The sequence below is a fragment of the Pecten maximus genome, chromosome 9 (assembly GCF_902652985.1).
Source record: "Pecten maximus chromosome 9, xPecMax1.1, whole genome shotgun sequence".
Taxonomy (NCBI): domain Eukaryota; kingdom Metazoa; phylum Mollusca; class Bivalvia; order Pectinida; family Pectinidae; genus Pecten; species Pecten maximus.
The window spans coordinates 40,028,496-40,137,267 of NC_047023.1; the positions used below are offsets into that span (position 1 = coordinate 40,028,496).

At 34.8% G+C, this 108,772-nt stretch overlaps 1 protein-coding gene across 1 annotated transcript; it reads right to left on the reverse strand.

The window, feature by feature from the left end:
- Nucleotides 1-1,287: 1,287 nt before the first annotated feature.
- On the reverse strand, nt 1,288-64,950 carry LOC117334631 (neuronal acetylcholine receptor subunit alpha-10-like). Its single transcript, XM_033894348.1, is given in 8 exon segments — nt 1,288-4,779; nt 4,781-4,887; nt 7,237-7,772; nt 11,780-11,889; nt 12,584-12,628; nt 25,822-26,003; nt 28,266-28,476; nt 64,837-64,950. Coding segments are annotated over 7 exon segments (1,578 nt in total). The 5' UTR covers nt 28,330-28,476; nt 64,837-64,950; the 3' UTR covers nt 1,288-4,245.
- Between the last annotated feature and the right edge of the window lie 43,822 nt (nt 64,951-108,772).

The window sequence follows — 108,772 nt, forward strand, 5'->3', positions numbered from 1 at the left end:
ATGACTGACCAGATATGGCCGTGTTTGGTCTGGCCATACCTAATGACTGACCAGATATGGCCGTGTTTGATCTGGCCATACCTAATGACTGACCAGATATGGCCGTGGTTGGTCTGGCCATACCTAATGACTGACCAGATATGGTCGTGTTTGATCTGGCCATACCTAATGACTGACCAGATATGGCCGTGTTTGATCTGGCCATACCTAATGACTGACCAGATATGGCCGTGTTTGATCTGGCCATACCTAATGACTGACCAGATATGGCCGTGTTTGGTCTGGCCATACCTAATAACTGACCGATATGGCCGTGTTTGATCTGGCCATACCTAATGACTGACCAGATATGGCCGTGTTTGGTCTGGCCATACCTAATGACTGACCAGATATGGTCGTGTTTGATCTGGCCATACCTAATGACTGACCAGATATGGCCGTGTTTGATCTGGCCATACCTAATGACCTATTGATGATTAATATAATGAGACAGTAACTCTTTCCATCTTAGAAAACTCGAATTGAACTACAGGGTGCACAACAAATTAACTCCCGACTTATTGCCAATTATTATTGATGAAAGAAATCGCTATCCTTTACGAAACATTACCAATTGGATTCCTCAATTAAGACTATCCCTCTCTCCAGCCATTCTTTAATATGTTCTACTCTTTATAGTTGGGATGCTTTAGATAATGAAAAGTATTTACTATACCTTTATTTGATTTATTCCTATCCTCGTTAAAGTCAGATTTACAGTCTCCCCCACCCATATATTTCGGGGTCGGTGATCTTAACACGAACTAGGCTTGATCTTAACACGAACAGGGCTTAGGCACCATTGTAGGTCCCTTAATTATGGTCTATTTAGGGGTAAACCTTGTAAATAATGCGGCATGTACTTGTGGTAACCCTTGTGGGATTGTCTCTTACTACTTTATAGAATGTAGTATTTTTATCAATGAAAAGGATACCATTATTAAAATTTAAACTCTAAATGTTGATTTCAATTTGGAAACAAATCTATTTGGAAACCCCGTCTTACCGTGGACCTGAATTCAAATGTTTCTAGATATGTTCACACTTTTATTAAATCCAACAACATACTTTGATAGAAACACATATTGTATTATTGTATAAGTATGTATATTATCATTGTATTTCTAGTCTTCTATATGTAAATGTATATTGGAAGATGAGGTTTTGAAACTTGCGCGTTTTCTTTTGTCATAAGTTTGACAATAAATGTATTTAAATCAAATTATCAAAAACCAATCAACAACAATGTATAGAACATAAAACAATTTTATTCAACATTTTCAATCACGCAATTCAATGAAAGGTTTGAAAGGTTATCATGATTATAAGAACTATTACATCATTTGTAAGCAAATTATACAGCTGATTTAACATAACTTTATTGTGCAATTATTTGGTGTCATCTGAAAATGTCTTAATGAGTCACGGGCTTCCAAAATTGGCAATAAGGTAAAGCAATCTTAAATAATGAATTAAGTTAATCTACAGTTAGCCCTGAAACAATCATGATAACCATCTATATGTGCATTTAATAGTATCTTTAAATAAAGGTTACTAGATAAATGAATAAATAAACCTATTCAGGTCAACCTGGACATGAAAAATTCGTACAAAACATGTCCAACTTTAATGATTACAAAACGTATGATTTAAAAGAGAGAGAGAGAGATAACTCTTGCCAGGTTTGAACAATACTTAGACAGTTAATATGTACAATTGTCATTCACATAATGTAACTCTTCACTCAGATGTAAATATCGTTACCTAAATCCCACAAATATATTTACCATTGTCTAATGAACATCGTTATCTTATATATTTACCATTGTCTAATGAGCACCTTCATCTTAATATATTTACCATTGTCTAATGAACATCGTTATCTTAATATATTTACCATTGTCTAATGAACACCGTTATCTTAATATATTTACCATTGTCTAATGAACACCGTTATCTTAATATATTTACCATTGTCTAATGAACACCGTTATCTTAATATATTTACCATTGTCTAATGAACACCGTTATCTTAATATATTTACCATTGTCTAATGAACACCGTTATCTTAATTTCCTTGAACATAACCGGCCCGAGGTCCGTAAGACACCACTATGCGGTCCTGTTGCTGACACGACTCGTGCCTAAACGTTCTATTCTTGAGTTAATTATGATTATCAAACACGGAGACTTCGGTGTCAAACATCTTGTTTAATATTGATATCAGGAAGGAAACTTTTGGCATGCAAAGAGCCCTGTTAAAAGACACCAAGCGTCCAAATCAGTTTCGATAAGTTTATTTGCTGACACAGATTAGCAAGGTTCTATTGAATTACCTGGATACCCGAGTGCTGATAAACAAGTTCCTATCGAAGTACAGGTATACCAGTACTAGAGTTAAACGTGTACCTTACTATAAGAGCACGAATTATCACAATGATATTACATTTGTATAATCTGGATTAATGAGATTCCAACGAAATACAGGAGTACGGATTACTGAATTCTAACAGGATATGGAATTCCGGATTAATGAGATTCTAACGGAGTATAGGAGTAAGGATTAACAGTGTGCCATCATATTACTGTTGTACGGATTATCAAAACCAGAAAACCAAGGTTTTTTTTATTACTGAGGTACGGAATAACGAGTTTCATTTCTATATTGTCTTTGTCACGGATTTTTTCGATTGAAGCATTACGACAAACCACAGGGAAACACAATAAACAAACTCCATCTTAACACAAACACTACTAGTCCCGTGTGTGAGTACTCTATCTTAACACAAACACTACTTATCCAGTGTGTGGGTACAGATACAGAAACACAATAAACAAACTTCATCTTAACACAAACACTACTAGTCCCGTGTGTGAGTACTCTATCTTAACACAAACACTACTTATCCGGTGTGTGGGTACAGATACAGAAACACAATAAACAAACTCCATCTTAACACAAACACTACTTATCCCGTGTGTGGGTACAGATACAGAAACACAGTAAACAAACTCCATCTTAACACAAACGCTACTTATCCCGTGTGTGGGTACAGATACAGAAACACAGTAAACAAACTCCATCTTAACACAAACGCTACTTATCCCGTGTGTGGGTACAGATACAGAAACAAAGTAAACAAACTCCATCTTAACACAAACACTACTAGTCCCGTGTGTGGGTACAGATACAGAAACACTTCAATGTTACTCATTCATCATCGGTGTAATTCATACAGTTCCAATTAACTTGGCCTTGAAATTTTTAGACTCTTCTTGTATACATAATGTACATCGCCAAAATAGCTTAATGATAGCAATGTTTCGCTAATTAAATAAATTATATTATAACAAGGTTCTACTGAAATCAATGTATACCCAATATATATATATATATTAATTTACTGCGTTAAACCATAAGCATTCATAATTGTCACAATAATTATTCAAGAGACACTAAGACACTTCTACATTTCAGATCAAGCAATGATAATTGATGAATAAACTTAATTGCCATTGCGAAATCGCGGGGTTTTGTTTCGTTTTTTGTTTTTTTCTCTCCTTTTGCTCTTTGTATTGATACAAAAAAGGCCTGGTAAGATTCTCTGTCACCAGATGTTCACACGTAATACATCTCCTTGACAAAAATGACGTCAAAATAAATCTTTATTGCAAAATTTGACATTTTAAATCGGTACATTGTCGACCGTTGAATGCCAGTTGTTAAGTATCTCTACATATTCATAAGATCGTATTTTACAAGCGATGATTTAAATAATGGTGTAATGAATAAGGATTTCTATGTACATTAACAAAAATCTTGCAGATACACACATCAAACAAATATCACGATTAAATTTACTTTTTAACTTTTTTACCCTTTCTTTGTCTTTTCTGCCATGCCAACAACATCATTGGAATCTGACATCGCTATGGCGTCCACATGACGTCATCATCGTTGTCACGTGGACTGTACAGAAAAACCCATATAAATCCTAACAAGCTGGTAACATAATATGACAAACTCTTTTGATGTAATAACGACTCTTTCTATTACTAAATATGAAGCTTCACTCACGTGATGATATGACGTCAGGACATCACTGAATATAAAATATACGTCATGACGACATAATAAATAGTAACATATTTTGTTAAAAAAAACATCAAAGTGAATCTAAATTTAGATATGTTCATATTGTAGCTCAATCAATCGATTTGTTTTGCATTACATTTGGACACAACACGAGAAGGTATAGCGACGAAATTATGTTCCCAAACAGAAACAGCCAGAAAAGGAACCTATCAATCACCATAGCAACCTCTTCCCATTGTTTCTTCAAGTCCTCTTCTCGTTGCCTGGCGTTATTTTGGTCCAGAAGGCACTTCAATGTCTCGAGAATAGCTCCGTTGTACACATCCGGTTTTTCAACGGCGGGTTCACAACATTTGGTTTCCTGACCCTTTTTCAAAGATCCCGGATGTGATCGATGACGCCTTTGTTCATCATTTGCCGATGTAATAGACACAGGGGAGGTAATCTGTTCGTCATAACCTTCTAGGATTTTACGCCTTTCCTCCTGACATACAGTATGCTGGATGTTTCCATTGAGTTCACCATTCATTGGCTTAGATATGATTTGAACTACAGGCCGTTCGTCGTCATAGTAACATTTACTGATATATTTAGTCTCCATACAGATCCCTTTCGAAAGACACATGATGAATCTTTTGAGACCTGTTGGGAACCTTCTTATTGTAGGAACCGCGTGCATGGATACTGGACACGCTCACTGCAACCACGACGGAACCGGAAGTAAAGGACATCGTTGTTATCAAATAAATCCCTGCACAAAATATTAAAAAATATTGTACTTTATACAGAGAAATTCGCATAATTTTCTATATGGATTATAAACAAGGCCTTAATTAGTCAATTCAATTGTAACGGTTGCTGTGCTATCTCATTTTTATGTTAAAGTATGATCGCATCATACTGGGATAATATTTATTTCAAAACATCAAAAAGTATTAAAAGACATATTCAGCAACTGGTTAATGCAAAATCTCAAAAAAGAAACTTCGTTTGTCAATTTAACATTTCTATGGTTGCTGGAAAGATTAATTTATCAATCATATATGGTACACATATCTATATATAGAGATTAATTTATTAATTATTTATGGTACATGTACATAAAGCTATATATAAATAGTAATCTGTAAATTATTTATGGTATATAATTATAGCTATATACGGAGAGTCGGAGAGTTTTCGTGCTGGTCAATATGTTAACAATATTTATCGAATGTACAATTTATCAAAAGAAAAAAGCTTGAATACAAATCTAAATACCACCTCAGTCCCTCTGTCTGGTATCTTAGAAATGTAGCTTCAATATGTTTTTTTTATTTATTATTGTGTTATCGAAAATGTAATATAAGAAAATATGATACGTGACAACTTCTATAAACCCGCTGTTGTCACGACCTTGTACAATGAGCTTTTCTTCTTTACAACACTTCAATAGATTTCTTTTTTTCTTCTTCTTTTTCTTCCCTTTTTTAGATTTAAAAGGATATGAATAAACATCACAATTGTTTCCGGAAAACCGTGAGTTTTTGTAATAAATCAGCCGAAAAGCTCCGTGATGAATGAAATCATGGTCTGCAACCTATAATCAGAAGTCATAAAGAACCGGAGAGTTACGCCCCTTCTTACAATCGATACACAATACAAACAGTGATTGTTTTGTAATGTTTTTATGTAGTAATGTTTATTATTTATCAATTGTACACTGGTGCGATTAGATGTCTGTCTCAACTGTTACGAATCGATGGAAGTCGGCCCAAGACGTTCTACCAGAGCTTGATAAATGGAATACGATTTCTCTTGTATTAGTAGTGCCGTCCGATCATATCTCTAGGTTGGCAATTAGACATACAACTGTTTTAACAGCACGCGCGTTAGACTTTTAGTCACTGATATGTTAGCTTTAGAAAAAAAAAATATATGAAAAAAAAACCCACGCATTTTATATTTGAATTTCTCTAAGCTGATATTATTGAAACTCTTTAATGAAAATACGCAATAATTAAAAAAAAATCAATAGTATTTTGTTTAGAAAGCATCGATATTTCGCTTTTTAAAATTTTCCTTTTAAATTGACCTTTTTACACAAGTTAAGTTAACAATACATTGATTATTATGTTCCTGTTGCTTTGTAGAAATCGAGTCTGATTCGTATATAACGGACGACAAAACCAAAGATCACGCACTCTAGCACAGGAGTATGCAAAAGATATAAAACAAAAGGCGGTCGGCTATCAGATATAATGATAAACGGGATTTTTTTCTGTGTATTGATCTAATGATACATGTAGTATCAACTCCTCACAATTACAAGCACACTGGAACCTAATTAAGGCATGGCGCCGGCTCCTGTGGGTCGGGCGGAGAGTACGGCAGAGAAAAAATCACAGGCTTTTATAAAACACAGGATATATCTTCTGTAAAAAGCGTACTATATAAAATGCTATTTAATTACCGACCAATTCATTCTTAAATAACCTGCAATGATATAAAACACTTATGTTACTTAAGTGTGATATCGAATGCTTTAGTTAGGTAATGAAATGTTTTCTTGGTTCACAAGATCCTGTGTTAGAGACCTAACTCGATATGCTATACAGCTCCACTTCTGTGCGGGTTTTATAAAGCAGAACACCCTGATTAATGGCCCTGTTCGATCTGTTGTCGACAGAAGATTCAGTGATTGGTTCTCTAACTAATAGGTTCTGTCCAGTGGACAAACAGTAATTATTTTTCCTGGCATTCTTACTTCTTCTTTATTGTATTAATTGTGTGTCATACTAGAATAAGTAGGATACTTAATTGTAACACAACAAAAGTAAAACTCAGTAAAACTTAATAGTTTGCGTTCAGATATACCAGCAAAAATACATTTTCATCGATATGTTTATATTAAAAATGACACTCGATGCATGGACTTGTCAGAAACAATAACAGCCAAACTTCGTTATTGCTAACTCTGACAACCCGAGGACAAAGTATATATAGAATATACTCGGTTGCCCCGATAACTCGGGATATATCAAAAGTTTGTTTACGGGACCCCAATGACTTCGAGTCGGCGAGGTTCGACTGTAGAAGATGAGTAAGCAGTTGGTCTTACCTAGTAGAGGAATGTAGAACGATGTCGCTGGTGTGTTTTCTGCTATCAACAACATGAAGACGGAGAGAGACAAAAGTACTGTCAGCCCCAGTGTCACCTTCTCCCCTCCGTCGGGGTGTAACCAGAACCCTAGAAGAGCCAGTGACGACAACATCACAGACGGAATTATGACGTTGTACAGATAGTACGTCGTGCGGCGCCGGATGTGGACTGTAAAAGTGACATCTGGGAATGGTTCCTTACAACAGGGGTAGACAACTACGTTCCGAACGGCCTTTGTGTCTATAAGTTCCCATTCTCCGTGTCCAACGAAGTTTGAAAGGTCAATGGGGGTCGATCGGTTGAAAATATCGACTTGGAAGCCGTCATATGCCCATGATCCCATTTTAAGTTTACAGATTTGGTCGTCAAATGGGAAAAATGTAATGTCCATTTCACAAGAGCTTTTTAGTTTGACGATCGGAGGCCAGAACACTCGTCCATTGTAGGAAACCATCGCTAACGCCTCCATGTACTTTTCGTTGTAGTTAGAGGCACTGTATAAACATAAGGAGACACACAGTTAGATTTTGTTTGTTGTCTTTTTATGAGGATTTTATATGTAGATATTTTTGTTGTTTTGGTATGTAGATTTTTTGTAGTTTTTGTAAGTCGATTTTGAATTTAGATTTTTGTGAGTAGATTTTGTGCTTTTTATCTGACCGAACCTGCAAAAAGTGCAAAATAAATATCCGGAGTAAAACTACCTGTCACCAGCTTTGTAACATTGCTCACCTGAAAATTTCTGATAGAAAAACTAGGGATTAAAAAAGTTGTAACCATTTCAACCATCAGGTTGATTGGGGAGAGTTTAGTTTTTCTTACATACTTCACAGGGATATCCGGCGGTTGCTAGGGAAAAGATTAATAAAATTTTACATGGGTCTGTTCCGTGGACAGTGATATCTCAACCCGAGTGTAAGAGTTTGTCCTGTCAGCACGAGGCTTGCCGAGTCCTGGCCAGCCAAAGCCTTACACGAGGCTTGCCGAGTCCTGGCCAGCCAAAGCCTTACACGAGGGTTGAGATATCACTGTCCACGGAACAGACCCATGTTTGATTTTTTCTCTCTTATACTTGCAAGCAAATATAAGTTTTTATGAAAGGGTTTCATCGAGCCTTCTTCAATCCTGCTGTCTTTATCCCCTTGGTTACTTGGTTTTGGTTACGTAAAATGACGACGTTACGTTATTGTGGGCAGCGTCATATAGCGCGTGCCGTCTGTCTTTACCCCCGCCCAATTAACAATCTCCCTCCGAATATTTACACGTCACATTTAATTCGATATTATAGGACTTATTCCCGACATTTTCGACTGTTGAGGAAAAACCCCCCCCCCCCCCCCCCCCCCCCCAAAAAAAACAAAAAACAAACAAACAAAAAAACCCATTGGGTTTCGAGAATAGCTGGATGATGTGATCAATGAGGAAGCCTCGACATGATGATATATAACCTGAATATGACACTAGATTTATACGGCGGGTGTCATCGATGGATGAGAGGACACTTGCCTTTCTGGAACACATGGTATTTTTTCATGAACCGCTTGATAATTATTATATTTATTAATATTTGCTCTTATTTCCTCGATTTTTATATAACTATGCTTTAGTTTACATATCGATATTGTTTTCTTGTTTTAGTGGTGCTTTCCTATGGGAAGCTGTGAATTTCTCCACGTGAAGGAACGTTCACATCTCAAGGCCCGGAATGGAGTACTCAAAAAGACCATATTTCACAAACATATACTAAAACATTTCTCTTAAACTGTAGGATCGGAACGAAATGTTTGTCGTGGGACTCGAAGTATGAATTGAATTAGAGAGACGAGTTGGAGGACAGATGAGACTCCCAGCCCAGAAAAATACAAAACCATCCAAATTACCCATACAGTACCATTCGGTGTTCCTTAGCAGTAGGATACAGAGAGCACTAACTACACACGAACTCACAGATCGGAAAAGCATGCCGAAGCATTTCATTAACTTTGATTATTTGATCATGAAGATATTAAACAATTGGATCAAAAATTTCCTCCAAAATAAACATCATAACATGTCTTAAAAGACAAAACAATCAGATCATCCAATGCAATTGAGCAATCTTTTTAACGAGCGGACGTCTCCGGCGATAGATTTCACAAAACAAACACTCCGGTTAGTAAACAACATCAAAGTTATGAATATTACTTCAACCAAACTCATTCAAGTTTGGATTTAGACGATAACTGAACGATAACTGATAAGAACTACTGGAACCCAAGAGCTTGCTAATCTATAACAATCTATGTATCTGAACCCATCTCTATGAAAATGGAATTTTACCCAGCCCCCTTAGTGCAACGGTATACTGTTAACTATGCTCTGAAATATGTCTACATATTTTAAAATGTATATGTGGACTGTATCGGATGGTCAAGTGGGTCGTGGGGCGCAGTGGCAACGAACTCTCCTTTTACATAGTGGACCGTTGTTCAATTATTGGATCGGACGTGGAAAGGTCACCTGCCCGACCACGTGACTTTTCTCTTAGCGTCTCCTATGGTACGACTCATCAAGCGATTCCATTAGGTCAAACAAGCATTGAAATATAGACGGACTGTAACATTTATTGGGGCCCTGTGACACGATCGAACAACACAAAAGTCTTTACCCAAGCATGGCTGGAACTGTGTCTATGTAGGCAGGACCAAAGGAACCGTTATAAAGAAATCCGCATAGAAGACGACATTTTAAGTACAATTATACCGGAATGTAACTGCCACCGGAGCTAGGAGGAAGCATGCAGGTTATCGAGGTAACAAAATTAACGGAAGCCAAACCGAGTTAAATGGCGATATATCTAATATAGGTTTAGAGAACGCCGAGTAGTGACTGGGATCCATTCGCCGACAATATAAACAGATCTTCGACAGAAAAGCCAGAACATTGGTGACAAACAGATTGTTTAGAAGACGACGATGACAATGAACAACAACGACTACGTCGACAACAAAAACAGCAGCAACAACAACGACGACGACAACAACAGCGACAACAATAAGGACATACGTATAGTCATCAAGATCCCCCGCCCACGCAAATACATTATTAACATGAAATTAAAGAGGGCAACATGCATTAAACATAAAACACATGACATAGCATCTACAATCATTACATGTATTTGTGTTCAGTCATCAAGTTCCTGTGAAAGTAATCAATATAATTAGTAATAAGTCTTCCAAGCGAGTTTCATCAAAATCCGATCATTCCTTAAAAAATATCGTGCAGAAAGCTATCAGCCAATCAGATCACAGCAGCCCCATTAAATATGCGCGGAATATGAGGATAATCAAGCTTGAGCGAGGGGTTAACGTGATAAGTCTACCAAGCAATTTTTATCAAAATTCAATAATTCCCTCAAAAGAAATCGTGCGGAAAGCGAATCCAGACGTACGGACGGATAGACAGAGTGTTTGATAAAGGGCATCCGTATCTCCAATAAGGGGATCTTAGATTAAGACAGAAACCTGTTATTCATACAAAACAAAACTAAACAGACAAACAAAACAAACAAAGCAAAACAAAGCAAACAAACGAACAAAAATTGGGCCCCACCTCTCAGAGGCCCCAGACCCAACGTTTATACGAAAATCAATTTTCCCTAACCCAGACATGGTAAAGATTGAATTAGGATAGAACCCTGCAATTGAAACAGATTAATTTTGAAATATTTCCCCCAATTAGGGCCACCACTCTCACTATACCACATATGGACGTTTTATGTAAATTAAATGTATGAGTGAAATCCCGTGCAATTTTCCAGAGAAGAAGTTGTTTATAGCAATATAGCCAAATTGCCCGCTTTTGGCCCCGCTATCTGCTCTCTGAAGGTCAGACCCACAATTTTGAATCCTCTCCAGTCATAGGTTCAGAAGAGGAAGTGGTTTGAATTGGTGAGGCGAGGACGGATGACGTACGCCACATCATGGCATCAGCTCACCTTGGTCCTCCGGGCCAGGTGAAGTGAATAAAACATGCATGTATACTAAAGCGTTTACACGGAGACCCTGCAATGGTAAGTAAGGAGAATAACACCTTGTGTTCCGGAAGGATACGCGTCTTTTGTTTCATAAGATGATGTAAGGTATTGTCACCCGTGTTCAATAAGGAACGAAATATTCTGTGCGTGTGGTCAGAAGGCTTGTGTTAAAAGCAACGTAAGGTCCGCATTGTTGTAATGGGTAAATCATACATGTCGTTGTCTACTTCGTGTACTCACCCATACTGAGTATAAGAATGTTATTGGATCAAATGTGATTTTAATTTGTGTACTTTGATCGCATCACTGAATAGTGAACGGTTGTCAAAATTAAGTCAATGTACTCTTTGCATGTCAAAGAAACAGATGTTTTCGAAAGCTCCCAAACACAGTTGTTACAATGTAGCTGTGTTAAGATAAAATCCTCGCAAATTACAGACGAATTTGTTTGCCTGTATAAATGGTACCAGTACCAGTGTTTACCTATTGTAGAGGACGATGTCAGGCAGCCATAGTTTCGTACACGGGATCCTCAACACTTCCAGTCCATTATAATCAGCTGGGTCCCAGGAGAGCTTCTCGTCGTGCCATTCCTGTAACAGAGGGGATCATTATACGACTTGCTTCACACGGGAAACCGCTGTCTGTCTGTTTGTAAACTATGACGTTGTGCGATCAAATCTCGTTATCTCCATGTCAGTTGACGTAACGAAAACTATTCCAGATATCCAAAGTAACCGAGGTGTGTTTTGCAAAAAAAAAAAAAAAATTCTCTCGGAACTGATTTTTTTTCTTTGAGTTAAGCAGAGACCTCGAATTATCAGAGTTCCAGAAAACTTGGTGTGATTGTATGAAATAAAGATATGTAGACAAATCTAGCATTTTCTGTCACTTAGCTTGTCCGATGCCTGCAGTTGGTGATATATAGTTTTTTTTCTTCTAAAGTTACTAGATGATATACCGAACATAATGTCACGAGGATACTTATACACTAAGTGATATATATATTACGTTATTTGTTTGTGTGGGTGTGGTAATCACTAATGTTCATGCATTGTAAAGATTTAAATGTCTACTGATGAACCACAAGATTCAAAGAAATAAAGAACTTGAACTGCCTTCTAAAACCTTTAAAATGTTACTGAAGATGATGTGTAATAAATATAGTATTATTGTAGAAATGCGGAAGTAGAATGTCTATGTCGGTTAACAATAGAACGGTTACAAGACAACAAAGGATTAAATGAAACTTTGGATATTGTTAAAACATTGTAGTTTTAAGCTCACCTGATCAAGCCAAACGTTGATTGTCAATACCTGATTCCGCTCGTCCTGTGAAATATAATAAACAACGGTTAACCACAGAAATACATCCACTGGACTCCGATAAACAACGGTTAACCACAGAGACACATCCACAGGAATCTAGTAAACAACAGTTAACTACAGAGAGGTATCCACACAACTCCAATAAACAACTATAACCTACTGAGGCACATCCAAAGAGATCAAGTAAACAACGGTTAACTACGGAGACACATCCACAGGAATCAAGTAAACAACTGTTACATACTGAAACACACCCACAGGGTTTGAGAAAACAGCTGTTAACTGCGGGGACAAACTCTACATGGCTCAAGTAAACAACGGTTAACTGCGGAGACACATCCACATGATTTAGATTAACAATTGTTTACTACAGAGACACATCAACAGGACTCTGATAAACGACATGTAATGTAACTACGGAGACAAATCCACATGACTCCGGTAAACAACGGTTAACTACGGAGACAAATCCACATGACTCCGGTAAACAACGGTTAACTACGGAGACAAATCCACAGGAATCTAGTAAACAACAGTTTACTACGAAGACAAATTCCACATGACTCCGGTAAACAACGGTTAACTACGGAGACACATCCACATAACTCCGGCAAACAACTATTAACTACGGAGACAAATCCACAGGACTCCTGTAAACAACGGTTAACTACGAAGACAAATTCCACATGACTCCGGTAAACAACGGTTAACTACGGAGTCACATCCACATAACTGCGGTAAGCAACAGTTAACTACGGAGACACATCGACAGCACTCTGGTAAGCAACAGTTAACTACGGAGACACATCGACAGCACTCTGGTTAACAACAGTTAACTACGGAGACATATCGACAGCACTCTGGTTAACAACAGTTAACTACGGAGACACATCGACAGCACTCTGGTTAACAACAGTTAACTACGGAGACACATCGACAGCACTCTGGTTAACAACAGTTAACTACGGAGACACATCGACAGCACTCTGGTTAACAACAGTTAACTACGGAGACACATCGACAGCACTCTGGTTAACAACAGTTAACTACGGAGACACATCGACAGCACTCTGGTTAACAATGGTTAACTACGGAGACACATCCACATAACTGCGGTAAGCAACAGTTAACTACGGAGACACATCGACAGCACTCTGGTAAACCGGACAATCACCTGAAATAGCCTCGAATTTACGAGATATAGTCTCTGTATTATTAAGAATGCCGGACAACGGATATTCGTACTCCGGGCGATGTCATATATACAGACTACATTGTGTACATGTACGTATAATTTATAAACGGTATAAGGAGCTCATTCACTCCGACTTATAACATATACATCGATTTACCAAACTGAAAGCCTGAAAATAAAGTAAACATAAGTTGTTGATATCAAATAATATCTCGCTTTGGCCGATTCGAGATATTTTCATATACATGCCGTGTTTGTGCTGTTTAACTTATGTTCCTCCTCCCTACCCCCCCCCCCCCCCCCCCCTCCAAATTCTGAACTCGTCACGAAAATTAACGCCACGTTACATTAAAAGCTTTTAACACTAACGAATAACATGTCGTATACAAAATGTATGTGTTATTGAAAGACACTTTCTATTAGAAAATGAAATAAGCTGACACCGCAAAGCACTTTTATTTCAAATTCTGATGTATTGCAGTTAGTAAACTGAAACAAAAATAACTTCAAAGGGATATCATGTTGATTTCGTGGCTAAGCATCAGTATCATAAATAAATAAATACCAACCGCATATAGATGGCGGGCTATTAAACACTACACTTTAAATGTTCAGATAATACATTTATATACGATGGGTTTCAATACTAAAATATCAAAAAGCTTTATGTTTAAGATATCAAATGCATCACAGGCAGGACAGATAGAACCGATAGGAAACACATCAAATGTAAATATTTCATGTAGATTTCTTTTGTTTTTTATCATTATTGCTTTATTTTATGTTGAAAACTGTTAAATTCGATGCTTTTAACAAGAAATATGGTTTACTGGTGTACTGTATGTATAGTTGATAGTAATCGCGAGGGATCTGATTTCGTTATAGTCGCAATAATGAAATATACACACCATATAAAATATACACACCATATAAAATATACACCATATAAAATATACACACCATATAAAATATACACACCATATAAAATATACACCATATAAAATATACACACCATATAAAATATACACCATATAAAATATACACACCATATACAATATATACACCATATAAAATATACACCATATAAAATATACACACCATATACAATATATACACCATATAAAATACACACCATATAAAATATACACACCATATAAAATATACACACCATATAAAATACACACCATATAAAATATACACACCATATAAAATATACACACCATATAAAATATATACATCATATAAAATATACACACCATATAAAATATACACACCATATAAAATATACACCATATAAAATATACACACCATATAAAATATACACACCATATAAAATATACACACCATATAAAATATATACACCATATAAAATATACACACCATATAAAATATACACAATATAAAATATACACACCATATAAAATATCCACACCATATAAAATATACACCATATAAAATATACACACCATATAAAATATACACACAATATAAAATATACACACCATATAAAATATACACACCATATAAAATATACACACCGTATAAAATATACACACTATATAAAATATACACACCATATGAAATATACACCATATAAAATATACACCATATAAAATATACACAATATAAAATATACACACCGTATAAAATATACACACCGTATAAAATATACACACCATATAAACTATACACACCATATAAAATATACACAACATATAAAATATACACACCGTATAAAATATACACACCATATAAAATATACACACCATATGAAATTTACACACCGTATAAAATATACACCATATAAAATATACACACCATATAAATATAAAATAGACACACCGTATCAAATATACACACCATATAAAATATACACACCATATAAAATATACACGCCATATAAAATATACACACCAGATAAAATAAACACACCGCATATGAAATTATAAAATATACACACCGCATATGAAATTATAAAATATATACACCGTATATGAAATATACAGACCATATAAAATATACACACCAATGTTCTGAAGTGTTTACTTCACAACCGCGAAAAATAAACTCTGAAAGTCAACCTCTTTACAGTATTCATATTGGATCCGTCAGTGTTACTTTACCTGTAAAGCGCTGTTATTGATTCAGCTAATCAACGATATGCTTCACTAATGTAGCCACAAAAAGTCGATGTCTAATTATCTTGAGGTATACAAATTATAACGGAATACCAGGTAATGAAGAAGTAACTCGACTTTGATGTGCGTCTGGGAAATGTGCCGGAGAAATAGGCTTTCATGCGTGTTATTTATATATACGTCTCAAGTAGATAATTTGTGATGAAACAAAATACGTTATTGAAAAAGAAATTCTTGTACCATGATTGCAACAAAGTACACTACATGTTTTCTTCAACTCACTGGTTGTTTATAGTGTAAACAATTAATTTTGGTAAAAAATGGTGTAGAAATAAACATTAGATATAATTTGTATCGGGTTATTACCTCTCAGGGCTTGAGTTTACGGACTTTGATTTGGTCATACCAGACAAACGACATGAAGTTTTTGTCGGAGAAAAAAAAATCTGTCTTTCGCATTAGAAATACATTTTGTGATGATATCCAATGATAGTGTAAATGACTCAACCAAAAAATGTTGTCTGTCGGATTGACTAAATCATTTAAATTTTTATCTGAAAAAGCACCAGATGGCATTGACTAGATCTAAATCTACAAATCTTTAAAAAAAAATCGTCCCTCGACACTAAGAATTGCTTCGCAAACGAAAACATTTTGCAATCTTCGAAAACAGCCCATCAAAGCGCCTGATACTATTCTTCCGTGCAGTTGGCGAAGGTTTTTTAAAATAATTTCAAAAATTTAACGACAGAATTAAAATTTCCATTAAATCATGCTGTTTTCTATATTGTTTCATGGTAAATGTGTTCCATATTCGTAATTTTGTCAAAATAAAACTGTTTGATCACCCTTTAATAACGGATTATAATTTCTAACCCGAACCATTAAACTCTAGTTAAACGTTCTAGTAACTGTAGACTTGTACTTCTTCAATTTATTGAGAACAAAACTTAATTCAGATATAAGAAGCAATTCAGTAAATTTGTCTCAAGAGCGATCCAATTTATCATCCCATTAAACGACCAAAGCAACATTCAATCTTTAAATGTCAAAAGAATTCCGTTAACTTAGTTATGCTCTCCGAGTATATTGTCTCTGGCACGATGTTATCATTTTTGATGTTGTCAGTATTATGTAAATTTGTATATTGCGTATACTGATATGTCGGAAGGCTCAAAGTTAATTAAGAACCTGAACTTGAAAAAATATTTAAAAAAAACATGCATTTATGCAATATAAAGCCTGTGGTTACCGTGACAGATTCGTTATGAACAGTACATTTAGGTATAAAATTTGTGTAATATTAATTACCTGCGCTCCTACTTCTGACGCTTTCTGACATTTCAGCATTAATTATATCCAACTAAAGTGGGGGAAGATGGAGCTTTCTAATGCCACTAATTCTCCACACCGGTTACGCAACACGAAATTACACTACAGATTTGAGAGTCAATTAAGTCGGCGATAATTCTGGCGATCACACAGCACTCAACTAAAGTGTAAAATAAATTGAAGCATGGTTTTAAGATGAAAAACACATGCCGCGCAATAATAAATATTAGATTAGAGGAATTAATGTTTGACTATGCTGTAAATAATGTAAATGCCTCTGCATTTGATTTGATTAATTTGATTTAAGCTGTGTAACCTTTCATTATCACGAAATTCATATGGGGAATCATTCCATACGGACATGTTATTGAACATTGTAGTTACATCAATCACTCAAAGTTAACATTGTAGTTACATCAATCACTCAAAATTAACATTGTAGTTACATCAATCTCTCAAAGTTAACATTGTAGCTACATCAATCTCTCAAAGTTAACATTGTAGTTACATCAATCTCTCAAAGTTAACATTGTAATTACATCAATCTCTCAAAGTTAACATTGTAGTTACATCAATCTCTCAAAGTTAACATTGTAGTTAGACCAATCTCTCAAAATTAACATTGTAGTTACACTGTACATCAATCACTCAAAGTTAACATTGTAATTACATCAATCTCTCAAAGGTAACATTGTAGTTACATCAATCTCTCAAAGTTAACATTGTAGTTACATTTGTACATCAATCACTCAAAGTTAACATTGTAGTTACACCAATCTCTCAAAGTTAACATTGTAGTTACACCAATCTCTCAAAGTTAACATTGTAGTTACATCAATCACTCAAAGTTAGCATTGTAGTTACACCAATCTGTCAAAGTTAACATTGTAGTTACACCAATCTGTCAAAGTTAACATTGTAGTTACATCAATCTCTCAAAGTTAACATTGTAGTTACATCAATCTCTCAAAGTTAACATTGTAGTTACACCAATCTCTCAAAGTTAACATTGTAGTTACATCAATCTCTCAAAGTTAACATTGTAGTTACATCAATCTCTCAAAGTTAACATTGTAATTACATCAATCTCTCAAAGTTAACATTGTAGTTACATCAATCTCTCAAAGTTAACATAGTATCTACATCAATCTCTCAAAATTAACATTGTAGTTACACTGTACATCAATCTCTCAAAGTTAACATAGTATCTACATCAATCTCTCAAAGTTAACATTGTAGTTACATCAATCTCTCAAAGTTAACATTGTAGTTACATCAATCTCTCAAAGTTAACATAGTATCTACATCAATCTCTCAAAATTAACATTGTAGTTACACTGTACATCAATCTCTCAAAGTTAACATTGTAGTTACATCAATCTCTCAAAGTTAACATTGTAGTTACATCAATCTCTCAAAGTTAACATTGTAGTTACATTAATCTCTCAAAGTTAACATTGTAGTTACATCAATCTCTCAAAGTTAACATTGTAATTACATCAATCTCTCAAAGTTAACATTGTAGTTACATCAATCTCTCAAAGTTAACATTATAATTACATCAATCTCTCAAAGTTAACATTGTAGTTACATCAATCTCTCAAAGTTAACATTGTAGTTACATCAATCTCTCAAAGTTAACATTGTAGTTACATCAATCTCTCAAAGTTAACATTGTAGTTACATCAATCTCTCAAAGTTAACATTGTAGTTACATCAATCTCTCAAAGTTAACATTATAATTACATCAATCTCTCAAAGTTAACATTGTAGTTACATCAATCTCTCAAAGTTAACATTGTAGTTACATCAATCTCTCAAAGTTAACATTGTAATTACATCAATCTCTCAAAGTTAACATTGTAGTTACATCAATCTCTCAAAGTTAACATTGTAGTTACATTAATCTCTCAAAGTTAACATTGTAGTTACATCAATCTCTCAAAGTTAACATTGTAGTTACATCAATCTCTCAAAGTTAACATTGTAATTACATCAATCTCTCTAAGTTAACATTGTAGTTACATCAATCTCTCAAAGTTAACATTGTACATCAATCCCTCAAAGTTAACATTGTAGCTACACCAATCTCTCAAAGTTAACATTGTAGTTACATCAATCACTCAAAGTTAACATTGTAGTTACATCAATCTCTCAAAGTTAACATTGTAGTTACATCAATCTCTCAAAGTTAACATTGTACATCAATCACTCAAAGTTAACATTGTAGTTACATCAATCACTCAAAGTTAACATTGTAGTTACACCAATCTCTCAAAGTTAACATTGTAGTTACATCAATCTCTCAAAATTAACATTGTAGTTACATCAATCTCTCAAAGTTAACATTGTACATCAATCACTCAAAGTTAACATTGTAGTTACATCAATCACTCAAAGTTAACATTGTAGTTACACCAATCTCTCAAAGTTAACATTGTAGTTACATCAATCTCTCAAAATTAACATTGTACACCAATTTCTCAAAATTAATATTGATATGATGTTTTTATTGTACTTCATAACACGAATAAGTGGTTGTGTTTTTTTAAAACAGCTTATTTAGATAACATCTTTATACTATTTCTTGCATGAGGCATATTCACGTAAATTTGCATTATGAAACTGTCGTAAAAAGCTTGAAAACAGGGAATACATTACTATCGTCATGTCATATGGTATGTATGTTGGTTCCCCATTGGAATTGTATTGCGTGACTGTGACATATTACTATACCATGATTGGTCGAGCTCTACACATGTATATGTATCCCATACCGTACCGGGTAATTGTCACTGGAACGTCAGGTAACGCAGTGTGTCATGATCCAAAAGTAGGTCACTATGACCTACATTTCAATGACCTACATTCTGACTTTTGACCTACACCGAAGGGAAAACTTGTGAAAGCCCTATTTTCTACACTTTTTGTTACTGGAACGTCATTTAGGCATTGAACTGTTACCAAATGGTAGTATACAGTCGATATGAATACAATTTGAGTGACAGATAAATATTTCATGTCGCCCTAACATTCATATCGACTGTATACTACCATTTGGTAACAGTTCAATGCTTATATTTACATTAGTTAAGATTTTTTTTATTTACCGTAAATTATGACGCGTTCTAATTTACCGCTTATCCTATCACTGACGTCATCTAGTTCAAATACCGGAACAGCCGAAATTTCCAGAAGGAATAATATAGTCCTTCGTGTCGTTATTAATAGCAAACACATACAATGGTTTTGCACAAATTTGGCTTTATTTTCTAGTTCATATACGTTTGTAGATATCGTCAAATTATTCACAATTGCATAATTTCTGATTGTTTAAAATCCAAGCCGTTTTTCGGCGCAATGCTATACAGTTAACATTTAGAAGTAATGCATCTTTGAACGGGTATTGACTACAGGACAGACTCGATTCCTCGGAAATACTTACGTTGCTATCGACTGGATTTACGTTATTTTCAGAAGAATATCAGTTCTTAAATTCTTAATGAAAGTCGTCTTGACAGTAGGTTAAAAAGATTCCAAGGATATTTCGATCGAAACAGATTTAAGTCTAACCAGTCACATCTTCAACTTCACAGGGGCTCGATTTTGTAAGGTAGGCCTTTGACATCAGTGAATAACCACAAAACTAAAATCCTATATACATACACAATCAGAAACCATGTCTATACTCCCGACTTTCACAAGATTATATTTTTTTCTAAATTAAAAAAAAATAAATAAAAAAAATACTGGTCTTTTAATGTTGCCGTATCTTAATTTCTGAAAATTCGGAAACGAGCCCCTGTGAGTGTGACAACATTGACATTTTCATAATTTCTAGATCAAGAACGGCGCTTATAGTTATTTTGTGTTGACTGCATTTTGTTTTGATTATAAAATATTACTCTCATAACTTGTGAAATGGCTTTATTTTTTGTTGTGGATTATAAATGCTAACATTCGAAAGCTCTCCAGGCCGAAAGTAACTGGCGGCCATTGTTTTGACCAGCAACACCTGGGGCTGTATCCCTACTCTGACCGAATCACTGTAAATTGTAGTATACAGTCTGATGAATACAATTTGGTTTACTAACGACATATAGGCAAATGCAACATAGAATGTAAATATACATAAAATATACTTTGAACTATTTACCTGGTGTGTCTTTCAACAAGCGTAGGTCAATCTTGACTTTTGACTTACATAAGAAACAACTTGTTTGGGTTTTATCTCCTATGCAAATTGTCATAGAACTTAAACATTGGGGCGTATTTCACCTATCTCAAATAGCGTGTTATGTATCTTTACTTTTGAACTGAATCAAAGGTAAAACTATCTCCTCCTTGTGACGACCTTTTTTTACTTGGGGCAAGAGTTTACCTACCATATCTCAGATTACTTTGTATAAGGGTAATGGAAAACCCAAAGACGACCCAAATAGTTATAGGGGTATAACTCTTATATCTGTCTTTTTTAAAATATTCGAGTCAATTTTATCTGTCAGAATGGATTTTTTACTAGATTCTGAAACATTTCCAAACAGACAACAATAAGCTTATATGAAAAATTTATGTAGTCTATGCACTTCCTTCAACTTACAGGAATGTGTGAGATATAATCTAGAAAATGACTCTGATTCTTTCGTAGCATTTTTAGATAGCAAAAAAGCTTTCGATACTGTTTGGCACGAAGGGTTATTGCGTATCAAAAGGCAAAATTTGGACTATATTGAGAAATATGTATACTTGCTTTGTAAGTCACGTTGCCTTTAAGGGTTATCAATCTTCACCTGTTCTTATGGAGAGAGGGATCTTGCAAGGGGGTCCTTATCTGCTAAAATGTACCTGGTTTTTATCAACGATCTATTAATTGATGTCGAATTGTCGGGAAAAGGAGCCTTTGTTATTGATACCAAGGTTAATATCCCCACACAAGCGGATGACATATGTTTGATCAGTAACACAAGTGTTGGTTTACAAGATATGGTTACAATTTGTGAAAGTTATAGTTGTAAATGGAGATTTTCATTCTCTGTAGATAAAAGTAAAATTGTTGTTTTTACAAAAGGCAGAAAACAAGTTTTGGTAAACGATTTGTATTTATATGGTAAAGCATTACCAGTTGTTGAGAATATTACGCACGTTGGTGTACCTTTGAATTTTAAACTGTGTTCAGCAGACAGAACGGAGTCTGCATGTAAGAGAATGAAAAGTGGAACCATGGCTCTTGTTCGATCTGGTGCTCACCCCAGGACCCTTAATCCTTTAACTGTTTCAAAGATGATTAAGACTAAAGTTTTCCCGTCTGCACTGTATGGGTGTGAACTATGGCAATTATCGAGAACCGAATTAATCAAATTAGAGCGCGCTCAAAATTTTATTGTAAAATCCATTCAAGGATTAAACATTAGAACTAGAACTGATATGGCCATTTCCCTAATTGGATGGACCACTATAGAAGGTTATATTGACATCAGAAAACTTTTATTTCTTGGTCGTCTTTGCAGGCTGGACAGTAAATACTTAACTCATACTATATTTCTCAAACGTCTATTCATGTATCTTTTGAAGGAATCATGTCAAACTTGTTTTATTCCTGATATCGTGAGAATACTTCGCAAGTATGATTTGTTTAATCAGTTGTTGCAGTATACTTCAGATACAGTTTTTCCAAGTAGTTCGAAATGGAAGTCAATCGTCTATAAAGCTGTTTTTAATTGGGAAGAATTAATGATGTACAATAGAATGAATAACGATTCAGATTTCTGTAGGTTAATGCTCATTCAAGATGTAATTTCTCCACATATTTTATGGAAAGTAGCATTAAAATTCCCTGAACATCTCAGCAAGTTAAGTAATATAGTTCGACTATGTACGGATTTAAGATCAACAAACCTTATAGAATTGTGCCATTTCTGTGGTATTTTACATGATGACCGTATATCACATATAGTACTCCATTGTACAAAAACTGAAAGTCTTAGAGACGAACTCTGGTGTCTTATTAGTGCTGTTTATGATATAGAATTTAGTGTGTTCTTACATTCCTTATCGGAATATAACTTAATTCATGTACTACTTGGTGGTAGTCTTCCCTACAGATTAAGTCCATCTGATCATGTGATATTTGTACTGCATAGCGCTATTTTTGTTGATAAAATGTTGCTGTTATATCAGCATTAATAGTGTAATACATGTATGGCATACAATGGTTTTTTTTTTTTTTCACATGAGTAGTGCCAAATTAATAACTGTTCAATTGATTTATCAATTATTTATCTACTACTATTATTATTATATCACCCCTTCGTGTGTGTTAATGCCTGTGAAAGCCTGAGAGGACTTTGCTGGTAGGTCTATCCCCAACCGCTGGAAACCTCAGGCTTCACATGCATTGTAATGATTTTGTATCATTTGCTACTTTCGTGACCTTTCATTATGTAGGTATTTAACTATTTCATTATGTATTCATTTACCAGGTCATCTCTGTAAATAATTGATGTGTTTATTTTTGACAACAATGTATATTTATTTTTGTAACTCTTCAATTTGGAGGAAATAAATAAATAATAATACATAAAATATACTTTGAACTATTTACCTGGTGTGTCTTTCACCAAGCGTAAGTCAATCTTGACTTTTGACTAACATAAGAAACAACTTGTTCGTGTTATATCTCCTACACAAATTGTCATAGAACTTAAAAATTGGGGGGTATTTCACCTATCTGAAATAGCGTGTTATGTATCTTTACTTTTGAACTGAATCAAAGGTAAAACTATCTCCTCCTTGTGACGACCTTTTTTTACTTGGGCCAAGAGTTTACCTACCATATCTCAGATTACATTGTGTAGTAACACCAAGAGAAGACGTGACTAGTTTTAGGTTCGTGATAATTGTGATATCATAATAAGACATGGTAATATCATATGTCCGTGATAATTGTGATATCATAATAAGACATGGTAATATCATATGTCCGTGATAATTGTGATATTATAATAAGACATGGTAATAGAGTGAGAATGTTGAATCAATTTTTTGTAAAATACCTGGATGTTACGTTGTACACGGATTTCCATTTTATATGAATTTCCAGACAGATTGGAAATGTATGGAATGAAAGTAAGTAATCCGATATTTGGAAACTCACTAAATCAAAGGAAGGTTCAAATACGTCATGGAAATCAACATCCAGCTGTGAGTGGTAGGAAATTCAAGGCGTATATCTGACAGCATCGGGATAGAAAAATAACACAAAAGCACGAATATTTAGATAACCCTCGAATATCAAATGTTCACAAAATGGGGTAGAAAAAATAAACCATTACAAGAACACACAGAATACCGCCTCAGGAATGCTACTCTAGTCTGCCTTATGTTTTAGAAGTAACAGAGATGAACATTTCCACAGCACGAAGGAGTCACCAAAGGTAATTCAATTAAGGAGAGAAAGCCGACCACGAGGAAAAACATCAGCTTCAAACTGACTACATCTTTCGATATAGACATGATATATAAAAAACGTTATATGAATCATTTTATCTGCTTTATAAACAAATTGTTGATTTTATAATGCCTTTTTTTTCATTACACTTCATTAACACGCTTCACCAACTAATGACCATACATAAGAAGTTGTTTTATAGGGAACAATCAGCTTGTCCAATATTACAACATGCCCCATTTGGCGTAAGAGTACGTTTGTAGTTTTGACACAATACTCAGGCTGGATTTTTCGTAGATTTACGGTACACTAAACTGGGCTATTTAATCAGGTATAAACTACTTGGAAACCGTTTCATGGAAATATCACGTTTTGGTATGACCAATTAGTTTTGAAATTGAAATAATCATGATGTCACAATTAAAGAGCTATATTGACCAATCAGATCAATAAACTGATTTTTAAACATTTGTGACGATTTTGGATGTGATCGTAGACTGATGTGTTAGCATTGCCACGGACAATCCCGCATTGGTATCAGTGTCGTACCGAGCCATCGGAAGAGGCAAACATTTACATGCACGCGAAGTTACATGGCTATTTGATACAGACATTCCCGTACAGACATATTCCAAGTACGGTTGTAATTAGCCAAACATCAGATGTTTCTGCGGGATCAGGATCCTGTTTTCTATGACTGAATATAATTATGTAACAACTCCAGCAGGCATTGGATATTGATCAAAGGCGATTCGGAAATTATAGCATGATTGATTCCCGACTATTGTATAGTTTGACGAGGAAATCACAACAAATTATATTTACGTGCTACACGTGAGGGGGACGGCTTAAATATACATGTAGGATTTAGTCTGTGTCCAATACTCACTGAATTGGTTTATTCAAAGAAATATCTTTGAAATGATACGTGCTATTCAGTTTTACTTGAAAAAATCATATAAAAAGATGCTGTTGTGCAATACCAAATACATGTATATCACCGATCTCAATAGTACATGTTAAAAATGCTTCAACGCCAAACACAAACTCTTGGCCTTTAACTGTATGGTATTAGACAACTTACAACATCAAATATTTGTGTGATGCTCAGTCCGATCTTGACGTTGACCGGATGTGACGCGTTGTAAACTGGTCTGGTTTTGTTATTGTAAGACCGCATCAAAATCATGAGGAGGCGCTGTTCATCGGTCAGTCTGGGATTTGTCTCCTTCAGGCAAGAGTCTATAGACTCGTTTTTAGTGTGAGCTGAAAATAAAATCAAGGCGTATATTAACCTATATAAACCACATAAAATAGCACGAATGCCTCTCGGCTGTAAATGTCCATTACTTGTCCGCCGACACTATTTGGTATGAATCTTATTAGAACTGGCACATCAATATAAATCAAATTCGTCGTGCCTGGAAATATTTTTTTTTGTTTTTTACATTTCTCCCTCTTGGGAATATTCAATAAAATATGTACACAAGATGAATGAACAAATCTGCATTAATGACTCCCTTGTAAGTACATTCGATAATGGTTTGACAATTTTCAATGGCTTTTTAAAAGCTGTATTGTTCATAAATTTTCGCAAACCTTTGTCACCAATGAGACATACATAGAGTATGCGGAAAACTGGTAAACATACATCTTAGATAGCTTGATGTTTAGTTTTAAAGCACAAGTACCATTTTATAACGTACACGAGATCTATGTTTCTTCACGACCAATAAAATCGGACATCAATATAAACACGACGTATGTCACGTCTCACTCGAAGTATTTATTTAATGTTTCTACATTTTTCTCAAGTATGATTTATAGAATATTTCTCCGTTAGTTGTGAATGCTTTATTTTCTATTTCCCTTTTATGAATTAAGCACTAGGCATAAAATATCGAGTGAAACACGAAATGATGTTGTCATTGGGCTGAATCAAATGCTTCACGAAATTTTATTACGTAAAATATAGATATATATGTATTAAATATAGTCTTATTTTCTTCAATTCTCATTGGCTAAAACACAGTCACGAGGAGGTTAGTATATTAAGATATTGACCGGATAATTCGTATGCTAGAACCACAGAGTCCACATTGCATTTGATGTCATAATCATTGTGATGTCATAATCATTGTGATGTCATCATAATCATTGTGATGTCACAATGCCCCAATGAAAATTCCGGGTTTTCAAGATAACTATAATTCAATTTACCATGTTGCAAAGTTTCGCCTTTTGTCGATATTGGATTCTACACCAGGTTGACATAACACCATAATGGCCTCACCAAAGGCTCATATTTGATGAATATTGCAGACACAAATCACTTGGTTTGGTTCTGGTTTTTTTTGTTTTTTTTTGTTTTTTTACACTAAATTTTCTAAATATCATCTGTTTATATATTGTATGCTTTCAAACGGTAATTCTTTGTCCAGGTAGAGTTACTACAACAGAACTGGGTTTCTTGCCAAAAGGAGGACGTGGGGATCCAAAATTAACAGAACTATCGGCAATCGCCCCTTTGTCTAGGGTATGAAAACATGATATCTAATATTTTATGGTCTGTCATGAATTCCACACAGAAACATGACACACCAATGCTCACGGACACAAACCTATCCGGTAGGACCTCAAAATGACAGCTCACGATCACGCTCAGCACACATTTGGCATGGCATGACAAACAGTGATTCAAATGGAGTCGTGATCTGGTGACCATGGCGACCAAACACGCGTGTCAGGGAGGAGACAAAGTGATTATTACGCGATGTCCAGCCATGACCGACATAATACTATCATATCTATTTGGTCTGCCTCTTTTCTGCTTACTAGATATTGTCTTTACAATGAAATAAACTTGAATTCAGTTTGGCGTAGAAAACCAATAAATCATTAGATTTTTAATAAAGCTAAGAGAAACAAATCTTTGTAAATTATTAGTTATCTGTGGGAAATTCTACAGCAGTTTGTTTCGGAAATAAAGCTGTCGTTAGTGCCTAATATTAATAATCTAGTTGAAATTAAAAAAAAATCTAAAACATTCCATGATGCCCATAATCCACAATTTGCTCACAGGCGACGTTGGGCTGGTGATAATCTTTATGGAGTTGAGGACAAAACTTTCTTTTCCAGAAATCGTTATGGTTACCATAAGTATGTTAAATTTGATAAAAATAGTAGGAATACAAGTATACATGATTGTCTGATGTTATCACAATGCGCTTTTTTTTACTGAAATGAAATATTACCCTTTATTACTCTTCCTTCATTTAAACATTTTATTGAGTATCAGCAACCTACTAGACTCTCTTCCGAAATTACGATAAACAACAAGTTGGCACGTGGTGATATAAGTCTAACTAAACAATACTAGATTAACACTGATATGAACATTGGTCTTAATTAAGAGAAATTGGCATTTAGAAAATAAAAATGTCCTGAATATAAAATCAAACAGGACGATGGTCCCTTACGGATCATTCAGACAAACTGGGCAATGTAAATTATAAATATCCAACTTACCTGACTTTGCAGCCAGAAAACACACGACAATAAACAATGCCACCTGCCGTTTTGTGTGTTTCATTATGTCCACACCGGCCTCGTTGCCTACGTCACTTCCGCATTATACTGATTGGGCACTGATGCCGTTCTGCTGTTGATCCAGTTAATTCCGGTCATTCAATTGGAAGAGTCAGAGATGTTTAGCCAACATTTTGTCCGTAACCCAATCCTATAAAAGAAAAAATAACAAGATCCAATAACACTGTTAACCTTCGAATAAGAGAAAACGAAAATTATTTGCCCCAAATAATCCTTCACTCCTTCAGTGCATGTGAACACACGAGACCACGAGACTGTGTTGTTCAGAAGCTTTGTTTGAAGTCTCTGCAGCGTTTTGTTGAAAGAAAAGACAAAAGCTGATCAGTGCTGTATGTTCCGCTACACGTGGTGTGGCTTTGAAGTATGGCGGCAATTAGACCTCAACCATCCGTTCTACTAGAGTTGTATCTCGTACTATTTACACGTAACAACATTTGTAGTCATCTCGCTACCGTATATATTTTCGTGGATTCGAACTTACAGGTAGACGTTTTGGCACCAAATTCACGAAATTATTCAAAATATGTAAAAATTGCATTGATTTTTACATTTCGACATATAAAATATATAATAGACTATATTATTTCCCTTTCAAACTACAGTTGCACATGAAAAGGAAAAATCAATTTCCACTGACTGTGCAATGTCAATATATGAACTTCACAACTCATAGAAGTGCTATCTTCCTTCAATGAACTCACCTCTCGGCAGACACGAAGATAATGAGTGAGATCAGCGAGCACAGCGTGTAAGGCCGAGACTTTACCGACTGTACACGGTCTAATAGGTAACGCCATATTTACCTGTTATGATGTAACTTGTTAATTAGTAAGTAATACACACCTTCACCTTAATGCAATATAGTCCAAGATATTGGCAAATAACCCAAACTGTTTTACATTTTGGCAAAATAACTGTGCAAGCAGTTCGTTGGTATATATTATAGGGGTGTTCTACATAACGTAGCTAATTTGCTGTTAATTAAAATGATACAACGTAGCAACCATCAAACGAGAACAAGAAAAAAATCGAATATTAGAAAGATTTTGAGGCACACTTGGGAATAGGTCCATATAACGTTTGACTGACTTTGACTCAAACACTCACATGAGACCGAGAGTTAAGCGTTTTCAGGAAGTAGAGTCATGTGGAATCCGGGAACACAACTACTTAAAATAGCCACAAATAAACATAGGATTTCTCAATAAACGCCATACTGCATTATAAAGCTTGAATTGAATCATTGGCCAGAGTCATGGCGATATATTTTCGATGGCCAACACGCGCCTCTAGTCATGCTCGCCTGCCGATCGAGGATCAAGATACAATATTCCGCTCGCTTCACTGCAGGGGACACGTAACCTCGACAGTCAGATATGATTAACTGATATTGAATGGAGGTCAGCGCACGAAACAGAGGCGCGTAACGATGTGTAACACACAGGAGGGAGAGTCTGTTACACAGGAGGGAGAGTGTGTTATACACAGGAGGGAGAGTATGTTATATACAGGAGGGAGAGTATGTTATACAGGAGGGATAGTCTGTTACACACAGGAGGGAGAGTATGTTATACACAGGAGGGAGAGTCTGTTACACACTGGAGAGAGAGTCTGTTATACACAGGAGGGAGAGTATGTTATACATAGGAGGGAGAGTATGTTATACACAGGAGGGAGAGTCTGTTATATACAGGAGGGAGAGTGTGTTATACACAGGAGGGAGAGTATGTTATACACAGGAGGGAGAGTCTGTTATACACAGGAGGGAGAGTATGTTATACACAGGAGGGAGAGTCTGTTATATACAGGAGGGAGAGTATGTTATACACAGGAGGGAGAGTATGTTATACACAGGAGGGAGAGTATGTTATACACAGGAGGGAGAGTCTGTTATATACAGGAGGGAGAGTGTGTTATACACAGGAGGGAGAGTATGTTATACACAGGAGGGAGAGTCTGTTATACACAGGAGGGAGAGCTGTTACACACAGGAGGGAGAGTCTGTTACACACTGGAGGGAGAGTCTGTTACACACTGGAGGGAGAGCTGTTACACACAGGAGGGAGAGTCTGTTACACACTGGAGGGAGAGTATGTTATATACAGGAGGGAGAGTCTGTTACACACAGGAGGGAGAGTCTGTTACACACAGGAGGGAGAGCTGTTACACACAGGAGGGAGAGTCTGTTACACACTGGAGGGAGAGTATGTTATACACAGGAGGGAGAGTCTGTTACACACTGGAGGGAGAGTATGTTATATACAGGAGGGAGAGTATGTTATATACAGGAGGGAGAGTATGTTATACACAGGAGGGAGAGTATGTTATATACAGGAGGGAGAGTATGTTATATACAGGAGGGAGAGTCTGTTATACACAGGAGGGAGAGTCTGTTATATACAGGAGGGAGAGTATGTTATATACAGGAGGGAGAGTATGTTACACACAGGAGGGAGAGTCTGTTATACACAGGAGGGAGTGTATGTTATACACAGGAGGGAGAGTATGTTATACACAGGAGGGAGAGTCTGTTATACACAGGAGGGAGAGTCTATTATACACAGGAGGGTGAGTCTGTTACACACAGGAGGGAGAGTATGTTATACACAGGAGGGAGAGTCTGTTACACACAGGAGGGAGAGTATGTTATACACAGGAGGGAGAGTCTGTTATACACAGGAGGGAGAGTATGTTACACACAGGAGGGAGAGTATGTTATACACAGGAGAGAGAGTATGTTATACACAGGAGGGAGAGTCTGTTATACACAGGAGAGAGAGTATGTTATACACAGGAGGGAGAGTCTGTTACACACAGGAGAGAGAGTCTGTTATATACAGGAGGGAGAGTATGTTATATACAGGAGGGAGAGTGTGTTATACACAGGAGGGAGAGTATGTTATACACAGGAGGGAGAGTCTGTTATACACAGGAGGGAGAGTATGTTATACACAGGAGGGAGAGTCTGTTACACATAGGAGGGATAGTATGTTATACACAGGAGGGCGAGTATGTTACACACAGGAGGGAGAGTCTGTTATACACAGGAGGGAGAGTCTGTTATACAGGAGGGAGAGTCTGTTACACACAGGAGGGAGAGTCTGTTATATACAGGAGGGAGAGTCTGTTATACACAGGAGGGAGAGTCTGTTATACACAGGAGGGAGAGTATGTTATACACAGGAGGGAGAGTATGTTACACACAGGAGGGAGAGTGTGTTATACACAGGAGGGAGAGTCTGTTACACACAGGAGGGAGAGTACATGTATGTTACACACAGGAGGGAGAGTCTGTTATACACAGGAGGGAGAGTATGTTACACATTGGAGAGAGAGTCTGTTACACACAGGAGGGAGAGTGTGTTATACACAGGAGGGAGAGTCTGTTACACACAGGAGGGAGAGTATGTTACACACAGGAGGGAGAGTATGTTACACACAGGAGGGAGAGTCTGTTATACACAGGAGGGAGAGTATGTTACACACAGGAGGGAGAGTCTGTTACACACTGGAGAGAGAGTCTGTTATATACAGGAGGGAGAGTCTGTTATATACAGGAGAGAGAGTGTGTTATACACAGGAGGGAGAGTATGTTATACACACGAGGGAGAGTATGTTATACAGGAGGGAGAGCCTGTTATACACAGGAGGGAGAGTTTATTATACACAGGCGGGTGAGTCTGTTACACACAGGAGGGAGAGTATGTTATACACAGGAGGGAGAGTATGTTACACACAGGAGGGAGAGTATGTTATACACAGGAGGGAGAGTATGTTACACACAGGAGGGAGAGTCTGTTATACAGGAGGGAGAGTTTGTTATACACAGGAGGGAGAGTATGTTATACACAGGAGGGAGAGTATGTTATACACAGGAGGGAGAGTCTATTATACACAGGAGGGAGAGTATGTTATACACAGGATGGAGAGTGTGTTATACACAGGAGGGAGAGTGTGTTATACACAGGAGGGAGAGTCTGTTATACACAGGAGGGAGAGTCTGTTATACACAGGAGGGAGAGTATGTTATACACAGGAGGGAGAGTCTATTATACACAGGAGGGAGAGTCTGTTATACACAGGATGGAGAGTGTGTTATACACAGGAGGGAGAGTATGTTATACACAGGAGGGAGAGTCTGTTACACACAGGAGGGAGAGTATGTTATACACAGGAGGGAGAGTATGTTATACACAGGAGGGAGAGTCTGTTATACACAGGAGGGAGAGTCTGTTATACACAGGAGGGAGAGTCTGTTATACATAGGAGGGAGAGTCTGTTATACACAGGAGGGATAGTATGTTATATACAGGAGGGAGAGTCTGTTATACACAGGAGGGAGAGTCTGTTATACACAGGAGGGAGAGTCTATTATATACAGGAGGGAGAGTCTGTTACACACAGAAGGGAGAGTCTGTTACACACAGGAGGGAGAGTCTGTTATACACAGGAGGGAGAGTATGTTATACACAGGAGGGAGAGTATGTTCCACACAGGAGGGAGAGTATGTTACACACAGGAGGGAGAGTCTGTTACACCCAGGAGGGAGAGTCTGTTACACACAGGAGGGAGAGTCCGTTACACACAGGAGGGAGAGTCTGTTACACACAGGAGGGAGAGTATGTTATATACAGGAGGGAGAGTTTGTTATACACAGGAAGGAGAGTATGTTATACACAGGAGGGAGAGTATGTTATATACAGGAGGGAGAGTATGTTATACACAGGAGGGAGAGTATGTTATACACAGGAGGGAGAGTATGTTATACACAGGAGGGAGAGTCTGTTATACACAGGAGGGAGAGTATGTTATACACAGGAGGGAGAGTCTGTTACACACAGGAGGGAGAGTCTGTTATACACAGGAGGGAGAGTCTGTTACACACAGGAGGAAGAGTCTGTTACACACAGGAGGGAGAGTATGTTATATACAGGAGGGAGAGTCTGTTATATACAGGAGGGAGAGTCTGTTACACACAGGAGGGAGAGTCTGTTATACACAGGAGGGAGAGTCTGTTATATACAGGAGGGAGAGTCTGTTACACACAGGAGGGAGAGTCTGTTATATACAGGAGGGAGAGTCTGTTATACACAGGAGGGAGAGTCTGTTATACACAGGAGGGAGAGTATGTTATACACAGGAGGGAGAGTCTGTTATATACAGGAGGGAGAGTCTGTTACACACAGGAGGGAGAGTATGTTATACACAGGAGGGAGAGTCTGTTATACACAGGAGGGAGAGTCTGTTATACACAGGGGGGAGAGTCTGTTACACACTGGAGGGAGAGTCTGTTACACATAGGAGGGAGAGTCTGTTACACAGGAGGTAGAGTCTGTTATACACAGGAGGGAGAGTATGTTATACACAGGAGGGAGAGTATGTTATACACAGGAGGGAGAGTCTGTTATATACAGGAGGGAGAGTCTGTTATACACAGGAGGGAGAGTATGTTATACACAGGAGGGAGAGTATGTTATACACAGGAGGGAGAGTCTGTTATACACAGGAGGGAGAGTATGTTATACACAGGAGGGAGAGTCTGTTATACACAGGAGGGAGAGTATGTTATACACAGGAGGGAGAGTATGTTACACACAGGAGGGAGAGTCTGTTACACATAGGAGGGAGAGTATGTTATACACAGGAGGGAGAGTCTGTTATACACAGGAGGGAGAGTCTGTTACACACAGGAGGGAGAGTATGTTATACACAGGAGGGAGAGTATGTTATATACAGGAGGAAGAGTATGTTATACACAGGAGGGAGAGTATGTTATACACAGGAGGGAGAGTCTGTTATATACAGGAGGGAGAGTATGTTATACACAGGAGGGAGAGTATGTTATACACAGGAGAGAGAGTCTGTTATACACAGGGGGGAGAGTCTGTTATACACAGGAGGGAGAGTCTGTTATACACAGGAGGGAGAGTATGTTATACACAGGAGGGAGAGTCTGTTATACACAGGAGAGAGAGTCTGTTACACAGGAGGGAGAGTATGTTATACACAGGAGGGAGAGTCTGTTATACACAGGAGGGAGAGTATGTTATACACAGGAGGAAGAGTCTATTATACACAGGAGGGAGAGTCTGTTATACACAGGAGGGAGAGTATGTTACACACAGGAGGGAGAGTCTGTTTTACACAGGAGGGAGAGTCTGTTATACACAGGAGGGAGAGTCTGTTACACACAGGAGGGAGAGTCTGTTACACAGGAGGGAGAGTCTGTTATATACAGGAGGGAGAGTATGTTATACACAGGAGGAAGAGTCTATTATACACAGGAGAGAGAGTCTGTTATACACAGGAGGGAGAGTATGTTATATACAGGAGGAAGAGTATGTTATACACAGGAGGGAGAGTATGTTATACACAGGAGGGAGAGTCTGTTATATACAGGAGGGAGAGTATGTTATACACAGGAGGGAGAGTATGTTATATACAGGAGGGAGAGTATGTTATACACAGGAGGGAGAGTATGTTATACACAGGAGAGAGAGTCTGTTATACACAGGGGGGAGAGTCTGTTATACACAGGAGGGAGAGTCTGTTATACACAGGAGGGAGAGTCTGTTATACACAGGAGAGAGAGTCTGTTATACACAGGGGGGAGAGTCTGTTATACACAGGAGGGAGAGTATGTTATACACAGGAGGGAGAGTATGTTACACACAGGAGGGAGAGTCTGTTATACACAGGAGGGAGAGTATGTTATACACAGGAGGGAGAGTCTGTTACACACAGGAGTGAGAGTATGTTATATACAGGAGGGAGAGTCTGTTACACACAGGAGGGAGAGTATGTTATACACAGGAGGGAGAGTCTGTAACACACAGGAGGGAGAGTCTGTTACACACAGGAGGGAGAGTCTGTTATACACAGGAGAGAGAGTCTGTTATACACAGGAGGGAGAGTATGTTATACACAGGAGGGAGAGTCTGTTATACACAGGAGGGAGAGTATGTTATACACAGGAGGTAGAGTCTGTTATACACAGGAGGGAGAGTATGTAACACACAGGAGGGAGAGTCTGTTACACAGGAGGGAGAGTCTGTTATATACAGGAGGGAGAGTATGTTATACACAGGAGAGAGAGTCTGTTATACACAGGAGGGAGAGTATGTTACACACAGGAGGGAGAGTCTGTTATACACAGGAGGGAGAGTCTGTTATACACAGGAGGGAGAGTCTGTTATACACAGGAGGGAGAGTATGTTATACACAGGAGGGAGAGTCTGTTATACACAGGAGAGAGAGTATGTTATACACAGGAGGGAGAGTCTGTTATACACAGGAGGGAGAGTCTGTTATACACAGGAGGGAGAGTATGTTACACACAGGAGGGAGAGTATGTTATACACAGGAGGAAGAGTCTGTTATACACAGGAGGGAGAGTCTGTTATACACAGGAGGGAGAGTCTGTTATACACAGGAGGGAGAGTATGTTATACACAGGAGAGAGAGTATGTTATACACAGGAGGGAGAGTCTGTTATACACAGGAGGGAGAGTATGTTATATACAGGAGGGAGAGTCTATTATACACAGGAGGGAGAGTCTGTTATACAGGAGGGAGAGTTTGTTATACAGGAGGGAGAGTATGTTATACACAGGAGGGAGAGTCTGTTATACACAGGAGGGAGAGTCTGTTACACACAGGAGGGAGAGTCTGTTATACAGGAGGGAGAGTATGTTATACACAGGAGGGAGAGTATGTTATACACAGGAGGGAGAGTCTGTTACACACAGGAGGGAGAGTCTGTTCATTTATTATTTTTACTGATTGATTTATTGACCGAAGGATGATATGAAGATTTATTTATGTTTTCAATTGCTTTGTTTATTTTCCTCATCTCAGATTGAATTAATAATCATAAAGTTTGTTATAACTATATAACCATACAAATGACATTGTATATTCTTCCTCTCGAAAAGTGTGTGCCGTGTGCGTCTGTCTAGAAATCTACTTGCCATAGTACATTTACAACAGTTGTTTAAGAATTCAGTTGTGCTACTGGAAGGCCATACAAAACGCCATGGAAATTAAATTATTCTTATTCAAAAATTACTTATCGATTTTGCGCGTACACGTGAGATAGATTACAGTAATTTTTTTTGTTTTGCTTTTTTTTTTAACACGTACATTTCCCAAGACAATATTTCTGGTAGGAAGTTCAATTACGTTACAATGGCAACTAATTTGTTTGTCGGGTCGACGCATTGAAGAATAGTCGACTTGCAGAAGTAGGCTTTTGTATTATTATTACCTGTTAATTGTCTCGAACTGCTTGTAAATTATTCACAATCGATTCTCATTTTAAATGTTACGACTAACATAATTGGTAGTCATTATGTGGACTTTAAAATAACAGTCAAACAAAATGTGTTCTCAACATGATGATGGGGATTAATGATGGTAAGATAAACTTACTAAGCACGTGATGACATGTCAGTGTCATCATCTTAAAGCAAGAAACAATATCATTCTTCCTCTATCTAGGAGATTTCCGCCCTGGGCCCCGGTACTATGAAAACAGCAGAGAGTATCGTCATACAAACTAAACAATTCCTAACTCAATATCGATAAAAAGGGGACACTGTTACGTAAAGTAGTTTTTAATTTGCTATTAGTGTATGAATTAGTCTTTCCTATGTATAAACGTATTACGTTTAGTCTACTTTTTTTCCACGGGGATTACCAGTCGGGTTGTAAAGACAACTCTGTTTAATGTATATACGTGTAATGGAGACGTGTATTGGAGACAAGACTGTTTTTAAGTAAATAAAAATAAATTTCGATTTCTTATAGGTGCTATACATCGGAGACCGTGGTCTCCACCTGGCAGAAGAGATTTCATATAGGCAATTGGTGTCATGTCCGGTATCTTGAGAAATATTCTCTCTCCGTTTATCTTAACAATAAATGCGTGTAGCACGATGGCATTGCTTTCTTTAAATATCTGGTTGACATCATGATTTTAATAAATATACTTTCATCTCCTCCCATGAATTTGAGCTCTGAGTGATTTTGTACAATATAAACGGCTGGAAAGGCTTAAAAATGAAGCAATCGTGCCTCATTCGCCGTTATTTCTGAGTCGTAAAAGCCAAAGGATTAGCGCGGAATGTCCACGTCAGCGACATAGCGCCAAAGTCTAGGAGTCTCTAGATGCTAGACAATCGATATTCGGAACATCCTGACTTCGAAAGGTTGTGAACATTACCTGGCGAAATCTGCTGTAATCAAGAAACATCATAACCATTACTGCATCACCGACCCCTACGCAGTAGGCGTAATTATGGGATCTTTAATGTTCCGGTTAACTCCGCTTTACCCGTTTTATTCAGGGCCTTGTGTGGGATTACAGTGTTAAGACCGTATATTCGTTTAGTAGGTTCCTAAGAATTTTCCAGCAAATTATATGTATTTTTGATTCGATTTTCTTCGCATTTTCACTTCTTTATGTACGCCTCTGGCTCTCACATGTTTTAAATGCTATTTCCGCACCAATAACCTGAAGCAATTAAGGTTCTATTTCGAAGAGAATCTATTTTCCTCCGAACTGTGTCACCTTCCCCTGATGCCACAATGACATGATATTTTTTTTTAAGAATCCTTTAATCCTTTTATTTGTCCTCACTTAGTATCTTTGAACGTTTTCAATTGGAAACAGTCCAGATGATATGAAAAATACTGCTTTCCTAAAACAGAAGCCATTTAATTAAGCCGAAATTTGATATTAGTAAATGATTAACAGCTGACTATTACTATCATCAAGAACTTCTCTATGGATGTTTTCTAAAGAGGTCCTGAATGAGTATCGAAAACCCAGCGGTATTGAATATTACGATTCCTTTCCCAATCACGTGACTCAAACAAATCAAACACAGTGTTTTAGAAATGCATCCTAAAGGTGTGTAGACAATTAAAAATAACATACTAGAATGTAACCAGGTGTTCCGACAGTGAAAGCGTCTTCTACTTCATTGACGATGCTACACCCACCCTGTAAATCTAAAGACAGTGCATGGTGTCCTAGAAGACAGACAGTCCCAGTGTTTTACTAACGACATCTGTAAAATTCGATCAGATCAAAACAGATTATATGTCTCAAATTCGTGACAATTTTTACTGTCCGTAGTCTCTAAATCATTCTACAAAAACCGCTATTTGTTGACATGTATAACAGTTATAATCATCGAATGACTACAACATGGTAACACCGTAGGAAGCAAACTACACTGTTACTATCAATAAGGGAAAATTGAGCATGTACATGATTTGTGTGAAGAACACTAGCTTACACTTAGTGACAAAGATCAAGGTAAGAAACAGCTATGCCAACTTCTGATGGGAAATCTCACTATCGCAATCGCCAACATGAATGTATTATCATTCAGAAATCCAAATACATACAATGTACATGGTGTCCGTATTCGTGATCCACTTGGTAAATGTACATCCAATGATTGTGTATGTTGTATCCTGACGTAAATAGGCTATAGGTTTGTACTGTATCGTTGTTCCTCGTCTTGGAAAAGTGAATTCCTTATTTTGGTAGGAGGCCCATGCATATCAGGATACAATTTGAAAAGGTATAAATTATTCTGATGGACGAGTCATTTTTGAAGTTTAGGTTAACAAAATCGATGAAATACACTATCTTTCTTCAAAATCCCTATACCATAAATTCTACGACTGGTTCACAGAGAACAACACCGTGACTTAAGGCTTGATCGAGTCTTGTTCCCCGAATCAATCGTCTCCATACAAAGTTATAATTTGTATTTGGATCTTCCATTGTTTGTCGATTTTGAGCTAAATTTACGGTTTTGTTTGAATGTCGGTATTCTATGTTGCTTTTGTTTAAACGCATTTACGAAATACAATCCAATTATACGACTCATAGACATCAGACATCCAAACACGTGCGTCAGACACCACTGGGACATTTAGAGGTCCATTTTTACATAACCATACGTCTAAATGATACAGCTAGATGTTAATGTATTCTCACTTCAGCACCGTGGTCATCAAATGCCAATAAACCACAGGACGTTTTCACATCTTCATCCAAACAAACATAATGACTGATTAGTCAGTCTGCTGCCTCAGAACAAAAACATATGTATATATATATATATGTGTGTATATGTATATCGAAAAATCCCAAACAAGCAAGCAACAATTTCAAAATATACAAAAAAACACAAACAAACAAACAAACAAACAAAAATAACAAAAACAAAACAAAACAACAAAACCAAACAAACAAAAATCAAACAAAAATTAATTAGAAGAAAAAAAGAAAAGTCAAACGAAACGAATAGATAAATAAACAAAAACCTATGAACACCAAAATAACTTTTATGTACTATATACTAGATTTAGATGGAGGACAAAAACAACTGCTTGTAAGGCACATTGTAACCACAGTATTTTTTGTTTTATTACTTTTCACAATATTTCATTACACTGTCTTCATTTATAACATTGTACGACTATATATACATTCTTTCTGTTATTGATTTCATTTCATTATGAATTATTACGTCTGTTTTATGTATAACATTGTACGACTATATATACATTCTTTCTGTTATTGATTTCATTTCATTATGAATTATTACGTCTGTTTTATGTATAACAGTGCGTGGTTATACATTTGTAAATCAATCACATTTTATTCCGTTATTTATTTCATTTTACCACGAATTATTGAGTTTGTCTCTATTTCCTATATTCTACGATAAATTATTTCATTTTACAGTAAATAATTTACCGTGGTTAAGATATATCTTTGCATTTGGCATTTCATTGCCTCATTTCATCATTGTCTGGCGACATAGATTAAGTGAAAACCTAATCAAGAATAACTAAAAAGATTCCAGGAATTCTTCCTGCCTTTGTGTCCATGTTTCGATGTTAATATTTATTAATGTATATTCTCTGCACGTTTATATATCGCGAAAAATAATCACAGCAGAATACAAAATACGTCAACTGGTTGACGTTTTAAGCTTCACTGGCTCTTAAAGGTGTAGTGGCTCCATATTTCTTTATTACCGACACGAAACAATGCGACGGATTGCCGATGTATTTTTATATATCGTTTCTGCTAAATCATTTTGACAGATTTTACATTATAACAAAACTTTCAAAAGAATTGATTTATTGTTCGCTATAAAGATGTACCGTGCACGAATTAAATGTTAGAAATCAAATTATCGTAGCCTAATTTACTTGGCTGTCCCCTGTGATAATAAAGCTGATAAATGATGAAAAGATACGATCCTATAATTCACGAGAAAATACAATTTTGATATTTATTACGATATTATGATTTACGTTGCAAACTATTGATCATAGAATCCGAGAGCAAGCACATTTGCCCATTATTGTTTATTAAGTTATGTGTAGGGGAAACATTTTACTAACGTCATACCGAAAGACATACATGTCATCCATATGAAAAACAACCTTTTAAATGCAAATCGAAAATTTTTGTTTTATTTTATTTGTTAATATACATTTTTTAATCTGATTGTTATTGTCCGTTATAAATTAAATGTTTCATGTAGCTATAGATTTATACACCGGCTGTCGGCAATCAATACAATGTTATACATGTATGTGTCCGGAATATCCGGTACCTGACGTTGGTTATTTTTCAGTACATGTATTTTATTGATGACACAATGAAATATGTTTACAAAAGAAAAAAAAAATGAATAGTACCGTTCACTTTTAGTATGATGATTGATACTAGATAACCACATATGTATTTGCCAAAACATGAGATGAAACTGCATCACCAAGCTGTTAGGTCCTTCAAGGATACGTCAGTGAAGTAAGGGACACCATACAACTGTTAGGTCCTGCAAGGACACATAAGTGAAGTAAGGGACACCATGAAACTGTTAGGTCCTTCAAGGGCACGTCAGTGATGTAAGGGGCACCATATATGTTTGGTCCTTCAAGGGTACGTCAGTGTAGTAAGGGACATACTACAACTGTTAGGTCCTTCAAGGGTACGTCAGTGAAGTAAGGGACACCATACAACTGTTAGGTCCTGCAAGGACACATAAGTGAAGTAAGGGACACCATTCAACTGTTGGGTCCTTCAAGGACACGTCAGTGATGTAAGGGACACCATACAACTGTTAGGTCCTTCAAGGACACTCAGTGATGTAAGGGACACCATACAACTGTTAGGTCCTTCAAGGACACGTCAGTGATGTAAGGGGCATCATACAACTGTTAGGTCCTTCAAGGACACGTCAGTGAAGTAAGGGGCACCATATAAGTTTGGTCCTTGTAGATGTATCACTCATCAGTAATGTTAGGTACATCATCTTCCTGCTTTGTCCTTCTAAGACTCGTCAGTGCTGTCAGGGACACCATATAGCTGTATCTTCCTTCAAAGACTAGTCAGTAATGTTATAGACAACACACAGCTGTCTCTTCCTTCTAGATGTTTCCCAGTGACAATATTTTCATACCTAAAGATTTGAACTTAAAGTTGTAGAATTTATTTTGATCATGCGACAAAGTCAAAACGAATACATGAACAGATATCTTCAAAAATTGTCAATGGTAATGATAATGTCAATACAGATACCAAACAGAAGATATCGTTTATCGCAGACAGGAAATGTAAAGTAAGTGATGAAAAATACAAATAACCAAAGAAACACCTTATACATGTACATGTAAGATAAGGAAAAGGATGATATCGCTATTCCTTAGTGAATTTTGTATGACAGCTGTAGTGTTTTATTTGGACAGTCAAAGAAATGAGCAATAGCATGAAAGAAGACAGTACATAAGGAAGATGGAACGAAAAGTCTGCGGAACGATCCAGCGGTATTTAACATTGATTCAAGAATCCATCCGGTATATGGTGACTGATTACGGCCCTGTCGTGTTGGCGTGTTGGTGCTTTGGCGTGTTGGCGTGTTGGCGTGGTGAAATCTCGTGTTGATGCCTTGTCGCAGTTTCAAAAACCGCGACATTTTAACACTTAAATCCCGCTTTGGCGCGGTTTGAGAACAAGCCAGGGCAACGACACGCCAACACCAAATAGCCGCAGAAACCGCCTGTATTGGATCAGACGTAGATTGACCGAGTAGAAGACGCCGATATTGGATCGGGCCTAGATTTATGGTGTTCCGTAAGGGCCAACTTTCCAATATGGCTCCTTCGCTCCTTCGACCTAAACGCGAAGGAGCGAAGGAGCGAAAACACGATGGCAAAGGAGCGAAGAAGCGAACGAGCGAAAATGCGATGGCGAAGGAGCGAAGTTCTATCGTATTGCGATCGTATTTTCGCTCCCTCGCTCCTCCTTCACTATCGTGTTTTCGCTCCTTCGCGTTTAGGTCGAAGGAGCGATACTGGAAATTTGTGAAGAACACGATGACGATGGAGCGAAGGGGCGAAAATAAGAGGGCGAAGGAGCGAAAACACGATGGCGAAGGGGCGAAGTTCCATCGCACCTTCGCCATCGTATTTTCGATCGTTCGCCATTGGACATTTGGCCCTAACGGAATATCATATAGATTTACAGGGTAGAAGACGCATGTATTGGATCCGACCTAGATTTAAAGAGTAGAAGACGCCTGTATTTGATCCGACCTAGATTTAGAGGATAGAAGATGCCTGTATTACATGTAGATAGGGCCTACATTTACAGTGTAGAAGATGCGTATACTGGATCGGACCTAGATCGACGGAGTATACGACGTCTGCATCGGATCGGATCTTGATTTACCAGAGAAAAGACCTAACTTCTGTTTCTATCTGTAAAGTCTTCCATGCCGTTGGTATTTTACTTTGAATTGGAAGACTATGGTTTCTCAAAATGTTGGCATTCTCTGGGTTTGTGTTTTTGTTGTTTTTTTTTCTTTTCTTTTTTTTTTCTTATTTTTTTCTTTTTTTTAAGTTTTCTGTTTAATAGTTAGAATCGTCTTATTCCAAATTGCAAATGGCGCGTGTACTCCAAAAAGAATGTTTTGTTATATATGACACTTGCACCTCAAAAAGAATGTTTTGTTATATATGACACTTGTACCTCAAAAAGAATGTTTTGTTATATATGACACTTGTACTTCAAAAAGAATGTTTTGTTATATATGGCGTTTGTACTCCAAAAAGAATGTTTTGTTATATATGACACTTGTACTTCAAAAATAATGTTTTGTTATATATGACACTTGTACCTCAAAAAGATTGTTTTGTTATATATGACACTTGTACTCAAAAAAGAATGTTTTGTTATATATGACACTTGTACTTCAAAAAGTTTGTTTTGTTATATATGACAATTGTACTTCAAAAAGAATGTTTTGTTATATATGACACTTGTACTTCAAAAAGATTGTTTTGTTATATATGGCACTTGTACTTCAAAAAGATTGTTTTGTTTTATATGGCACGTGTACTTCAAAAAGATTGTTTTGTTATATATGACACTTGTACTTCAAAAAGATTGTTTTGTTATATATGACACTTGTACTTCAAAAAGATTGTTTTGTTATATATGACACTTGTACTTCAAAAAGAATGTTTTGTTATATATGGCGCTTTTACTTCAAAAAGAATGTTTTGTTATATATGGCACTTGTACCCCAAAAGATTGTTTTGTTATATATGACACTTGTACTTCAAAAAGAATGTTTTGTTATATATGACACTTGTACATCAAAAAGATTGTTTTGTTATATATGGCACGTGTACTTCAAAAAGAATGTTTTGTTATATATGACACTTGTACTTCAAAAAGATTGTTTTGTTATATATGGCACTTGTACTTCAAAAAGATTGTTTTGTTATATATGGTGCTTGTACTTCTAAAAGGATGTTTTGTTATATATGGCACGTGTACCTCAAAAAGGATGTTTTGTTATATATGACACTTGTACTTCAAAAATCATGTTTCGTTATATATGACACTTGTACCTCAAAAAGATTGTTTTGTTATATATGGCGCTTGTACTCAAAAATAATGTTTTGTTATATATGACACTTGTACCTCAAAAAGATTGTTTTGTTATATATGACACTTGTACCTCAAAAAGAATGTTTTGTTATATATGACACTTGTACTTCAAAAATAATGTTTTGTTATATATGACACTTGTACCTCAAAAAGAATGTTTTGTTATATATGACACTTGTACTTCAAAAATAATGTTTTGTTATTTATGACACTTGTACCCCAAAAAGAATGTTTTGCTATATATGACACTTGTACTTCAAAAAGATTGTTTTGTTATATATGACACTTGTACCTCAAAAAAAGAATGTTTTGTTATATATGACACTTGTACCTCAAAAAGATTGTTTTGTTATATATGACACTTGTACCTCAAAAAGATTGTTTTGTTATATATGGCGCTTGTACCTCAAAAATATTGTTTTGTTATATATGACACTTGTACCTCAAAAAGATTGTTTTGTTATATATGACACTTGTACTTCAAAAAGATTGTTTTGTTATATATGACACTTGTACTTCAAAAAGATTGTTTTGTTATATATGGCGCTTGTACCTCAAAAATATTGTTTTGTTATATATGACACTTGTACCTCAAAAAGATTGTTTTGCTATATATATGACACTTGTACCTCAAAAAAGAATGTTTTGTTATATATGACACTTGTACCTCAAAAAGAATGTTTTGTTATATATGGCGCTTGTACTTCAAAAAGGATGTTTTGATATATATGGGACGTGTACCTCAAACAGAATGTTTTGTTATATATGACACTTGTACCTCAAAAAGATTGTTTTGTTATATATGACACTTGTACTTCAAAAAGAATGTTTTGTTATATATGACACATGTACCTCAAAAAGATTGTTTTGTTATATATGACACTTGTACCTCAAAAAGATTGTTTTGTTATATATGACACTTGTACCTCAAAAAGATTGTTTTGTTATACATGGCACGTGTACTTCAAAAAGAATGTTTTGTTATATATGACACTTGTACTTCAAAAAGATTGTTTTGTTATATATGGCACTTGTACTTCAAAAAGGATGTTTTGTTATATATGGCACGTGTACTTCAAAAAGGATGTTTTGTTATATATGACACGTGTACTTCAAAAAGATTGTTTTGTTATATATGACACTTGTACCTCAAAAAGATTGTTTTGTTATATATGACACTTGTACATCAAAAAGGATGTTTTGTTATATATGACACTTGTACCTCAAAAAGAATGTTTTGTTATATATGGCGCTTGTACTTCAAAAAGAATGTTTTGTTATATATGACACTTGTACTTCAAAAAGAATGTTTTGTTATATATGGCGCTTGTACTTCAAAAATAATGTTTTGTTATATATGACACTTGTACTTCAAAAAGATTGTTTTGTTATGTATGACACTTGTACTTCAAAAAAAATGTTTTGTTATATATGGCGCTTGTACCTCAAAAAAGAATGTTTTGTTATATATGACACTTGTACCTCAAAAAGATTGTTTTGTTATATATGACACTTGTACCTCAAAAAGATTGTTTTGTTATATATGGCGCTTGTACCTCAAAAATATTGTTTTGTTATATATGACACTTGTACCTCAAAAAGATTGTTTTGTTATATATGACACTTGTACTTCAAAAAGATTGTTTTGTTATATATGACACTTGTACTTCAAAAAGATTGTTTTGTTATATATGGCGCTTGTACCTCAAAAATATTGTTTTGTTATATATGACACTTGTACCTCAAAAAGATTGTTTTGTTATATATGACACTTGTACCTCAAAAAAGATTGTTTTGTTATATATGACACTTGTACCTCAAAAAGAATGTTTTGTTATATATGGCGCTTGTACTTCAAAAAGGATGTTTTGATATACATGGCACGTGTACTTCAAAAAGAATGTTTTGTTATATATGACACTTGTACTTCAAAAAGATTGTTTTGTTATATATGGCACTTGTACTTCAAAAAGGATGTTTTGTTATATATGGCACGTGTACTTCAAAAAGGATGTTTTGTTATATATGACACTTGTACTTCAAAAAGGATGTTTTGTTATATATGGCACGTGTACTTCAAAAAGGATGTTTTGTTATATATGGCACGTGTACTCCAAAAAGATTGTTTTGTTATATATGACACATGTACCTCAAAAAGATTGTTTTGTTATATATGACACTTGTACCTCAAAAAGATTGTTTTGTTATATATGACACTTGTGCTTCAAAAAGATTGTTTTGTTATATATGACACTTGTACTTCAAAAAGAATGTTTTGTTATATATGGCGCTTGTACTTCAAAAAGAATGTTTTGTTATATATGACACTTGTACTTCAAAAAGATTGTTTTGTTATGTATGACACCTGTACTTCAAAAAAATTGTTTTGTTATATATGACACTTGTACTTCAAAAAGAATGTTTTGTTATATATGACACTTGTACTTCAAAAAGAATGTTTTGTTATATATAGCACTTGTACATCAAAAAGAATGTTTTGTTATATATGACACTTGTACCTCAAAAAGAATGTTTTGTTATATATGACACTTGTACTTCAAAAAGATTGTTTTGTTATATATGACACTTGTACTTCAAAAAAGAATGTTTTGTTATATATGACACTTGTACTTCAAAAAGAATGTTTTGTTATATATGACACTTGTACTTCAAAAAGAATGTTTTGTTATATATGACACTTGTACCTCAAAAAGAATGTTTTGTTATATATGACACTTGTACTTCAAAAAAGAATGTTTTGTTATATATGACACTTGTACTTCAAAAAGGATGTTTTGTTATATATGGCACGTGTACTTCAAAAAGAATGTTTTGTTATATATGACACTTTTACCTCAAAAAATATTGTTTTGTTATATATGACACTTGTACTTCAAAAAGATTGTTTTGTTATATATGACGCTTGTACTTCAAAAAGATTGTTTTGTTATATAAGGCGCTTGTACCTCAAAAAGATTGTTTTGTTATATATGACACTTGTACCTCAAAAAGATTGTTTTGTTATATATGACACTTGTACCTCAAAAAGATTGTTTTGTTATATATGGCGCTTGTACCTCAAAAAAATTGTTTTGTTATATATGACATTTGTACTTCACAAAGGATGTTTTGTTATATATGACACTTGTACTTCAAAAAGAATGTTTTGTTATATATGACACTTGTACTTCAAAAAGAATGTTTTGTTATATATGGCACTTGTACCTCAAAAAGATTGTTTTGTTATATATGGCGCTTGTACTTCAAAAAGATTGTTTTGTTATATATGACACTTGTACTTCAAAAAGAATGTTTTGTTATATATGACACTTGTACCCCAAAAAGAATGTTTTGTTATATATGACACTTGTACTTCACAACGGATGTTTTGTTATATATGACACTTGTACCTCAAAAAGAATGTTTTGTTATATATGACACTTGTACTTCACAAAGGATGTTTTGTTATATATGACACTTGTACCTCGAAAAGATTGTTTTGTTATATATGGCGCTTGTACCTCAAAAATATTGTTTTGTTATATATGACACTTGTACCTCAAAAAGATTGTTTTGTTATATATGACACTTGTACCTCAAAAAAGATTGTTTTATTATATATGACACTTGTACCTCAAAAAGAATGTTTTGTTATATATGGCGCTTGTACTTCAAAAAGATTGTTTTGTTATATATGGCACTTGTACTTCAAAAAGGATGTTTTGTTATATATGGCACGTGTACTTCAAAAAGGATGTTTTGTTATATATGGCACGTGTACTTCAAAAAGAATGTTTTGTTATATATGACACTTGTACTTCAAAAAGATTGTTTTGTTATGTATGACACTTGAACTTCAAAAAAATTGTTTTGTTATATATGGCGCTTGTACTTCAAAAAGATTGTTTTGTTATGTATGACACTTGTACTTCAAAAAAATTGTTTTGTTATATATGACACTTGTACTTCAAAAAGAATGTTTTGTTATATATGACACTTGTACCTCAAAAAGATTGTTTTGTTATATATGACACTTGTACTTCAAAAAGATTGTTTTGTTATGTATGGCACTTGTACTTCAAAAAGGATGTTTTGTTATATATGACACTTGTACCTCAAAAAGATTGTTTTGTTATATATGACACTTCTACCTCAAAAAGAATGTTTTGTTATATATGGCGCTTGTACTTCAAAAAGGATGTTTTGTTATATATGGCACGTGTACCTCAAACAGAATGTTTTGTTATATATGACACTTGTACCTCAAAAAGATTGTTTTGTTATATATGGCGCTTGTACTTCAAAAAGATTGTTTTGTTATATATGACACTTGTACCTCAAAAAAGATTGTTTTATTATATATGACACTTGTACCTCAAAAAGAATGTTTTGTTATATATGGCGCTTGTACTTCAAAAAGAATGTTTTGTTATATATGACACCTGTACTTCAAAAAGAATGTTTTGTTATATATGGCGCTTGTACTTCAAAAAGAATGTTTTGTTATATATGACACTTGTACTTCAAAAAGATTGTTTTGTTATGTATGACACTTGTACTTCAAAAAAATTGTTTTGTTATATATGGCGCTTGTACCTCAAAAAGAATGTTTTGTTATATATGACACTTGTACCTCAAAAAGATTGTTTTGTTATATATGACACTTGTACCTCAAAAAGATTGTTTTGTTATATATGGCGCTTGTACCTCAAAAATATTGTTTTGTTATATATGACACTTGTACCTCAAAAAGATTGTTTTGTTATATATGACACTTGTACTTCAAAAAGATTGTTTTGTTATATATGACACTTGTACTTCAAAAAGATTGTTTTGTTATATATGGCGCTTGTACCTCAAAAATATTGTTTTGTTATATATGACACTTGTACCTCAAAAAGATTGTTTTGTTATATATGACACTTGTACCTCAAAAAAGATTGTTTTGTTATATATGACACTTGTACCTCAAAAAGAATGTTTTGTTATATATGGCGCTTGTACTTCAAAAAGGATGTTTTGTTATATATGACACTTGTACTTCAAAAGATGTTTTGTTATATATGACACTTGTACCTCAAAAAGATGTTTTGTTATATATGACACTTGTACTTCAAAAAGATGTTTTGTTATATATGGCACTTGTACTTCAAAAAGGAATGTTTTGTTATATATGCACGTTGTCCTTCAAAAAGGATGTTTTGTTATATATGACACTGTACTTCAAAAAGATGTTTTGTTATATATGGCACTTGTACTTCAAAAAGATTGTTTGTTATATATGGACACTTGTACTTCAAAAAAGATTGTTTTGTTCACCCACATGATGGACACGTGTACTTCAAAAAATGTTTTGTTATATATGACACATTGTACCGTCAAAAAGATTGTTTTGTTATATATGACACTTGAACTTCAACCAAGATTGTTTTGGTTATCATATGACACTTGTACCTTCAAAAGCATTGTTTTGTTATATATGACACTTGTACTTCACAAAGATTGTTGTGTTATATATGACACTGGTACTTACAAAAAGAATTGTTTGTTATATTGACACACTTCAAAAGATTGTTTTGTTATATATGACACTTGTACCTCAAAACAGAATGTTTTGTTATATATGACACTTGTACTCACAAGGATGTTTTGTTATCTATGGCACTGTGTACTTCAAAAGAATGTTTTGTTATATATGACACTTGTACTTCAAAAAGATTGTTTTGTTATATATGGCACTTGTACTCAAAAAGATGTTTTGCTTATATATGACACTTGTACTTCAAAAAGATGTTTTGTTATATATGGACACTTGTACGTCAAAAGAATGTTTTGTTATATATGGCGCTTGTACTTCAAAAAAGATGTTTTTGTTATATATGACACTTGTACTTCAAAAGAATTGTTTTGTTATATATGACACTTGTACTTCAAAAAGATTGTTTTGTTATATATGGCACTTGTACCTTCAAAAAAGATTGTTTTGTTATATATGGCACTTGTTACTCAAAAATATTGTTTTGTTATATATGACACTTGTACCTCAAAAAGATTGTTTGTTATATATGACACTTGTACCTCAAAAAAGATTGTTTTGTTATATATGACACTTGTACCTAAAAAGAATGTTTTGTTATATATGAGCGCTTGTACCTTAAAAAGGATGTTTGATATACATGGACACTTGTACTTCAAAAAGAATGTTTTGTTATATATGACACTTGTACTTCAAAAAGAATTGTTTGTTATATATGGCACTTGTACTTCAAAAGATGTTTTGTTATATATGGCACGTTGTACTCAAAAAGATTGTTTTGTTATATAGGACACTGTACTTCAAAAAACATTGTTTTGTTATATATGACACTTGTACTTCAAAAAAGATGTTTTGTTATAGTATGACACTTGTACTTCAAAAGATTGTTTTGTTATATATGACACTTGTACTTCAAAAAGACTGTTTTGTTATATTATGACACTTGTAGCATTAAAAAGATGTTTTGTTATATATGGCACTTGTACTTCAAAAAGAATGATTTGTTATATATGCACTTGTATTCAAAAGGATGTTTTGTATGTATGACACTTGACTTAAAAAGAATGTTTTGTTATATATGGCGCTTGTACTTCAAAAAAATTGTTTTGTTATTATGGCTTTACCCAAAAAGATTGTTTTGTTATATATGGCCTTGTACTCAAAAAGATTGTTTTTTTATATATGACACTTCAAGAAGCATGTTTTTTATAAGAATTGTCTTCGAAAATAGTTTGTTATTAAGATTGTTCTCTAAAATGTTTGTTTAAAAGGATTTGTACTTTTCAAAAATTGTTCTTAAAATGACTTGTATTAAAAGATTGTTTTATAAGCAATGTACTTTAAAAGATGTTTGTTTTTCAAAGATTTAAAAGGAGTTTCTCAATATGGCACGTTTGTTAAAAGATTGTTTCTAAAAAGATTGCTACTTTTACCTTAAAAAAATTTTGTTATATATGACACTTGTACTTCAAAAAGAATGTTTTGTTATATATGACACTTGTACCTCAAAAAGAATTGTTTTGTTATATAGACCTTGTACCTTCAAAAAGATGTTTTGTTATATATGACACTTGTACTTCAAAAAGATGTTTTGTTATATATGCAACTTGTACTCAAAAAGAATGTTTTTGTTATATATGACACTTGTACCTCAAAAGAATTGTTTTGTTATATATGACACTTGTACTTCAAAAAGAATGTTTGTTATATATGACACTTGTACTTCAAAAAGGATGTTTTGTTATATATGGACACTTGTACTTCAAAAAGAATGTTTTGTTATATATGACACTTGTACTTCAAAAAGATGTTTTGTTATATATGGACACTTGTACTTCAAAAAGATTGTTTTGTTATATATGACGCTTGTACCTCAAAAAGATTGTTTTGTTATATATGACACTTGTACCTCAAAAAGATTGTTTTGTTATATATGACACTTGTACTTCAAAAAGGATGTTTTGTTATATATGACACTTGTACTTCAAAAAGGATTGTTTTGTTATATATGCGACCTTTGTACCTCAAAAATATTGTTTTGTTATATATGACACTTGTACCTCAAAAGATTGTTTTGTTATATATGACACTTGTACCTCAAAAAGATTGTTTTGTTATATATGGCAACTTCGTACTCAAAAAGATGTTTTTGTTATATATGACACTTGTACTCCACAACAGAATGTTTTGTTATATATGACACTTGTACTTCAAAAAGAATGTTTGTTAGATATGGACACTTGTACCTCAAAAAGATGTTTTGTTATATATGACACTTGTACTTCAAAAGAATTGTTTTTGTTATATATGACACATTGTACTTCAAAAAGAATGTTTTGTTTATATCTGACACTGTACTCAAAAAGAATGTTTTGTTTATATATGACACTTGTACCTCAAAAAGATGTTTTGTGTATATAGGACACTTGTACCTCACAAAGATGTTTGTTATATATGACTCTTGTACTTCAAAAATGTATTTAATATATGAACTTGTACCTCAAAAGAATTTTTTTATATATGGGACTTTGTACTTCAAAAAGAGTTTTGTTATATATGACACTTGTACTTCAAAAAGATTGTTTTGTTATATGATGTACTTGACCTTCACAAAAGTTTTTTTTATATATGACACTTGTACCTCAAAAAGATTGTTTGTTAATTGTTGTTATATGACCTTGTACTTAAAAGAGTTTTGTTATATATGACCTTGTACTTAAAAAATTTTGTTATATATGAACACTTGTATTTCAAAAAGAATGTTTTGTTATATATGCACTTGTACCTTCAAAAAGATTGTTTGTTATTTGCGCTTGTACTTCAAAAAGATTGTTTTTTATATATGACACTTGTACCTCAAAAGAATGTTTTGTTATATATGGACACTTGTACTTCAAAAGATGTTTTGTTATATATGACACTTGTACTAAAGATTGTTTGTTATATATGGCGCTTGTACCTCAAAAATATTGTTTTGTTATATATGACACTTGTACCTCAAAAAGATTGTTTTGTTATATATGACACTTGTACCTCAAAAAAGATTGTTTTATTATATATGACACTTGTACCTCAAAAAGAATGTTTTGTTATATATGGCGCTTGTACTTCAAAAAGGATGTTTTGATATACATGGCACGTGTGCTTCAAAAAGAATGTTTTGTTATATATGACACTTGTACTTCAAAAAGATTGTTTTGTTATATATGGCACTTGTACTTCAAAAAGGATGTTTTGTTATATATGGCACGTGTACTTCAAAAAGGATGTTTTGTTATATATGGCACTTGTACTTCAAAAAGAATGTTTTGTTATATATGACACTTGTACTTCAAAAAGATTGTTTTGTTATGTATGACACTTGTACTTCAAAAAGATTGTTTTGTTATATATGGCGCTTGTACTTCAAAAAGATTGTTTTGTTATGTATGACACTTGTACTTCAAAAAGATTGTTTTGTTATATATGGCGCTTGTACTTTCAAAAAAGATTGTTTTGTTATATATGCCTTGTACTTCAAAAAGATTGTTTTGTTATTATGACACTTGCTACCTCAAAAAAGATGTTTTGTTATATATGACACTTGTACTTCAAAAGATGTTTTGTTATATATGACACTTTACTCTAAAAGAATGTTTTGTTATATATGGACACTTGTACCTCAAAAATATTGTTTTGTTATATATGGACACTTGTACTCTCAAAAAGATTGTTTTGTTATATATGACACTTGTACCTCAAAAAGATTGTTTTGTTATATATGGCGCTTGTAACCTCAAAAAGAATTGTTTTGTTATATATGCGCTTGTACCTTCAAAAAGGATGTTTTGGTATATCATGGACACTTGTACTTCAAAAAGAAGGTTTTGTTAGATATGGACGCTTGTACTTCAAAAAATTGTTTTGTTATATATGGCCTTGTACTTCAAAAAGATGTTTTGTTATATATGACACTTGTACCTTCAAAAAGATTGTTTTGTTATATATGGCACTTGTACTTCAAAAGGATGTTTTGTTATATATGACACTTGTACCTCAAAAAGATTGTTTTGTTATATATGACACTTGTACTTCAAAAAGGATGTTTTGTTATATATGACACTTGTACTTCAAAAAGAATGTTTTGTTATATATGACACTTGTACTTCAAAAAGAATGTTTTGTTATATATGGCACTTGTACTTCAAAAAGGATGTTTTGTTATATATGGACACTTGTACTTCAAAAATAAGGTTTTGTTATATATGACACTTGTACCTTCAAAAAGAATGTTTTGTTATATATGACACTTGTACTTCAAAAAGATGTTTTGTTATATATGACACTTGTACCTCAAAAAGATTGTTTTGTTATATATGACACTTGTACCTCCAAAAAGATTGTTTTGTTATATATGACACTTGTACTTCAAAAAGATTGTTTTGTTATATATGACACTTGTACCTCAAAAAGATTGTTTTGTTATATATGACACTTGTACTTCAAAAAGAATGTTTTGTTATATATGGCACTTGTACTTCAAAAAGGATGTTTTGTTATATATGCACTTGTACTTCAAAAAGATGTTTTGTTATATATGGACACTTGTACTTCAAAAGATTGTTTTGTTATATATGGCACTTGTACTTCAAAAAGATGTTTTGTTATATATGACACTTGTACTTCAAAAGAATGGTTTTGTTATATATGAGCGACTTGTACCTTCAAAAGAATGTTTTGTTATATATGACACTTGTACTTCAAAAAGATTGTTTTGTTATGTATGGACACTTGTACCTTCAAAAAATGTTTTGTTATATATGGACAGCTTGTACCTTCAAAAAGAATGTTTTGTTATATATGACACTTGTACTCAAAAAGATTGTTTTGGTTATATATGGCACTGTACTTCAAAAAAAGATGTTTTGTTATATATGACACTTGTACTTCAAAAAGGATTGTTTTGTTATATATATGAACTTTACAAAAAGATTGTTTTGTTATATTGACACTTGTACTCAAAAAGATGTTTGTTATATATGGACTAAAGATTTTTGTTAATAAGCCTGTGTTCGTAAAGTGTTGTCATTGTACTCAAAGAATGTTTTTGTATACTGACTTGTACTTCAAAAAGATTGTTTTTGTTATTAATGGCACTTGTATCAAAAAGTTTTGTTATATAGGCGTTTAAAAATGCGTTTTCTTAAAAGAGTTTTTGTTATATAAGACACTTGTACTTCAAAAGAATGGTTTGTATAAGCGCTTGTACTTCAAAAAAGATGTTTTGTTATATATGGCACTTGTACCAAAAAGATTGTTTTGTTATATATGACACTTGTACCTCAAAAGATTGTTTTGTTATATATGCACTTGTACTTCAAAAAGATTGTTTTGTTATATATGACACTTGTACTTCAAAAAGTTGTTTTGATATTGGCACTTGTACTCAAAAGATGTTAATTGATTGTACTAAAATTTTGTTATGCACTTGTCTTCAAAAGATTGTTTTGTTATATTGACACTACTTCAAAAAATGTTTTGTTAATGCCTTGTACTTCAAAAGATGTTTTTGTAATATGGCACTTGTACTTCAAAAGTTGTTGTTATATGACGTTGTATCAAAAGATTGTTTTGTTATATATGGCACTTGTACTCCAAAAAGATGTTTTGTTATATATGGCACTTGTACCCTTAAAAAGGATGTTTGTTTATATGACACTTGTACTCAAAAAGATTTTGTTATTACACTTGTACCTCAAAAGATGTTGTTATATGACACTTGTACCAAAAAGAGTTTTGTAGATTGACTTTTTCAAAAGTGTTTTATATGCATTGACTAAAAATTTTGTTATGCACGTACTTCAAAAAATGTTGTTATATAGCTGTTACTCAAAAGATTTTGTATTGACCTTTACTTCAAAAAGATGTTTTGTTATATGACACTTGTACTTCAAAAAGATTGTTTTTGTTATATATGACACTTGTACTTCAAAAAGAATTGTTTTGTTATATATGACACTTGTACATCAAAAAGAATGTTTTGTTATATATGACACTTGTACCTCAAAAAGAATGTTTTGTTATATATGACACTTGTACTTCAAAAAGATTGTTTTGTTATATATGACACTTGTACCTCAAAAAGAATGTTTTGTTATATATGACACTTGTACTTCAAAAAGAATGTTTTGTTATATATGACACTTGTACTTCAAAAAGAATGTTTTGTTATATATGACACTTGTACCTCAAAAAGAATGTTTTGTTATATATGACACTTGTACTTCAAAAAGAATGTTTTGTTATATATGACACTTGTACTTCAAAAAGGATGTTTTGTTATATATGACACTTGTACTTCAAAAAGAAGGTTTTGTTATATATGACACTTGTACCTCAAAAAGATTGTTTTGTTATATATGACACTTGTACTTCAAAAAGATTGTTTTGTTATATATGACACTTGTACTTCAAAAAGATTGTTTTGTTATATATGGCGCTTGTACCTCAAAAAGATTGTTTTGTTATATATGACACTTGTACCTCAAAAAGATGTTTTGTTTAATATGGACACTTGTACCTCAAAAAGATGTTTTGTTATATATGCGCTGCTTGTACTTCAAAAAAATTGTTTTGTTATATATGACACTTGGTACTTCACAAAGGATGTTTTGTTATATATGACACTTGGTACTTCAAAAAGAATGTTTTGTTAATATTGACACTTGTACTTCAAAAGAATGTTTTGTTATATATGGCACTTGCTACCTCAAAACGATTGTTTTGTTATATATGCGCCTTTTGTACTTCAAAAGATTGTTTTGTTATATATGACACTTGTACTTCAAAAAGAATGTTTTGTTATATATGACACTTGTACCTCAAAAAGAATTGTTTGTTATATATGACACTTGTACTTCACCAAAGGATGTTTTGTTATATATGACACTTGTACCTCAAAAAGAATGTTTTGTTATATATGACACTTGTACTTCACAAAGGATGTTTTGTTATATATGACACTTGTACCTCAAAAAGAATGTTTTGTTATATATGGCGCTTGTACTTGAAAAAGAATGTTTTGTTATATATGACACTTGTACTTCAAAAAGATTGTTTTGTGATGTATGACACTTGTACTTCAAAAAAATTGTTTTGTTATATATGACACTTGTACCTCAAAAAGATTGTTTTGTTATATATGGCACTTGTACCTCAAAAAGATTGTTTTGTTATATATGACACTTGTACCTCAAAAAGATTGTTTTGTTATATATGACACTTGTACTTCACAAAGGATGTTTTGTTATATATGACACTTGTACTTCAAAAAGAATGTTTTGTTATATATGACACTTGTACTTCAAAAAGAATGTTTTGTTATATATGGCACTTGTACCTCAAAAAGATTGTTTTGTTATATATGGCGCTTGTACTTCAAAAAGATTGTTTTGTTATATATGACACTTGTACTTCAAAAAGAATGTTTTGTTATATATGACACTTGTACCTCAAAAAGAATGTTTTGTTATATATGACACTTGTACTTCACAAAGGATGTTTTGTTATATATGACACTTGTACCTCAAAAAGAATGTTTTGTTATATATGACACTTGTACTTCACAAAGGATGTTTTGTTATATATGACACTTGTACCTCAAAAAGAATGTTTTGTTATATATGGCGCTTGTACTTCAAAAAGATTGTTTTGTTATGTATGACACTTGTACTTCAAAAAAATTGTTTTGTTATATATGACACTTGTACCTCAAAAAGATTGTTTTGTTATATATGGCACTTGTACCTCAAAAAGATTGTTTTGTTATATATGACACTTGTACCTCAAAAAGATTGTTTTGTTATATATGACACTTGTACTTCACAAAGGATGTTTTGTTATATATGACACTTGTACTTCAAAAAGAATGTTTTGTTATATATGACACTTGTACCTCAAAAAGATTGTTTTGTTATATATGGCGCTTGTACTTCAAAAAGATTGTTTTGTTATATATGACACTTGTACTTCAAAAAGAATGTTTTGTTATATATGACACTTGTACCTCAAAAAGAATGTTTTGTTATATATGACACTTGTACTTCACAAAGGATGTTTTGTTATATATGACACTTGTACTTCAAAAAGAATGTTTTGTTATATATGACACTTGTACTTCAAAAAGAATGTATTGTTATATATGGCACTTGTACCTCAAAAAGATTGTTTTGTTATATATGGCGCTTGTACTTCAAAAAGATTGTTTTGTTATATATGACACTTGTACTTCAAAAAGAATGTTTTGTTATATATGACACTTGTACCTCAAAAAGATTGTTTTGTTATATATGACACTTGTACTTCACAAAGGATGTTTTGTTATATATGACACTTGTACCTCAAAAAGAATGTTTTGTTATATATGACACTTGTACTTCACAAAGGATGTTTTGTTATATATGACACTTGTACCTCACAAAGAATGTTTTGTTATATATGGCACTTGTACTTGAAAAAGAATGTTTTGTTATATATGACACTTGTACTTCAAAAAGATTGTTTTGTTATGTATGACACTTGTACTTCAAAAACATTGTTTTGTTATATATGACACTTGTACCTCAAAAAGATTGTTTTGTTATATATGGCACTTGTACCTCAAAAAGATTGTTTTGTTATATATGACACTTGTACCTCAAAAAGATTGTTTTGTTATATATGACACTTGTACCTCAAAAAGATTGTTTTGTTATATATGGCGCTTGTACTTCAAAAAGATTGTTTTGTTATATATGACACTTGTACTTCAAAAAGAATGTTTTGTTATATATGACACTTGTACCTCAAAAAGAATGTTTTGTTATATATGACACTTGTACTTCACAAAGGATGTTTTGTTATATATGACACTTGTACTTCAAAAAGAATGTTTTGTTATATATGACACTTGTACTTCAAAAAGAATGTATTGTTATATATGGCACTTGTACCTCAAAAAGATTGTTTTGTTATATATGGCGCTTGTACTTCAAAAAGATTGTTTTGTTATATATGACACTTGTACTTCAAAAAGAATGTTTTGTTATATATGACACTTGTACCTCAAAAAGAATGTTTTGTTATATATGACACTTGTACTTCACAAAGGATGTTTTGTTATATATGACACTTGTACCTCAAAAAGAATGTTTTGTTATATATGACACTTGTACTTCACAAAGGATGTTTTGTTATATATGACACTTGTACCTCACAAAGAATGTTTTGTTATATATGGCACTTGTACTTGAAAAAGAATGTTTTGTTATATATGACACTTGTACTTCAAAAAGATTGTTTTGTTATGTATGACACTTGTACTTCAAAAAAATTGTTTTGTTATATATGACACTTGTACCTCAAAAAGATTGTTTTGTTATATATGGCACTTGTACCTCAAAAAGATTGTTTTGTTATATATGACACTTGTACCTCAAAAAGATTGTTTTGTTATATATGACACTTGTACCTCAAAAAAGATTGTTTTGTTTTTTGTGGAACTTGTACTTCAAAAAGAATGTTTTGTTTTATATGACACTTGTACCTCAAAAGGAATGTTTTGTTATATATGACACTTGTACTTCAAAAAGATTGTTTTGTTATATATGACACTTGTACCTCAAAAAAGAATGTTTTGTTATATATGACACTTGTACTTCAAAAAGATTGTTTTGTTATATATGACACTTGTACTTCAAAAAGATTGTTTTGTTATATATGACACTTGTACCTCAAAAACATTGTTTTCTTATATATGACAATTGTACTTCAAAAAGATTGTTTTGTTATATATGACACTTGTACTTGAAAAAAATTGTTTTGTTATATATGACACTTGTACCTCAAAAAGATTGTTTTGTTATATATGACGCTTGTACTTCAAAAAGATTGTTTTGTTATATATGACACTTGTACTTCACAAAGGATGTTTTGTTATATATGACACTTGTACTTCAAAAAGAATGTTTTGTTATATATGACACTTGTACTTCAAAAAGAATGTTTTGTTATATATGGCGCTTGTACCTCAAAAAGATTGTTTTGTTATATATGGCGCTTGTACCTCAAAAAGATTGTTTTGTTATATATGACACGTGTACTTCAAAAAGATTGTTTTGTTATATATGACACTTGTACTTCAAAAATAATGTTTTGTTATATATGACACTTGTACTTCAAAAAGAATGTTTTGTTATATATGACACTTGTACCTCAAAAAGATTGTTTTGTTATATATGACACTTGTACTTCAAAAAGAATGTTTTGTTATATATAGCACTTGTACCTCAAAAAGAATGTTTTGTTATATATGACACTTGTACCTCAAAAAGAATGTTTTGTTATATATGGCACTTGTACCTCAAAAAGAATGTTTTGTTATATATGGCACTTGTACTTCAAAAAGAATGTTTTGTTATATATGGCACTTGTACTTCAAAAAAAATGTTTTGCTATATATAGAAGTTGAATCACAAGAAAGCTGTATTTTCTGTCGAATCGCTTAAAAAGTTTTAAAAGGCGGCCGGGTCATGCCGATGTTTAACTGTGTGGGTTTTTTAACACTTCACAAAGCTCGTAAGATTTTGGTTCTTCTCACTCGGTCGGGATTGTTAAGGTTATTTTATGAGGACTACGGCATAATGCTGTCTCTTTTTCTGCTCACCAATACACAGAGGTCCGCGTGGGCAAGGCAACTGACACTTTGTTATGACGGAAATAACGAGTCGTATTTCGCATGTGGATCTAACGTGTTCGCCTCGTTACAGGCGCGAGGGGAACTTCTTATTCCTCAAAAACACCAACTAAATGTTGTATAAATTAACCGTCATAGACACGGTAATCTATGCAGCTCAACAGTACTTTTACATTTTATTTGATATGATGAATGTATTTTCATAAGCAGCATGAAATGAACATTATCATTAATAGTATTATTATCATTACTGTTTGTTGCTGTGTGTGAGTGTGTTTTTGTGTTTTTGCTTTTTGTTTCTTTCCTTCGCGAAACAAGTTAAATCAATTTATAGAAACCACGTTTGTTGGCCCGGATGAGAGCGTAAGAAAGGTTTTGATATGAGTGGAAACCGTAGTGTCGGGGGGAAACCTGCGTGGTCCGGCAGGTGATCCCATATATTATCACATCAGATCGGGGAATCGAACCCCGCCCGCCTAGGTGAAAGGCATTAAATTTAACACTGTGCCACCAGACCATTCTAAAGAAGGTTTTACCTACAGTAATATTGATTTGAGACTAAATGATTGTATTATGTTTGTATCAAATGAAATAATCTCGTAAATGTCTAACAGTTTAAAGAAAGGATAAGGAAATCATTGAAGTGTCGTTATCCGACGGTTATCAAACAGAAGTTTATTGTGCGCCTGTGCAAGAGGAATATATATTTCCCAAACATATTAACACTTGCACTATCTAAGGAGAATTCGTACCATGCAATTAGCAAGTTTTACTCTTATTTTAACGTTTTCCAACTTCGTTTCAAAACTTTTAAGAATACATGAAACGGTTAATCATGCACTTATCTCTTTAACTCCCGATTAAGTGATTTGAAAGAGAAGTATTTTATGACGGTATTACCATATAGAAAGTAGGCAGGCTTCATAGAAACTAATCTCACAATATATCCGAGTCACTCTAATTCTTTCAGTTGTTCCAATACCCTGATTTAAGTGTCCCATTAAATTCTCTGTGGGGAATATTTCACTTAATTACCACATACAATACACAATCAAAGGCAAACGGGACGTTCTCAAATTGGCAAAGAGCCTTAAAGCATGAATATGCAGTCATCAACACACAAAGCAAGTGCATCACCAAACTTAGAACATCTTACGTGTATAACCAGGTTGATGTCACCAAGTTAACAACAACTCAAGTGTATAACCAAGTTAACAACACCTCACGTGTATAACTAAGTTAACATTACCTCACGTGTATAACCACGTTAACATTACCTCACGTGTATAACCACGTTAACAACACCTCACGTGTATAACCACGTTAACATTACCTCACGTGTATAACCACGTTAACATTACCTCACGTGTATTACCACGTTAACATTACATCACGTGTATAACCACGTTAAAAACACCTCATGTGTATAACCACGTTATCAACATCTCACGCATATAACCACGTTAACAACACCTCAGTGTATAACCACATTAAGAACACCTCACGTGCATAACAGTGTTAACATTATCTCAAGTGTATAACCACACCACGTTAAAAACGCATCAAGTATATAACAACGTTAAAAACAGCTCATGTGTATAACTAGTTAACATCGCCTGACGTGTATAACCTCGTTAACCTCACGTGTATCACAATGTAAATATTACCTCGCCTGTATTACAATGTAAACATTACCTCACGTGTATCACCAGGTAGACATTACCTCACGTGTATCACCAGGTAAACATCACCTCTCGTGTATAATATAACATCACGTGTATAACATAACCTCGCGTGTATAATATAACCTCACATGTATAACATAACCTCACGTGTATATCATCACCTCATGTGTATAAAATAACATCACGTGTATTACATAACCTACCTTGTATAACATAACCTCGCGTGTATAGAATAACCTCGCATGTATAACATAACCTCGCGTGTATAACATAACATCACGTGTATAACATAACCTCACGTGTATAACATAACCTCGCGTGTATAACATAACCTCACGTGTATAACATCACCTACCGTGTATAACATAATCTATCGTGTATAACATAACCTCACGTGTATAACACCACCTCACATGTATAACATAACCCACCGTGTTTAACATAACCTCACGTGTAAAGCATAACCTCACGTGTATAACATAACCTCACTTGTATAACATAACCTCACGTGTATAACATAACCTCACGTGCATAACATAAGCTCACATGTATAACATAACCTCACGTGTATAACATAAACTCACGTGTATAACATAACCTCACATGTATAACATAACCTACCGTGTATAACATAACCTCACGTGTATAACATCATCTTACATGTATAAATTAACCTCACGTGTATAACATAACCTCACGTGTATAACATAACCTCACGTGTATAACATAACCTACCGTGTATAACATAACCTCACATGTATAACATAACCTCACGTGTATAACATAACATCACCTGTATAACATAACCTCACGTGTATAACATAACCTACCGTGTATAATATAACCTCACATGTATAACATAACCTCACATGTATAACATAACCTCACATGTATAACATAACCTCACATGTATAACATAACCTCGCGTGTATAACATAACATCACATGTATAACATAACCTCACATGTATAACATAACCTCACGTGTATAACATAACCTCACGTGTATAACATAACCTACCGTGTATAACATAACCTACCTTGTATAACATAACCTAACGTGTATAACATAACCTACCGTGTATAACATAACCTACCGTGTATAACATAACCTCGTGTATAACATAACCTACCGTGTATAACATAACCTACCGTGTATAACATAACCTCACGTGTATGACATAACCTCGCGTGTATAACATAAACTCACGTGTATAACATAACCTCACGTGTATAACATAACCTCGCGTGTATAACATAACATCACATGTATAACATAACCTAACGTGTATAACATAACCTAACGTGTATAACATAACCTCACATGTATAACATAACCTAACGTGTATAACATAACCTAACGTGTATAACATAACCTCACGTGTATAACATAACCTCGCGTGTATAACATAACATCACATGTATAACATAACCTACCGTGTATAACATAACCTACCGTGTATAACATAACCTAACGTGTATAACATAACCTAACGTGTATAACATAACCTAACGTGTATAACATAACCTCACGTGTATAACATCACCTCGCCTGTATAACATAACCTCACGTGTGTAACATCACCTACCGTGTATAACATAACCTAACGTGTATAACATAACCTACCGTGTATAATATAACATCACGTGTATTGCATAACATCACGTGTATAACATAACCTACCGTGTATAACATAACATCACGTGTAAAACATAACCTACCGTGTATAACATAACCTACCGTGTAAAACATAACCTCACGTGTGTAACATCACCTCACGTGTATAACATAACCTCACGGGTATAACATAACCTCACGTGTATAACATAACCTACCGTTTATAACATAACCTCACGTGTGTAACATCACCTCACGTGTATAACATCACCTCACGTGTATAACATCACCTCACGTGTATAACAACACCTCACGTGTATAACCATAACTAATATTTTAACGTTATTATTTGTTTTACCTTTAATTTATCCAGCACCGTGACGATAGAGATTCCGTCTTGACGGGTCGTAATTCACACTTATGTTGTCAACAAATAAATCTCGCTAGTAATTGTTTACGATGAAACCACCTTGTGTAATTTAAGAAACTCTCAGCATTTCATTAGTAGTCGAAAGATGATAATTAAAGAGCTGTGTGGATGCGGTGATAATTATCGGTACAGTGTGGCCTCGCCAACGTCTAAAGTCCTAATTCGATTTCTAGTCTAACAAAATGATTGTTTCTCTTTGCAATGTTGACAAACCTAGATTGAGGTTAACAGATACATGACACAGGCATTGTTTAACAATGTGTGGTTTTAGGCAGAAATGGAAGGTTAGTACCTTGTTGAGAAATATGCAGATACAACAATAATATATTGATACGATTTGGGTATTTCTCATTAATCAGTTCTATAGCTTTACGGCTGATCTATCCAGGATTGTTCGATCAACACACGGTAATACACATAACGATCTAAAGCTGTGTTAATGTTGTGTTATACAGAAAAACATAGAGTTCATAGGAGACAGCTGAGATAACTCCGAAACATGTTACACGCTTACCTTGAAAACATCATGTTCTTCAGAGAAATACGGTATCCAGTAATAATCGGTTATGGAATCTCTGTTTCGGCTTCCACACGGTGGTACAAATGTAATATGGTACTGATGCTGGATACGTACGGCCCAGTGAATAATGTATGGTCTCATGTGACATCACGTCAACAGTAATCCCAACCATTAGACAGCATCACTGCGGGGGACATGCACGCCATCGTTTTATTTAACGAGCCAGTACAGCTAAACTATACGTCTGTTTCAAACTCACGGTAAATCGTTAATTACAATTTTTATCATCCCTTCTGTGATACAAATAATTTCTGTAAAATAAAAAAACGTCATATCGATGTAACTGGCGTATGATTATGTATGAATACACATGTTACTTATTACTGTTTAAGTTTAGATAAAACAAATGTGGCCTAAGTAGTGGTGTACACTATTTCTAAAAACCACACTGACTATCGGTCTTCGATCGATACTTCAGTGATGTACAATATTTACATACAATATTCATATTTAGTTTAATCTGAGTAATTCAATTGCTAAATTAGAATAACAATACAAATTGTAAACTCAGAAATTTCTCATTCCATTTTAACAACAGCTAGAGTACTGTTTATAATAATGCGGGCACTTACATTTTGATGATCGTTTTTTTATTCACCCTCTCGCGTGTGAATTTCTAAATACATGTACATTGTACAGAAGAAATTATCCTCGCGCGTGTCGATTTCTAAGTAAAGCGCAAATAAACCTTGCACGTGTCGATTTCTAAATACAGGGGAAATCATCCTCGCACTTGTCACTTTCTAAATACAGGAGAAAGTACAGGGGAATTCTTCCTCGCACGTGTCAATTTCTACAGGCAGACAGACAGACAGATTTGTTATACATATCAAGTAAGTTGTTTATTTCATATATCATATTATGTACATAGTTTGTAAGGTTTAACATCAGAGTGGACCATCTTTCGTCATCGAGTATGATATCGCTCTTGCTACCGAGATTAAAGTTACACTTATGTACATTTCTGATGGTCTTCCAGATTATCGTGCCGCATATCTTTGTATAATGCAGAGTTCCTTTTGCGATTTCGATGTCGGAGCTCCCCAGAGTTCTGGTCCATACAGAATTCCCGAATGAATAACGGATTCGTTGAGCTTGGCGCTATTAAGTGGATTCAAGCCACCATCGTGAATTCCAACACTTATCAGCGCGTATAAAGATCGCCGTAACTTTGCGCATGGACATTTAATAGTTTCATCACATTGCAGACCCGAGGTAAGCGTGATTCCTACATATTCCTTTCGAGAAACCCAGGCGAATGATTGTTCACCTAGTTTGCACTCGATTTTCTGAACAATATTACTATTGTAGAACCGTAATAATGAACTTTTAGCTGGATTGTACATATTGGTCAATCTCCATTTACACGAGAACTCCAACACTATGTCAAGTAGACGTTGGATATTTCCAATTTAAACATGAAAGTAATAATGTATCATCGACAATCATTACAAGAAACATCCAAGACGACAAAGTTCGACCTTGACCGACGCCTTGACTGACCTTGTACGGATTTCCCTTGTATACCTTCGTACAGAACACATGCTGAAACGTCCTAAAAGGAATTACGTAGAATGCGCCAGATTTTACCATTAAAACCTAAGTGATACAATTTATATAAGAGACCGTTGACCCAGACGCTGTTATATATGGAAATAAACACAATTAATTTATGTAGACCCTGATCAACATGTCATTCCGCCTTATTGAAATATATTTTCCGTTATTTAAATTAAAACCACGTCCTGTGGAGGACTTTGCCCCCAAATGGTACAAAACATGTTGTTCTGTGTAGTAATTACGTACGTAGTGAAACGGGTCATGTGCCTCAGCTTCATTCATATGATTGGTTGGATTGTAAAATTGCATTATAGGTAGAAGTTTTTCACGTGATTGTGTGTTTACTTCCGTTCCGCACACAGTGATTTATCTGCCCTACTAAAAGTGTGGGCAATGTCTCCACTAGTTATCCTGAGAAGGTAAAAAAAATTCTCCGCCAACAACTTGTTCCATGAAATCAGAGAACATATTACAATGTAGTACTGAAGCTATTTTATGTAATTTATGACAGTCATTCGTTGCCAACGGTGACAGTCGGTAGAGACAATGTAATTTACTTGATTCATATCTAATTCTGTTTGAAGTCGAAACTGTTATCCCGAAGTGTTAGTTCTAAAAAGAATTTATTTTTGTTGTAGGCCAACCGCAATTATATAAAGTAAATGCTAAACCCTAGCGGGAAATTTCACAATTGACGGAAAGAAAATTAATTAACTGCGTTTAATGGCTAAGCTAATAAGTGTTTGCGTAACGGATTTAATTTAACTCAAATATATATTTAGATTAAAAAATCTTGTCATTTCAAAATAAGCAATTTTGTCTCGATTGTCGGCGACAAAGATCCCGATTTTAAATCATCCTTGATGTGTCGATTTTAAACTGATGCCAATACGACAATACTGCTAAACGTGGGAAGGTAATTATAAAGGGCCGATTATAAGATATTACATTAGATCACTGGAACAGTGAACATGTTGGCATAGCTTCATGGAGTTCTGTAACTATATCAAATGAAAATAACCAGACTGGTTTGATATAGATATCCGTTGATTAACATTTTTGTACCATGTGACTCTCCTAATAAAATGTATAGCTTTACCTGTCTAAGTTACTACACGATAATTTATTCCTAGAATACCATGATCTTATAACAAAAATAATGACGCCGCCGTTTGCAACGCCGCTCTGGATTGGCTGGAAGACCTACGCATTAACTTTTCAGAAGAAAGAATCCGTTTACACATCAATTTCAAAATCTTGAATGTTGGTCCAATAAGATAAATAAATTGTTAGTATATAAGATGGTAGGACCATAACAAAAAATGGAGTTTTTGAGATAATCCTTACAAAGTATATATATGTATATAAAATAACAATAGAAAATAACGATATAATATCACAATCGTAATTCTAACTTAAAACCGATGAAAGTTGGGCAAAACCTTAAAAAACGTACATATTTGTATGGAGACATTGACCAAGTACGAGGAGAATGAGACCAGGTGTTCAAGACAGTAAGCGTCTTATGCTTCATCGATGACACTCATCATACAAATCAAATCAGGTCATGATAATGTAAGATACACTGTATGTATTGCTGACATGTGAAATCATCTCATGATAGTTCAATTGAAATAAAATGATGTCACGAGAATGGAGGATCGAAACATCAAAGTGATGATATTGAGTGGAGAAACACTAATTACTGGCTGATTTTCCAATCAAGTTTTAGATATTATATCATTTACCCTTCTATACTTTTCTCTGAAATTCACGTCAATGAAAATTTAACAGCTTTATTTTTTTAATGTGAAAAGTATTGGACATCGATCACTGGTCATCTAAAGAAAAGGAATAAAGGGAAATGCAAAGAATACGTAATTATGTTGTTATATCTAGTGTTATCCGTTATTGAAAGGATGAATAATTATCCATTGTTGTTATGTCGATGTTATCCGTTATTGTAAGGATAAGTAACTATTCTTGTTATGTCGGTGTTATCCGTTATTGTAAGGATAAGTAACTATTGTTGTTATGTCGGTGTTATCCGTTATTGTAAGGATAAGTAACTATTGTTGTTATGTCGGTGTTATTGTAAGGATAAGTAACTATTGTTGTTATGTCGGTGTTATCCGTTATTGTAAGGATAAGTAACTATTGTTGTTATGTCGGTGTTATCCGTTATTGTAAGGATAAGTAACTATTGTTGTTATGTCGGTGTTATTGTAAGGATAAGTAGCTATTGTTGTTATGTCGGTGTTATCCGTTATTGTAAGGATAAGTAACTATTGTTGTTATGTCGGTGTTATCCGTTATTGTAAGGATAAGTAAACATTGTTGTTATGTCGGTGTTATTGTAAGGATAAGTAACTATTGTTGTTATGTCGGTGTTATCCGTTATTGTAAGGATAAGTAACTATTGTTGTTATGTCGGTGTTATCCGTTATTGTAAGGATAAGTAAACATTGTTGTTATGTCGGTGTTATCCGTTATTGTAAGGATAAGTAAACATTGTTGTTATGTCGGTGTTATTGTAAGGATAAGTAACTATTGTTGTTATGTCGGTGTTATCCGTTATTGTAAGGATAAGTAAACATTGTTATTATGTCGGTGTTATTGTAAGGATAAGTAACTATTGTTGTTATGTCGGTGTTATCCGTTATTGTAAGGATAAGTAAACATTGTTGTTATGTCGGTGTTATCCGTTATTGTAAGGATAAGTAAACATTGTTGTTATGTCGGTGTTATTGTAAGGATAAGTAACTATTGTTGTTATGTCGGTGTTATCCGTTATTGTAAGGATAAGTAAACATTGTTGTTATGTCGGTGTTATTGTAAGGATAAATAACTATTGTTGTTATGTCGGTGTTATCCGTTATTGTAAGGATAAGTAACTATTGTTGTTATGTCGGTGTTATTGTAAGGATAAATAACTATTGTTGTTATGTCGGTGTTATTGTAAGGATAAGTAACTATTGTTGTTATGTCGATGTTATCCGTTATTGTAAGGATAAGTAACTATTGTTGTTATGTCGGTGTTATCCGTTATTGTAAGGATAAGTAACTATTGTTGTTATGTCGGTGTTATTGTAAGGATAAGTAACTATTGTTGTTATGTCGGTGTTATCCGTTATTGTAAGGATAAGTAAACATTGTTGTTATGTCGGTGTTATTGTAAGGATAAGTAACTATTGTTGTTATGTCGGTGTTATCCGTTATTGTAAGGATAAGTAACTATTGTTGTTATGTCGGTGTTATTGTAAGGATAAGTAACTATTGTTGTTATGTCGGTGTTATTGTAAGGATAAGTAACTATTGTTGTTATGTCGATGTTATCCGTTATTGTAAGGATAAGTAACTATTGTTGTTATGTCGGTGTTATCCGTTATTGTCAGGATAAGTAACTATTGTTGTTATGTCGGTGTTATTGTAAGGATAAGTAACTATTGTTGTTATGTCGATGTTATCCGTTATTGTAAGGATAAGTAACTATTGTTGTTATGTCGCGGTTATTGTAAGGATAAGTAACTATTGTTGTTATGTCGGTGTTATCCGTTATTGTAAGGATAAGTAACTATTGTTGTTATGTCGGTGTTATCCGTTATTGTAAGGATAAATAACTATTGTTGTTATGTCGGTGTTATCCGTTATTGTAAGGATAAGTAAACATTGTTGTTATGTCGGTGTTATTGTAAGGATAAATAACTATTGTTGTTATGTCGGTGTTATTGTAAGGATAAGTAACTATTGTTGTTATGTCGATGTTATCCGTTATTGTAAGGATACGTAACAATTCCATTTGATATTACGTCGGTGTTTTCCGTAAATTTTGTAGGATATGCATGTATATTGATAATAACATATTAATAACATTGATAATTGTAGTGTCCTTACAATACCGCTGTTCTATTTTTGAAGTTTGTTTAAATCTTATATCGCTTTTCGATTTTCAATCTTATTTGTCCATAGTGGTTGCCGTTAATAATTCACAGTTATTTCCCTGCTAACCTAACGTTTGTTACATCTCAATATTAGGACTTTTAAACAAGATCATCTTACCACAACTGGTTGCAGGAGCATAGCGTTGTATGCGACATTCATGATTCAATGAACGCATCACCAGATTATAGTTAAGATAAATTGTCACGTGACGATGGCTTACAGTACATGTAGTATTACGTCACTATCTTGAGTACAATAACACACACCCTAGAATCAACAAAAAGACACCAACGAAACAATGGGAAACCGCAATCAAAGGAAAACATTTCTAAATGAACCCTTAAAAGAAAGTTCATACAGAAGAATTATGAAAAAGGGGGGTGAGCCGAAACAAAAGAAAAGACAATACTAATTAGGGGATAGTATGTTGTTTTGAGTGGCTATACTGGCGATTAGAACATGAAATTTGGTTTGAACTCGAGACCGATCCAATCGCCAGTATAGCCACGAAAAACAACGTACTATCCCCATTCTAACATGTAAAATCGCATATATTTAGAAACATTGTTTTACATCGCTACAAGTACGCTGCGAAGTACTCTGTGATCTCCGCTAGTGACGTGTCATACTATGGCGGACTGACCAATCAGAAAAAAGCTTTCAAAGTCGGTCAATTGGCCACGCCCATACTGGCGAGAGTTCGATCTGCATGTTGACGAAGCGGTGTATTTGGATTGTTGTGACAGTCATGTTACCGAACATTTAACGACATATTTGGATTTACGCAGTATGCATAACGACATGGGCGTTTTGACAAAGTCAGAGTTGATGTGTTTTTACAGGCTCAACTGTTATGTGAAAGTTGTGTGCACTTTCATTCATTTCATTTCGGATTTTACTTGGCTAGATGCCTACACACGGACGAAATGAACGTGTCAATCAATAAATGACGGTAAGAATGATGTTAAAGATTTTTGTTAAATTTATTCAGTTAATTCATTCTTTTCGATTTCTTCACTTTCGATTCCAATCTAATGGGTCACCAATCATAAATGGTACAGAGACTGAGTGTTGAATTTCGCTACGAGTCGAACTTGACGCCATATTGTTTTGATTAGAAACGGGGCGTGGCTTAACACGATAGATCATGGTTCTATCGCAGATTAGAACATGGTCCGTAACCAATCAAAACACGCGTTGCAAACGAATCGTGTTATAATGACAAATAGAAACTAAAACTTGATAGATAGAATTATGATTGTAAAGCGAATCAAATATACCCCAGTGTCACTGCATCAACGGAATTTTGGGATTTTACGTTAGAAAAAAAGATCTTTTAAAAAAGGAGAAACCGAAACAAAAGGAAAAATAGCATGATATAAACAGGAAATGTTACCAACAATCATTCAGTGTGTCAAATGTTCATGTGCCCTTCAAAACCAGAAAATAATCGATCTGTAATGTTCCACAATAGGAATAGCAACATAACCATTAAAGAGATCTATTAATACAAACCCTATTGTATCGCTAACAGTATCCCTAAACTATTCTACATCCAGATATGACATTGTACATCGGCAATGCTTTCTGATGAGATTTTTTTCCAAGAACCCAAATCATATTTAAGCTGTAAAAGTCTTCGTTGGCGGAGAACACAAAAGTGTTTTGAATATGAAAAAGGTAAGTTAACGAATGTAAAATATCAAAAGCATTTGTCGGAGGATTTAAAAATAATATAATGTCCACATTAAAATTACAGACTGAACAATGGGTTTTGGAGGGGACAATTGATTTAAAGATGGAAGTAAATATTATAGAGTTTAGTAATCAGGCGACTATTATTGTCACACTGTAAGTAAATACCAGAGTTTGGTAGTGAGGTGACCGTTATTGTCATACTGTAGGTAAATGTTACAGAGTTTGGTAGTGAGGTGACCATTATTGTCATACTGTAGGTAAATGTTACAGAGTTTGGTAGTGAGGTGACCATTATTGTCATACTGTAGGTAAATGCTACATAGTTTGGTAGTGAGGTGACCATTATTGTCATACTGTAGGTAAATGCTACATAGTTTGGTAGTGAGGTGACCATTATTGTCATACTGTAGGTAAATGTTACAGAGTTTGGTAGTGAGGTGACCGTTATTGTCATACTGTAGGTAAATGTTACAGAGTTTGGTAGTGAGGTGACCGTTATCGTCATACTGTAGGTAAATGTTACAGAGTTTGGTAGTGAGGTGACCGTTATTGTCATACTGTAGGTAAATGTTACAGAGTTTGGTAGTGAGGTGACCATTATTGTCATACTGTAGGTAAATGTTACAGAGTTTGGTAGTGAGGTGACCATTATTGTCACATTGTAGGTAAATGTTAAAGAGTTTGGTAGTGAGGTGACCATTATTGTCATACTATAGGTAAATGTTACAGAGTTTGGTAGTGAGGTGACCATTATTGTCATACTATAGGTAAATGTTACAGAGTTTGGTAGTGAGGTGACCATTATTGTCATACTGTAGGTAAATGTTACAGAGTGTGGTAGTGAGGTGACCATTATTGTCATACTGTAGGTAAATGTTACAGAGTTTGGTAGTGAGGTGACTGTTATTGTCATACTGTGGGTAAATGTTACAGAGTTTGGTAGTGAGGTGACCGTTATTATCATACTGTAGGTAAATATTGCAGAGTTTGGTAGTGAGGTGACCATTGTTGTCATACTGTAGGTAAATGTTACAGAGTTTGGTAGTGAGGTGACCATTATTGTCATACTGTAGGTAAATGTTGCAGAGTTTGGTAGTGAGGTGACCATTATTATCATACTGTGGGTAAATGTTACAGAGTTTGGTAGCTAAGTAACCATCATTGTCACACTGTAGGTAAATGTTACAGAGTTTGGTAGCTAAGTAACCATTATTGTCACACTGTAGGTAAATATCAACGTCTGGTATTGAGATAATCATTAATCGTTAGGTTATTGGTAAATGCTACGCTATGGTACCTTTGAAATTAATTCCGGAATTATTGTGGAAAGAGTGTTTAAGTTGACGAATCATTGTCCAATTTTTAAACCAGCTTACTAATAAAAACATCAGACATATCTAAGCATCAGACATATCTATAATACTCCTGTATATTTTACAGGTGTACAGTGTACCAGTACCTACTCTACCGAGTTATACTAAATCGACATTTTCTGTACGGGTTGCGTCCCTTGACACACTATCTGATAATGAAAACAAAAGAAACGTGCTCCAATACCTGAGTGGATTGTTAACGGGATTTCTGACAAATTAATCATTGTTCATGAGATCGACATTTAGTGTAACATCTGTTAGTGGTATTGTTATACGTCCAAATGAGTCTGTATAACGCGACATGTGTTATTAGAATTACCGTCAAAATGACACCCTCCAGAGTGTAGACAGTTTGATTTAATCTTTTTCAATGTGTATCGAACATGTCCTGTTTACTTATGGGAGATCATGATTGGAGACCCATAGGCCTTAGTCATCCAATCGTGAATTATGTCTATCGACATTTGTATACATTGTAACATATGTTTATTAATTTTCCGATGTTACAACTGCACTGTATCGAACTTATAGTATCATTCACTAGATCAGACCTGGTAAACATGCTATCTATCATAATACTTGTCATACAGTAGTATAACTACCATTGTCTTTGAATGCCACTTGTTTCCATTGTCATTACCTTAGTTCATCCGATACTCCACGAAACCTGGATTTGAACTAGATTGACTTGGCCATGTAATTGATGAATGAAACGACAGTACCTTCTAAGTAACGTCTTGTCTTATGGGCGTCTTATTGTTTTTGTAGTTTCCAAGGTACATTCGTCCTTAATATGCTATTATTTTGTCAATATTGAGTGTTTATTAAAAATTCAATTTTTTTTTTTATATTTCTATTCAAACGGTTACACGTATTATGGGGCCATTGGCAACCAACCAATGTCTTTCTGAAATCCCCAGAGATCATACAGCCGGAGCTGCCATTTTGGCCCTAACGGCTTGTAGGCCTACACGATAATTCCTTGTATCCCTACACGATAATTCCTTGTATCCCTACACGATAATTCCTTGTATCCCTACGCGATACTTCCTTGAATTGCCCTACCACGCACTAATTCACAGCTAAGTGGTCGTCTGGAACCCAACACAGCCCCCGTGCGGAGACTCCATCGAGCCCGCCTTCGGTCATGTAGTACTGCCTCCGTGGATTAATTTACCACGTTATACCGATATTACAGAAGATATTTACAGATGAGTGTATTACCGATTTAGTCTTACATTTGTAATCAGTCCAATGTAATCCATTAAATTTCCTATTAATTTCTTGTGATAAAATATTCATAGGTTATAGTAATATCTAATTTGTTCATATATTTTTGGATATATTTTAACGTATTTCGACACATAATTTCCAAAAGGTTCGGTACGTAATAAAATATTTTGGAAACTAGTATGGCTAGAGACGGAATACCCGGTATATTCAAGAGATTTCTTGTCTTTGAGATTCAGGACGGTTCAAAATTGTTATAAACATCACTATACTTCTCTCCTATCAATTCACCGATACATCTGGGTACTTCTTTTGACGTTGGATCAAACAACCCCATCCTCCCTCCCTGAATACTCACAGCATTGATAATAGTCCCAAGAATCATTGTGCATAACAGAGACTTTACCTTTTGCGTCATCGCAGCAACTCGGAGCCAACAATGGCGATGTATTAAAAAAAGAACTATTGAACATATCGATTTGAATGCCCTCAGAAATTACCAAGAGCTTTATTTCAATATTGGTTTATCGACTTAAACTGATAATTTTCACCAATGTACGGGGGCTATTTTTGTTATATACCTGAACCTCACCCCTGATTTCATTTTCTTCCTACACATCTTAAATTGCTTTTAAATGTATATTTTGTACATTATTTGTATTTCGCAGTGGTTGTATGGATTCCCAATTCCATATTTTGTATTCTCGTTAGTTAACTCGGCCCCCGTGATAAAACAATACACATATCTCGCTATCTGCTTGGTGCAGAACATATTGCAGTGATTGGAGAATTGGTGCTTACTGAAGCAAGCACGTGTTTATCAACTTTTATACTCCCTGGGCATGTAAATATTTTATGAATATCTGATGGCTCTGTCGATGTTTACACGTGAAAGCCCTCCTGCACGTGGGGAGGTCAAAACTGTATCTAAACTCGTTCTAGGACAAACAAACCCCATTGATCCGAGACAAATAAGAAATTAATTAATGTAGCACAACAGGAAGCGATTTATCAATGTTTCTGTCTTCCCCTGTGGTGATAAATGCATGGACTGTTTGAAAACATGTAATATTTTCTTCTTGCCAAATGCATTACCGGTATTACACCAATATCGTTGCACAGTATATCTTTCTATCGCATAGCATTTAATCGTGTATTTGTTCAAAGAATAATCTATAGATTTACGCTCCATGAAAAAAAATACATAAAACAGAGGGCAGTTCTATTGGTTGATGACGTTACCGATGTTTGAAATGTCCGTTTAAATACTGCATCCATGAGATTTGTACTTTTAAGAAAATAATTTACAACTACAGTGTTTATGTACGTCAACACGGTCTACGCCATTCGGTATTTATAATCCTATATAGTTCTTTGAGGATTCTATTGTCCATTGGTAATGAAATTGGATGATATTCATAGCTGCACAACCGTATGAAACTGATATCAGCATGATTCAAACGGAATTGGAAATAAAAATTCTACACACCTATGAATTATATAAGAGTCACCATTGGGTATCGAGGAGACGCCAAAACATAAGTGAAGGCAACTACATGAACCTAACAAGTATCGGTTTAGGGAAAGATGTCTTGAGAAATACAGCATGTGGCACATCCGTCATATTGTCCCGTGAAGACAACTGCTTCAAACATGCAAATCATTTTGATGTGTTAAAATATTGTTTTTTCATTATATATACACACAATTGTAAACAAAATCTATAACGCTTCAGTGTGGTGATGACAGGCGAGTCACGTGATCTTTGTGCCTCTGTGATAGAGAGCTGCCACGCAACATAACGCAATGTGTCGTATCGGGAGTGTCGTCTGCCCGACGACAAGACGGCGGGAAAACAGAAATCTCAATCGATTGTCGCTTTGGGAAATAAAATTAATCATAACAACGGACCGAATTTTCACATGATAAATGATCAAGTTGCAAATAAAATAAAATCAAGAAAAAAAAAATTGCCAGCACCAAAATTAGCATACACGAAAAAAATTGTGTTAGCGACGATAATGATGATGATGATTCACGGCAGTTTAAGGAATGATGGTTTTTACACCACTACGAGATAACATTGAAGAATGTAATCTTCTCGCATTGTACGGTTACTATGTATTTTAAAGCAGCAGAATGAAATGATCCTAGATTTATCAATAACACAGAGGTGGAAAAACGGTTTTTAATCACTTTATGAAACATATTGGATACATTTATTTTACCATGGTTGAAACTAAAAAGAGAACCGAAGATTTATCTATGTTTTGATCTTCTTCGATTCTTTCATATTATTATCTTGGTTGACAAATTAATCATCTCAAGGTCGGAACCGAAGATAATTACTGCAATATATCATTTCGAACACTTTAAGTGTATCTTTTTTCAGTTTTTTGTAGATTTAATCTGTACCATAGGTTGGAAAATAAACATATTAAAGTCTATCTATGTTTTCATTAGAATTGAATGATGACAAAAGTACAAAAATAGGTTGAATAATTGAATATATGAATATTTATATAAGAATCGATACCGTAGTTTTTCATAATTGCAGTTAAAACTGGGAGACTACCCACTGATTACTCGGAATCTTCAATGCAATGTACACGCATGCGCAAACTATTTTGTTTTCAAGATGACTGGCGACTAAAGCAACGCACCAAAATCCCAAAGTCGATCGGATGTAATGGTTGCTGCCACGAAGGTGAAGAAAGGAAGGGCAAATCACAACATCATATTCTATCTAAAGATGCTCATTATATACCTAACTTACTGCTGACGTAACTGAGCAGATTTGACGACGGAAATACCATTGATGATTACGAAGTTTGAAGTTTTATATAAACATAACCATCCTAAGTAGAGAGACTTTAAACATTGACCCGTCATATGATGATAAAACAACATGCTGAACACAAAATTTAACCTGTCCCTGGCGATTGGTGAAGAATGAATAAGAATCAGGCCGTAATTAGTGTACGTAAATAACAATAAAGCATTGTTATCCTTATTCAGATAAGGCAAATAGAGTGTTTGTCGCATATTTTATTAATTCCTTTCGGCTTTACATTTGTGAACTGTAAACCAAGAAACATTCACGAGCGATTTATTTTCGCTATGTTCGAATACGTTAACTATTTAGGGCACCCCTCGATCATAAATTGAGCTACAACCTTCGAATTAACCAATGGTCTATATTGGTCTATAGAGGGATATTGGTCTATAGTGATATATTGGTCTATAAGATATATTGGTCTATAGAGAGATATTGGTCTATAGATATATATTGGTCTATAAGAGATATTGGTCTATACAGAGATGTTGGTCTATACGGGATATTCGTCTATAGAAAGATATTGGTCTATAGAAAGATATTGGTCTATAAGAGATATTGGTCTATAAGAGACATTGGTCTATACGGGATATTGGTCTATGGAGATATTGGTCTATAGAGATATATTGGTCTATAAGATATATTGGTCTATAGAGAGATATTGGTCTATAAGAGATATTGGTCTATAGAGAGATACACATGTATTGGTCTATAGAGAAATATTGGTCTATAGAGAAATATTGCTCTATAAGAGATATTGGTCTATAGAGATATTTTAATCTATAAGAGATATTGGTCTGTAGATATATATTGGTCTATAATAGATATTGGTCTGTAGATATATATTGGTCTATAGAGATATATTGGTCTATAATAGATATTGGTCTGTAGATATATATTGGTCTATAGAGAGATATTGGTCTATAAGAGAAATTGGTCTATAGAAAGATATTGGTCTATAGAGTGTTATTGGTCTATAGAGAGATATTGGTCGATGGAGAGATATTGGTCTATGGATAGATATTGGTCTATAAGAGATATTGGTCTATAAGAGATATTGGTCTATAAGAGATATTGGTCTATAGAGTGAGTTTGGTCTATAGAGAGACATTGGTCTATAAGAGGTACTGGTCTATAAGAGAAATGGGTCTATAGAGGGATATTGGTTGATATGATATGTTGGTCTATAGAGATATATTGGTCTATAGAGAGATATTGGTCTATAGATATACCAATCTGTTGATCAATGCATTATTTTGTTAAATCTTTAATCACAAAGGTTTCTAATTTCAAACCATTTTAAGTAACTAGGAGAGAAACATGGTTAATGTCAGCTCAATAATAGGTTACCAGGAAGTACACATATTAACCTATTAGTGGAGGGGTGTCTTAACGACCTTCCATTGTCCGTTTATTTGAAACCTTTCTCGTAAAAAGCTCCTCAGGCCTTGACCAACCAGTGCTGCATGCGACTGGTGTTCCTCTGAAAGCCCTTAGATTTCTTTATGGTTTCCCTAATTAAATAAACACAAATTCGACACATTGCCGAGATTCCCAGTCCCCCTTTTTGTATTTGTGATTTTTGTCACAACAGTAGGATCAATGTTTTGCCAGTAAATGCGTCTTTCATTACCAACCGGAAATAACCACTCTAGAGTCGTGACTTGTGCAAAGGCCAAGGGCGTAAAAGGTCAAGGTCAAATTTGTGACATCGGGAAACAACTCTTTATACCGGATGTTACGAGCAAAGTTTTATTTTTAAAAGTCCATAACATTGTATTGGTCGTCATTTACTTATAAATAAGAATAGGAAATGCTTGGTAGCACGTGTTATAACATAAACTACCATGTATACTAATATACACCCAGTGGGAATTGTTTTTGAATAAACAGAACAAATATTTCAAATTATGTTTGTCTGCATAGATTTTGCTTTATGAATATGTAGTGAGTAAATAGTGTCCTCAAATAGCTATAGTAATTCAGAAAATTCGATCATTCATTCAAATACACAATGCACATAACTCAATCAAAACATTTTCTAAACATATTAACTGCGTTTATGAATCATGACTTTTGTTGTGACGGAATGTTTTAAAATGCACCTAGTAACCTATAACGTGCCCGGAACTCCAATGCGCATGCCATATTATTGTTAGTGCAGTTTTGCTACAAGACTAATAGAGTATAGAGACATGTGATTTGATTGAGGACTAGCTGGCTGATCTCAGGGCTAATTAATCACAAGGGACGCCAACCTGTCAGATCTCACCAATAGCTGAACTCTAGCCAGGGACGTAATATCTCACAGACCCGGACATAAACAAATGGCAAATAATTGACAAAACGCAACTGACAAACCGTTCAAAGCAAACCACAAACCTTTGTGTTATTATAAATTATATTTAAAGTTTGATAAAAAAAAAAGAGAATAAAAAAAAAAAAAATGTAATTGAGAAAACTAACAAGGAAAGGTAACATAAAAAATAGTCGGTTTAAAAGGAAAACAAGAATCAACTCATCAAACAAACTGGTTTGATAAGAATGACTCGTGTACTGATCACAAAAATGAGCTATTTCATTTAAAAATTAATAGTAGACTGCGACTCAATATTGGCATAATATACATTTCTATACTATTCTCTTCTTTTTCTTTGTTTTTTAATGTATTTGTACTTATCTCATCCTACATTAAACATTAGGACTGTATTTTATATGACCTATTACATTACATCCGGTACAATATTGTATCTCACGCGCGAGTTAGCTTGGGGCTTTGAGGGAAGGTTGAGGGATGACTTCAGGTACTGACAAGCCACTTCCAGATATTTGAACCTTCGTCATATTTCTGTACATCTATAAATACACGTACGTGTGTAGATCGACTTACCCTAGGAAACATGTTAAGGCCATAAACTACAGATAAAAGTAGGAATAATACTCAGAGGCCAATGACGATATCAGAAGCACGTTCTCTGTTTTGCTTCCTATTTTTAAAGCAATAAATATAAATATATATCCATGTAAATTGACAATTTTCCTATATTCACAAGGTAATATCTGTACCATTGTTGATTTTTAAATACCTGTCAAAGAATCTCGTTATGTATGGTATGTATAGACGGTTCATGTCATATGATATACGGACATGTCATGTGATATACGAATATGTCATGTGATATACGAATATGTCATGTGATATACGGCATGCCATGTGATATGCGGATATATCATGTGATATACCAACATCTCATGTGATATGCGAACATGTCATGTGATATACCAATATGTCATGTGATATGCCAACATGTCATGTGATATACAAACATGTCATGTGATATACCAACATGTCATGTGATACACGGACATGCTCACGTGGATGAAGTGTATTTGCGATACATAAATACCCCGTCATTTTTACCGGTATTGAAAACCATTTGCGCCCAAACGTTTTCATTCAAAGAAAACGTTGCAAGTCAGAGAATACATATTTTTAATAAAACAATACCATGCAACATTAGATTCACTATCAGAGTGGGTATAATTCATTAGGACCATCGTTCTAGAAAGAATAAGAATCTTAAAATCCAAAATAAAACCAAGCATCAATCTTTATTTCTTGATCCCGATGCCAAAACCACCATAAAGATCTACCTGACAGTTTTGTAGTTATGCCTGCTCCTAAGGCAGTGTAGTTTAATTAAAAGTTGATCGTGGTCTGTAAACACTATTATGTTCCCTGCTTACAATAATACCTAGGTTCACTTGACAACCAGGGTAACCCTACCGTCGCATTGTCCAGTTTTTCTATAGACGAAATACTGTCTTATCAATTTGCAGTATTGAAATCCTTTATAATATCTGATAGCGAGAGTGATACGGATCTCCCTCGTTTCTATTGGTTTCTAAACTTCATAAGAATCTGTATAAACAAAGTTTCATTACTCGAGTAGTTGTTCAACTAAACCTTTCTTATTACTTCATTTCTTAGTACAACGAGAATACCAAAGTAATTGTATATGTCCCCATTACGACCCCAGTCGTAGATGTAGATGATATCGCCATATTGTTTGTATTCTCATACTATACTTACATACCAAAATTGAACAATATCTAAATATCCAACAATCAGAGACCTGGTATATGTAGGTATATTGACGATATGTAATCTTTAAATACACATTTATATTTACACTTGCAAAGTTTTGTCACTATATAACAATAGCAGACCGATTTGTTTACCATTCTTGCATGGAAACATTGACCTTTGAACTTGCGTATGAAAATATGACAGGGTACGGGAACTACTTTCGCCAAGCACATGGCTTTGTTTACATTTACAATTTAAGTTACAAAGGGTTATTTTTTAATTTGAAATCTAAATAACATGTTTGACAATATTAAATATGATAATCTATCAAAATGTTTTTGTTATTTATGTTAATATCATAATAAAAAACAGAACTATTTTTTACCGCGTAAAAAAGTCTCAATTTGTTGTGAAGCGTCACCATTGGCTGTTCTAATAATTGACTCCTCCCACTGTGTCCGACTTTTATATGATTTTTTTTATTTACAAAGAAAAAATATTGTAATCACAAAGACTTATAGAAACAACATCCGTAAGTGTAAATATAGGGATTGGATTTCACTTTTATGTTAACCATGCTTTTATGGAGCAATTCCTCTAAGAATATATTCTAATGGGGCGCTGCTACCGCGCCCCATAGAATATATTCTTAGAGGAATTGCTTTATAGCGCGCCCATAGAATATATTCTTAGAGGAATTGCTCTATAAAAGCATGGTTAACATAAAAGTGAAATCCAATCCCTATGTATTGACCATGTCGGTCAGATATACCCTGTAGAACTTGAAGACATAGACACTACAAAATCTTCAGCATCATCCTCGGTCTGTACTACACCGTAACCAAAATGGACACTACATACTCTTCAGCATCAGCGGCTTACCTTGATCTGTACTTACAACATAACCAAAACAGACAGCTTATCTAATCTGCATGATAAGTGTGGCGAGTTCAATGTAAAAATAGTTGTACATGTTTTTACACAGAGATCCTTACAAAAGTACACCGAAAGTAAGACGAGGTGTCAGAGGAAGTCTTCTATTTTATCGACGACAACCGCCATAGATGGAGTAAAATCAGGATAAAGACACAATCTGAAAATGTAATTTAGAGTTGTGACAACGGAGCCGGCTGTCTTATCAACAGGTATCGAGCATATCTGACTTTATATCGAATAAAGAAATAGAATATATCCAATTAGATCATGATGTCAGCCATTAAAAGCCCCCATAGTTTTCATTAACATCACTGGAAACTTCAGGTTGTCAAGTCTCGCTTCTGAAGTCGACATCTGTCACAGAAATCGTCATAGTAGGAACAAGTTTTTGAGTATGGAATCAACTGGGACATGAAATCACCGAAGAGGATCGGGAACGTTACTATCTAGAAAGGGAAAATTAGCAATTTGGAAAACGGCTAGGTTGTAAGTAAAATCGAGGTAAGCGGCAGAAGGTGAAGCATCTGCAATGCCTAAAAATGTTTTTTTTTTTTTTTTTTTCTTTAATTTAAAGACAACGCATCGTCAGTATTGCAAGATATTCTGTTACATGTTCTGAAAATCTCTTCAATATAATTCAACAAAGATTTTGTCTATCAAAAATTAAATTGTTTTCACGATTTTATTTTTAGTTTATATTGTATCTGCCCCATTCGCTATCTTGTAGTGGATGACTATCATACCATCGAAATAAAGCTTTTATTACACGAGAACGACGCTGTTCCGTAAATTTGAAATGGCAAACGGTAATCTAATGACCGGAAAAACAAAAGAATGGACAGAAGAAAAATTTAATTTTATATGTATCGAGCGATCTTTACAAACTCCACTCGTTAATCTCACGAATTCATTACATTGTATAGCGTCTATTCTTAACATTCATTTACGCGGAAGCAGTGGATGGATATTCCAGAAAAAGATATACATGTAAACATGTCTATTTATCCTGTTTATTGCTTATAGAAATCCGAAAGGCAGACAACATATATGGCTCATCTTTATACTGATTTTATACGAATATTTCTACAGTAATTATCTTGTTACATTTTCTTTCAGTTACTACGCGAGCTGACAAATCAAATACAACAATAATTTTAATGTAGGTGCACTGGAACCATGACACAAAAGCCATTTTAATCTGTATTTTTTTTTTTATCCGGAACCCTATTTCGTCTACATTCAATTGTCAATTTTAGATTTTGATATGAATAGGTCAGGTATGAGGCAAATTTCCCCAATGACATTTGCAATAAAACATGTTAAGCTTTAAAGCATGACACCCGCTGTGCGTTTAAATTACAGCGCCATTGTATGTTCACAAGAGGTGTGTTTTATATTAAAGATATGGTCTGATACGATTCAATAGAATTTAATTACAATTTTTTGCTATATGACGCTAAAACGTCTGAAGGTGTTTATTCTGACACTCACAGTGTTACCAAACATGACGACTGTAATTAAAGACCATCGATTACGTTATAGTCGACACGCCTGATTCCGCGTCAAGGTAGGTATTTAACGATTCATTTTCTAAAAACACCTACTGCTCAAATGTCAATTGGTTGCAATGTCTATTTAATATGAAAATAAAGAAAAAATAATAATAAAACATAAAATAAATAAATAGTAATGGTCGATACTTACATTTAAAGTTGGACATTTAGTAGTGGTCAGACCTTAACTACTACTTTATATCTTTTAGCATTGAAGTTTTATTTACCGTCATCAAATGTTTGAGTAAAAATATACTGATCCAATTATACCAATCGTGCTATAATGTACAACCTTCTTGTTGTAATCAGACAACTGTGTATGTATCACTGTAGTTAACGCTTGTTGTGGTGGAGATGTTTGTATTTTTATGCAACATAAAATATTGCTTAGATCAATCGAACTATCAAGATATAATCAACTGATAGATACCACTTCCTCGAATGTAAATACATCTATTGGTTCTTCTTAATCTGGCAGACCGACAGTCATGACGTCATTGGAAGTTGAGGAAACGTCAACATGATAGACAAGCGTCCTTCTGAGTGGCATATGAATGCCGCCTGACCGACACCTCAGTAAACGCATCAGAAACGCTGATTTCCGGTAGTGTTTAGAAGCGCATGACGTCTAGACCGAGCTACGCACGGCATTCTAAAGAGTCCAAGGTAAGCACCAAATGTCATTCGTCAAAGATGTACAAATTGCATTGTTTGATCTATAAATGTCATGTGACCAAAACGAGTGCCTTATGCCGTTACAATATTAAACATTTCAGTGATGATGATCTTGTCTTTTTCACACACAAAGTGTAAACCCCAGCAGAGACCTATATCTCTGACCCCAGTGAAAAGTTATTGACATATTAAGGACAACTCGGAAGCGTGAAGTTGGTTTGATGGGGTCACGGGGATAAACATCCTCCCGATGGTCATGTGAGGACTGGACAACCGAAAGAGCTAATATCCGCGTATTCGTATCAATAAATATTGACTAAAATTATTGAAACGAAACAGCGTCATCACTAACCACATATGCTGATGCCATAAGCACTTGACCGCTGCGCCAAATCGACATCCCAAAAGACATGTTTTGATGTCGTAATGCTAAGCAGTCCAATACTCTAGCATGATCTTGCTGATATGTATTGTAACATATGTATATATCATATAGACTCATTGTGTTATAATTGATGACTTTTGACAACTTTAAACTATTCAGTTGATATCGCATTGACATTGGATGTCTGTCGAAGCTATTTCTATGTGTTGTCCTAAAAACGTTGATTTAATCTATCTTGATCTCGATTAACAGTTTCATTTACTCGTGGTATTTATTCATCATCCTATTTCCTAAAATTTAATTTCATCTTATTACATGCTAAAAAGTATTCGTACAAAGAAACTGTCATGGTAAGAAGTAAATCGACGGAATAAACATGTCTGAATTAATGTCAGCTCAACTCTTACCTTGTCCGCTCGGTATTGCATTGGTCAACAGTGTCTTCTAGCACTCTGGCTGGCTGGAATCACACCAGCAGGAAAATATCGATGAAAAATATCCAACCTGTTACACCCTCATGTTCACGAATGACGCCGTTTGGTTGAATTCTTTTCGTAATCCAATAACAAAATTCGTCTTAGACTATTCTTAAAAAAGAACTCGTTTATTTGTTCGTGTCTAACGAAATCTACACCATATTTTTATATATCAATTAGGGTTTTTAAGAAAACAGGGCAGCAATGTGCGTATTTGTGAACTGCCTAGGGCATATAATTGTTTTGCATTAGTATATATATTTATAAAATATCCCCGGCCTTTTAAGTGTATGTACAGACAAGAAGCCGTTATAAGTGGTAGTTATTTTACACACAATGTTATGTGTAATTACGTGTTCTTGTACGGGGAAAGCTTTCTTTGCGGCCAATTAGATAGCGCCGGACCAGTGTCAGTAAGTTCTGATAATTATTCTGTGAGGGGGTACACAGTGTACACAGTGTCTTCATTATACTCACTTATACATACCATACAATATTTTTTTAGAAATGTGAAATATCTTTTATGTTTCAATATATGCACTTAAGGACCACACTGGCAGAAAAGAGAATAAATAAAATATGATTGCAAAAGAATTGAATGAGAAATTGTTAAAACTTGATCAGTAATCGGACCATTTAAAAGAACATGCAATAGAAAATATAGAAAATGGTCGGCGACTTCATGTATCAGCATTCCTTGTGTAAGTGGAGAATCTTAGGTAACTTGATATTGCTGTCTTGCTTTTGGCTGTTTCTATATGGTGGACTCGCACAAATCAACATGTGTAGTAAGATACGACGCTGTTTTTTTCTTTAACCAATTTTAGTCAATATTTATTGTTAAGAATACGCTAATAATGTCGAAATAATGTCGTCCAGTCCTATCGTGACGCAATGTATCAGAAATGATAACTTTACATAACGGTATTCACAAGGTTAACTTAATTTCGACAAAAAAAAAAAAAAAAAAAAAATTGGTTCGTTTTAAAATCAGAACCGAGCACTGGAGGGCATTTCCCCTATACATTTTTAGTTCGTCCGGGCAAAGTCAAGATGACTCAGTTCCTGTCGTTGTGTTTTCTGCCCTTTTGTTGTCTCCCTAGTTCCTGTCGTTGTGTTTTCCATCTTTTGTTGTTTCCTCAGTTCCTGTTGTTGTGTTTTCCATCTTTTGTTGTTTCCTCAGTTCCTGTCGTTGTGTTTTTCTATCTTTTGTTGTCTCCTCTGTTCCTGTCGTTGTGTTTTCTATCTTTTGTTGTCACCTCAGTTCCTGTCGTTGTGTTTTCTCTCTTTTGTTGTCTCCTCAGTTCCTGTCGTTGTGTTTTCTATCTTTTGTTGTCTCCCTAGTTCCTGTTGTTGTGTTTTCCATCTTTTGTTGTCTCCTCAGATCCTGTCGTTGTGTTTTCCATCTTTTGTTGTCACCTCAGTTCCTGTCGTTGTGTTTTCTATCTTTTGTTGTCTCCCTAGTTCCTGTTGTTGTGTTTTCCATCTTTTGTTGTCTCCTCAGATCCTGTCGTTGTGTTTTCCATCTTTTGTTGTCTCCTCAGATCCTGTCGTTGTGTTTTCTATCTTGTGTTGTTTCCTCAGTTCCTGTCGTTGTGTTTTCTATCTTTTGTTGTTTCCTCAGTTCCTGTCGTTGTGTTTTCTATCTTTTGTTGTTTCCTCAGTTCCTGTCGTTGTGTTTTCTGTCCTTTTGTTGTTTCCTCAGATCCTGTCGTTGTGTTTTCCATCTTTTGTTGTCTCCTCAGATCCTGTCGTTGTGTTTTCTATCTTGTGTTGTTTCCTCAGTTCCTGTCGTTGTGTTTTCTATCTTTTGTTGTTTCCTCAGTTCCTGTCGTTGTGTTTTCTATCTTTTGTTGTTTCCTCAGTTCCTGTCGTTGTGTTTTCTGTCCTTTTGTTGTTTCCTCAGATCCTGTCGTTGTGTTTTCCATCTTTTGTTGCCTCCTCAGATCCTGTCGTTGTGTTTTCCATCTTTTGTTGTTTCCTCAGTTCCTGTTGTTGTGTTTTCTATCTTTTGTTGTCTCCTCAGTTCCTGTGGTTGTGTTTTCCATCTTTTGTTGTTTCCTCAGTTCCTGTCGTTGTGTTTTCTATCTTTTGTTGTCTCCTCAGTTCCTGTTGTTGTGTTTTCTATCTTTTGTTGTCTCCTCAGTTCCTGTCGTTGTGTTTTCTATCTTTTGTTGTCTCCTCAGTTCCTGTCGTTGTGTTTTCTATCTTTTGTTGTTTCCTCAGTTCCTGTCGTTGTGTTTTCCATCTTTTGTTGTTTCCTCAGATCCTGTCGTTGTGTTTTCTATCTTTTGTTGTCTCCTCAGTTCCTGTCGTTGTGTTTTCTATCTTTTGTTGTCTCCTCAGTTCCTGTCGTTGTGTTTTCTATCTGTTGTTGTTTCCTCAGTTCCTGTCGTTGTGTTTTCTATCTTTTGTTGTTTCCTCAGTTCCTGTCGTTGTGTTTTCTATCTTGTGTTGTTTCCTCAGTTCCTGTCGTTGTGTTTTCTATCTTGTGTTGTTTCCTCAGTTCCTGTCGTTGTGTTTTCTATCTTTTGTTGTTTCCTCAGTTCCTGTCGTTGTGTTTTCTATCTTTTGTTGTTTCCTCAGTTCCTGTCGTTGTGTTTTCTATCTTGTGTTGTTTCCTCAGTTCCTGTCGTTGTGTATTCTGTCCTTTTGTTGTTTCCTCAGTTCCTGTTGTTGTGTTTTCTATCTTTTGTTGTTTCCTCAGTTCCTGTTGTTGTGTTTTCTATCTTTTGTTGTTTCCTCAGTTCCTGTTGTTGTGTTTTCTATCCTTTGTTGTTTCCTCAGTTCCTGTCGTTGTGTTTTCTATCTTTTGTTGTTTCCTCAGTTCCTGTCGTTGTGTTTTCTATCTTTTGTTGTCTCCTCAGTTCCTATCGTTGTGTTTTCTATCTTTTGTTGTCTCCTCAGTTCCTGTCGTTGTGTTTTCTATCTTTTGTTGTTTCCTCAGTTCCTGTTGTTGTGTTTTCTATCTTTTGTTGTTTCCTCAGTTCCTGTTGTTGTGTTTTCTATCTTTTGTTGTTTCCTCAGTTCCTGTCGTTGTGTTTTCTATCTTTTGTTGTTTCCTCAGTTCCTGTCGTTGTGTTTTCTATCTTTTGTTGTCTCCTCAGTTCATGTCGTTGTGTATTCTATCTTTTGTTGTTTTCTTGGTTCCAATTGTTGTGTTTTCTATCTTTTGTTGTTTCCTCAGTTCCTGTCGTTGTGTTTTCTATCTTTTGTTGTTTCCTCAGTTCCTGTCGTTGTGTTTTCTATCTTTTGTTGTTTCCTCAGTTCCTGTCTTTGTGTTTTCTATCTTTTGTTGTTTCCTCAGTTCCTGTCGTTGTGTTTTCTATCTTTTGTTGTTTCCTCAGTTCCTGTCGTTGTGTATTCTGTCCTTTTGTTGTTTCCTCAGTTCCTGTCGTTGTGTTTTCTGTTCTTTTGTTGTTTCCTCAGTTCCTGTCGTTGTGTTTTCTGTTCTTTTGTTGTTTCCTCAGTTCCTGTCGTTGTGTATTCTGTCCTTTTGTTGTTTCCTCAGTTCCTGTCGTTGTGTTTTCTGTCCTTTTGTTGTTTCCTCAGTTCCTTTCGTTGTGTTTTCTATCCTTTGTTGTTTCCTCAGTTCCTGGCGTTATGTTTTCTATCTTTTGTTGTCTCCTCAGTTCCTGTCCTTGTGTTTTCTATCTTTTGTTGTTTCCTCAGTTCCTGTCGTTGTGTTTTCTATCCTTTGTTGTTTCCTCAGTTCCTGTCGTTGTGTTTTCTGTCCTTTTGTTGTTTCCTCAGTTCCTGTCGTTGTGTTTTCTATCTTTTGTTGTCTCCTCAGTTCCTGTCGTTGTGTTTTCTATCTGTTGTTGTTTCCTCAGTTCATGTCGTTGTGTATTCTATCCTTTGTTGTTTCCTCAGTTCCTGTTGTTGTGTTTTCTGTTCTTTTGTTGTCTCCTCAGTTCCTGTCGTTGTGTTTTCTATCTTTTGTTGTTTTCTTGGTTCCAATTGTTGTGTTTTCTGTCTTTTTTTTGCTTCTGAATGTTGTTGTGTTTCCGTTTGTTTTGGTGTCTTATCTCCTCGTTTCCTGTTGTCCGTTTTTGTGTTTGTTTTGTTGCCTCGTTAGTGTGTCTCACAGTTTTCGTTTAATGTTCCCAGGAAGTATATCGAAGGAGAAAGAACTAATTTGTATAAATACCGGATACTTATTCCGAAAACTCACAAAAATTACAAAATGTTACTTCTAGTCAGTGATATGGTCATTATGCAGTATTTATCTTAATGGCCAGCCTCATACACTCTACACTAATTGGTCCATTGTAGTAAGCGTATTATACCCCCAGCATGTTCCAGAATCCTGTAGATAAATCGTATTATAGATAAACATGTTATTTACAACAACAGCCAGCGTCTTCATCTGTGACAGGATCTTTATTTAATTAATCATTTCAAAAGTAATTTATAAACGGCAAACTTGTTTACGATTTCAATGAGTACGGAGTTTGGTGTTTATTTACATCTGAGAAAAAAATTATAGCTTTTAATTATCAAGAAAAATACTATGTTTGGCTATTTCTCTGTGCTAACAAGACGTATTTGAAATGAAATAGGATTCTGGAACTACCCAGAGGTCTTTTAGGATAATCTGACGGGTCGTGACCGAGCTCAGCTGTAGCGGATTGGAACTGGAAACGAGGCTCGAGGGAAATAGGTCCTGTCACAAGCATATGATATACAAATATAAAAGAAGGTCTTGGGAAACTAAATCATGAGTTCCGGGACATTCTAATTTTGAAATTAATATGACGGCTCGATCGACAATCTTCACTGACACCATAACACATTGATATACATCATGGACCTCGTACAACCCTTCACTGACACCATAACCCATTGATATACATCATGGACCTCGTACAACCCTTCACTGACCTTCACTGACACCATAACACATTGATATACATCATGGACCTCGTACAGCCCTTCACTGACCTTCACTGACACCATAACACATTGATATACATCATGGACCTCGTACAACCCTTCACTGACCTTCACTGACCTTCACTGACACCATAACACATTGCTATACATCATGGACCTCGTACAGCCCTTCACTGACACCATAACACATTGATATACATCATGGACCTCGTACAACCCTTCACTGACCATCACTGACATCATAACACATTGATATACATCATGGACCTCGTACAGCCCTTCACTGACCTTCACTGACACCATAACACATTGATATACATCATGGACCTCGTACAACCCTTCACTGACCTTCACTGACACCATAACACATTGATATACATCATGGACCTCGTACAACCCTTCACTGACCATCACTGACACCATAACACATTGATATACATCATGGACCTCGTACAACCCTTCACTGACATCATAACACATTGATATACATCATGGACCTCGTACAGCCCTTCACTGACCTTCACTGACACCATAACACATTGATATACATCATGGACCTCGTACAACCCTTCACTGACCTTCACTGACACCATAACACATTGATATACATCATGGACCTCGTGCAACCCTTCCCTGACCATCACTGACACCATAACACATTGATATACATCATGGACCTCGTACAACCCTTCACTGACCATCACTGACACCATAACACATTGATATACATCATGGACCTCATACAACCCTTCACTGACTATCACTGACACCATAACACATTGATATACATCATGGACCTCATACAACCCTTCACTGACCTTCACTGACACCATAACACATTGATATACATCACTGGACCTGGTACAACCCTTCACTGACCTTCACTTATACCATAACATATTGATATACATCATGGACCTCGTACAACCCTTTCCTGACACCATAACACATTGATATACATCATGGACCTCGTACAGCCCTTCACTGACCTTCACTGACACCATAACACATTGATATACATCATGGATGTCGTACAACCCTTCACTGACCTTCACTGACACCATAACACATTGATATACATCATGGACCTCGTACAACCCTTCACTGACCTTCACTGACCTTCACTGACACCATAACATATTTATATACATCATGAACCTCGTACAACCCTTCACTGACCTTCACTGACCATCACTGACACCATAACACATTGATATACATCATGGACCTCGTACAACCCTTCACTGACCATCACTGACATCATAACACATTGATATACATCATGGACCTCATACAACCCTTCACTGACCTTCACTGACCTTCACTGACACCATAACACATGATATACATCATGTACATCGTACAACCCATCACTGACCTTCACTGACATCATAACACATTGATATACATCATGGACCTCGTACAACCCTTCACTGACCTTCACTGACATCATAACACGTTGATATACATCATGGACCTCGTACAACCCTTCACTGACCATCACTGACACCATAGCACATTTATTTACATCATGGACCTCGTACAGCCCTTCACTGACCATCACTGACATCATAACACATTGATATACATCATGGACCTCGTACAACCCTTCACTGACCATCACTGACACCATAACACATTGATATACATCATGGACCTCGTACAACCCTTCACTGACCATCACTGACACCATAACACATTGATATACATCATGGACCTCGTACAACCCTTCACTGACCATCACTGACACCATAACACATTGATATACATCATGGACCTCGTACAGCCCTTCACTGACCTTCACTGACATCATAACACATTGATATACATCATGGACCTCATACAACCCTTCACTGACCTTCACTGACACCATAACACATTGATATACATCATGGACCTCGTACAACCCTTCACTGACCTTCACTGACACCATAACATATTGATATACATCATGGACCTCGTACAACCCTTCACTGACCATCACTGACACCATAACACATTGATATACATCATGGACCTCGTACAACCCTTCACTGACCATCACTGACACCATAACACATTGATATACATCATGGACCTCGTACAACCCTTCACTGACCATCACTGACATCATAACACATTGATATACATCATGGACCTCATACAACCCTTCACTGACCATCATAACATATTGATATACATAATGGACCTCATACAACCCTTCACTAACCTTCACTGACCTTCACTGACACCATAACACATTGATATACATCATGGACCTCGTACAGCCCTTCACTGACCATCACTGCCACCCTAACATATTGATATACATCATGGACCTCGTACAACCCTTCACTGACCATCACTGACACCCTAACACATTGATATACATCATGGACCTCGTACAACCCTTCACTGACCTTCACCGACAGCATATCACATTGATATACATCATGGGCCTCGTACAACACTTCACTGATTTGATCATTATCATTTTCATCATATCATTATTATCATAATTTATCATTAATATCGCATCATCAGCAATTTTGCTTATTGCATGTAGTATAATCACGAAAATTTGGACCATCATAAAATCAAAAGCTTTACCGTAAGACACATCATGCGAGCAAAGTCTCTTCAGGGGATGTTTGAAAAATTCAAAAAGAAAAATATGTAATCATTATAATCTGTATTTTTCAGAACATCCTGTGTTGGATTTTTAGTCACTTTATATTCCCAGACGTATATGCAAAAATATGCAATTTAATTTGACGCTTAAATGGGCCCAATCATCTCTACGTTTTTACCAATTCAACACAACAAATTGGATACGTGCTGAAGGAGTTTAAACCCCACAAAGTTTGATCTTACCCTTCCGATATCTGACAGTAAATTGCCGATGAATTTCGATGAACTATTTGGGGAATGCATTTGTATTCATGGAGAAAGTAATGCTGATCAATTCAATTTTTCAAAAAGTTAAAACTTGACGGTTTTGACTGTCATGTGCTGTTAAGGAAGTATAACTGCATACGGTGCATGGGCTGAAATTAAGTCGATTTTGGAGGAACCATGCTCGGAAATATATACTGATAGTTCAGACACTGAATTGGTAGAATTTAAATTATATTTTAAGTCTATTTATGATTCAGATTAAAACATTTAACAGCTGTTTCGTCCCTTTACTGCTGTTGGACTTTAGTCTTCGAGGTTTGATGTAACCTGCATGCATGTCATATTCAAATGTAATTGGAATTCAATGAGAAAAATGAAACGTATTTCCGACCCATGGTCCATTTATGTATTATAGTAAGTCCCTAAAAGAAAAATCCGGACATTTTCCCCATATGTTAGTGTTCGTTCCACCCACTTTAATACATTTATTGTATATATCAAAATAAAGAGAAAGTTTTGATATTTCTAACGAGTGTTCACACGAATTCGAAAGTAATACTTGGATCACATATCGTACTTAGATACTAAATGTATTGATATATAAATGACCCGTCTGTGGTGCACGTTGATATATTGATATATTACACCGCATGTTGATTTTCTTTTCTGATTTTGTGACAAGACGTTCTGGTCAAGTATATAATGAAGATTTAGAATTTCCAAATAAAACCTTGAATGTCCCTTAATATTATTTTGAAATTGAATTATTTTTTACCGTAAGCATAAAATTGTGAAACTTGATCGGGCTACATTTGCATCTCTAAACCGAGAACAATATTACTAAATACTTTTCTCACTAATCGTTCCAATAATGTAGAGGTATAGAACAACGTTTACCATTATACTTTGTTTAAAAGTCGGCAATCTGGCTTTGCAATTCCTAAGAAGCATTTTGATTTTGATTAAATGTTTTAGGTCAAAGAAAATTTTAAGTAGAAACATCAACCAGCATGGTCAGACACTGGGCTCCATGGGACAATGAGAACAGTTCCCATAGCCGTAGGTCTAGATCTGTGTATTGGTAGGAACATGGACAGACAGGACAATGAGAACAGTTCCCATAGCCGTAGGTCTAGATCTGTGTATTGGTAGAAAGCATGTCAGCGCTAAATATTAACGTATTGGCCAATGTTGTAGAACACGGCAGTGAGCAAGAGGGGAAATAAAAAAGGTACATTTTAAAATAAATTGCAGTTAAATTCCGACAGGTGTCGACTGAAATTGCTTCAGAGGGAATGTTTGCTCGGAAGATGCCGGCGATAAAACTAGCTGATATCTGACTGCTCACTGCTGCCTACTGCTGCCTACTGTTAAGCGTGTGTTTTTATTGTACCACAGGCGATACTTTCAAGGCACTATACAGACATGTCAGCATGAGAGAGGAATTAAACAGACAAAACAGTTTTCTCTGGTTGAGGGAACTCCTGACAGTATCAGATGTTACTATCCTTGAAAGAAATTTAATCCTGACCATTCCTAATGCTCTTCCGTTTTACATACAATGTATTATGGCTTCATTAGAATTTATCGAAGCAGGTTGTTTAATGTTTTAAGTGAGAGTTTTGACCGAATTATTTCAAGAACACTTGCCATGTTTCATCTGAATTAAAACCAAAGCGCAAGCTGATTATAATAATCGAGGCCAAATTATCTTTACTAATCCTACCTGAAATCAAGGTGATGTAATATTTTAGTCAATAAGCTCTGACGTCATTATAGAAAAATAAATGTTTGCAAATTTGTTAGGTGGTGGTTAACATGTGTTCATAACAGAATACTCTAGCATTTGAAAAATAAGTCTGGACTGAATGGTTATTTAATATAAAACAATATATAAATAACATCAATCCTAATATTCAGTTATTTAGAAAACGAATGTAGACAAAAGGCACCAATATTCCCATCCTGTTGGTAAATGGAATAAACAGCCCCATGCGTTTCACTTGTTTATTTGTTGGTTTTCTTTTGAACCTGGTGCTGATTGCTGTAGGTGGTGGCTACTTCACTGAACATCATACAATGTACATCGGGCCGTCGCTTGCTATCCCATTGCACAGACACATAATTATATATTACATGATAAAGTTTAACTAATTCGGAAATGTAACTTAATCATGACACACGAATTCCTATCTAAATGAATATAATGCACGTTTGTATCTCAATTGAATGTAGAACATGTTGCTTACCATCATTTCCTGTGTATTGCCCACTGTTTAGATGATTTGAAATATTAAAATATGAATTATGCGGGCTCTTTAATGAGGCGGGCTATCTGACAAAAAAGCAACAACAACAAAAAAACAAAAAAAAAAACAACAACAAACAAAAACAAACAAAAAAACAAAACAAAAAAAACCCATGAAAACTGCGTGGTATACCATGTGTGTCGAATCAAAGTAATTTTTTATTTTTTGTTTAGTATATGAATGGCACCTTTACCAGAGCGTGGACATATCAAGTAAAACAGCTGACAAGAATATCTAGAAATACGTTGATTAACACTCCTCACTTGTCAAGGCAATACAGGTCTCAACTGTGAGAGCTAAACACACACAGCAAGGGTTTTCTGTGTTAGCGAACTTGTACTTAATTAAATAACAGATAACTCGCGGGCAATACAACGGAGCGGGCTATCTGAAGACTTTGAATTATGAAACTATTATATTGGCTTGTGCGAGTAATTTGGCGGTATTGTCATCATTTTCATCCGATGAATTTTCGTTTATATTAAGATAATCATTTTTGAATTCAAACCTTCCACAAATAGCTATTTTGTTACGCTGTGTGTTGGTATTTGTGGTTTATACAATGCAGACCGCGAAGCAAAGTACATACTGAATCAAGACGATTTATAGGAATTCGTGGCAAAAATTACTCCAAAGTGGCTGCCATTGTTGTTATATAAAAGCAGCGAAACAAAGAAGCGTCAGTTGTTTTGTGTCTGACAACACTTTCCACCTTCATATTTTATAGACAGACCGTTCATGTTTCATCACTTCGGACTTAGATTGACGTCATTGGTAGACGTTTGAAACTGCTGAATACCAGGTGTGTCTAATTACAAATAGATCCTAACAGGATTTCTTTGTCTATGATGACAGACAGTGACGTTAACAGCTACTTTATACCACTTTCTCTCCCATATATCTGGTCTTTACATTACTATTACAAAACAGATACCTGCTGTAAAGTTTTCAATGTTCTAGGTAAACATCTTCAATACATAGAACGTATTTATGTATCACCGGTAGCATACGTAAACAAATGTTGGGTTTAAAAAAATAGTTAGTTTTATTTGTTTGGTTGTGAACCTTCCATGAAACGCATCATATGTATAAATAAACAAATCTGCCTATAATTCCAAAACTTCAGCTTCTTAGCCTTTATCTTGGAATCAGACTCTTTTAGTGTCCTCGTCAAAGGCTAAGAAGCTGAAAATTTGGAATTATAGAGCCATATTTGTTTATTTGTATTAGATGTTCCACTGGAACAACTTGTTCATGGTATATATTTTATATCATTCACGCTTCCTTGTTTGCTTTCTTGCCTGTCAATCGTAACAATGTACCTCACATTTAGTATGCTAGAGTTGATCCATATTCTGTTATTGGCCAATCGTTTAGTTTGAGAATTTCTGAGTAAAATTTGGCTCTGTTTTGGATTTCTGATACATATACAATGTATATGTATACATGTTTTCTATCTAACTATCTCGAAAAGAATCTTTTTGAAGATGAGCCAACCCACACATGCATTTTAAAACCAGGATAAATGGATATGTTCCCCCTCCTTAACTGTAGAGCCAATCCAGGAAATAATGACAGCTTTGTTTTACGTATATAACCTTTCTTTTGAAGGCTGCATCTTCTGTTCTTTGAAAATCCTGCGAATTCAGAAACCGTTTTCCTGTCCGTGCTTTGTGATTAAGACAGCGGAACAATAAACATATCAACAACATGGAGAATAAGAAGAAACATATGAGGCACTTTAAACGAACATTTTTTCTGATGTTTTATAATTTATTTGTCGGTCACCTAAAGGATCCAAGGAAACCATGTCTGAGCACGTCGTTAGTGTAGAAAGGCGTGTGAATGACTCATGAACAGGGGGCCGTGTTTATTTCTGGTTCACTTTGTCATATAGGCAAACAACTAATTTGATTAGTCGGAAGATTTATTACTTAATTTCATTGTTAGGTCTTACATACAGCTTGATCAATACCATTATGTATAATCTATATCTATCCTGAAATCTTTATTGCTTTGCCTTATTGATGAGAAATGAGCTGGTGCTTTAGTTTATTAACCTTGAAACGTTTTACACATTTCTAGAACAGTTCCTGGCCAAAACTATTATCTAAATGGATCATTCGTATTATGAAAAGAGTTCCTGAGTAATGCTAGTAAGGAAGCAACTTTCGTTTTGTATTTGTGATTATGTTACATCATTTGTATAATATATCACGTGACACGGCATGTAAGTACAGTCCATGCATGCACTAAAAATGTTATGGTGTAATGCGATCGTTTGAAGAGCGTCTACTTTTTTAAGAATATATGACAATAGCGTCACGTATGTATGACGAAATATGACTGACGGGTGTTATTTTACGGTTCCAGGAGGAGAGGTCCAGACATTGTTAACGGTCAGACGTCCAGCTAATGAGATATCGTCCCGATACAACTTTGTAACAGTCTCGTGCTGTTTCTAATGACGTGAGCACGTCTATGGCAGCATGTCTATGAATCAAAAGCCGTTGTAGCGGGATAAAAGTATTGTTCCTAAAATGTATATTTCGTGTGCACTGCTTAATGAAGTACATTTAACACACGATATAACAATACATAAGCTTTGTTAGAGTTCAAAAAACGATCGGTATTCATTTAATTTTAAGCATACAGATTTGTTTAATCTGAGAATAATTCCCGCAAATTGGATCGGTTCAATACAATTGGTTCGTATTAAACTAATGGAGGATGTTGAATTAGCAGGCTATAGCACATTTTAAACTAGATGTTGACCATTCTTTCCACTTGTTTTGGGCTTCCTTCGTCGCTTGTTTTGTATCAACACTTAACAAACGGACGCGCTCTGGAAGAAAGAAACAACTCTCTGTGGTGCTGTTACTGTATCTACTCACAATTTATATCATTTTTGTTTGTACCGTATCTACTCACAATTTATATTGAAATGTGCTTACAGCTTGAGTGCTTTTCAAACGTTGTGGGAATAGAACATGTTGATGTCTGGTCTTCGTTTGTGGACAATCTCGTCATATGACCTAAACTCATGTCAGGACTTCACCATGGAGAGTGTCGGCATACGACCAAAATGAAACCAGGTCTTCATCAGTGGATAGAGTCGTCATATGACCTAGCTGAATCCAGGTATTCATCTGCGGACTGAGTCGTCATATCATCTTAGCTGATGTCAGGTCTTCATCAGTGGACAGTGTCGTCATATCATCGTAACTGATGTCTGGTCTTCATCAGTGGACATTGTCGTCATATCATCTTAGCTGATGTCTGGTCTTCATCAGTGGACAGTGTCGTCATATCATCTTAGCTGATGTCAGGTCTTCATCAGTGGACAGTGTCGTCATATCATCTTAGCTGATGTCAGGTCTTCATCAGTGGACAGTGTCGTCATATCATCTTAGTTGATGTCATGTCTTCATCAGTGGACAGTGTCGTCATATCATCTTAGCTGATGTCTGGTCTTCATCAGTGGACATTGTCGTCATATCATCTTAGCTGATGTCAGGTCTTCATCAGTGGACAGTGTCGTCATATCATCTTAACTGAAGCAAGGTCTTCATAAGTAGTGGATAAAATCGTCATACGACCTAAACTGATGTCAAGTCTTCGTCTGTGGACAGTGTCGTCATATACAAATGTAACTTTAACTGATGTCAAGGATTGTCTCAGGACAGTGTCGTCACATGACTTTTTAACTGATGCCAGATTTTTGTACTTTAACTGGTGCCAGGTCTTTGTCTGTTGGCAGTGTCGTCATATTACCTGATATATGGCTCTTACAGTAGTACGCACAGTAATTTTTGTATGGTACTTTATATGTAGTGACTGGGGTCATATGGCACAGAGACATTGGCTAATGTCTGGCCAATCATTCGTATACACTTTCGTCTTATGACCTTTGCTGTTGAGTGGCTTAATCATATACAGACTTTGGTTGTTGGTTGTCCCATCATCTGTAGACACTGTCGTAATACGACACTAGCCGTTATATAACTTCATCACACAGTATATATACCTTGGATATTGATTTGGCCATAGTTCTTGTGTAGAATGATAACATTTAGACATCGTCATCAGATTTGCCCTATGACCTTTGCCTCTGTGTTGCTCTGTCCATGGGACCTAAGCCGTTGTGTGGCCGATCGTGATTTATCACTGCAGTCATATGACTTAAGCTTATGTGTGTCGCCATCATCTAGAAATGCAACATTCGCATATTTACTATTACCTTTTTATATAATACCGTAGTATGCAGACATTCGAATGCACCAAGCTAGTTGCCAACTAATCAAATGACACGTTACAAATAAAAAAGGGACTAATCGATGATAATAAACCCAATGAAACAGGAAATCAAAATTCAATTAAATTTGTCATTTATAGGAAAATAAAAACATAGTTTAAAAATAATCTCCGCATTATGGCGATTATTAAAATGCAAACTGATTACAGCCGACATAATTCAGCAATGAATATCATTATATTTCTAAGTGGAAATGCAGAAATGCATTCAAACTTAAATTAAGATTTATATTAGATATTACCAAATGACGGTCGTACGGAGGAAAGAGGCATTGTAGTCTCCAGATTCAGATATGGATCGATAAACTACTGCATTAGCATTGAAGGCTCTCTTACTTTTTCTCTATAAACACGCCCTGGACATTTTAATCAAGTGTTTGGTGTACTCCGGTAATCAGCATCTATGTAAAATGTCTAGTTAACATCACTTGGTGGGTGTTAATGTTTTATAAAATACAAAGTTCTTGTACTGCTATATTATACAAATGAATATTTTGCTTTTGATGATATTTCGGTGAGTTCCATGTACATACGTTTTGTTATATCAAATCATGTTGTCTGGGAAACTGATATTAGTGAACGGCAATGTGGGACCTTCACGAGTGGAATTTGTCAGAAGTATATTACGTAGTCACAATTTTTTTCTATGTACGCAATATTCTAGACGTATGTCTCGTGTGGGACATTTCTTTCTCACCAAGTTATTATGAGTTTCGTTTTTCTTCTGAGTCATAATAAGAATTTACATCACATCACAGTAATTCGGAGTTCAAAATGTTCAATACCCTTGGTCGTGACGTAATACCTTACGGGTTTAGTGACGTGATGTAATTGTCATTTAAATCATCGAATGGAAATGAAATGCTCAGGAATAAGATCGAATACTGGGTCTGATTTATAATTTAAATTAACTTCACCCTCTCCATCATACATAACAACTTCACGTCGACATATCCTCACCCCCCTAACCCTCACCCTCACCCTCCCACAACTTCACGTCAACATATCCTCGACCCCCCACCCCCACCCCTAACCCTCACCCTCACCCTCCCACAACTTCACGTCAACATATCCTCTAACTGTTGGTATCCATCACTATGTTTTTATAGTTTAACACTTTAACACTTCCTTCCCAATTGGATACAAATTCATTTGTTGGATAGCCTCATCAACTATAATAGAAATACAGGTAAAGTACAGAGGACCCGTACATCTCATTGCAGAGACACGAAAACGCAATTTTACAGAAAGATTGTTTGTCCTGGAATCACAGATTTATTTCGAGCAAGAACAATAGATTAGATAACACATGGTTTCACTGTTTATGAGTTGTCAATGACATGTATGTGGATAACATTGAGTCAATACTAAGCCTTCATCTAGTGGATCATGCAATAGTTAAATAGGATCGTGGTTATAATAAAAACCGCAGGGTGATAAAATCATCTATCCCTCCCTATGTTCAATTTTTTTTTTGTTATTCTGGGATTGGATTTTGTTAATGAGTTCAAAGTTAATTGTACACAAGTCTATCATGATTAACTTTAAACAGATAGTTTGAAACGCATCAAAATTTTCCAATCTGTTCCGGTAAACGCGGTGTAAAAACAGCTAATTCCGACAGCCTTTTGGGAGTTTTTTGTCACTAATTAGCAACTACTACCAAAATTTACAACACTACATTGCATATGCTATTATCCTTCAGGGGAATACAAGAAATGTTTCGTGGTTATTTCTGTCAGTGTGACTTCCTAATTCCATTTTTCAGACTGCAATAGAGACGTGTCGTGTGTCTAGTTCAGGCATGTATGAACTAATCGTATATAATATGGTATACAAGTAGTATATCAAGTGGTATATCAAGTAGTATATCAAGTGGTATATCAAGTGGTATATCAAGTGGTTTATCAAGTAGTATATCAAGTAGTATATCAAGTGGTATGCCAAACCGTACATCAAGTGGTATATCAAGTGGTACATCAAGTGGTATATCAAGTGGGATATCAAGTGGTATATCAAGTAGTATATCAAGTGGTATATCAAGTGGTATATCAAGTGGTATATCAAGTGGTTTATCAAGTAGTATATCAAGTGGTATATCAAGTAGTATATCAAGTGGTATATCAAGTAGTATATCAAGTGGTATATCAAGTGGTATATCAAGTAGTATATCAAGTGGTATATCAAGTGGTATATCAAGTAGTATATCAAGTGGTATATCAAGTGGTATATCAAGTGGTATATCAAGTGGTATATCAAGTAGTATATCAAGTGGTATATCAAGTGGTATATCAAGTGGTTTATCAAGTAGTATATCAAGTGGTATATCAAGTGGTGTATCAAGTAGTATATCAAGTGGTATATCAAGTAGTATATCAACTGGTACATCAAGTAGTATATCAAGTGGTATATCAATTAGTATATCAAGTAGTATATCAAGTGGTATATCAAGTAGTATATCAAGTGGTATATCAAGTGGTATATCAAGTAGTATATCAAGTGGTATATCAAGTGGTATATCAAGTGGTATATCAAGTGGTATATCAAGTAGTATATCAAGTGGTATATCAATTAGTATATCAAGTGGTATATCAATTAGTATATCAAGTGGTATATCAAGTGGTATATCCAGTAGTATATCAAGTAGTACATCAAGTGGTATATCAAGTGGTATATCAAGTGGTATATCAATTAGTATATCAAGTAGTATATCAAGTGGTATATCAAGTAGTATATCAAGTGGTATATCAATTAGTATATCAAGTAGTATATTAAGTAGTATATCCAGTAGTACATCAAGTGGTATATCAATTAGTATATCAAGTAGTATATCAAGTAGTATATCAAGTGGTATATCAAGTAGTATATCAAGTAGTATATCAAGTGGTATATCAAGTGGTATATCAAGTAGTATATCATGTGGTATATCAAGTAGTATATCAAGTGGTATATCAAGTGGTATATCAAGTGGTATATCAAGTGGTATATCAAGTGGTATATTAAGTAGTATATCCAGTAGTACATCAAGTGGTATATCAATTAGTATATCAAGTAGTATATCAAGTGGTATATCAAGTGGTATATCAAGTAGTATATCAAGTGGTATATCAAGTGGTATATCAAGTGGTATATCAAGTAGTATATCATGTGGTATATCAAGTAGTATATCAAGTGGTATATCAAGTGGTATATCAAGTGGTTTATCAAGTGGTATATCAAGTAGTATATCAAGTAGTATATCAAGTGGTATATCAAGTAGTATATCAAGTGGGATATCAAGTAGTATATCAAGTAGTATATCAAGTGGTATATCAAGTGGGATATCAAGTAGTATATCAAGTGGTATATCAAGTAGTATATCAAGTGGTTTATCAAGTAGTATATCAAGTGGTATATCAAGTGGGATATCAAGTGGTATATCAAGCCGTATATCAAGTAGTATATCAAGTAACGTATATCAAGTAGTATATCCAGTAGTATATCAAGTAGTATATCAAGTGGGATATCAAGTGGTATATCAAGTGGTATATCAAGTAACGTATATCAACTGGTACATCAAGTAGTATATCAAGTAGTATATCAAGTGGTATATCAAGTAGTATATCAACTGGTACATCAAGTGGTATATCAAGTAACGTATATCAAGTGGTTTATCAAGTGGTATATCAAGTGGTATATCAAGTGGTATATCAAGTAGTATATCAAGTAGTATATCAAGTGGTATATTAAGTAGTATATCCAGTAGTACATCAAGTGGTATATCAATTAGTATATCAAGTAGTATATCAAGTGGTATATCAAGTGGTATATCAAGTAGTATATCAAGTGGTACATCAAGTGGTATATCAAGTGGTATATCAAGTGGTATATCAACTGGTATATCAAGTAACGTACATCAAGTGGTATATCAAGTGGTATATCAAGTGGTATATCAAGTGGTATATCAACTAGTATATCAAGTGGTATATCAAGTAGTATATCAAGTGGTATATCAAGTGGTATATCAAGTGGTATATCAACTGGTATATCAAGTAACGTACATCAAGTGGTATATCAAGTGGTGTATCAAGTGGTATATCAAGTAGTATATCAAGTAGTATATCAAGTGGTATATCAAGTGGTATATCAATTAGTATATCAAGTGGTATATCAAGTAGTATATCAAGTAGTATACCAAGTGGTATATAATATGATATATCAAATGGTAAACCAAGTCGTATATTAGGTGGTATACCAAGTCTTATATCAAGTGGAACACCAAGTGGTATATGAAGTCGTATACCAAATTGCATATCAAGTGGTATACCAAGTCTTACATGTATATAAAGTAGGATATCAAGTCCATTTAAAAAATAAAAATAATGAGTTCTGAAGGATAAAAAAAGCATACCAACAAAACTAGTCATAGAAATAACGTTACAAGTTTCAGCGCCAGTAATACATTACTTAGTGTTGTCAGCGCCAGTAATACATTACTTAGTGTTTTCAGCGCTGAATGCATTCATGATTCTGCTGAAGTATAATTGGGCTACTAATTACTTACATTGTATATGAATCCGAATTTCATACATATCCTCAATTAAATATCCCTTGGGTTTCCAGAGAAACACACTTGTTGTAATCTGTTATGACCAAATAAAGTAAACAAATACTATTTAAATGCTAAAAGAATATGGGTTTATTACTTAGTCTTCTACATATGTATTCACGATCTTTGACACCCACGTTTTTAGTGACTAGGTTTTGTGTTGATATTTTTCTCGGTTTTGTATTCCGCCGTTATTCGTCTTTTTGTTGATTCTGTATCTTAAAACTTAAAAGAAAATCACGACATGAATTAATGTCTATCTTACATTAGACATGTCTTTATGTTTCGGTCTTGTTGAGCTTTATTTCCCATTAAAGTCGCTATATCATGACTATATCTTATATGATGGACCTATATAATGTTTTTATCTCTATAGAAACAAGAAAACCACGTGGCCTACAATTGACGTCATCACTTCTATATTTGCCATGTTAATGGCAGTTTGATCCATTGAATTCTATCACTCTTATATAATGATAATAAATGTGTTTATAAGGGAAGTGATAGCTTGTATGTTCCTACCAGTGTTACGCTGTCACTAACGTGTCATTATTTAGGTCATGCACGACGTAACGGTCCATTTATTTTGTGTAACATTTCATCTTTTGATACAATAAATCAGTTTGAAAAAAGAACGTTTCGCAAGCAAATGCTTAACAGAATCTAGTCTTTGTTTTGTTTTAATACCACACTGGTTTGAAATGATCTGTGATTTGGGGAGCTGTTATCTACTTTGTCCTCATTTGACAATGCATGTGGTATATTTGTCCTTGATGTTGGTGCTGTGTTGTTAGGTCATCTGACCCGAAGGGTGACCTATAGTCATCATGCTTCGTCTGTCGTCGTGCGCCGTGGGCCGTGGGCCGTGGGCCGTGTGCCGTGCGCCGTGCGTAGACTTTTCACATTTCAAAATTCTTCTTAAATTGCGCTGGTGAGACTGAGCTGACACTTGCCTGAAATGATCCTGGGATGGTCATGAGGAAGTGTTGTTATTTTTCAGGTCTGTCAGAAATCCAAGATGGCCGTTATAGCAACCATCTTGAAAAACACATTTTAAACTTCTTTTCCAGTTCCACTGGTGCGATTGAGCTGGAAATTGGTGAGGATGTTAAGGAAGGAGAGCCAACAAAGTGTTGTTATTTTTCGGCCTCGTAAAATCTTTGACATGGCAGCCATGGTGGCCATTTTGTAACATGATTGCGCAATAATGGTTCTTCTAAACAACACCTACTTCAAACTTCTTCTCAAATTCCACCAGTGTGATTCAGCTCTAACTTACAAGAAATGATTCTGAAATGGTCCTGACCAAATGTTGTTATTTTTCAGGTCGGTCAGAAATCCAAGATGGCCGCCATGGCAGCCATCTTGAAAAACACATTTTGAACTTCTTCTCCAGTTCCAGGCCATTTTGTAACATGATTGCACTATCATGGTTTTCCTGGACAACACCTATTTCAAACTTCTCAGATTCCACCTGTTGGATCAGCTCTAACTTACCAGAAATGATCCTGAGATGGTCTAAATCAAGTGTTGTTATTTTTTTGGGTTGAACCAAATTCCAAGATGGCCACCATGGCCAACAGTGCCACTACCAGTATATATTTGCTACAGAGATTACATACTACAATAGTATAGGGGTCTTTAATTTAGAGTCAGATGACCGTTAAGGCCCTTGGGCCTCTTATTTTGTCTTGGTGTGTTGACGCTATATTTTTTTTCTGTTTTGACGCGGTAGTATATTCTAGTTTTGTATTTTGACGATGTGGTATATTGTAGTTTTGTGTGTTGGCGTTGACGCTGTGGTACATTTCGTGTTGATGCTTATTTTGTCTTTGTTTATTGTCGTTATGGTTTATTTTGTCTTTGTATATTGACGGTATGGTTTATTTTGTCTTTGTATATTGACGGTATGGTTTATTTTGTCTTTGTGTGTTGACACAATGGTTTATTTTGTCTTTGTATATTGACGGTATGGTTTATTTTGTCTTTGTATATTGACGGTATGGTTTATATTGTCTTTGTGTATTGACACTATGGTTTATTTTGTCTTTGTATACTGACGGTATGGTTTATTTTGTCTTTGTATATTGACGTTATGGTTTATTTTGTCTTTGTATATTGACGGTATGGTTTATTTTGTCTTTGTATATTGACGGTATGGTTTATTTTGTCTTTGTATACTGACGGTATGGTTTATTTTGTCTTTGTATATTGACGGTATGGTTTATTTTGTCTTTGTATATTGACGGTATGGTTTATTTTGTCTTTGTATATTGACGGTATGGTTTATTTTGTCTTTGTATATTAACGGTATGGTTTATTTTGTCTGTATATTGACGGTATGGTTTATTTTGTCTTTGTTTATTGACGCTATGGTTTATTTTGTCTGTGTATTGACGCTATGGTTTATTTTGTCTTTGTGTATTGACGCTATGGTTTATTTTGTCTTTGTATATTGACGTATGGTTTATTTTGTCTTTGTGTGTTGACGCTATGGTTTATTTTGTCTTTGTGTGTTGACGTTGTAGTAAATTCTGGTTTTGTGTGTTGACGTTGTGGTATATTCTGTTTTTTTGTGTTGATGTTGTGGTATATTGTGTGTTGACGTTGTGGTAAATTCTGGTTGTGTGTGTTGATGTTGTGGTATATTCTGGTTTTGTGTGCTGACGTTGTGGTATATTTTGTTTTTGTGTGTTGACGTTGTGGTATATTTTGTTTTTGTGTGTTGACGTTGTGGTATATTCTGGTTTTGTGTGTTGACGTTGTGGTATATTTTAGCTTTGTGTGTTGACGTTGTGGTCTATTTTGTTCTTGTGTGTTGACGTTGTGGTATATTCTGGTTTTGTGTGTTGACGTTGTGGTATATTTTCGCTTTTGTGTGTTGATGTTTTTTTTTTTTTAGCTTTGTGTGTTGACGTTGTGGTATATTTTAGCTTTGTGTGTTAACGTTGTGGCATATTTTAGCTTTGTGTGTTGACGTTTCGGTATATTTTAGTTTTGTGTGTTGACGTTGTGGTATATTTTAGCTTTGTGTGTTGACGTTGTGGTCTATTTTGTTCTTGTGTGTTGACGTTGTGGTATATTTTCGCTTTTGTGTGTTGATGTTGTTTTTTTTTTTTTTAGCTTTGTGTGTTGACGTTGTGGTATATTTTAGCTTTGTGTGTTAACGTTGTGGTATATTTTAGCTTTGTGTGTTGACGTTGCGGTATATTTTAGTTTTGTGTGTTGACGTTGTGGTATATTTTAGCTTTGTGTGTTGACGTTGTGGTATATTTTAGCTTTGTGTGTTAATGTTGTGGTATATTTTAGCTTTGTGTGTTGACGTTGTGGTATATTCTGGTTTTGTGTGTTGATGTTGTGGTATAATTTAGCTTTGTGTGTTGACGTTGTGGTATATTTTAGCTTTGTGTGTTGACGTTGCGGTATATTTTAGTTTTGTGTGTTGACGTTGCGGTATATTTTAGCTTTGTGTGTTGACGTTGCGGTATATTTTAGTTTTGTGTGTTGACGTTGTGATATATCTTAGCTTTGTGTGTTAACGTTGTGGTACATTCTGGTTTTACATGTTGACGCTCTCAGGTTTCTTGGTCATGCTGAGTTATTTGTATGCTGTTTTTGCTTACAAATGTGGCATTACTGTAAAATATACGTAATTTACTACATGATATAATGCACTGTCCAACTGATATGTATTTTTATAAATGTATTTCTCCATACTTTATATTAATTATTAATTTAAGCAGCCACATCAGACAGATTATCTGATGCATCATGACCAGAAAGACGTTTGTCCGCGGGCGAATGACTTTGTGTACGTTGCGGTATATTGAATTATTTTTTCATTTGAATTTTCGAAAGCTATTAACCGCAGACACCACATGTACGCGATCGAAATGTCTTCTAAACGGATTGTAAACCCACGTGACCGGTTGTCCTTGGGGCCATGATCGTAATATATTTTTAGACTTACTCACAGATATCACGAAAGCATCACGTGACTAAAGTTAATGTTTTCGGGAGAGATTGGTGTTACGGAACGAAATATCACAGAAAAAACATGTTCTGTGGTTTTTTCTAAACTTTCTCTAAGATGTTCCTCATTGTGAGTCGTGTTTGATAATAGTTATTCTAA